This window comes from Cryptomeria japonica, chromosome 6, assembly GCF_030272615.1.
Source record: "Cryptomeria japonica chromosome 6, Sugi_1.0, whole genome shotgun sequence".
Lineage (NCBI taxonomy): Eukaryota > Viridiplantae > Streptophyta > Pinopsida > Cupressales > Cupressaceae > Cryptomeria > Cryptomeria japonica.
In genome coordinates, this window is record NC_081410.1 from 46,037,289 (window position 1) to 46,181,467 (window position 144,179).

The 144,179-nt window shown below is 36.7% G+C and overlaps 2 protein-coding genes across 3 annotated transcripts; both read right to left on the bottom strand.

The window, feature by feature from the left end:
- Positions 1–20,073: 20,073 nt before the first annotated feature.
- On the bottom strand, positions 20,074–57,081 carry LOC131072157 (uncharacterized membrane protein At3g27390). 2 transcript variants are annotated; one of them, XM_058008234.2, is made up of 11 exons: positions 56,714–57,081; positions 56,514–56,626; positions 53,688–53,796; positions 53,352–53,544; positions 52,938–53,074; positions 25,009–25,297; positions 24,555–24,661; positions 24,185–24,323; positions 23,895–24,087; positions 23,507–23,750; positions 20,074–20,524 (listed from the first exon to the last, which is right to left on the bottom strand). In XM_058008234.2, the coding sequence occupies exons 2-11, from the start codon at positions 56,605–56,607 to the stop codon at positions 20,404–20,406; spliced, it is 1,626 nt and encodes a 541-aa protein (XP_057864217.2). In that variant the 5' UTR covers positions 56,608–56,626; positions 56,714–57,081; the 3' UTR covers positions 20,074–20,403. The 2 variants fall into 2 exon arrangements, with proteins under 2 accessions (XP_057864217.2, XP_059063095.1); XM_059207112.1 differs by lacking the exons at positions 52,938–53,074; positions 53,352–53,544.
- A 60,136-nt stretch (positions 57,082–117,217) lies between these two features.
- LOC131072158 (purple acid phosphatase 4) lies at positions 117,218–119,725 on the bottom strand. The gene is made up of 8 exons (XM_058008235.2): positions 119,600–119,725; positions 119,329–119,517; positions 118,819–118,975; positions 118,589–118,717; positions 118,303–118,433; positions 117,839–117,967; positions 117,679–117,746; positions 117,218–117,566 (listed from the first exon to the last, which is right to left on the bottom strand). The coding sequence occupies exons 1-8, from the start codon at positions 119,708–119,710 to the stop codon at positions 117,353–117,355; spliced, it is 1,128 nt and encodes a 375-aa protein (XP_057864218.2). The 5' UTR covers positions 119,711–119,725; the 3' UTR covers positions 117,218–117,352.
- Between the last annotated feature and the right edge of the window lie 24,454 nt (positions 119,726–144,179).

Genomic DNA, 144,179 nt, shown 5'->3' on the forward strand with positions numbered 1-144,179 from the left:
CAAATTTTGTAATTAATCATTTAAGACACATGACTTAAAGGGATTGGGCTAATAAGGATGTATGTGGCTTAAGATGATAGGCCTAATTAGGATGCATGTGGCTTATACCATATGCCTAGATTATAGGATGTATGTGGCAAGTAATGGAAAGAATATTTACTATAAATGTAGGACACACATGTGGCTTAAGGGGATCACTTTATAAGGTCCTAGTATATACATATAGTTAATAGGTCCTAGTATACATTTTAAAAGGTCCTAGTATACATATAGTTAAGGGGATCATTTTATAAGAAGATTTACTTTAAATATAGTTAATAGGTCCTAGTATACATTAAAACGAGTATGATTGTAATAGTATTTTAAGAGGGGTATATTCATAATTAGTTAATTAGTTAATTTCATGTACTTAAGACACCTGACTTAAGGGGATGGATGTATGTACACAATAAAGGAGATCTTATGTGGTCAAATTGGGTCATAAGGGGTACATGTTGTGTACATAAATGTTAAAAAGTGGCATGTGTGTGACGGGCCTTTAGGACCACATTGTGTTGTAATGGGTCACGCATGTGTTCTAACGCATGCGTGACCCCTTAGGACCACATATGGTCCCTTTTAACATCCTATACTTAGTGTATGCAATATACCCCAACTACTAGGATGGTAAAAGGGGTCATATGTGGTCCTAAGGGGTCACACATGTGTTCTAACACATGCATGACCCCTTAGGACCAGATTATGACCCATTAGAACAAAATGTTGTCCTAGTAAAGGCTCATCACATACATGCACACATTCTAACTCAAGGTATAATATAGACATGGCTCAAACTAAATCATAGGACAAATGTGGCTTAAAAGGGGAATGAATTTGAAAATAAGAGATGGCTTAAGGGGATCCACGCATGTGCGACCCCATGGGATCGTGCATAGTGTCATAAGGGGTCATGTATGTGGTCCTAAGGGGTCACACATGTACATTAGAATGTGCATGCATGACCCCTTAAGACCACATACATGACCCCTTTGGACACTATGGCTGATCCTATGGGGTCATATGTGGTAGTAAGGGGTTGGACGTGATGTGATCCTATGTGGTCATAGGGGGTATGTTGTATACAATTTAAAGATGTTTTAAATAGTTTCATTTTTGTTGTAATTTTTTGGTTTTGGTTTTCATTTTCATTTTTGTTTTGATGTTGTAAATTAAATGTTTTGGTTTTGATTTTTTTTTGGGTTTTCGTTTCGTTTTAAAAAAATCCCAATCTAATCAATTCATAAAAAAAAATCAAACTAAATTTAACTAATTTTTAAAATAAAAACATACTTTTCTAATTAAAAAAAAATTATTGAGCTAAAAAACATTTTTTTCTAACAAAAAAAATAAATTTAAAACTAAAAATTTTTAACAAAAAAAATAATTTTTAAACTAAAAATCTAATTTTTTAACTAAAAAATTAATCTAAACATGAACTATTGAATAAAAATGGGTGTTGGGCATACCTGGAAGACTTGAAGGCGGGTTGCTGGCAATTCCTATGAGGGCTCCACTCCTTGAATCAGGATCCCGTATGCCAAAAATGAACCGCATTTCATTAAAAAAAAAATTATATATTCGAAACGGGATCTCGTGTTGAAATGAAACAGGATCCCGTGTTGAAATGAAACGGGATCCCGTTTCATTTCAACACATGATCCCGTTTCGTTTTCAACACGAGATCCTGTTTGGAGCTCTAGGCTCGAGATCCTAGGGCCCACAGGATCCCGTTTGATTTTAGGCTCAGGATGCCGAGAGCCAACATGATCCCAATTCGTCTCCTATTCTTTCCGCTCGATTTCGACTTTTTAACTAAGTCCAAAACTTCCACATTAAGTGGACACAACTTCTTGCACTTACCCATATATATATATATATATATATATATATATATATATATATATATATATATATATATATATATATATATATATATATATATATATATATGTATGTATATGTATATGTATATGTATATGTATATGTATATGTATATGTATATATGTATATATGTATATGTATATATGTATATATGTATATGTATATATGTATGTATATGTATGTATATGTATATATGTATATGTATATGTATATATATATGTATATACATATACATATATACATATATATATATATGCACATATATACATACATGTATGTACATACACACATATATACATATGTACATAGATATATGTATATATGTATAGATATATGTATATATGTATACATGTATATATGTATATGTATACATATATACATATATACATATATACATATGTGTGTGTGTGTACATGCTCAGGTTTGTTCTTCCGTGTTTTAATGCTGGTGGTTTCTTTTCAACACACACACATATACATATATGTACATATATGCACATATATGTGTATACATACATACATGTATGTATATACATGAATATATATACATGTATATATATACATCTATACATATATATGTGTGTATGTGTGTGTGTGTTATATACATGTATGTATATTATATATACATATATATACACATGTACACACACACACACACACACACACACACACACACACACACACAGATATATACAACACAAAAAATAAATGCACACAAACACACAAGGGAAGAAAAGAAGGAAAAAGAGAAGGCTATCCAAAGGATAAAAAAGAAAAACCAAAGCAAAAAAAGGCACAAGGGGGGAGAAACTAGATGAAGGAAGAGAAGAGAAAAATGGGAGGAAATCATGAGAGAGGAAGGATGCAACAAGCTAAGGGGCAAAGAGAGTAAGAAGGCAAAGGAGGAGGACTATTTGAGCTTGGACAACAAGGGGTGCCAAGAACTACTAAGATTCCAGCCATCATCACGATTAAGGTTGGTGGGATGATTATAGATTTCAATAGCTCCCATGAGTTTTCTTTTGAAAAAGTTGTCTTCTTTGAACAAGATTTGGGTGGTCTCGAAACAAATATGGTTCTTCGTTGAGAGAGAGTGATCCGCAAGGGCTGAGTAAAGAGTACGCTCATACTTGATGTCAGCATTGTGCTCTTCAATTCTAGTGCTAAATGAATGACCAGTTTCCCCAATATAAGGAGTTGTTATCTTTCTTTTCTAAATCAATTTCAATTTTAATTCAAGATCTCCATGATGTTCTCTTTTGTGCATATGATGATAGCTCATGTTTTTCTTTCATGCATAATTATGATTTTCCCGCCTCTAGGGATTCTCCTATTCATAAGGACACTTTACTGCAAGATGAGATTATTAACACTTCTTTTTAAAGTCTCTCTCCTCAAGGTGATGTTTTGATGAATGATGTTGAACTTTCTCCTAAAAAGTCCTCCTCTCACAATGAGATCCTAGAAGAAGAGAATGATATCATAAACACCTTCTTGGTGTTTTTCCTATAACCCTCAATCCTAAGAATTTCATCACATCTCGAGTCAAGGATAAAACCTTCAATGTGGCCCATATACTATCAACAGAATAAGGATAGGGAATTCCAACAGTAACAAGGCTCTTACAACCTTCTTCACTTTGAGCTCCATCATGCTTAGGAGGGTGTTCCTATTTTGGGCCCGCGTAAATAGTGAACTTGCAACACCTCTACCTATAGGCCGGTGAAAGATGGAATGATCTTAAATACATAAGGACATTACATGTGTTCTTTTGGACTTGAGCTTGAATCTCATTTTCTCTGCCTCTAAGAATATTCAAGAATACGCAGAATAGAAAACTTTAAGATAAATGGAAAGGGTTAGAGGGAAGATTACTTAAAGAGACATTTCTAAAACAAATCCTAGACCATAACAGGCTAGTGTCTATCCATGGCATAGAGTCAGTTCTTAGGTCATAAATGTAAATCCTAACAGTAACTAGCTTCGACCTAGTGAGCATTTCAAACATCAATGCCTTACATTAATGCAACTCCTTTTGTTGATACATAAACCATTCTTGTTAATCCATAAACTATTTCCTAGACTCACAGTGATTTGCATACAAACTTTAGTTCCTTCCTTGAAGGAAACCCATACACACAGTCACACATTGACATAAAATTATACGAAGATAAATCAAAACATCCTTAACATTTTGATTCATATGAAATACATAAATACAAATGGAGACAACTTTGCAACAATTCAATGGTTTGCTCATATACTAATTGAAATTACTGCTATTTTTTGTACATTCATTCCCTCAGGAATTTTCCTCTAGCGAAAGACTATACACAACCCTATTCTATTTGCCCAGAAAATGAAAAATTTCAAAACCCCTAATACAACCTTGGTATTCCTTTTATAACATAAGGAATGCACAAGCTACATGTTGTTTACATCCGGCTAATTCTAAAATGGACACGTCATCCCTATGTGCCAAAAGAGACCACCCTTCTAATTTCAAAAGAGACAAAAAACCTACGCGTTCTAACTGGCTGATGGAAAGTGAAATCCTGTTGTCACCTAACTGTTTTGAGTCATGCCACCATCGCATGGTCATTTCTTCCATGCAGGCAAGATGAGCACCAATATGACTAGAAAAGAGGACTCCAAGCTGGTAGAGAAGCTAAACAACAAAAATATTGGAGCACCCTCAAAACTAGAGGAAGAACTCACAGTCCTAGACTGGTAGCAATGAAAGTGGAAGGAGAAGCCTAAAGATGAATATTGTAAACAGGGGAGGGGTTGCAGCTTCCATAACCTTCAGCATCAAACCAAAGTTACATCTGAACTATATGCCTCCCCTAGCTGCCTTTCATCAATCCTCTTTCATTGCCTCCAAGTCATTTGGTGGTGCAGAGGAAAATGCTGACAATCTATGAAAGGTTCCTTACGACTGAAAGGGCCTTTCAAGTCCCGTTCGATTGTCCAACACATTTTCAAGGCCCCTTCAGTTGTAAAACAATTCGTCTCAATGTTGTTCGTCCTATATCATAGAACTTAAAACTCATGAACGCGCAATATTGCCTTGCAAACAAGAAAATTCTTCTTCTGCAACAATCTTCATGATAACATGCAGGACTATTGTGGCAACTAGTTGCTTAAGCCGCAGCTCAATGCCTCTTTTATAAGGATTTGAGATTATTAAAAATAGCTCATTCTCATGTAATATTCATGCATGCTATCATTCTTGCTTTATGCTTTTAAAATTATCCCTGTTTTATCTCCATCATCAATTTAGTCATCCTTTTTCTTTTCAAAAAATCATCGCTACATTTATCCATGCAAATCTTTAATCGTCGTCACCTTGATCTTCATGTCCCATTGTCTGTGAAGAAATTATGACTTATCCATCTGAGACTCATTATGAATAGACGATTCTATCGTGATCTTCATTCTTCTTGATCACACATTTCACACCCACGAATGCAGTGTGCTTTTGCTTCACTCATGCCAACTTCAGTCTCTATTATTGACTTGATCACTGCTTACGACCGTTCATATAACCTGCCTTGGCATTTGAGAACGACACATGTCATCTCCTTAATATTCTCTTCATATCATCGCACACCATATTCATGAACTCGGGGCTTGCTGAAGTCAACTTTGGCAACTTTCTGAGTGCCGAGTTGACAGCTCACATTCCTCTTTATACACAGCCAACTTCCTCCTTCTACTCAGGGACTCGGTGAAATTAATTAGGGCACCTCACTGAGTACCGAGTTGCCAACTCAGACATCACACAGTGCACATCCTCTCATATTCTCGGGACTCGCTGAAGTGGAAAAGGAATTCCCATCGAGTCTAGAGTGGTCCCACACTTCCACAACTGAAGAACACATAGCTTGCCCAATCAGCAAAGCGGGACCTAATGAAGGCGGAATATTTGATTTTCTATCATACGACTTGAGACTCGGCCAGAACGGAAAACATATTATGTCGAGTGTCGAGTTCCTTCCTGAGGGACACCCTAGAAAAGTCAAGTATGATGAATGGGATCATAGGACTCGGGACCCACCTTTGGCACAGGTTGACAAGGATTTATTCTCTCACCAGTCTGATTTTAAAAAGATTTGTTGGAGTTTAATGAGTTTTAATGGGGTTGAAATTCAAGGCTAACCCGCCTTCCTTAATGTTACCTTACCCTCCATACATGGTACTACTCCTAAAGGTGAACCATTAATGAGTTTGTGTGCCCCTCCTTAAATTCCTAGTATTCATGAGAAAAGAGTTAATGCTCCTATCAATGATCTCTCTAATGAAGAGAAAGCATTGAAGAGCAACATAACACAATCCTCTTCTAATAAGGATGCTTTAGCACAAGGGAGGCAAGACCAAAATGTTGACTTATTAGTCCCTTTAGGTTTTACTCATTCTCCTAGTCCTCACAGTATTTGTAGAGAAGATGATAATCTATTTCCTCACATAAACTTACAAAAAGAGGAAGCCTTAGCTAAAAACATGAATAATGATGGTAGAAAGGGAAATTTCCCTACAAAGGATATTCCTTCTTCATCTACTTATCCCCTTGACCCTTCAAAATATTACAAAGATCTTCTTCCACTAATTACTACATCTATTCCTAACTTTTCATCACAACAAGAGGATATTTTACATGAGCTTCTTCAAGCTAATCTAATTACTCTACCTTTGAGAAATCGAAGAAAGAATTGTAAGAAACATCTGGACAATCCCTCTTTTTCTAAGTACCATCAAATACATGGCCATTGTACCAATGAGTGTAATGATTTGGAAAATAGAATTCAATAACTTTTTATAGCTCATATCATTCAAATATATGATGATGATAAGGTAACCCCTCATCTTATTTCATATCCATAACATGTATTCGCTCTATCATGTTGCTCCTCACCCTATGGCACTAGTAGTTAACTTAATTGGGGGCTCTTTGTCATGAGTGGTGATGCTTTTTCAATTACAATCATCTTGGGGTAGCAACATGGTTGATTCTTGCTTCTTATCTTATTTCTTCTCTCTATCTTTAAAGCTTCACTATTCCGCTTAGAGGTTGCATTTTTTATACTTTGATGTCCTTCCTTCCTTGAAGTGGCATGTCTCTTATGATTAGTCTCTCCTTAGGGGAGTTTGTGATCCTTCATCGAATTCTTTCCTTCTCTCTTTTAAGATTACCTCCTCTTTAGAGTTGCATTTTACATATATTAATGTCTTTTCTTGCATGGAATATTCCTTCATGTGAGTGCATTGTGCATTTTCTTATGTCCGATCTCTCCTTAGAGGTGGTGTAATCCTTCTCGTTGTCCCTACGCTTGGGGGGCATTGATCTCTCTAATCCTTTCTAAGGATCCACTTTTCCTTTGTTGAGTGGTGTTTTCTTATGATTTGATGTGATTCTTTGTGTGAAGTTGTTTTCTTAAGGATTCTCTCTTATGCAAGAGGCGTGTATCGTTGACTATAACCTCTTTTTCACTTGGAAATGTATGTCTATTATAAACTCACACCTCACATTGGGTCAAAAGTAGTTCATCCTTCATCAAGAATCCCTTTCACCTAGCAATAGGAGGAAGGTAGGCATTCTTTTTCTCCTTCTTATCTTTTGGTAGAAGATGTTATGTTTGTTCAAGAAATCCTCTTAGAGGTAGATGTCTTTTGAACAAAGATCTCTTCTCCTCCAAGAATCCTCTTTACACTTGTTGCAAGATATATTTTTCAACTATCTTATCCTTGCTTGTAAGAGTATTTCCTTTATAGCTTGGATTTATGAACATTGTTGCCTAAAGGATATCTCCTTGGTGTTGAAGGTGGGGTATCCTTGTGTCTAGCTTCCTTAAGACATCAACATAGGGCTATGTTGACATCTTAAGGGGGGGCGGGGAGGAGAGGGCCATACATATCGCCCTCTTTGTACTATATTGTACTAGATTTTTGCATGTCTTAAACGAGGTGTTCATTCTCGAAACTAGAGAAAACAAACTCTTACACGAGATGCTTCATGCCTAAAACTAGATGCAACATTTATATATGTCTTATATGGGGTGCACATTCTTGAAACTAGATCAAACAAACTCTTACATGAAATTGTTGGCATATGCACACTCCAATGAGACATTGTATGTGATTGAAGGTTTTATCATTGATGGTAACCTTACAATCCTATGGCACCGGCAGGGCATTACACCGACAAGATAGTTCACCGGCATCAACAGATCACACTCTACACCGGCACTCAGACCACCGGCACCGGCACAGAGAAAGGAAGCATACCGACACTCAGACCACCGACACCGGCACAGAGAAAGGAAGCATACCGGCACAGAGGTCGACAAGAATTTTATTATATTATATTTTGTTTATTATTGTAAAAACTTTGTAAGCCGACTTGGCAAGTTGTAAGATGACTCTTATATATAAGAGAGATCATTGTAGACATTTTGTAAGTGATGGAAGCGAAAAAAAAGAAGATATTAGGTAGACCTATTATGCGAAATATAGGTTAAAGGTTTTATGTAAAGAACAGAGCAGAAACTGGTACTGGATCAGGCATTATAGATGCTATTGTAAAGCAGTATAAGATATTGGATTTGTATAATCCACATTGTAAGTCAGTGAGACTTCCCATTGAGCAGTGAGCTCTAGGCAATTGGCCTTCCTGCATGTGCAGGCCCCTCTTATAAGTAATATTCTCTTATTGGCCAGTAAGTGGATATTGTGGGTCACAAATCCCACCAAGGTTTTTCCCACACCGGGTTTCCTCGTTAAATCCTTGCGTCATGGTGTGTTTTTCATGTGAATGCTTTTAATTCTATTTATTGCATTATTTCTTGCATACCGGTACACTTTTATAAGATGTACTACATGTTTTAAGTTGAGAAATTCTAATTACCGGTTAGATACTGATTCACCCACCCCCCCCTCTCAGTATCTGTGGGATTCCTAACAATTGGTATCAGAGCTTGGTCCTCTATTTTCAGAAGCCTAACAACTTGAGGAAGATCTTGACATCGGTAAAGATGGAAAATCTGATGAAGCAACTTGAAGCAGCTCAAGATATCATTCAAGCACTTCAAGAGAATCTTACTATTGCAAGAAACAAGAGAAGAGAACTTTGTGAAAAGATGCAAAATGAGAATGATGAAAAGGAATCACTTAATGATATGTTAAGTAAGCTGAAACTGGAGAACATAACTACAAAGAATGAGATGCAGGATATGACTATGAGATTTTGTAAAGAGATTCAAGATAGGAAGAAGAATTGACCAGAAGACTAAGTGATGCAGCAAATGAAAACACAAGACTTAGCTATGAAAATGATTTATTAAAGACAGATCTGATGCACACTCAAAATGACTCCAATGAACTAATGAGACAGAAAGAAGTCTTAGAAAGAGAACTAGAAACTGCAAATCAACATAAAGAAAAATTCAAGAAAAGCTCAGAGGAACTTGGTAACTTGCTGAAGTATCAAAAACCTAAAGGTGACACTTCTGGAATTGGCTTTGAGTTTGGTGAAAGCTCTGGTACTGCAAACACACAGGATCACAGAAAACCGGTAAGACAACCTAATGCTTATAAATTCAATGGAAAATGCTTTAACTATAATAAGTATGGTCATAGAGCAAATGAATGTAGATCTAGAAATTATCAGAATATCAACACACCCACCGGTCAATGTTCAAAATGCAACAAAGTTGGTCACAACTCTGAAAATTGGAGAATGAATGTGAGATGTTATGTTTGTGGAAGATTTGGACATTTATCTAATCAATGTAGAACACAAATTGGCATAGGTTATGGGAAAGCTATTCAGAAGAATAATGTGACTTGTTATGCATGTAACAAGATTATGCATGTAACAAGATTGGGCATATTGCAAAATTTTGTAGAAGTAAAGGATCACCGGCAGACAACAAAAGTTCTAGCTTGAAAGGTAAAGAAAAAGTTGAAGAGGTTAAGCAAGAATTCTCAAAACAATGGATTAGAAAAGCTAATCTAAATGTTGGAAATACTCCTCCACCGGTAGAACCAATCAATGCTTCACCGGCAGGACAGAGTGATGCTTCACCAACAAAACAGAGTAGTGCTCCACCGACAGGAAGTTCTTCATCAAATTGAAGAAAGTTTCCTTGAGAGTTTGGCAATCTAATGACACATGTGCTATTATTCCCTCGATTAGAGATGAGAAGTTGGAAATTACTTCATTACCGGCAGATAATGTTAAGTGAATACTTAACCGACATGCATTAAATGTGGTAGATGGCAAATAAACAGTATAAAATTATGGTTTTGGCTCCATTTCATTTCGCCATGATTTCAAATATTCGTAGAGTGCGAAATCTGTAGAGCTAAGCAATTTCAAGCAAAGAGGCGAAGCACTTCAAGCAATCAATCCATCCAAGACAGAAAAAGGTATTTATCATCATGGCATCCACCTCTACACTTGAATATATAGCAAACCCTACTATAGTCGAGGTCATAAAATGCCCTAGGCCCGTATTTCAACTAGTTCCCGAAGTAGCAAAGAAAGATGACAATATAGGTGCTTTCTCACAAATACCAAAAGGAGTTGTTTATGTTGAAGACCCCAGGATTTACATTCATTGCAACATAGAGGAATTGGGAGATGAAGAGATCAAAACTATGTATAAATCTGTCATATGTGATAATTCCGGAAATGTGAAACTGGAACATAAAATCATTGAAACCCTAGGATTTACTGAAATCCTCTGCATTCCTGAATTTCCCAAGGATGTGATTAGGATAGTCTTAAGCAGGGTACATGGTGAATTTTTTGGTTAGATGCAATTCACAAAATCACCAAGGAAGCTATGAAAGTTGTCACAGGGTTACCATCCACCGGTAAAAGGCCAGACAAAACCAAGAAGGTCTCAAATGACCTAGTTACTAAGCTAACTGGTGCTACATCTGATAAAAGGTCCTTAAGAGTCAATGATGTAACCAGCACCAATGTAAGGTTTATCAGCATGATATTAGGGTATAAGGCAACTCATGCAAATAGACTCAATTCAGTTTCAAGTTTATGCATTAAGAGTGCTTATGACATGATCACAGATAATGTAAAGATTGATATATGTGAGTGGTTGAAGGATGAGTTAATTGACAACCTAGGAAAGATTAAGAAGGATAAGAAAGGAACTTTTAGGTTTGGAAATCTGCTAGTATGTTTGATGCTACATATAACCAAACAGGTTCCCAGTATAGGCTACAAAGAACTTGGATTTGATATACTGGTAAGTAAACAGCTAACATAACTATTCAACAATATGGGAGAAGATAAGGAAAACAATATCCATGATTACTTTCAAGCACTTAAGACCAAAATGAAGAAGAGAATCAGATTATCACAAAATATTGTTGACAAATATAAGGATGAAATATGTTTTGTAATAAAAAAGGATGAAATCTGGATGGAAGCGGTCATCCCAAGAACAATATGGGTAGCATAGATGGGTTATGAGACATATGATCATATAATTGAGACTTATGCTAAAGCACTTCTGGAAGCTCCAAACGAACCAAAGGAAGAAGTATTTGGTAGTGCTGAGACTATAGAAAAACAAATACAATCTAAGAAGAGAGTGAAAAAGGTTGAGGAAGTTGTGAGAAGAGGCTCTAGACAGGCAAAGGCTATTAAAGAAGATGTGTTAAAGCAAACCGGTATCACTGAGGATGAGCTAGGAACTCTACAGCCTGAGACTCATCTATCACCGGTAGGCACTTCTTCGAAGAGTGACATGCTTGCAACTTTCAAAAGGGTTGTAAGGAAAAGAGATCCCTCACTGGCAACCACACCCTCACCTAGGAGGACAAGACAGAAACAATAAGCAATGAGATCTCCGGTTAAGAAGACTACACCAAAGAAGAAACTGACACCTAAGAAGAAGAAGAGAACAAAACAAAACTTGGCTCCTCTTGACATACTATTGAATGAAATTACAGAGGAAGGGAAACTAAAGAATATAGAGAAATTGTATGACACTCTGACTGCAGATGAAAAAGAACAAGTAGAAAACAGTGTTATATTGCATATGGACATGTATAAGAAATTTTTGATGGAAGTTGTAATGAAGTACCAGATGAACTGTTCAAAAGACTGGAAGTAAGGAGACAAGCAGTAATAGAACTTGGCAAGAAAATCAAGATAGAAAAGCTACTTGTTGTGTACCCAGTAAACTCACCTAAAGAAATTGATGATTTAATTGTTGAAGCCAATCGGTCAGTATTCTCTACTGCACACCGACATATTGCATTAATGGTTGGAAGAGTCAATGAGGTGACTGAAGAAACGAAAAATGGATGGGATATATTCCTAGTTGAAAAATAAAAACAGGAAGAATACAAGAACCCTAAACCAATAAAGGTATATCAGAAAGAAAGAGACAAAGGAAAAGGAAAGGTTGGTGGACCTCTGAGTATCAAAGTAAAAGACAACTTACCCCCACCTCCCTTTACATCACCGGTAACAACAACTATAGAAGATCAACCGATAGTTGAAAGTATGGATGTAGAGGATGTCAATCCTAATCCCAAAGTCTTATACATAGTAGATGTTGATACACAAAAGATCAACATTGTGGTAGACAAAGATACAACTTGTAAGACTGAAATGGCTAGTGAGCTACCGGTAGCTAAGAAAACTGATAAAACACGAGAGAAACCAACATATGACAAAGAACAACAGGCAGAAACTCAGATTGAGACAGTGCAACAAGAAGAGCAATAGCAACAGGAACAGGCTCCGGAACAGGTACAGGAATAGGTTCATGGGGAAACAGTGCAACCGGCAACTATAGAAGTACACAAACCATTGCTTAAAGAAATGCAAACACAAACAAACCTACCAGAGGTCACAACAAGCTTAGTTACTTCTTCCACCGGCGGAATTCAGAATGTTGGTTCCTCCTCATCAGGTCACAAACCAACAAATGTAACTGAAGTACTTTTGGATTCAATTAAAAGGATAACAGATTGTAGTTCATAGGCTTATAAAGCTATAGATGACACAATCCCAATTTTGAAGGTAATTGCTCCTAACTGTAATATAGACAATAAAGATTATTTAGGACAACTTGATACTTTGTGTAAATACATCACTAAGAACATTGAGAGAATAAAGGAAGAAACATTGAAGGACAAGGTAGAAATTGAAAAGCAAAAATTCTTTGAAGATCAGATAAAGAAGTGTACTAGGGAATTTGACACACTTCTACCAGAACTGGGTAACTTATTAAAGGAATACAAAACATTGTACAAAGACACCTGCAAGACAAACTTTTTGAGAGTAGACATAGTTAAGAAAATAAGCAAGGTACAGGATGAAATCAATAAACTTGCTGATAATTTTGTTAACTCACTTGATACGTTATCAGTTTTTGAGCAAAGGATAACAAATTTTGAGGAAGAGTTACTTAAATTAGAAAGAAAAGGAGAGAATAGTAAATAAGGCAAAGCATTTGAGATTAAAACTAAGTCCAAGATTGGACTATCTAGCATCATTGCGGAAGGAAATATCTGAGGCACTTATACAGGGATAGAAAACACCGGCAGAGCATATGCAACACCTCACTGGTACAATTAAAAGAATAGAGACAACAATAAGAGACAGTAAAAATTTTATGGAGAGTATAAACTTGATTTTGGCGGATCTATTTCAAATTGTAACTACCCAGTTACAAGGTTGAAACTACAAACTCTACTGACATATTGACAACCTTTGTCATTGATGCCAAAGGGGGAGTAGTGGTATGAGAAAATTCAATATCACAGGAATCATATGCTCAAGGAGAGCACACATTTTTGGTAACATTTTTGGACTTCACATTTTTTGATACACTTTTGAAATTTCTCATGAGTGTTGCCATCAATGCCAAAGGGGGAGATTGTTGGCATATGCACACTCCAATGAGACATTGTATGTGATTGAAGGTTTTGTCATTGATGGCAACCTTACAATCCTATGGCACTGACAAGGCATTACATCGGCAACGCATTACACCGACAAGATAGTTCACCGGCATCAACAGATCACACTCTACACCGACACTCAGACCACCGGCACAGAAGGCCGACAGGATTTTTGTTATATTATATTTTGTTTATTATTGTAAAAACTTTGTAAGCCGACTTGACAAGTTGTAAGATGACTCTTATATATAAGAGAGATCATTGTAGACATTTTGTAAGTGATGGAAGCGAAAAAAAGAAGATATTAGGCAGACCTATTATGCGAAATATAGGTTAAAGGTTTTATGTAAAGAACAGAGCAGAAACCGGTAGTGGATTAGGCATTATAGATGCTATTGTAAAGTAGTACAAGATATTGGATTTGTATAATCCACATTGTAAGTCAGTGAGACTTCCCATTGAGCAGTGAGCTCTAGGCAATTGGCCTTCCTGCATGTGCAGGCCCCTCTTGTAAGTAATATTCTCTTATTGGCCAGTAAGCGGATATTGTGGATCACAAATCCCACCGAGGTTTTTCCCACACCGGGTTTCCTCGTTAAATCTTTGTGTCATGGTGTGCTTTTCATGTGGATGCTTTTAATTTTGTTTATTGCATTATTTCTTGCATATCAATACATTGTTATAATATGTACTGCATGTTTTAAGTTGAGAAATTCTAATTACCGGTTAGATACTGATTCACCCCCCCCTCTCAGTATCTGTGGGATTCCTAACAGAAATGTCCTCAAAACTAGGCGTATATTTGTCTTACACAAGGTTATACATTCTCAAAACCAAAGCAAAAAAACTCCTACATGAGATGATCCTGATACCATACACACATTTGCATTTTCATTTTATGTATTACACAAGTTGTTGCATGCTCGAAGCAAGACAAAACAAATTCTTATACAGGATTCTTAACACTTGAAACCAAATATCACTTGCACGCATGCATGAGGATGAGTGGAACTAGCGAAACACAACTAGACTATTCCTACTCTCCTCCCCAACATGGATCACCTAGAAAAACACATCTCTAGTTTCATTTGTATTTGTGTCTTCTCTCACTCTTCTTCCCATGGATCACCTAGAAAAACACATATAGAATGTGTGTCCATGTTTTCTCTCTTTCTTCTCATGATCTCATAGCTTTGTTAGTTGTAGTTCATGGATGATGCACGATCTTGCTCTTTTTATGTGATCACTTGTGTTCTTGAGATGGCATTTTCAAGAATGATATTAGTGGTTGAGTCATTTTGATATCGAGGTCTCTTCGGCTAGTTGACTTGAGGTCTTGTCTTTTATATTTGGCTTTTGTGTTGTGTGTATTTTACCTTTTCCCTTTGTTTGTCTTTGTTTGCCTTTTTTTGTCTTGTTTTGTGTGCCCTTGCATGCATTTGAGTGAGTTAAAATCCTAAGATTGGTGGCTCGGTTCCTTGAAATTAGTGATGTCTTACACTCCTTATGATTATGCTCCTAATTGCTCCTTTCTCTCTCATATCTTCATCTACTTAACCGTGAGTATTTGCATAGGCTCATACTCTTGTTAAAGTGAGGGATAAATGTAGCATCATAAATTGTCATCGGGCCAATTTACACCTCTTGTTTGTGCCCCTACTTTAGCATGTCCTATCCTCATCACCTATATAGGTCCGTTTTGTGCCCATTCTCTAGTTCTAATTCACCCACTGATGGATTCCTTGGTGGGGTACCTTTCTCCCCGAGGCTTCATTTTGATCCTTTTTTCTAAAGGACCATGGCACCCAGTGCCATGGTTCCTCTTAATGGGGCCCAATTTTGAATTAGAGCAAGGGTCGTATCCCTCTAGCGAGAATTCATCTATGTGGCTTTGCATGACCGTTGGAGGTTTTCCTAATTGTTAATTTACCTAAATACCTCTTGTAGCGTCATAAATTGTACGCACTTGCTAGGGTGGTACAATTTCACACCTAGTTTAGCACCCGCCTTGGCGCATTTTGCATTTTGCATTGCATTTCCCCTTTAGCACTTAATTAATTAAATTAATTAGGTCTAAAGTTCTATTTCATCATCTTCCATATCATAAAGTTGGGCCCTTTTCATTAAAGTGTGTCCCTTTCATTTTATTCCTCTAATATATCATTTAATCAAAACCCTAATTAGGTCCTATTTTGAACTTGGGGGCTTGATTTCGGGGGTCAAAACATCTTGAAATCACCTGTAACTTCGGGATTCGCTCTAAAATCATCATATCCGACGACCCTAAAAATTTGGTGAAAAGTTGTCGGGACCATGGCGCCCAGCGTGCGCACGGTCCCGGACATTTTCCCGAAATTTTAGGAGCGCGATCCAATCATAAAATAAAGCTTAACCCCAAGAAATTGGCGGGAGATTCAATCTCTAGGTCGGCCTAAAGTTGAAATTAAGACCTAGGGTTTCATATATAAGAGCTCTCTTTCTTCATTTGAAAGTATCCAAATTTTTGGTTTCAAGGACCTTCTATGCAACGAAAGAGCAGATCTTTGAAGACTTCAACAACATTCAACATCCATCCATCAAGGATCTATCAATTTCATTCATCCATTTAGGGCTTTGAAGGCATTGAAGAACAATAAGGGATCACCGACTGAAGATTGGCTTGTACCCCTCCCTTGGGGTTGGGTATGATTTCATGTTGTTTTCATGTCTTTGCATAAGCTTCATCATATCATTTGTATTCATGCTTTAGATCACTTTGCATCTTGATTTGGAGCATTTACATTATCATGTACAAGCAATTAGGGTTTACTTTCTAGGTTGCTCTAGTTTGCTTACTTGCATTTTAGGATCTTGCACAGACACAAGGTCTGCACACACTACTTTTACAATACAACTTGGCTATTCGTGGAGGTGGAAATCACCAAAGTGGGGGTTTGACTAAGGCAAAACCCTATATAGCTGCCCACCATACCTTTTCAGATATAAGTGCAGGTTTCGGGATTCGGACAACGCCGCAAGTTGCAGATCCGACGGAAGCGGACCGAGACAGAACAACACACCAAATTTCAGAGCAAAAGACCAGGACAGGGGCATGGGGCGCCCTGGTCCTGCCAGGACAGGGGCGCTAGGTGCCCTGGTCCTTCTGTCAGACAGCAAGTTTCAGACAGCTTTTCAGGTTACCAAAAGGAGCAGTTTCAGGTGCAGAATCAGGTCAGTGGCGCATGCGCCCCCGTCCCGAACATTTCCACTCAGATTTTAACCCCAGGTACACATCTGCATTCTCCTTTTTATCCTTGTGTTTACAGCTTTTCATCACTTAATCTCAATCTTGCAATCTTGTTACTAGTTCATACTTGCACTCTAGGGCTAGTAGTTGAACTTGCATCATTTTATCTATCATTTGCAACAAAGGAATAGAAATCCTAATAGGTAGCCCGTGGCTCTTTCTTCTATAAAAAGAAGTAGCCAATTGTGTGATACCTCTAGGCTCTTTCGTATTCCACAAGTGTGTGATTGAAAGTGAGATTAGGGCATGTTTGCTTAGTGTCACTTTTTCCCCTACACACCTATATATAAAGACATTTGATCAACCGAATTTCATAATCTCCAAGCAATCTAAGACATCAAGCAATCAATTCCTTGCATCTGTGAAGCGTTCATTATCAAACATTTTCAGAGATCTTCAAGTCTGCATATTCCTCATTCAATCATTGTGGAGCAAAATTACATCATTCCTATGCAAGCATGTGTGTGTGATTAGGGTTTTGTCATGTTCATGTCATTTCATACAACATATGTGAAAACATTCAAGAAACAAATCATCATCATCAACAATTGTAGACCTAAGGTATATATTTCCAGTGTTCATTTCAGTATTTGCATTTATTCATTCAAGGTTAATTCCTAAACTGAGGTTTGACTTAAACAAACCCCTATTCCCAACAATTTCCCCCTTTTCACTGTGTGCAAAAGAAGGTACAGAGTTGTGTTTGGAGGAATGCCAAGATTCACAGAGACGAACAAGTTCCCCTTTGGACAACAAAAAGTTAGGAGGACCAAGGCGACCACTACAACGGTTCCGATAATTCAAGCTGAATTTTGAGAAGCAGAACTAAATCATATTACTTTGCTCAGAGCCAAGTTTATGGCTCTATACGGCGACTATGGCTCACTGTTTATGCCTCATCTCTTCAATATTCATCCATTTACCCTAATTTTAGCATTTGAACAATTCAACTTAGAAAGAGGGAATAAAACCCTAACAAAGGAGGATCTAAGAGCTTCTTCCTAAGAGGGATTAAGCCTAGATCTAATAGGTCCCTCCCTCTTTCAATGCAATGGTTAATTAAACAAAATTAGTGGTTTTATTACCTTGATTGAGTGAAACCCTAATTTTCACCATTACACTATGCAGAGCCAATAGAGACAAAACCATGGCATAAAAAGACTTTTGATGGAAAAGCATTGGAACATCTGAAAAGCACATCATTCCCATGATTTCTATCACCTAGCAAGTTTGCCACCATGCCCAAAAGTTGGTTTTGTTCATAGATAAATATCCAATACCTCTTTATGATGAATAATACAAAATGAAGGCAAGTAGAGATCACACCCTTGTTACATTCATACAATACCAAATGTGAAGGATGCAATAAAAATAAGCAACACTTAAATCTATTGATGTGTTAATTGTCACAGTGGCAGTTAGTGCAAGAATGCATTGGCCTAAGAAGATTGCTAACATGAGCGGTTTGCATAAATATGAAGTGCAATAATGTGTCCTCATGAAAAAAGAATAAGAACCATGGTTGAATTAGAGAATGATAAGTTACTCCCTGTGTAACGTTGTTCATGGACAATCTAATGATTTGCAAGCGATGCCAATCTCTGCATGAAGAGAAAGAGAGTTGCTAGGAATTATTTAAAATAATTCATTGTGAAGACCAAGTTCAATGATCTCACACCATCATATACAATCCAAAATAACATGACAATAATAAATGATACACAAATGATATTTGCCCATAAGAAATTCACTACTTTATAGTTTTGGAATCATATATAATAACATTTTGAAATAGAGTCTCCAATGTAGTGGAATTGGTGAGTTGGTGATTGAATAATTGGGAGTTGGTTATACAAGTTATATTGGAGAGGTAATAGGTTTAAATCCTATAGGCTATTTGTTTGGAGTAATTACTATTTAGAATGCTTAATATTGTTAGAAAATATTAAAATATTCCATCCTATGGATATGTGGAATATGAGTCAGCACGAGATATTTTGGAGATATTTTGAACACATTGTAAGAGATGCTTTTTCATGAATGGAAATCAACACCTTGTAAATGTTTATTATATTTAATAATACACATTTTGCTTGTCAATTTAAATTTGTGTTCTCAATGATACATGAAGATTTTAATGCTACTTTCAATTAATAAGATTTTAAAATTAAAGAGGAGGTTGAGTGAAAAAAAAATTATTCATGAGGCAATGATGGTAGATTGTTTGAGATGCACCACTACATTTGTGTTCCTTCTTGGAACAAAGAAAGCTACACTTCTTGATAGTATTTATGGATAGGTTAATTATAAAAGAGGTGTTATTAGTATATTTATATTCCAAGAAGGGAGGCTTGCTAGTTCTTGGTAGTATTGTGGATAGTTTAATAACTGAATACTGTAATTACTAAATGATGTGTGATTATTATATTTAAATTTATTGGTTTTGATTCTATTGTACATTGAAGGAGGGATTTGGTTTTCAACTACATTGAAAGGGAGATTTTGGGGATGTTACAATGTAAGTTGACTATTAAAGAAGAGTTGTTTTCTCATTGTGCAAATGTTACAATGTAAGATGTGGTTAGTGTATCTATATTTACTACTTTTGTGAATACTGTAATTACTAAAAATGTCTGATTATTATATTTAAATTTATTGGTTTTGATCCTATTGTACATTAAAGGAGGGATTTGGTTTTCAACTACACTGAAAGGGAGATTTTTTGGGACGTTACAATGTAAGTTGACTATTACAGTTGACTATTAAAGAAGAGTTGTTTTATCACTGTGCAAACACTAGGAGGAATTTGAACACTCTCAAATGCGAGTTGTCTTGCTTAAAGATTGGGATTCGATCTCTCATGTCATATAGAAGATTCATGGAATTTAGTAGTCAAAACATCCACTAATGCAAGGAGTCTCTGTAAATCATGGTGTAATTTCAGTTTTATGCTCTCCTTTTTAATAATGTATCATAATTGTATTATACTGGACTCATGTCCACCAGCACTTGTATCAAAACCAATGAAAAAATTGACTAATAAGAGGTTGAAGTTACAATGTCATGTATCAGAGAAGGCTGAAAATGTGTGATAAACCAACCCATACCGAATGCAGACTGTTACTGCTAGTTACAGCCAGTATTTTCTGAAGGTGGTGTTGTCTAGACAATGGGAAATCTTTTTGGAATTACACTGGAATATACACTTAACCATGGTTCACAAACTGCTATTTTACATTTGCAACTGCTTAATTCTTAAACGAGTTCTTCACTGCCCTTCATCTCACCCGCTGCTCTAGAAATTGCCTTCACGACATCTTCAAAACGACGCCTGAAAGTTGGCATTCTTGATAGAGTTGTAGCAAATCCACGTATTCTGTTTTATAAAAATGACAAATTAACCAGATCAAAATGTATTAAACCTCAGTTAAATTTCAGAAAATAAATATATCTATCAAGCTTTGTTTTGAAAGGAATCAAATGAAAATGCTACAATTATTGGCAATACAGGAACTCGAATACTTTGTAAAGATGTGACGAAACTTGGGGTTCAAAGACTAATTATGCTTGTTAGGACTCTAGGAAAAAGAAACCCAACAAACTTGTACAATAGAAGCAGTAAATACAGATTCTGAAGCAAATAACAGAATTAAAAAGAAAGCAAACACAGTACAAGCTTCTTTCACCTGAGAAAACTCTTTTGGGTAAAAAAACCCAGGACAGTACCTTCTTTTCTATTGCATAAAATCTCAACTGTAAACAATACAGTAATAAAGCTCTTATTCAACCCTTATGCATGTGCAGATAATAATAGGTACATTAAAAAGCAGTTTTTTTATAATTTGCATAAATGCTTTAAAACGCAGACAAGAATTGCAAACCCAATAAAGCACCAAAAAGAATTCTCTAGAACAATAAGTTTAAACATGAGAAGAATATAACACATTTTTAACAGGGAACCTTGGTTCCCAAATCCTGCCATTTGAAAAATTCAACAGCAGATGTTACACACCTTTTGCTGGACGCTAGATGGTTTCAAGCCTGCAAAAAGTATTTGCAAATTGCAGATTTCTTCTGCCAGAACAAAATTTCAATTTCAGAAAGAGGACACAAATCTAGCGCAAAAACACTTACATGCCCTTTTGGCCTTCCATAAAATCTAGTTGACTGTGTTGGAAAGATTGGAAAAATCAAAAGAGAACCTCAAAAGTTCCGCAACAAGAAAGTGAATAATAAGGTCTTTCAAATGAATAATTTAGTGCTACGGTAGGATAAATTTGAAGATCCAGCTAAGCACTGTAAGCTTGATTCATGTACATGCCTGTATACACGGGTAGCAAACAAACTGCTTAAGGAACTCATCCTGGCATTTAACTGATGAAAATACTTTTTCTAAACTACTTGCCCACATTGCTTACCCTAATGGAAATCTGTCTTACATCAAAGTATTTCAAAACTTGTCAAATACCTGCTTTGCTGATGTGAAACTTGATGCTCTCATATTCAACAATCTTTTCTCAAATTGGTTTTGCCATTCCCTTTTCCATTGAATTCTAGGTCTAAATACAGTTTTTTTCTTATTAAACTATTGTAGTTTCATCCAATGTATATATCAGAGGATAATCTAAGTTGCAGGGTTCGCAGGTTTGAGGGCCTGGTACCAGTTCGGGTCCAGGACCTGGTCCAGTATGCCTGCGGGTCTGGCCAGGGTCTGTGCCCAGGTGAGCCGGTTCGTCCGAGGTGAACCCAGACACCTGGGCACCCAAATTTATGTTTATTTTGCAAAATTTTATAATTTTTTGACATCCATGACTTGCAAAATCACAATGTAAAAGATAAAATACTGAAGTACCACCCATATTTGATTAATCTGACAGATATCCCAGTCTGTAAAGATGTTGGATACAATTACATATATCAGAGGAATAAATTGAACATAGTCATTCAGTAATTTTCCCCAGGCTACAGCAGAATATTGTACTGTCTTAGCAAAGGAATCAGACAATAGGCAGAAGCAAACTTAGGCTCGTCATCTGACATTTCAGTTGAATAATAGTATCCATTGTGGTCCCTTGTATTCCAAAACATCTCTATTCCATGCCATATGGTTTTCTTGTGCTTTGGACCGGCCTAGCTTTTGGGATATCTTTGTTGTTCCCTGACATCATTAACACCTTGACCCAGTGTTTGCTTAGATATGGTGGCAGAACTCTGATTGACTGGATACAACCTTAAGGATTTCCAAATTGGATAGATATTGCTGCTTTACTATCTGTTCATCAGCAATAGATGGTGGCCAGCCAACCCTTCATTTCACTGTACTCTCTGCAAAATCTGCATTGGTTCATCTAATGTTAATGTCGATGAGGATGATGGGAATGATGATATTGATGATTTAGAGAATCCATTTGATGATTAAACTTTAAAAATATAGTTCCAATTATTGAAACAATGATACTTGAACTTGATATTATTATTTTTATATTGAATTTGATGTATATGATGCTATGATGGTGATCATGATGATATTTGACATTCTAATCTGAATTCCTGCTTCTATATATATATTTTACATTGTTTTTGTACGAATAAATCATATTAGCTTTCAGGACATAATTTGTGTCTTATTCTTATAATTACATGAGAAAGAAAAATTCTATTCCTTCTTTAGTTGTCTGTTTATACTTTATTGTCACAAGTGATTTCCTTTATTGCATGGATAATTAGTTAGTCTTGTCTTGGGTTAATTGGGTGAGACCTTATGAGTTTCATTTACTTTCAACTGTGTTGATGAATGTATATTAGCACATTATATATCAATGAGATCCACTTACAAGGGAAATTTACAACCCCCGTTTGTGAATAACAGTTGTTTATTATATGTTACATAATGACTTATACAGACTTTCAAAAATTTTCAAAAAATCAAACCTTAAAAGTTTTCATATTAAATTTGAATGACTTGGCTAGTCATGCGGTTCTAGTGTTTCAGACATGCCAGACAATTGATTAATTGGATTAGAGTTCAGAACTTTAAATACCAAAATAAAAGAACTTTTATAGGCCATTAGTTTCGGCTGTGTTACCATAAATACATGCTTCAATGCTAGTGCCAAAGTTTAGCTTCTTGCTATGAACCTGGGAAGACCAACTTAATGAGGTTCCTTTACACAGAGATCCTTCATTACATTCATAATCCCTCTCAAAATATTGTTTCTATTGGAAGTTTAACTCAGAAGAGAAACACTATTTAACAATTATGTATATCGGATATGGGTCTATTTGCTAAGAAAATATTGGGCATAATAAGTGAAAAATTAACTGAAAAACTTATAGATGCCATATGATTTCAAATTACCTTTTACTTATGCCTTGCAATTGACCTCTTTTGATCTCATCTGCAGGTGGGATTCCCCCATTGTGCCATTTTTCCATCCGTTCAGAATCACCTCCTGTAAGTACCAATTTGGACAAATATAGTTCTTCGCTCTCATTAAGTTTTAGATTTTTTAGCTGTTCTAACATGGTTGACATTGGTTCCCAAAAAAAATCGAAAGCTCTTCCCTCAGGCCTATTAGCCCGTGTTAACACCTTGCCGTCCCCTGAAGAACAAACAAATGGCTGATTAAATATCACAATAGTATTTTCTCTGTCAAAATTCTCACTATTTTATTGTCCACTTCAGCTAAAATCAGATAACATTTTCAAAGTGTCAATTCAGAATCCAAAGGAAGAAGTTTTCATACGCAGAACAAAACCAGGCTTATTTGACTTTACGGAGCGGAGAAAGCACTGTAGCAGAACATAAGCTGGAAGCCCAATATTGAGTATCCTGCTTTCAGATCGCTTCCAGTCTTTCAGATCTTCATCTGCAATTACACCAGCTTGGTACAGAACTTTACCCAACTCCTCACAGGCCTCAAAGATACTATTCCATACCTGAAAATACATTTTCAAGCTTAATTAATACTAAAGATATGCAGAACCAAAACATTAAAGTTGGAAAATTATGTAAGAATAACCAATGAAAACTTGCCTGCACTGCTTTCAATTCCTGCCAAGCGTCACTGAATGAAGATAAACGCTGTGGAGGTTGTTTTTGAGCCTTAGAAATTGGACTACCTGGAATAATATTATCTGCAGCATCAGAGGCACTTTTCTTGCGGTATTTAGGTCTGTCCATCCACAAGTCATCAATGTCATTAACTAAAAAAACCAAAAGGAAACAATAATGATCGGTGTATTGAATAATTTTATGAAGTCAAATTATCTCTCATCAGTTTCTATCTTCAAAAGTATAGAACATTTATGGTTAATTGTAATCTTCCATTTATAACAAGCTGCCACTTCCCTTTATGGTAAGCTGCCACTTGCAGCTACTAGAAAGCATTACCATAGTCCATTACCTTGGAAAACAACTTCCTTCTCGCAGGTACAGAAGGTCATTGGTGTATTCATCAAACAATGCTATTGTAGCCACAATGTAGGCTAATCCTCGCCAAATAGAAGTTTCCTGAGATATCCATAAGGAATGTGATCAGTATGCAAATAGTAGAATTGTACACCTGGAGAATAGAAAACAAATAGTATAGGGCTCTCTTGAGAGAGAATTATACACTGTCGCAAGCAAAAAGCACTTGGTTTCCAGCTTATTTTTGTCCTGTGGTTTCTTTCTGCCAGTATTACAGATAATCTAAACTTGCAAAAACTGCAAATATCCTAAAGCTACATTCAGAGCCATAAATAATCTTAATTTATGAATAGGATCCACTTTAAAATATTTATCTGAATTTTAAAGGTAAGATTTATGATACATTCAAGGATGAGGCCAATATATTTCACAGGCAAACTCTGACACACCTGATAAACAATGGCAGATGCATAGATGCCAAGAAAAAAGCTCGACAGAATTGCCCCCAAGACACTGAACACAACTGCCAAAGGCCAGAGAATAATAGAGAGGCCAGCAAATGGAACACAAGCAGTCTCCAAAAAGGGCCCTGCCCTTCCAATAAGATCTCTTAATAACTGTTTCCATCCCTTAAATAGCATGAAGGGGGATTTGTAAACTGCTATTACTGTAATTATAGGCACATCTGTTAAGATGCCAAGTAGCCCCACCAATATACACCCTGGTATCTGCGACAAACTTGAAACAAAATAGTATAGGAGAAAACATGAGACAGTAAATTATTTTGATCATATTTTTGTGATAGAAATTGCTGATAAGCCTGATTCCATTCAGATAAATAGCCATGCATTATTTCCATCAAATTCATCTTGCATCCATTTTTACACAGATTTACCATCTATATAAGTTGAGAGCATATTGCAAATAAACCTCAACTCTTCAAGGTGTCCAAGCAAAGAAAACAATGTGCAACATTTTAAAGCACTAGCTAACATGAGAAATTAAAATCAATAAAGCAAATTGTATAGATAAATAAGTGTACTGTGTACATACTAAACATACCAAGAGAGACAAAGCTATGCTGATATTATATAGTGGATTCTAGAATGAATCCATGATGGCACAAAAACAAATGGTTTGTAGGGCAATATTAACTATAATACGCAGTAGGCTCTTGGCATATGCCATGCAAATTATGCCTATAATCATAACAGATTCCTGAAGAAACTAGCTAAATAGTACTAGAGTTGTTGACATGTTCTCTACAAACTTTACTAGATCACCTATGACCTACATGTGAGCCAGCAAGTTCACTTTTAATCTCAATGATTTTCATGCAGGAATGTAGCAGCAACAACTTTATTCTTGAATTTCTTGATCAAAAAAAGGTCTTGGATTGCACTCATATTCCTCTCAATGGCAATGGACTATAGCTTTCTTTTTGTTATGTTTATCGTTGTAGGTTAGTGTGTGTACCTTTGACTTATAAATGTCAGTGCTACGACCAAAACTATATGTGGTTGTAATGATTTCAAGGCCTAGAATATTTGGTGATGATGATGATGTGGTTGAGATTGTTATATATGGATACATGATAATGAATCTTTATGATAAATATAATTAAGATCTATATAAACAACCATATAGGATGGCTCAAGAATCAAATGTCTGTCATATCCCCACCAGCTGCATGAAAACAAGCACCTTTTGAGAGGGTATGGACATCAATCGAAGCATAAAAAATAGAGGAACTTTATCAAATGTGATAGTTAGTTCTCTTCTGGTAAACATGAACGTAAGATGTAAAAGCCCGAACAAGACAGTAAAAAATAAATAATAAAAAGGTTTGATCGTCAATTTATCGTAAATACCATAAAGAACTCATTTCTAATGTTTTATCATGGGGATGGTCTTGGGGGATGGTGACAAATAAAGTGCAAAGCATGGGCAGCATAGAAAGGAAGGGAAGGTAGGTTGTCGTAAGATATAAATCTTTGCAAACTCCAATGAAGCCATATGGCTTCCACAATCTGGCATTAATCCAAAATTTGCAGGCATTTGACTCGCCCAGCAGCATGGAGTGGATAAGATGGGTGATAATTTGCTTGTGGGTCAATAGATGGAGGGGAAACAACCTTTTGCAGGAGTAGCCCCAGCTCTAGGATTTCAAGAGAGGGAAATAAAGGCATACGTGTTTGAGCACTACCTAGACCAGACTCTGGAGCTAACTTATATTGTTGAAATGAAATTAAAGCTCTGGGGATATTCAACCCAGCCATAGAACAGTCATCGATGAAGCATGCATTTATGCCACTAGAGAGAAGTGCTTCTACTTGAACAAGAGAGGACTTCTGTTCATTGGCTTAAGAGGACTGTAGTAGAAGCAGCTCAAGAGATCTTTGGCTGTGTGCTTTTCAACAGCTCTACTGACACTACAAGGGAACACCATGTTGGAGATAGCACATGTAGCCAGAACTAGGTGAATGAATCAAATTGGAAGCAATCTGGAGGCAGCAATGGTAGGTGGTCAATCATTTTCCTGATGGAGAATAAGCATTTTTGCTGATTTGACAGTGGTTATGAACTCTACTTATAAGCGCTAAATTCTGTCTTAAATGTTTGTATTTTGTTGTTATTATGACAAAAGGCATTATGTATCTTGCTTACAATAGTTTTACAGATACAGCTCTTCCTTGAGTGGTTGTTCTTAATAAATACTACTGAGAGAATTTATCATTATCTCTGTACTCAGGATGTTATAAATCTTGTGATTTTCCATGACAAATTATATGATGCAGCATGGTGTTTATTTGAAAACAGATACTTACTTGGCAGAAGATACTAGCTAGTATTTTCCTTATGGCAACTGCATAATAGTAAGGCACTACCTAAATTTATTATAAAATTCTTGCTTTAATGAAAAAACACCAAGTCAAAAAATACAACCACAATGATGGCTTGAGCAACGAGATTAAATAATAAACAAATTAACTGTCAGCATAGGCTGTGGTGTCTACTTCTCAGAGTATCGGTTATTGTTCTGTGCTTCTAACAACCAAGTTGATTTATCTGTTGCAATATGGTGATAAACTGAGGATATGGCATTCTTATTAAGACACCTCACTATTTCCCACTAAATATGGCATGATTTATCTTTTGCAAATATTGTGATAAAGTGAGGATAAAGCAAGTATGTTGTCTTTGCTTTAAGATATCTTAGAATTATTTTATACATGTGGAGCACAATAGATAGGAAATATGGATAGTGATGCCTGGATTAACCTGAGTTTCCACTTGCAGTTAGGAGCAGACTTAAGTGTCAAAGTTGGAATCTAATGGACTATGTTAAGGTTTCATTAACCACATCAAAGATAAGTACTTTCCTTATGGGCTGCTAAAAGGGGGTTAGCATAATATCACTTAACACAATCTTTGCATAATGAAGAGTGGATAGGGAATAATTGGACTGTCACAATATCTCATGTATTGATGTTTATGAATTTTGGGTTATGAATAAACTTGACTCTCATTATCCATCAAGATTCCTTCTTCCATTCTGTTGTGACGTTTCACACATCGCCCCATTGCAAATGGGGACCCCCACTTTTTTCACTTTAGGCTTAAGGTTTTAGTGTTTTGCTTGGCAATTTCTTAGTTGTTAACCTTTATTTACGAGTGGAGGTTGGTACTGTCAGTCATGGATAAGGGGTTGAGGTCAGGTCGCTAGATGATGTCATGGTTGCAAAGTTAGAAATGTTGTCAATGTCGTCAATATCATCAAATGTTGTCAAGTTGCAAGATATTTTCCAAAGTACCTGGTCGCTAGAGTTGATTTGCTTAGGTGTTGGAGTTAGAGTTAGATGAGACTTGCATGATTAAGTTGTATGAGGTGATCAGGTCATCGAGATCTCATTTGTAAACATGAATAGGTCCTAGGGTTTTAGGGTGTCGAGGGACTAGGTTTGAAGAATGGTTGCTAGAATCACTTCCAATGATGAAGTGTAAAAACATTGGGCTTACCGAAATTCCGAAGGTGAAAATTTGACTAAGATAGATTCTTGCTGAAGTCATGGTTTAGGCCTTTGCTTGCTCACCAAGCCAAGTTTATGCGATTGAAAGGTAGATTTGTACCCATGCTAGAAAGGTAAGAACCATGAGATGATCAAAGGACAATGCTAATAGATGGCCAAAATTGATGGATTTGGGTGGATATGAAAATTTTGGCTAAGTTAAATTTTTGCTTGAGGCATGCCTCCTTTGAGCACTTGATCACCAAGATCAAACTTGTGCAAACAAACCTCAAAATGCCAACACCTTGTGCAAATGAAGCACAAAAAGCCGCTCAGCTTTGTGCAATTCAACCTCAAAATTCCGCCTTAGCTAGCAAGTTGTGTATATAAGCATGAAATTTCCGCCATTTTGTGCAATCAAACATGGAATTTGCACCAAGCCTATGCAATTGGCCATCAAAATTGTGCCCTAGCTAAGATTTTGTGCAAATGGACCCTTAAAAGTCGCCCTAGCAAGTCAAGTTGTGCAAATAACCCATGAAAATGAGCCTCCCCTTTAGCAATTTGTGCAATTCAAGCTCAAAATGCCGCCCAAGAAAGTTGTGCAATTCAAGGTCAAAATGTCGCCTAGCATATGGGATTGTGCAAATGAAAAGATAAAAGCCGCTGCTTTGTGTAAATGACACTCTAAAAGCCACCGAACTTGTGCAAATGAAAGGTTAAATGTCGCCCAACCAAGTTGTGCAATTAAACATAGAGAATGTGCCCTCCTTGTGCAATCAAGCATGAAATTTGCATCTAGACTTGTACAATTCAAGGCAAAAAATCTGCCCAAGCAAATAGGGCAGGCCTAAGGTCAAGCGTGTAGGCCTAAAATGCAATTAAGAGTCCCTAGTTTGAAACGTGTGCCCATGATAGGTCTTGAACTAAATGAGGCGTGTAGAGGATAGGTATTGGCTTAAACAAAACGTGTAGAACCAAAGCTGAAGCGTGTGGCATAGGGCTAGACCTAATTCAAACGTGTGGCCCATTCTTCATTGAATCCGACCTAAGGCAAGGAATGGAGACTTAAAATGAAGCGTGTAGAGTATAGGTCTTGACCCATTTAAACGTGTGTACCTAAATGATCAAACGCGGGGTCCTATCTTTAAACATGGCGTGTGAAGCAAAATGTGGCATGTTGAAGAGCAAGGTGTGTGCATGAGGATAGAGCAGACCTAAATGAGGCGTGTGGCATAGGGGAGATCCTAATTCAAACGTGTGAGATAAGGACCTGACCTAAATCAAGGCGTGTAGGTCCTAATTTGAGCCCTGACCTGAAGTAAAACGCGGAGATGAGGGATCTAAAGGTGTGACCTAAACCAGAAATGCGTTAAGGGAATGAATATAAGTCCTCACAAAGTGTGTAAACCTGAATTGAGGTCCTAATTTAAATTAAACATGTAAAGTTAAGGCCAAACCCAACACACAAGGCATATGAACGGAGAAATAGGATCTACTTAAGGCATTGGAGTCAACAAAGCATGTGGGGACTTAAGGTGAAACATTAAACATTAAGCAAATTGCAAACAGCAAATTGATCAATATCCAAGGATTTCACACCAAGATAAGAGGCGAGCTATGAAGGGAAACAAGTTGTTTGACAATACAAGCAATAGCAACAGCAGTCACAGCAATGATGAAGTTAATACCAGCGAGGGAGCAGTTCAAATCAGAAGCAAAATTCAGAAACCAGACCCTAATCAGAGTCTTATCAGGCCTTGAACATCACATAATCAGACACAAAAATCAGAAATAAGAATACTCAGAGTAGAATATCAGATATATTAAGTGTGCTTAATTGCATCTCTGTTTGTTTTGCAGGTGACTAAGGAAGAGATGGAGTAAACTATAGATGGCATTAAGAACATCACCGCATGAAGATGTGAAGCAAGAATTCGAGTACATGAAGATTTCATCTAAAGTACTTCATCACACCGCTAGCACCAAGTAGTCAAACAGGGCTACATCTCAAAAACAACAGTCATACAAGCAAGATGACAGACATCACAGTTTCAGCTAGGCAATTGCAGCAGGGTGATCAGCATACTGAAGTCAGCATTGTGAAGAGTTAATCACATTTAAGGCTTCATCATATCATCCCTATTATTAGGACTTCAAATTATCAAGGATCAACATCAAGGGTCAAGAGGGAGGTGAACAACATCGGGATATTAAGCAAGGATGCAACCACCACATAAAGATTTGTTCCACAAAAATATGACATTCAATGCTAACATTACAACATGAAGAGAAAAATGCGTTCTGAGTTTTATTGCACCATGGCGACATGAGGAAGTTAGGTTGATCAAGGCAAGATAGGCAAGCAAGGGTAAAGGATTCACTTGACTAGGATGATGCTTCCCATCATCATCACACCAAGCTTGGAGATGTTGAGTATCAAGAGATATTGCTCAACTATTTATACGTGTGATGAGGTATCAAGTCTACCAAGCAGACTGAGGTGGTATTGTTGTCATCACTGACAAATCAAAGGGCTTCACATCAACGTGTCCAGATGCAATGTACCTGACTCACCCATGGAGGCACAAAGTTCAACATACCTAACCTCATTTCCTATTGGTTCACATTCAATGTGTGACACATGTCAAATCAAATGTAATTTTCTCTTTGGCCAAAGGGAGTTGTTGTAACAAACCCTAATTAGGGTTTCCACCTTGTAATCTTGGCCATTGATTGTGAATCAATATGAGCCATTCATTGTAAAGAGTTATCTACAAAAGGCTCAAATCTCTCATTTGTAAGGTTTAACAGTAGAGTGATAGAGAATAGATAATAGTTAGTAGCAAAAGCTATCAATAGTTAGCAATTAGAGTAGAGTAGGAGGAGAAGGCAAAGATTGTTGCTTAAGATCCTGTCACAAGAGACATTTTGTTTTCATTGAAGTTATGGTGAATTCTCTATGTTAATTCAACATGTTGCATGGTCTCTACTTCTCATTTGCTTTAAAGTTGGTTAGATGAATGGAGGATATCATTGTTGGTGAATGGTGTACCCAATGTTCATACTACTTGTAATTTGTTGATTGCAAATTGCAGTGCGTAGTTGACTGAACTTGTGAGAAAGCTTAACTTCTATTATTTAATGTTCAGCATCCATGTGGTTGATGTTATGAAAATCATTAGTTTATCCTTAGGAGATTGCACCAGTTTTGTGTAGTTGTTCCTTGATAGTGAAACAAAGCTTGGTTTGGTCACACCTAGTCAACAATTAGTTCCTACATTCTTAGGATTAGATTAGAATTCGTAAGCCCTATCTCTTTTGCCCTTTTATTTTCCAAGCAAGTAGTTAGAATCTAAGTTCCAGCAGCATTAAAACAAAACATTCATGTTCAACGTAAGTCCCCTTGTGATTCTAGCAAAATCACATCAACCATTGAGCTATCTACACATCAAGACCTAACCATAGAAACCTTGGAGTCGTCTCAATTGATCACATCATTTAGCATCCAAGGATATTTTGATCAAGAGAGGATAGAGTGCCTTTGATATTTTATCCTGTGTTGCATAGTGCGTAAAAACACATCAACACATTCCAATACCCATTTGGATGTATGCACTGAGCTCTACTTTGGAATATATAATCTCATTAGTGTGGTTGTACTCCTATTGTGATGTTTTCACACATCGCCCCATTGCAAATGGGGACCCCCTTGTTTTCGCTTTTTAGGGTAGTGTTTTGAGCCACCAATCTTCACAAGTATAGAGTTAAGAGGTTTTCAAAGAGTTTTTCTATAGTCCTCAGGTCAATTGGACCAACTATGATCGTATGGGCAATTTGACATCTCAAAAGTGCTAAGGCAAACCAAAGGGCGAAAACGCAACTGCTTAGGGCCAATTCTAACAACTTCCTATTTGTGTGGAATTCTTGCTTTTTTGCTTTTTGCTTTTTCATGTTTGGCACTTTGGGACCAATCCGGGAAACAACTTTTTTTTCCTGCTTTTTGCTTTTTTCTTTTTTAGCTTTTTTGAAAGTTGACCTAGGATTGGGTCATTCAAGTCATGGCAGTAAGATTCCTGTCTTCAAAATAAAAAGTTTGTATCTCCAAGGTAGAAAAGCAAGGAAAAATCTCTAGGTGAGGCGTTGATCCAGAAGGTTCCAGATGAACGTGACAATGAAAAGAAAATCCACTAAATGTTTATGACAAAGATGAAATGTCTTTAATGGAGAAAGCGATGGCTTGAGACATCATGAATTCCGCCAAATACCAAGAAAATGACTTGTCAACAAGCAAACTCCGCCCAACATTTAGCCAAAATGACGTGACAACAAGCAAACTCCGCCCAACATTTAGCCAAAATGACGTGACAACAAGCAAACTTCACCCAACACATAGCAAAAATGGTGTGACAATAAGCAAACTTCGCCCAACACATAGCAAAAATGGCGTGACAACAAGCAAACTCTGCCCTACACATAGCAAAAAAGACTTGTTAGCAAGTGAAGTCTGCCCAACACTTAGGAAAATTCCTTGTCCAAGTAGCAAATCCACCTAAGGAAAGGATAAGAAAATTGGTTAAATGTTGATACCTTGGGGAGAAAATAAATCAGAATATTGGCCAAGTGTTGATACCTTGGGAAGAAAAAAATCAGCATATTGGCTTAGTGTTGATACCTTGGAGAAAAGAAAAATCGAAAATTCGGTTAAGTGTCAAGGAAATTCCGTAAGCAAGAAGCAAATCCGCCCAAGGAAGATGAAGGAAAATTCATGTAAGTGTTGGTGGATTGAAAGAAAAGTTGAAATCAAGTGCCAAAAGGATAGCCAAAATTCCTTGTCCAAATGTTAATTTTGCCATAGGAATAAGAAAAATTCTTAGAACAACATCAACTCCGCCTTCCACATGAAGAAAACATCCCGAGCCAAGGCAAACTCTGCCCATAAAGGAAAGAAAATGTATTGAGACAAGGCAAAATCTGCCTCCCACATGTAGAAAATGTCTTGAAACATGCTAAAGTCCGCAAAGGCATGAGAAAATAATCCTAACCAATGGCCAAGTCTGCCCTAGGCGGATAAGTGAAAAATTTGGCTCAGTGTGAAATCCAAGGTGAAGTTCGCCCAAGAAGAGAAAAGGTTGGAAAGTTTCTTGGCCACACATGAAGGCATAAACTTCCTCAGCCACACGCAAAGTCCACCCAAGGAATGGGTAAAGAAAGTGGTTAAGTGTTGGCATTTTTGAAGGGGGAAGTAAGAATTTTGGCTAAGTATAAAGAGATGAGAAAATTCTAAAGTCAAGATGAAGTCCGCCTTGGGACATTAGAAAGTTCCTTATCCACACATGAAGTCTGCCCTAGGTGGATAAATGAGAAGTTTGGCTAAGGGTGAAAGTAAATGTGGAAAGAAAAGAGAAATTTGCCCAAGTTGGGAAGGAAAAATTTGGAAAACAAAGGCTGAAATCAAAAGGGAATTCACCTAGGTAAAGAAAGGAAAGTGAAAACGATAAAGCAAAATCAAAGGCAAAGGATAAAATTTGCCCAACTATTGAAAGGAAAATGGAAAGATGATTAAAACAAAAGTGAAAAGCGTGAGGAAATTCGCCTAAGGAAGAGAGTTTGAGAATTTTAAGAAAGCAAATCATAAAGAAATTCGCATAAGTCTTTGAGAAAATTTGGCTAGGTGTTGAAAAAGTTCAAAATTGCAAATTTCCAAGACATCTTCCAAGAGAATTTCAAAACCAATTTCCACACTTGAGGTTAAAGTTGGAGTGATTTAATAAAGAATTTTCCAAACTTACAAAACAGCTTTCACTTTAAATCATCTTCTTTTTTTATGCTTTTTAGGCGCAAATGCTTCAATTTCCAAAATTTTCATAAGTTAAAATTAACCTTTGAAAATTTCTTCAAACTTTGCACTCCAAGATGGGAACAAACATCCAACCCCCTCATTGTTTTTTTAACTTAGAAAGTTTTCATGATTTTCCGGAGATAGATGTCAACTCAGGAAGGGATTTCCAGAAAGGTTCAAATGAAGTTCGCCAGCAAGGGAGCACAACCAAAATCTAAAATCACTTAAAAGTGGAAGAGGGTTGGTGACACCAACCTTGGTCATGTTGGCTTCAAAGACAATCAAGGAAAGATTGAAGAGAGAAGTAGAAAAGAAAGAAGAATTAAAGAAAGAGAATGAGTAACTGAGAGATTATCTCCAACACTTGATCAATCCTATTACTCAAGGAAATTCAGTGGTTCCCTCGCCTTTGGCTCTTCCACAAGAAACAATTGAAGACTTTGAAGAAGTGAAAGTGATAGCTAGAGAGACTAAGGAATGGATGGCAGACATCAATAAAGAAGTTGTCACATTTGTGGAAAAATTGATATTAGCATATGGGCAAACTTCTTCATTGCTATCTAGAATTCAAGACATGGCGGAGTGTGGCACTTGATGGAAGAATACTGACCTACCTCGGAGAAGTTGCTATCAAAGAGGCAATTTGAGAAAATGAAATGAACATGGAAAATTTGAAGGTCAAAGCTCAAGAGAATTTCTTCACCTTCATAGGACCGATCCTTAAGCAAAATGTGATTAAGGCATCCACCTTCTTTTCCATCAAGGATGTCTTTCAGAAATAGGAACTAGATTGGGAGAATGCTTTTGCCACCTATGTTGATGACTTGAACGTGATTGAGTTTTGCCACATGTCACAATGGAAGAGATTAATCCTCTTGTGTCCAGGTTCATCGAATATGTTGCCACAGAAAAAGGATAAGGATGCATTCTTCTAGAAGAAAGCTCCTTATGGCACATGTCTTTCTTTTATTTGCTCTTGTTGGATAACTATTGTAAACCCTATTCAGGGTATTTGTGTTTTGATCTTTGTCGTTGATCTCTGTTTGATTTGGGCCTTTCGTTCATTTTCAAAACTCTATATAAACCCCACTACTCTCATTTGTACGAGAGAGATTGATGAAATTGTTGCTTAAGACTACTAGGATAATAAATTTCATTTGCATTGCTTTAAATCTCTATGTTAGCTTGCCGTTGCATGGTTTCATATTTTCTTCAACATAAAATAGAATTTGCTTTATAAAGTTGTTAAGTGAATGCAAGATTTGATAGTATTGATTGGTGAAATCATTGCTCATACTTTTGATGAACAAATGATTTTTGTTCATTGTGCAAAGTTAGCCTAAGCATATTCTGTGGATGTTTAACTTCTACTTTTGAATAAATATTGTTCATTTTGATGGCATTATTCATGGTATGAAAATTATAAGCACAACCCTTGAAGATTGCACCCACTTTGTTTAGTTGTTTAAGTTGGCGAACCAAAGCATGGTTTAGTTTCACCCAATCATTACCATCTCTTAAATTCCTAGGAGTAGCATTGTTGGTTGAAAATTTTGTAAATTTGGGGAAATATACAAAATTGTGGTTTCAACCACAATGTGTGAGTAAAACTCCCCTAATTAAGGGAAGGCTCCCCCTATCTATCTAATACTAAAAACTAAAATAGGATGGAACAACAGTCTTTCTTCTTTCTTCAAGAAAGCCAACATCATTTTCTCTTCAAAGAAAAGTGATAGCAATTTAATATAAACAACAGTAACAACTTTTAAAATAAATGAGAGAAAGGAAATGAAGTTTCTTGAAAGCTCAAAGACTTATGTCACTTCCTTCGGGACGGGACAACCATATCAAGCTCAGTCTTGAATATGTGAAGTCCTAAATACCCTTTTCTATACTAATGCTATCAAGAACAAATTATAGCAGCACAAAGACTGAAATGCCTTATTCTTTTCTACATAAAACAGTAAGAAGTAGTACAAGCTCAAAGACTCACAGCTATTTCTTACAAAATCTACTTTTAAACACTCTTAAGAACAAGTGTAAGCACAAAGTTTTACAACTCCTTTCAAAGTCTTACAGCTCCTTTCAAAAGAATATTTACTCTAATTTGGGTTAATCTCCAATACTTGCAGCTCAAAGACTGCAAATCAAATTTGATTAAGCTCTCAAAGAAACACTTGCAAAAAAGGTAATATGGAACACAAACTCAAGAATGTAGCACAAAGACTCAAAGCTTGAGCAATTTTTTTATTCCTTTCAATTCTTCAATTTACACATGAAAGCTCAAAGACTTTTTTGCTGTAAATTTGGCAGAGTTTTTGCTTGCTTTCCAAAAGATATCAATTACAATAGACCCCCTCAAGTATTTATAGAAGAGGAGTCTTGAGAAAAAGGTGGGAGGATCCTAACTAACTTGAGAGATTCTCTCAACCACCAAGACTTATTCAATAACTAACTATGAATTATTCCAACTACAGTCCTAATTGAACACAACTTGTAGTTGCTTTATATGTAATTACAAAAGTGCAAGTAAAGACTTGACTTGCAATTTACAAAATGTTTTTACATGTAACTTGTCAAAAGAAAAACTACAACTAAGAGATTACAATTCTAGAAAAATGCAACCAAGTGTTGAAAAACACTTAAGTTGCATCGTGAGAAGACATGAATCCTTCGAACTTCTGGATGATCATTTGCAGCTCATCAGGATCCGGTTCATTGGTATTTTTGGCCACGATCATGGTTTTCATGATAACATCGCTGCAATGAAGGATTGTGGCAATATTTCTCTCAAAGGAAGACTGGATTTCCCGCAAGTAAGTTTGATAAGTCACTAAGGCTTGAATGGATGCTGCTGAAAATGGTTTACTTTTCCACTCTTGATGGATCTTCAACTGCAGATCAAAGAGAAACTTTTCTTCGGCCAATAATTCCCCATCATGACCCATGATGTTGCAAGAAGCTTTCTCACAATGAGAGATCATTTCCTGAAAAACTTCCATTCGCGGCCTCATAGCATCATCAATGTCTTCAATAAGTGACTTAAGAACAAGGGCTTTGTTCTCCAAGAGCTCCTGATATTCCAAGTACACAACTCTTGAAGGAATTACCTGATGTTCTAGAAGAACACTTAACTTTTGCTGAGGAATTTTAAGCCAAGTAGTCAAGATGTCTTCTACCTTTTCCAAGTTCCTTTTGAAAGTATCAAAAACTTGGTTCAATTGTTCTTCAATGGTCTTCAAGTTGACCATCATTTGGAAAACCTCCTTCAAGATTTGTGCACATAGATTATGAAGCTGATCAACCCAATATTCCAATGCTTGTACCTTTTGAGGAGCTCTCTCAACTCCCTGAATTGATTCTCGTGCCTCAGTAGAACTTGAAGGATTACTCACTTCACCAGTAGGTTTTGTGATCTTACGAACAGCTGCAACAAGTTGCCTATTGTCCTCTTCTAGCTTGTCTTTCTTGGCTAGAAGTTCATCATACCGTTGTACTAGTGAAGCTACAGAATACTGGGCATCATGCTTTACTACCTCATGCGTTTGCTTACCCAATTCTACCCTTGTGACTTTGTAATCAGCAGCTGACATCTCTTCATGTGGCTTATCTACAAAAGGTTCAAAAATTTCAGCCACCTTCATCTTATTACCATCAACTGTTACCCTTGAGATTGTTTTGGCTCTTTTAGCAACCTTGGGCCTAGATTGCTTAAGCTGTTGGTAATCAAAGGCATCGGGAGAAATCTCCTGCTTCTTCCTCTTGGGTGTGAATGAACTAAGCCATGGAGGTAAAGCCATCAACTCTCCTTCAGTAGCAGCTGCAAGCAAAGGAGAAGCAGTTTTTGTTTGAGCAACCGTGGTCATCCTGGGGGAAGTATCTGTCTGGATGGCAACCATGGCTTGCTCAGTAACCAGAGGACATGAAGTTTGTTTCATAAACTCCTCAAAGCTAGAAGTAGAGGTATCAATCTCCGATAGATGAATGCATGCAGAGTATCCTCTAAGATTTCCAGCAAACTCTCTTGTTGATGATCAAGAGGTGGCTCAACTACTGAAATAGGGACGGCATTTTGAGGAGACTCCTCCACTATTATGTCAGGAGGAGATAGAGGCAGCTCCATGGAAACTGAGGAGGGAATCTCATGAGGTGAGTCCGAAGCTGGTGACTTAGGAGCATCATCTGATTGTTGTCCTTCTTCTGGATCATTAGGATCGATCACATGAACGTGAAGCCAAGACTTTTCTTTCCCACGAACTGTCGCCTCCTCAAGAGGAAGTACTATTGCCCGACTAACCCATAATTTGATCTTAGTACCTGAAGATGATGCACCTTCCTTATTATCAATCTGAATCTCAAACTTACGTCCAAGAGGGCCCCGTAGAGTCGTCTTATTTTCCAACCTTGATCTTGATGAGTCTAACACCATTACTTTTGAACCAAGTATTAGTGTTAGCTAAGATACGCTGAAATATTTCAAGAATGGAAGTGCATTCTTTATGTGACCATTGGATTAAAGGAAGTGGTGCTTCCTCAACCCTTCGTGAGACATACTCTAGATCAAGCACATTCCCATCATCAATCATTCCTTGCGGAATGTCCACTAGGTTCAGATCAATAACCTGCTCAACGGTAAGCTTGCAGTAGTCCATCTCGAGAACCTCCATTTCTGTACAGAGATCTACCCAGATATCCTCAATACGATGCACATGTACGAAGGACTTTTTGATCTTTTCCTTCATACCTCGGTAGTCAAAATCTGCCCTGGACTTACACCTTTTGAATTTAATCTCCTGCATCTCAGTCTCCATAGCTTTGGCTTTGACGGATGTGACAAGAGAATACCGGCCAATCTTTAATGGGTTAGTTGTAGAAATCCCCATCCCGAATTTATGTTTGATAGATTGATGAGCATGCACAACTATGATCTGTCTTCCCAACTCCATAAGAATGATCTTATCGGTCGGGTATCTAGGAAGCATGTATGGCTGCCCACTGTAGCATCCGAATCTCATATAAGTAAAAGTCAGGAATTGAAGAAACAAGCACCCATACTCATTCACTCTTTCCCATGCTTCATCTGACACCCTTTTGTTCTTTAGAGTCTTGTTAAACTGGCACATGAAGTAACCAAAGAAAGCATCTTGAACCCTTCTAAAATGTAATATGCTGGGTCTCAAAGGCAGCTGATCATAATATTCCCACACAGGTATGAGCGAGCGATCACCCTTGGTAGAAAGGCTAGGGAAATGTCCAAGTGATGCTGCCAAATACACTAAGTATGAATTCATGTAGAAAGTCATGGTAATAGGGACCGCTGCAAGTTGTTCGCACAAAGCATCGTTGATAATCTCTCCCCATGATATATGATGGGACTGCCTTATGAACATGGTAAACTGATACATCCAGGGCTCAAAAACATTAGAGTGTTCAAGACCCATCATCGTGCTGAGGAGAGTAATGATGTCTCTGATTTCCCACTTAAAGTCACAACGGTACAACTTAGCCCAACTCGTTAAGGCAGCTCGTGGCTCATGAATCCACCTGTTAATGTGGCGTTTGCATTCCTTTTCCCTCTTAACATAGTACTCAACTGCACTATCCTTTGAAATTTCCATATAAACAGGTGTTGGTGGTATTTTGAAGACTTTCTAAATAGTATCCACATCAAAGCGGACTATTGCCTCACCATCATCATTTCTAATGGTTCTTGTCTCCTTGTCGAAGCGATGGGCGCAAGCGAGAACAAATTCAGGTTCTAGGGCAGCCACTAGAAAAGAAGATGCATGATGAATGTGGCTGTCCAACAACCTCTGCATGTTACTGTCCTGCGGATCCTCCACCCTCTTAATGAATTCTGACATGTCAACATGTCCTATCTCCGTATCCTTGATATGATCCAAAGGAGAGGAAACTTGTGAAGGTGAAACTTCATTCTGGTACTTGTCATATTTATACTTCATCTTCTTCGGAATGGGAGATGATGGCAAATCTGGCATTGAAGGATAACCTAGTATGTTGCGATGAAGACTTAAAAGTGTTAAGGCAACATCATAATCAGATGCAACTAACATTTTTCCTTCTTCAAATGGGTAGAACTCCAACCCTTGCACTTCACAACTTTGTGAGAGAAAGATGGGAAATAAATGGGAATGCTAAAAACTTGACTTTGACCAATTTCAGATCTTGGGGAGGGTTTTACAAGTATACAAGTGGGGAAGAACGAACATGCAATCGGATTTTTAAACCCTGAATGCAAGTATACTTGTAAAACGGAAAATGGAGAAATGAGTGAAAAATGAGATTTGGACAAGTGGGAAATGATGTGAACGGAAAGTACGGATATAGGAAATATGGATAGATAAAAATGGGAAGATTTTGGGAATGTCATTTTCAAGAAAATGAGAAGAACTTTCAACATGCAATCCGGTTCTAAAAACCCGATTTTGGAAAAATGGGTATTTTTCATCTTTGCAACTTGGAATTTCGACAAAAGATGGTTAAAGTCTTATAACCATAAGGGAAGATCAATTATTTTCATCCAACTTGTAATCGGGATGTAAAATCCCGAATACAAGTAAAGAGGGAAAATGGGGAAGAACAATGCAATTCACAAATTGCTTTGCAAAGGGGAAAATCTCTCTCACAAAATTGATTTTTAGGGCAAAACCAACATATACAAATTTACAACTAGAATGGAAAAACAAAAAGACAAGAAAATGGAACAAGAAGAAAAGAAAACATACCTTGCTTCAATCCGAAATGCCTCTTCAAAAGATAAACAATCTTTGAATGAAGAAGACAATCCCTTAAATAGAAAAGATTCCAAAACCCTTGCCACATTTTTCCAAACTCGGATTTGGAGAATAATAACAAAAACGTGTTTGAAGATGCAAGAAAGTAGGCTGAAATTCTATCCAAACCCCACGCCTAGGTGAAGGAAGCAAAAACGACTTAGGGGAGAAGAGATTTGTAGCACTTGAATCAACCAAAACGTGGCTTGGAAGAATCGCGTGTTTGCTGCAAACTCTCCTTCAAACCAGCAAATGAATTTACCAAATGGCATGGAAAGAGTTTGAATATGCATGAAAATAGCATGAGAATCCAAAATGCCTCTTCTTCCTAAAAAATCTCCACAAAATTTGCTTGAAATCTTCAACAAATCCACCTTCTTGGCTGGTCGGGTTCTTGGAAATGAAGAACAAGTTTCAATTTTGCATGCAACAATGAAAATCGGGTTTTTGACTTCATATTACATGTTTAAAATGTCACTTTTCATTCCACAAGGCAAAATCGAGTTTTAAAAACACTTTAGCAAGATTAAAATGCCTTTATTTTCACTCATGGAGCAAATCGGGTTTTTAAAACTCAATTGCAAGTTATAAAATGTCACTTTATTCCCATTCTAGACAAAATCAGGTTTTTGAGAGAGAAAGACAAGTTATAATAACTTGTAAAGGGGAAAATAAAATCCCTTCAACAAGTTTTAATAACTTAACACATGTAATAGGGGAATAAAATCCCCATTACAAGCAAAAACACTAAAATAGGAATTTTACAAAAGAATTACAAGTGACTTTTTAAATTTGCAATTTAAAATTAACTTGTAACTTATCCAAAAAATCCCTATTAAGACTTAAAAAGCCAAAAAGCATCAAGGGGGAAATAGAAAGTAAGTTACAACTTCTTTTTTCATAAAGTGCACTTGTAACTTGTTAAAAATTTCCCTACAAAGACTAAAACAAAGGAAAACATAAAAACTTGCAACTTAAGGAAAATTTCCCACCTGTAGTCAGGGAGAAAAAACCCGAAATTGAAGGAAAGACATAGCAAACGAACCCAAAATGCGATGAAATTTGAAATGTGGTCCGAGGATGGACTGAGGATTAAGCCAGTCCAAGGGCAAAGCAAAATTCTGCCTCGGTAAATGTGCCATAGAGTAAAATTTTCTTTTTGACAATTTTTATGTAATGGTCCATCATTTTTTAAAACAAAAATGAGGACAACAAGCATAGAATTCTTGAATCCTTTTCCTTTTTACCTTTTTGAAGTCTAAAACTGAAAATCGCAAAAAATAAAGCTGAAAGTCTTCAATGCGAATGAAATTCCCAAGTTCCCCTTGGATTACGAGCATACATCACCAAAAGAGCTATATCCAACATTAAAGTCGCTAGTTTGCAGTAAAAACATTGGAATCGCCATATGATCTTCTTTGCAATCTTAGCATATGTGGTGATTTTATTCAAGAGAGGATAGAGTGTCTTTTGGGCATCTTTCATCTATGTTCAGTGTGTCATAAAACATGCACCAACAACTCCATGATAAGGTTCTTGGTTCTCTTTCTATCTAGATTTGATTGGGAATATCCCTCTGTAGTGTCCTAAAATTGCACCCCTTGCAATTTTTTATCACATTTGGGTCTTCACCTTAGTGTTTGCACCCCTTGGCCTAATAGGAGACTTGATTATGCTCATGCATGTCATAAACACCATCTAGCTCAAAGATGCACCTCATTGCCACCTTGATCCTGCCCCAAAATAGGGCAGGACCAAGGCGTGGTGCCTTGGTCCTCCCTAATGGGGACCTATTTTGGCCCCCCTGGCCTATCTCAAATTTGAGCTAGAAAAACCCCTCCAAGTCGGCTCACGTCAGAAAATTAATTCGTTTTCCCTACGGGCAAGTATATAAGAGAGATTTCCCCTCTCATTTGAAGGGGGGGAAGCGTCCACAAGCACACATAAGAGGTCTTCAAGCATCCAAAAGATCAAGCATTCAAGAGCAATTGAGCATTTCAGTCTTCCTTCAAGCTTTGGAGCAGCAATAGAGTCTAGATTTCAAGCATTGAAGAGGAGATCATCATCCTAATTCACGAAGTCCTAATTCCATGTGGAGGCAAGCAAAACTTCACAATGAGGTATAAGCATTTCATTTTCAGTCAATTCAACATCCCCTCAAAGAGGAGGATTTCTACTTTCAGCCATTTCAATTACATTATTTCAACCGCATGGTTAATTCCAAAACCAAGGTTTGACCTAAAGGCAAACCCCTATCCCCAACACATTTCCCCTTCCTTCTATGTGCAGAAAACAAGTGCGCAGTTGTAACTCTAGGGATAAGCTTCAGACATAGAGACGGAAAAACCCTTTTCGGCAATCGGAAATTTCAAAGGACCAAGAGGAGGGCATCCTGGTCCCTACACACGGTCCTTGCTATTTTTGGCAATTTTCGCAGAGCAATTCCAAATCATCTCATACTTCTTAGATCCAAGTGCACGACACAATCCCGAATTTACAACTCACTATTTTCTTAGACTTGTCTTCATTTCTAGAACTTAGTCTTAATTTAACTAGTCAACTTACAAAAGAGGGTCAAACACATTCCATTTCAATCAATCTACTTAGTATTTAGTCCTAATCTGATTAGTGACTGATTCTAGTGGATTTTTCCCCCTCTTTTGAATGTAAAGGCATCTCCCCATTCAAACGAAAATAGGTGATTTGGTGATTTCTCCTTCTATGTTGCAAATTGCCAAGTCACCTAATTTTCCCCTTTACACCCTCCAAAGCAACCACATGTGAGAAGTCTTTGATCATGTATCCATCCAATGTTTTAGACCAGTCCCTACTCAAAAGCATGCCATAGGCATCTGAGATGTCCACTACATGGATATCAATGTAATGTTAGACACATGGATCAAAAGCCAACTACATGTGTATGTGATTGAGTTCCCCAGTTACATTTACTTAAGTTTTGTTCAGTTGGGTTACCCTTTTGGAAAATTTAGCTAGTGTCAATCCTAGCTTTTACTATTTTCCAAATAGATAAAGACATGACATTGGTGGATGCATCAAAGCCTACTAAGCAGTTGTGAAGATTCATATTGAATATGCGTAGGGTCAGTAAGGATGGTGGAGACTTTGTTTTATCCCTGTAGATAGCTATATGAGCATTTGTAGTCTACACTGGACTTTAGTCTTTACCTTTACTTTCACTTAATAAAACTTCCTTTTCTGAAGTCTACTTCACTGGATGATCCTCCAAAGATTGGAAAAAAATTTATTTCATTTTTGGCATCCTCATTATTTCGACTAAGGAGAGACTTAATTTAATCTTCTTGATTTCTTCTGCAATATAGGATAACAACCTATTGGCATCCATTTCCTCCAATGAACCCCTGACTTTACTTGAGGATTTGAAGAAGAGAGGCTCGAGAAAGAAGGCACAATTGCTTTAGGAGGTATTGGATTGTTGCTAGCCTTCAGAGTAGGAGATATTTGATAGTTGTTGCAAGGAATAGAGGTAACAAATGGACCTCTTTGTTAGTTACTCATCAGTCCATAATTGTGGCCCTTTGGATACTATCGATACACCTGCACTTCATCCATACTGCTATCTGGCTCATTGTCTCCTTCAAGAGGAAACCATAAATCCACCATCATAAAAGATTCATAACTAGATGGCAATACTTTATAGCTCATTGATGTACTGTGCTCTTGAACTGATTCTACATTTTAAACTTCTCTTTGAAAAATATCATGCGTGACTCTAAATTGCGTCAGCCTTAGCGTGTGCACTTGTATTATGCGCTCTATACCAGTTGTTGAGAGCAACATCTACTCAATTAATTATGGTTTGTCTATCTAATGAAGAAGGTAATCCACCATTGTTCAGTCTGAATTTCCAAGTTCTATTTGGGCTAGGGAAGTTCTAATTTCTGCTTGGAAATTTTGTAGCTATGTATTCTGATGTTTTAGGTATGTATTCTCATTGGACAGCTTTCTCACTTGTGCAGCCAATTCTTTGATGTTTCCTCTTCTTGTTCTTTGGCAATCAAATGAATCATAAGGGTGAAAGAAAGGCTAATTTCCAGGTGGTGCTTCAGAAATAGCAGATCCAGGATGCAACATAGCTTGAGTAGGAACAGTGCTGAGCTAGACCATCATTTATCTTATACACGTGATTAGGCATTCCTAGGTTGCTTAAGTCCATTAAAGGCCCATAGCCAAATTGTCCCATCTCAATGTTCACTCTTACTACATTAGCATATGCCTCAACCAAATTGGCCACTGTTAGTTTTCCTCTCCTTATAAACATGGAAGTTAATGGATCCAAGACTGTAAAGTAGACATGTATTACAGCATTTTAAGGTAAATTGTAAAGAGTTTGGAGGTGGGATTAGGATTTATGAAACCTATTATTAAACTCATGGATTGAATCCTCGTTTCCTCTCTTGATACTAGCAAAATAGTGAAACAAAGTGGCACATCAACAAGGATTTTGAATCTTGAAAGGAAAGCTCGTTCAAGTAATGCACACATGCAGTGATAGAATTTGGAGGTAGGCTGATACCAATTATATGTGTCATCTCCTAAGGTGAATGGAAATAATCTGCACACTACATCTTCAGGTGAACTTGGGCTCTTGCTAATGGATCCTTGAAAACTTGGATACGCTCTTCAACTGTTCTATTAGGATCATTGGCATTGTACATGGACACAGCTTGCCTCAGTTTTCTGCCAGGTCATGATAATTGACAAAGTTCACTGGGGAATCCTACTGACCAAACCAAGCCATTGGGACAAGATTATTGTTTCTAGGGATTGCACCCACTGAATTGGTGCAAGTGACTTTTGATTGTCCCTTCTTCTTGTTCTCTTCTGCTGATCACGATATAACAATACAAAACCTGAATCGGTGGATCTAGACTAGGTGAGCATTCTTTTGGTTGGCAGGAATTTTGACACATTCCCCAATTCAGACGAAATACTAGATATCTCACCTCTCCTTAAAGGAAATCAAGTTCCAAGATGGAAATTGACCACCCCAAGGTCCCTTATGGCTCGGTCTTGGCCTATGAGATAGCTTAGTTGTTCATTGTGTTTTGCTAGTAACACACAAAGGAACTTAATAATTTCTCAGCTGGAATTCTAGAATGAGGGTTAGATACAAAGGTTTATAGCATTCTTAACCTGGAAATTTATTCCTGATCTTACAAATTTGAAAGTGTTTTTTTGTTGGAAACAATGCTTCTTCATCAGATATTCAATATGGTGAAGTTGGTTCCTAATCTAACCATTGGTTATAAAAAATGCCAAAAGAAACAATGAGAGAGTAAAGTGTTTAGAGAGATCCTAAGTTTGAATTTCCATTGCAATACACGAATGCATAAGTAGACAAATCCAATATTTACTACTTCTTAGCTAACCTAATAAATCATAGTATCATAAGAGAAGTGTTATTTTCAAAGGAAATCAATACCGCAAAGGCCTATTAAACACCCAATACTAGCATAGTTCAATCAGATGCTTTGCAATAATGAAATGAAATGCTCAAACTAACCACACAAAGAAAACTTATAGTCAGTAGATTGCAAGTGGTATTAACAAAAGATTCATCAAATACTCATTATATTCATATATCCACAATAAAAATTCAACAAAATGCTTGGAAACCATGAAGTAGACTAAAAAAACAAAGTGTTTTTGCAAGTTCCACTAATATCAACAATTCCTTGAAAAGTTTGGAATGAAATTTCAAACCCTTTGGTTGAAATAGAATATCTAACCCTTAGGTTTAAGAAAGAACATCCAACCCGTTCAAAGAGAAACGAAATGCCTTTTATTTGAAATGTCAATTCTAGTCACAAGATCTAATGGTTTAGATCCATCCTTGTCATCAAAAGCATAGATCTTGTAAATACCAATTATGGCCGACAACTCTAGCAAGACAGCATGCAAGGCATGGGCAATCCCATGAAATCTGTGCATTGAGTACTTGGTGCAGCATGAAATTATTTCTGGGAGCTGAAACCTTCCATTAAATTGATGTCAAAATGGGTTCTTCTTAGTTTTGGCATGAATTACATGAAAATTTGTGATTCTAGAATGTACTTTGTCTTTTGGATGCAAGAAGATAACCATAGGGTAGTTTCTCGAGGCAAATCTAGTAATAAATGGTGTTCCAATGATCTTCAAAATGACCTTTGCACCTACCATATTAACTGTGCTTATGCACACTTTGGAATTCATCATTTCCCACTCAAAGTCCTACAAAATACACAAGAAATTCATTGGATTTGATTTATAAATTTCATGCATTTTAAAACAATTTGCAATAATATAAGGGAGATCACATTCTTGGATACTTTAGAACCTTAATCAGCATTTTCGAGGTTTCAAGAACTTGCTAACCTCTGACACTTGCATGTCAACATAGGATTGATGTTTCCACGATTTTCATTATTTTTGAATTTGGAAAGTTCACTTTGTCATATCAATGGGTTGGCAATTTGGCTAACTCCTTAACCTTGTTGACATTTTGAAGAGTTGGCAAACTCTATAACTTACTATTGACAATTTCAATAATTCTATTGTTGTCAAGATTTCAAAGCTTCTGCAAACTCGCAAGCCTCCAACATTGTCCTGTCAAGGATTCAAAGGTTAAGAAAAAATTTAATAAACTTCAACATTTTCTTGTTGGCCTTTTGGGGAGTTCCGATCCTCGACACAACACTTTGGAAGCATGCCTTGCATTATAAACACACTTTGCAAAAATTTGGAGGAGAAACAAACATTAGGAGCCTTCGACAATATGCGGAAGTCTAAGAGGGGGGTAAAATTCCACAATTTCAAGTTGCCTCAAGATCTTAGCTTTTGACTTTAACCTTTGCAAAATTTAGCAAGGGATTTGGATTTTGGATGCCAAGAGTTGAAATGTCATGTAGGATCTCAAGGCTAGACTAAACTCACAAGCCCAAAACATAACTCAGTGTGAAGTGTCCAAGCTCAAGAGTCAAAACACACCATGACTCATGCCCAATGGAAACCCTAAGAAGGATGACCGACCCCTAATCTCAAAAGAAGTATAAGATTAGGATGTTGAAGGTTGGGGATCAAGAGTACTTCATAAGATATACCTAAAGTAGGCAAATAAAGGCATCTCCTATTCTCCAACTTCAAAAGGATATGTAAGGCAAAGTGTCAAGAGTCGAGAATTGAAGATACTTCACAACTCTTATCTCAAAGTATGCAAATAAGATTAAATTCAAAATCACAAACCTAAAAAGGTGATGGAGTACAAAATGTTGAGGTTTGGGAGTTGGAAATTCCAAAGGACATGTCGGGAAAGGAATGGCCAAAGTTCTGACTCCAAAAAATGACATGGTGGAAAGGGATCAAGGGTCAACGGGGAAGGATGACTCCTAACATATACCCGAATAAATTTGGAAAAGGAAACTTTCAAAGTTTGATACTTAACATAGTTCAAAATTTCTTCCTCATCGAAGCTTGCAAGTAAAACTTGAAGGTTGATAGGTTACTTCAAGGAGATGGAGATCTAAACATCCCTCAAGATTTTGAAAGGCAACTTTTAACAAAGATTTTAACAACTTTGATTGGATGTTGGGATATTTGGTACATAAGGACTAGACATTAGGAGATTTTGCACAATATGTTCGATGTCCAATAGCAAATTGATATCCTGCAAAATCACATTTCCTAAGGATTTTGAACACTTAGCCAACAAGGGGGGATTGTAGGAAAGGTAAGGACCTCAAGAGGTCAAGACATCAAGTCCAAATGTATGAATTCCCTTCATAATTTTGCATTTCTGCAAACACTTGAAAATTTAAAGTTTCCTTAAGCCAAATAGTTCAACTTCAAACAACCTGCAAGTGACCAAGATTTGAAACACATGAAACTTAGCCATCATTTTGACATTGAAGAACATTCTCCATGACCAAGGGAATGAACAAGGGGACCAAGGAAACAAGACCAGAACAAAAAAGGGGGGTCCATAATTCGCCAACAAGCAAAACGAGGCTTGTGTGCAAGGCACAACAATGCGGTTATTTATATCTATTGGTGGATAATTGTACGTTATTTTATAATTGGTAATTTGACCACAAGACCTATAAGACCGTTGCATAGATTAATGGATCCTCTTGGGGTAATATAACCAAATTAATTCACCTAGGGTGTAAACCCTTAGGATAGTATTTTTTAATTTGATGTTTTTGTACCTTCTAAAGTTCAAAATGTTGAACAAAGATCGATATAGGATCTAACTTGTTGGCATCATAACTAGGGTTGAGAAAGGGACTCCATGAGGGCATGGGTAGACAATAATTGTTCTCTTAGTGTAGCTTGTCCCACTCATCTTGAGGCGAGAACTAAAATTGTAAAACCTATGACTATCTCACAAATAAGCTTATCATTGCTTCAACATGACAAGAGTAAGGTAGTGTGCTTTGCTAAAAGAGGTATTAGTCATATCATATAGTTAACCGGCTTTCACCAACAACACATAGTTTACAAATGCTAGGAGCTACCAATGTCATAGAGTTAGCCAACTTTTACCAGTAGCATGTAAATGATAGATGCCAAGAGCTACCCAATTTAGATAGGCTTTCACCAATGGCATGCAAGTGATGAATGTAGGAATAGATAGGTTTTTGCCAATGGCATGTGGGTAATGGATGCCATGATCTACTTGTCTTAGGTGTTCAATATTAGCATTGATGTATCAATGTGTGTGCCTCCAATGTTGCGTCTACCAAATGTATGGTTCTCAAGGTTCTAATTGTTAAATCAATCTAAGTGATTTATCGCACTAGCATTAGTCCTAGGTGAGGTAAAACCATGAGACATGCTGATTATGTTTATCCATTTTAAGATGAATAAGATTCTTATTAGGCTATGGAAATATCATAATTACAACTATTGTATGTTGTTATGCTTATGCCCTTGTCAGTGATGATACAAGTAGTATGGGAGTGTCTCATCATCATAATTCTAGGACTCACTGAGTCCTGGCGAGTCCCGAGCCGAGTGACCCTAGCCAAGTCTCAAGGACTCAAGACTCTCCAAGACTCGCTCTAGGCAAGACTCACTAGAAATTGGGATTTTGCGAGTCTTGCCGAGTTTTTGCCGAGTCATGCCGAGTTTTTGCTGAGTCCCGAATCAGGTCAGCCTTGCCGAGTTCGAGTCTCGTTTCTATGGTTGGCAGTGAACTGGGGAAAAGGATAGGACCCATGGTGTAGCATGGAATGCACCAAAATTCCTCTTTCTAATTGAGATTTACTTAAAGGCTTATGTATTAGTGAACTAGGTAAAGGGGAAGATGCTTGCACTAAGGTTGCAACCACTCCCATTTTGTCAACTAGTCATTGTGTGTATATGTAATGTTGTTTAACTTATTTGCATTTTGTATATATGATGCATGCATAAGCTAGTCACACTTTGTATATGTGACACACACATTGGCTAGCCACATCATGTATATGAGATGTATGCATGAGTTACTCACATTGTGTATATGTGATTTATGCATGAGGTAGTCACATTATGTATAGGTGATGTATGCATAAGTTAGTCAAATCATGTGCATGTGTTCTATACATGATTTAAATTGAATCACTATGTGTATGTATACGATGTATGTGTAAGTTGTTCCCAACGTGGATTGAGTGGACTTGAACATTGATGTTGGTGTGGAACTAACATTTGATTAGAATGCATTGGCTATCATACGATTGTATGTGAGTTGAATTGGAAGCATAAGCTCAAATAATGGCTATGAATTAAAAGAGAGGATGAAAATCTAACCCCAATTGCATGGATGAAGTCTTTCTTGGTATGTGAAACACGACAACTTTGATTCCAAAAAAGGGGTACTTAGGTAGGGCCATCTCCAGAACCCCCCAAGATTAGGTCTGCGTTTAGGATTTGTTTTATTAATTGAACTTATCTTATTCATTGCAAGATTGTACAGCTGCAGTATAGAGCTACTGCCCTTGCTATGGTTTGGCAAGTTTATGAAACTCACTCTTCTAAATTGGAAGGAAGTTGCCAAGTCAATTAAGAAGGTATCAAAGGTGTAACAAGATTGGTTTGAAAAAAAAATTGGTAATAACCAGGGGTGGTTATTACATTGTCTTAATTGGAAACCAATACACCATACCATCTAAAGAGAGCACTTAATGCTCTGAAAATGATGAATAATGTTATTGAAAGCTGGAGGAACTGAAATACACTAGATGGAGAGAAGGAGATGAGACCGTGTTGGATCTTTTGTTATCATCACTTTAACATTCCTAAATTCTTAACTACCTAGCTATGTTGTGGTTGTTATAATATTATCATTATGTCATTGCCTGATACAATGACTATTCTATTTTATGTGCAAAATGAGACTAGGGAGGATCCTGGTGGCAAAAACTAAAAACACATTATAAAAATCGCTGAATGAATTGTAAAAGACCCATGCAGGCTAGCGTAAGCACTAGATGGTGGGTTAAAAGTTAAAACAGATCCATGGTGCTGTTGATAGAACAAGAGAACCTAAAGTGATCTAAGATACAAAATGAAGGTTGTTTCTTTTTGGCAATCTCTGTCTATGATTACCAAATTTCTCCGAACCTGAAAGAAATGTGCACACAAGAAACAAGATATATGAAGATAATACAAATTTGGCAAAACCGACATCAATGCAATCCTATTCAAGAGATAGCTGATTTATTAGCTATGTCCTTCCTTGAATTGGATCTTAATAGCAGAGTCCAAGAAGAATGGGATGGATTATTTCAAACTTTCTAGTCGAGGAGTATAGAAGGACGGTCATCTACTTACCTTAAAGTTTAAACAGAAAAGGTCTGGAGTATTTGATGATCACCAACATTCCAGACGTAGTGACTCATTTATTCCCTCACAACCCTCCCATTCCCATTAGCAGTGGGCCATGTCTTTACTTAGCACCCCAATGCCTCCTGACAAAGTTCAGATCTCCACTCAATACCTAGCAGATGTGACCTTTATGCCTTGTTCTTAATTGGAATTCATTTTCTTGCACAACTAGTTTTTGACTCTTCAATATATAGCACTGTAGATGCAATCAAGATGGTCTCTTTTCAAACCAAACATATAGGGCATCTATTGGCATGTAGGGATGAACCAAAAAGAATAACAAGTGTATAACCACTGCAGGGTTCAGTTGATTCATCAATAAATCCTCACAACATTGGGTCATAGGAAAACAACAATGCTATGGTCATAAGGGGGTTTGGTAGTAGCCACTGCCATAGGCCAGTACCACAGGTCCATCACTTAATATTGCCCATGTGACTAGTATGAGTACCCAAGAGAACCCCCTTGCACTTGGAAGTCATCCCAATTCCCATAGCTTGAAAAGATGAAAGAAAAATAAATTTCAAAGAGTAAAGAAAAGTAATGATTCATGTCACAGCAGTAATTCTTTGCTTGTATGATTTTATATGAGAGGCAACTATTATCTTCAAATTTAAAAGCCGTGATGGAAAAGGAAGATTTTCAATTATATTATGAATTCTTTTATTTAAGGCAAAATAATATGCAGGTATTCAAGCAGAAAATAGTAAGACACGATTAGCAAAGATCAAGTATCACTGCCCTCCATCTTTATATGTTGTGTACACCTATCTGAGAGTGACCAGAGGAAGACAGAAAATATTTGAGAATCTGTAAGAAAGTGGAATTGTAAACTACTATTATACTTAATATCCAAAGGCTTGCCGCTTTTTGGTAGATGTTCACGAATCTCATCGAGAGTAGAAAAGTAAGAATGATAGCACACATCTGCAAAGTCTCGCACCACTGTACAGCTTCCTAGAACTGTGCTCCAGGTCCCACTCTGGAGTCACAAAAGCATGTTAGTCTTTGAAGTGATGTAAACAAAGATAGAATTGATTAACTACATAAAGGACTTTACTGTTTGAGATTTATTTGAATTAACAGCCTGTTAGGTTTAAAATCATCTATCGCTGACATAAGAAATGAAATGATCAATTTTAAAAAGGCAATTTAGACTTCCTTTGAAATGGCATTCAATCAGCGTAATCAAGTATGGCAATATTTCCTGTAAGATTGAATTTTGTTGGCAAAATTTAAATGCAAGGATAAAAACATACAATAAAGCACTGTTTAAATTTTTGTCTTTTCCCTTCACCGACTGCTGCAAATGTTGCCATCAATGGTGAACAGATCCCGTAGCTTATACCAACAACAATGCTTCCAAAACCACCAATTACCAGCCACAAAAATAGTGGCATTGGAAGCACTAAAAGAATAACAAACTTCAAAAATGGTCCCAGTAGCTTGGTTCTGTCTTCAAAAGAGTTGAACAATTAAGTCATGCTTTATAAGTTAATATTTATGTTAACCTAAAACCGCAGTTTTCCACTAAATTACATTCATGTTTGGAAATGTAAAACGAGTCAATCAACCAAAGTGATGGAAATGTGTACTTGGCAACGCAGTAGTAAGTCCGGATCAAGTGTACAGGCCATAATCCCACAATAATTGCCCAGTTTCCGGTTCCAATAATAACAAGTGCTACTGGACTAAAAATTATCGCTGCAAAAAATTATACATTCACTGATATTCTTTAGCACAATCCATCATTGAGTCAGCACTATATTCCAATAAAAAATCTACAAAATTACTACCAAATCAAACAATCTTTGAAGCACTTTTTAGACAGCATCTAGTTTTTGAATAAAATATATCAGAGACTGAGAAAGGACTGAAGTTGATGCATTAAAGCAAACTACAATTTCAGCATTTAGCAACTTAAACATCTAACAAACAAATGTATTCAAAAAATATAAACTTTATACTGAGTAATAGTCGAACATCGATAAATGGATCTCATTATCAAATTACAAGTACAGGATGTGAGAACATTAAGAAGTCATCCAAGGGTTTGAGCTCCATTAGTCTATTTACTGAGTTATCATCGTGGAGACTCTAGTGTTAATTTCTAAGTTTTTATCTAGTGTTGACGTTAATAAGGAGCTAAGTAATGTTTCTGCTTGTATGGAACTAATGTATTGGTCTCATTTGGATTCAACTGCTTATTTGAGCGATATTTGTAAACTCCAAATATTTTTTAAAAAGTCTAAAAAGTATCAGAGAATTAAAAATAATAAAGGGACTTAATTTACTTGAGATGATGCAAACTGCCCACTTGCACCACTCAGCCATGCTCCGCTCATTGCATACTATTGTGTTTGAGGAATTATGAAACAGAGCTCTAGACTCCTATACTTGGAATTTGACAGACAATGATTAGAGAGAGAATTTGTTAGCATTTATTTTTCAGAATGTCTTGAAGAACAGGTTTTGTGTCTTAAGAAATATGAGTAGATGGTTGGTTTCTCCCAAAACTTTATCATACAGACTCCAGAGTGATTATACATCTGTAAGACTGTATCCAGGTATTTATCCTGCTTGAAGAATTCAAGCAATGCTGCTCAGTTGTCAATAAGAGGTAAATAGTATACATCAATATAAGTTATCTAAATTGTAACAGATATTGACCAAAACAGACATTCTTATTGCACATAGTTAGGATGGTTTTGGGCCACGTAGCAAAGAACAGAACTACCAGGGGCTATCATGTTTCAACAATCACTTCTCAAGAAAATAGCATTTCTTAGGCTGTTTCTAGATGCAGCAAATTGTTGCCCAATTTAGCAAAGGAATGTGAAAAATCTCAAAATTAATCCTGTCCATTATCTGGTAATGATTTTATAATCTTCTCATAAATATTCTCTCTTTTCACTTTTGGTCTGTCACCTTGTGATTTCCATTGAGATGGACTTCTGTTTCAATCGGTCTCCTGTTGGCGTGTTTCAAAGTTTCTGTCCTGTTTCATTCTAAGTAAAGAATGCCTTCTGATAACTGAAAGTATGCCAAGTTAAGGTGGTTGTCTTTAAAAATATCATTTATTTTGTATTAATGGAATCTAAAATATCTCTTACCATTGGATTCTTATTGTGGAGACCCAAGTTCAAGGGGTTAAGTTTAATTGGTTAAAAAATTGGATTCTTATTGTGGATACTCAAGTTCAATTCCCCATAGAGGCATCTAAAGTGGAATTCTAAGTTGTCACTCTTGGTCTTTCATAGGAGGTTGTTTCTAAATAAAAGTGGATTCCTAAGTACTCACTCTTGGTCTTCCAATAGCAATTTCTAATATGTTTGCTCGTAAGGACTTTGTATTGGTCTAATGTTGATGCTCATATGAACAAGATATTTGTAATCAATATTCAATTAAAAAAAAAATATCTCGTACCTTCAAAATCTTAAAAGTTTATGGTTATGTCTGTTTCCATTTCATGTCCTCTTTATGTTTCTGGAAACTAATGGTTTGGATTCAGTGGGAGACAATTAACATAAATTTATGTTTCCATCAATATGGATTGTTCTGACATCAAACTTATGTTTTCCAGCCTCTTCAAATCCTCCTGTTCTTGTTACGCCTGAGCAAAAATATCTGCTATCTTGTAATCTAGTACCGAACTTTTCTGTCAAGGTATCAACCACGTGAGAGCCTGACTTCTTTAATTGACGCGTAGAATCTCATATTCTAGATGTTTGATGGTCTGCTTTTCATTTTATTACTTTTTTCTAATACGAAAATTCAAATGTATTTAAGCTTATTGATAAAATCCAATGTGAAAACGGATACTATCACTTGACAGGTAAAGTTGCCCATTGCAACCCTGCTTATATCTAAGGGGAAAATGTTGGATGTTGTGACTACCATCAAAGAGAAACAGTAACTTGATTGAACTTGCTTCGAGACAACTAAGAATTATGATCTGCAATACACCCCCCTTTTGTACTAGTATTTAGGCAAAATTAGAACAACCAACAACTATGAAAATATAACAAAACAATGAGTAAGCCGCTAAAAACGCTAATTTGAGTTTTTGGTTAATGTCCCACATCCACAAGAACCAAGTAGTAAGTTTAGTGACCTCCCACACCTCTTCTATGTGCTTGTACTTAGAACATCCAAGTATTAATGAATAACATCACGAACATGGGTACGTAGTTGAAGACCACAATTTTATTTGTTTTGATTACAGAGTCCATATCCAGAAGCACCGGGTTTGAAGTTTCATGAGTTCCTCAATAGTGTTTGTGCAGAGTTCTTAGAAAACGGTTAAGATTCCATAGACCAACCAATCACCCTAACGCTGCTCTACCTACTAACATGTGCGTATAGCTAATTTAAACAAAGATTGAAGAAGCAAAAAGCACTTAGGCCAGTAGGCTACGTACCTTTAAGAATCCCCAAGACTAAAAGAAGTGCAAAGAAAGGCAAGAAGGCCATCAGACTCCATAAGGTTGCCAAAAACCCTGTTGGGACTTCCATTGTGCTAGAGAACACTTCACTGCAAAAATGATGCCAAAACAATCAGTTGATCCTTCCCATCAAATGAAAAGATGGACAAGGAAACTATGTCTCACTCCGTGCTTACCTTGTGCCAAAAACAGATGTGCTGTACTACTCAGCAATGTTGAAAACTTAGTAGCCCAAGTTAGCTTGGACACTCAGGGTTGGTGGGTATTTCAGTACATTTTGTCTGCTTTATCTTTGTTGTTTTGGAGGCTAAAGGAGGAATGAAGAAAGATGGAGCAAAAGGAAAGTTAGAAAGAGATGCAAAGAATTTGTACACGCTTAATAATGGTAATGTCTATGGTAGGGAGGGAAGAAACATGATGAATTCGCCATAGGAAGAAACATGATAAAGTCGCCATCTTTACAACTGTTTTTAGATGATTCCTCAAGTAGTGGTATTTTCACCCATCCTGCACATGATTACGTTGTGTTCAATTATCCTTTCAAAGTTCGAAGGTAGCTTTGCCATTAAATATGTTATAAGCACTTTATGGCGCCTTGTCCATTTAAACAATGTCCTCTCAATTCAAGGTAGCTTTGCTTGTAAGGGACGTGTTTTCGGTCGAAAAGAGGAGATCTCCATTATAGGATTCTCTAATGAGATGTTTTATCAGCCTATTGAATACGCTTGGAATATATACAACAAAGTATTTGTAATTATTATATATGGAACAGTTAATTATATAATTAACTGATTTTTAATGGATATATTTTTTTATTATAAATTTGGTTTAAGATTAGGAATCAAAAAATAGGAGAAAACTCCACAAATTATTCAAAGGAAGTTGGGTAAGTGGAAATAGTTTCCTACACCAATCTAACACATAAGAGGGTTGTAAAATTCTTTCTAGCCTTTGTACAATTACAAAAGCAATTATGTGCATAAATTAAAATTATATCTAAAAAGTTGCAAAAATCTTTCAAACCCTTGCTCAATTACAAAAGGAATTATGTGCACAAATTAAAATCATATTTAAACAATTAAATTGACAAACCATAACATAATAATTCACGTGTCAAAACCCTTTTGGAAAAAAACCCACACTCCAAAACACCCACAACTCAATTGTATTATTCAATAAATATTTGCAATACTATTTATCTGAGCCAATGCTCTTAAGGAATCTTCATAACTTAGAATTGTATATGGTGAAAATGGATAACAATAATAACAATATTGAAAGGCTAAATGAATTCAACCACAAAACCCTAGCATAACAATCAACAAAGATCCACCATAACATATGAAGATTACCTAAGACAATGCAAATCACATGAAATCACAAAGATTATACCATCACATGTCCAATAGGGTTTTGATCTCCATTCTTCCTATCTCCATTGATCTTGCTTGATATATTTGCTCTCAGATTTTATGTGCACAAGAGCTCAACAAAGAACGGAATGTGGTTGCAAGTAGGATCGTAAGTGTAGTCGAGTCCTCCAAATTGTCGATTAGGTCATTAGAATGCTTGATTAGGATGAATGATTAGGGTTGATAATGAAGGAAGCATCTCCTTATATAGAAGACACTATATGAAATGGAGGGATAAGATTGAGAGGTGTAAAAGGAGGTCGGCTAGGATTAGAGGGTAGGTAGAAGAAATAGTAAAATAATGAAAGGGGTAGGTAGTGTAGGAATTAAGAGATGAGTGACATGTGTCATGTGTCATGTGTCATGTGTATAAAAGGTTAATGAATTAATTAAATAAATAAAGATTTATTTAATTAATAGAAGAAGTGGGATCAATTAAATAAATAAAATATTTATTTAATTTAGGAAAAGGATAATTTAAATAAATAAATGTATTTATTTAAATGAGAAATAAGGCTAGAAGAGGATAAATGAATTAATTAAATAAATAAATATTTATTTAATTAATAGAAGAATTAGGCTTAGATAATTAAATAAATAAAATATTTATTTAATTAGACATGACATTTTTAGGTGTCTACATTTTGCCCCTCTTTGAGACAATGCGGCTTGTCGTGTTGTTTCAAAGAAGATAAGATGAACTGATACAGAGTTGCCCCAGGATGGGAATGATATGCCCCCTCGAGAGATTGGATGAAAATGTCTGAAAAGATTGCAGACAATCTCTCGATAAGAAAGAAAGGCTAGAATGGGCTGACCGGATAAGGTGACAAAGTCACGGGATAATGAAGACTGACTCGAGAAATGAAGGTGAGGGCTAGGGTAGGCTATAAGATAGGCCACGGGGGAAAATACATCCTCATTGTCATCCACGCATCCACAAGAGTATATTGCAGAGCGAAAATAGAGCAGGAGCAATCAACAGCGATGGCTTTCGTGCATAGATTCGACCGTGTTCGCCGATTTTAGAGGCCAACAGAGGCAGGAGAGTCGGTAAGTACCACCAAACCTCCTTGTACTTTGACGCATTTAATTTTGTCATTAATGCATGTCGAATAGGGCATTAAATGCACTTAGACTAGGGTCCAAAAAGTGTCAAAAAATGTTTAGGCGCGTCTGCATTGGTGCCAGGCGCGTCTGTTTGTGCCAGGTGCATCTGTGTTTGTGCCAGGCGCGTTTATGTTTGTACCCGCGTTTATGTTAAATGCGGTCGCGTCCGTGCTTTTCAGGCGCGTTTGTGCCAAGAAGGCATGTCTGTGTCAAATAGCCGCGTCTATGCAGAGCATAGGCACGTCTGTGTCCGGCAGGCGCGTCTGTGTCAGACAGGCGCGTCTGTGCAGTCTTTAAAAGCGTTTGCATCATGTAAGCGCGTTTGCGTTTAAAAAGTATGAATTTGCATCTTCTAGGTCAAATCGACAGTTATGTGATGAACATACGCTGTCGATTGGATAAGCTGTTGAGAGGATACACTCAAGCAGGTCCTCTAGAGAAGACTAGGATAGATCAAGGCACTTTGTGATGAACAGTGAGTACCAAGATAGAGTACTTTGTGATGAACAGGGAGTACCCAAAGTATGAGCAGCACTTTGTGATGAATAGGGAGTGCAAATGTGAGTAACACTTTGTGATGAACAGGGAGTGTCACACACGTAGTACTTTGTGATGAACATGGAGTACCACTAGGATAGATAGTAACACTTTGTGATGAACAGTGAGTGTCACTAGGATAGATAACCATATGCATTTAGATAGCGAGTAGCATTTTGTGATAAACAGTGAATGCCACTGTAACTGACATGATTGAGTTGCTTGACTGCAGGAGTACTTGCCGATGCTAGAGTCACGGGAGAGATTCTCGTCGACGCAGAGGTTGCGACCTGAGTTGTCATTTCAGGATAGAGCTGCCATCGAGGAGATGGGTCTAAGACATATATTGTATGTGTCTGAGTTTCGGGCAAACATGGGTTTGCTGACTGCGCTGGCTGAGAGATGGCACTCTGAGACATGCACATTCCATTTGCCGATGGGTGAGATGACAGTCACCCTGGAGGATGTATACAGGATTTTGCGGGTGCCGATCGATGGGGAGCTGATCCCATACGATCGAGATGGTGACAGAGAGGCATTGAGACGGGTGTTTCGGGACCCTGGATTGGAGATGAGGGCAGGACACGTGGCCTGGGATACCATGACAGCCACAGGTTTAGCATTGTCGGCGGTGGTAGGAGGAGCTATCAGTGGTTTCCTGTGTCCAGATAGGGCGACACAAGGTTTGGTTGTGGGCTGGGGGGGAGCACTGGAGACGCTGATGACACAGCATACCAGATATGCCTGGGGACCGTGTGTGCTGGCACACTTGTACTATGAGCTGCATCAGTTTGTTTATCACGGGTCAGTGGGATTGGGCTGCGGAGTTACATTGCTGCAGGTTTGGGCTTACGAGCATCTGCCAGTGACGAGGCCAATACACTTTAGAGGCAGGGGACATGGACGCAATTTTGTGCACCTGTATGATATGATCACCTCGCAGCCACGGATTGGCAGGCTAGAGTACTGGTGGCGAGTGCTAGATGATATCGATGTGGTCATATGGAGACCATATCTAGGCTGCGAGGAGTGGGAGGATGACGTAGTGGAGCTGCCCTACACCTTCCGGAGCAGGTACCTGATTGGGCGGACGCCCTATGTGCTGGAGAGGCAGCTTGTGGACAGGGTTGGCCGACAGTTTGGCCGGATTCAGAGGATGTCGCGGGGCTCAGGCATGTATGCCCGTACCGTGAGAGATCAGGCACAGTTTGGGCCGTTGCTGTCATATGATCAAGCAGTGACACAGCTGGTGGAGATGCTACCTCTACCCTGGGACATGTGGCCAGAGATCGAGGATGTCGGCATGGATGCTGAGTATACAGCCTATTGGGCAGAGCATCCGTTCCCACGGTTGACAGATCCAGGAGAGGCACTGGAGGGAGATGGTGGTGGTGAGGAGGATAATGATGGAGGAGGCGATGGGGGCAGAGGCCAACGGAGGAGGAGAGGAGTAGTGGGAGAGAGGTGAGTTGCACCTCGGAGGGAGGGTGGGGAGGAGAGGCAGGCTCGGGTGGTGAGGGGTCACGGCGGATTGCCCCTCCAGGTACCAGCAGCACAGGGTCCCAAGCAGGTACAGAGACAGGGACAGGTGCCAATACAGGCACAGGAGCAGGGACGGAGATAGGGACAGGTACAGGGACAGGCATCCGCAGAGGAGGAGCCACAAGCAGAGGCAGAGGGGGCTGACCCAGAGGAGGATGAGCTGATTGAGCTCAGGGAGATCTGCCAAGGCCAGGCAGATGAGATACAGGAGCTGGAGAGGGAGAGAGATCGGCTCAGGACGAGGCTCAGAGATACTGAGCGGGAGAGAGATCAGGGTATCCAGCGCTATATAGAGGCTGAGATAGCGCCAAGGGCAGGGAGACAGGCAGCGGAGGACACAGGGGCAGGATATGCATATGTCCTGCAGGCCGGAGAGGAGATAGGGTACTGGAGGGACCTCTACTACGGTGCAGTGCCAGCAGATCAGCGGGCGAGGAGCTTCCATAGACCGTCGCGTACGGCGACCGCTACGGGAGGGAGTCGGAGGAGGCAGGCATCTAGTGGTGGGGTCATGGGTCCACCACCACCACCACCACCAGATAGAGGAGATAGGTAGGGTGATCCTGGGGCGGGTCCCTCAGGGGCTCAGATTCCACCGAGGCCAGGCGGCTCCGAGGGAGGGAGTTCATCATAGCCATAGAGGGCTCCCATTGTATCAGTGTTGTACCATTCTTTTTGTATTGTAGACACCTTCAGGTGATTGTAGCCATATGTATTTTTGACATCATTGTATCATGACACTTATGATTATATATATGAGATGATTCATTTTTGCAGCAGCTATATGCATGTGCACCTATGTGATGAGATGTTCTTATGTGATGCTTATGATATGGATGCAAATATGTATATGATGCAATGCAATATATTTTGTTCTTTTATGTTTTAAAATGTTATGCCAATGCAAATGTGAATGTATGTAATGCAGATGAATATGATAATGCAAATGTAAATTGTGCTAACAGGTGTTGTGTGCAGGATGTGATGCAGTTGTGATATCTATATGTATGTATAAAATGCTTATATGTGGTAATGCAGGTGCAACTACATGAAATGCAAATGTTTTTGGTGTGTCATTATACTCAATCATGTGATAGCAGGCTACACGGACTCAAGAAGGACGATGGAAGTCAATCAAGAAAGGGGGATGAAAGATAGAAGATATGAAAGTGAAAGAGCTTCTTGTGCGTTATCATCATTGAGCTTTATTATGGCAAGTAGGTTATGACAATCGAGGCATTTGTTCGACCCAGAAAGTCATTGTACCCGTTTGCATGGAGATAAGACAATTACAAACAAGGAATGCCCCAGTTCATACTAGACTCACAGTGTCCTCATATCCTTGGACAAGTCATAGCATTACTAAGAGACAATCCACAAACAGCAAATACAAATAGGTGACGATACCCCATCCTCACCTTTCTAGTCAAAGACATCCTGGAGATAGAATCTCTAGTCAGAGACATCCCGAAAAAGCTAAAAGACATGTCACCAAAAGATAAAATCAAAAGAAAACCAAGACTCGACACCAACATCCACTGTAGTCCTCAAGTTTAGTGTCTCTTTTCACTTGTATAAGTCTTATTTGATTGTGGTCACAATGTTTACTTTCACAAAAAGGATAGATAGCACTGAACCATATGTTGTCTGAGTCTGTTGAAAGATTTGATTTATTGAAGCCCATTGTTGTTGTTGTGTCTCATCTGAAACTGACTGAATCCATGAAACTGATACTTTATTGTGGACAAGATGAAAATTTATTGTGGATTGGCGATACAGATGTTGCTTTATTGCAGATTGTGCGCGAATAAACTGAAGGAAGCTGGAAGAAACTGTACTCCTCAAAACATGTGATGTTCTCAGTTCCACACCCATCACTAGACGTAGGATTTGCCTTAGCCACAGATAGGATCTGATTTATTATTGATGGAAAGGGAGGTTTTATTATGAGTGACTAACTAGTCTTGGGTAGATCAATAACAAGCCATGATGGGAATGGGTAAGTTTATTATGGATGAATAGGTTGTGAGTGTGTGCAAAGTGAAATGATGAAAGAGAAACCTGAAGGAGGGAGGAGCAATGTCTCTACGCATGGCGCTGGTGACCCAGTTTTCACCATGGTACTTGCCCAAGGCACCACCAAAGTGGTTTTCACCGTTGGACGAAATTATTTCTCTTTACTTTTTTTGATTTTTCAAATTTTTTTTGTGTCACAAGGCACCTGTTTGCTAGGTTTTCACCAAGTAACGATTTTTTTTGTTTTATGATTTTTTTTTTGTATTTTTGAATTAGGATATTCTGAAGAGCTATGTGTAGAACCTGCGAAGGTGCATGCTGTTGATAGGATCCTCCAAAGGTTCACCTTCTGTAGTTGAGAGCTGATATGCCCCAGATCCATATACTGTTGTGATGATGTAAGGACCAAGCCAGTTTGGTTCGAACTTTCCCTTCTTCTCTCCGTCTTGCTGATTCTTGGGGTTTTCTCTGAGAACCAAGTCACCTACCTCAAATGTGCAAGGCTTGACCTTGTGATTGTAGCTGTGACTCATTCGTTGTTGGTAAGCCTTGAGATGATTAAAAGCAGTTTGTCTCCGTTCATCCAGCAGTTCTGGTTCTTGTAAGCGAGAGACTCTGTAATCTTCATCAGTGATGATGTTTTGCAAAGAGACCCGTAAAGAGGGTAACTCAACCTCAATAGGCAAGATGGCTTCAGCGCCATAAACAAGTGAATAGGGTGTAGCTCCTGTAGGTGTGCGGACACTTGTGCGGTAGGCCCAAAGTGCAGGATTGAGTTGGATATGCCAATTACGGCCAGTGTCGTCGACTGTCTTCTTGAGGATTTTAAGGATTGTTTTATTAGACGCCTCAGCTTGGCCATTACCTTGGGGGTAATATGGTGTGGAGAAACGATGGGAAATATGGAAGCGGTCACAGAGATCACGAACATCCTGATTTTTGAAGGGACGCCCGTTATCAGTAATAATGGAAACAGGAATACCGTATCGGCATATGATATAGTTAAGGATGAATGTAACAATCTGTTTTCCAGTGACTTGTGTGAGAGGCACAGCTTCAATCCATTTTGTGAAATACTCTGTGGCTGTGATAATGAATTTATAACCATTAGAGGAAGGAGGGTGAATCTTGCCTATGAGATTGAGTCCCCACTGACAAAAGGGCCAAGGAGACGCAAGTGGTTGTAGTTCTTGTGCTGGTGCATGTATGAGGTCTCCATGAATTTGACATTGCTTACATTTCTTGACAAAACTGATATGAGTCTTTTTCCATATTGGGCCAGTAATATCCAGTCCTAATGAGTTTCTTGGCCAAGGTAGGACCACTAGCATGTGGACTACATATCCCTTCATGCACTTCACGTAACGCAATCTGAGCTTCATCGCTTTCTAGACATCTAAGAAGAGTGCCATCTAGACCTCGCAGGTATAGGATATCAGCTAAAATGACATATCGAGAGGATTGGCGAATGAAGGTGTGGCGTTGGTTACTTGATAGATCAGGAGGTAGGGCATTGTCGCGAAGGTATATGAAGATGGAACCATATAACTGGGATTCAGGACCAACAACGCATATCATTTCAGTAGGAGTGATCTCATATGAAGGAACCAACAGGTTGTCCACCAAGAACTCATAGCAGGTCTCATTTTGAGGTAGATCAATCAGTGAAGCAATTGTAGCCATGGCATCTGCAGCACGATTCTGCTCTCTTGGTATCTGCTCAAAATCTATCTTTGTGAAGTGTTGTTTCAAATCATCCACCATTTGCTTGTAGGGCAGTAATTTTTCATCTTTTGTTTGGTAATCATCAGTTGCTTGATGGATGACAAGTTGAGAATCCCCAAAAACATGAAGTTCCTGGATCTTCCACTGAACTGCCATTCGTAATCCAGTTGTTAATGCCTCATACTCCGCTATATTGTTAGTGCGAGGAAATGATAAGCGGTATGATTTTGGTATAGAATCTCCTTGAGGAGTTATAAAGAGAATACCAGCTCCTGCCGCATGCTGTGTGTATGAGTCATCAAAGTATAGTTGCCATGGCTTTGCATGTGATATTGTTAAAATGGATTCGTCTGGAAATTCTGAATTTAGAGGAACATCATCAATCATGGAGGCATCTACTAATTGATCCGCGATGGCTTGTCCTTTTATTTCTTTTCTGTCCACATACTCAATGTCGAACTCACTAAGGATCATTACCCATTTGGCCAGTCGCCCAGTAAGTGTTGCTTTATTGAGAAGGTATTTCAATGGGTCTATCCTTGCAACTAGCTTTGTCTTATGAGTAAGCATGTAATGTCGTAATTTCTGTGAAGCAAAGACCACAGCGAGGCATGCGCGCTCAATTGGTGTGTAGTTTAGCTCATATCCCACCAATGTGCGACTGATATAATATACTGTTTTTTCCTTGCCTTCAGCAATTTGTTGTGCTAAAATTACTCCCAATGTTGTTGGAGTAGCTGAAATGTATAATAACAGTGGTTGATCTGGAACTGGTGGCATCAGAACTGGCGGATTCAGAAGATAATCTTTGAGCGTCTGGAAAGCCTGTTGACAGTTATCATCCCACTTGAATTTGATATTTTTATGTAGCAGGTGTTGAAAAGGATTGCACTTATCTGCAAGTTATGCTATGAATCTTCGTATAGACTGGAGTCTCCCTTGTAAGGATCGAAGTTGACTGATATTTCTGGGTGGCGGCATGTCCAAGATAGCCTTGACTTTTGCTGGATCGGCTTCGATTCCTCTTTTGGACACAATGAATCCTAGGAGCTTCCCGGAGGTTACTCCAAAGACACATTTCTTGGGATTTAATCTCACTTTGTATTTTTCCAACCAATCAAAGACGACTGAAAGTATGTCCAAATGTGTATTTCTGTCTACTGATTTACCCAGGAGATCATCAACATAATCTTCCACAGTTATGTGCATGAGATCATGGAAGATAGTGGTCATTGCTCTTTGATATGTAGCACCTGCATTTTTTAGCCCAAAGGGCATGACATTCCAGCAGAAAGTTCCCCAAGGACAAGTGAATGATGTTTTGTGTTGATCTTCGGGTGCAATCCTGATTTGATTATAACCAGAAAATCCATCCATCAATGATAACATTTTGTGACCTATCGTGAGATCAACGATCAAGTCAATATTTGGTAATGGGAAGTCATCTTTTGGACAAGCTTTGTTGATGTCTCTGAAATCTGTACATATTCTGATACTGCGATCTGGTTTACTGACAGGTACTAAATTGGAGATCCATTCAGGATAATCAATTGGGCGTATGAATCTGACATCCAATAACTTCTCCAACTCTGCTTTGACTAGTAATGCCACTTGTGGATGCATTTTTCTTAATTTCTGTTTCATTGGCTTTGCCCCCGGTTTGATTGTCAAATGATGCATTACCAAATCCGGATCTAGTCCAGGCATATCAGCGTATGACCATGCAAAGTTGATTTGTCGGTCCTTGAAGAAACTTATGAACTGTGACCTTTCGGACTCTGTCAATGATTTAGCCAGGAATATGTTGTGTGGAACCTCTTCCGCACCAATGTTTGTTTTGATAGTCTCCTCTACCAACATGGATGACTTTTCCTCATACGAGGCTAGGAGAATGTCGAGCCTTCCATCTTCGGGTGCCTCAGAGAGGTTTTCGCCCTCAGATACATCCTTTCTTTTTACTTTTTTGGGATCAGATAGCGCCACAGTGTGGTTTTCGCCATAAGACCCTTGATTTGTTCTTATTTTCACATTTTTGCGACTCGAAGGTCCAACAACCTCACCAAAATATGCCATGTTGTTGAGTTCTATAGTGTATCCTGCTTTATGGTCCCCAAAGGGAAGATCATCTCGTATGCCAAAATAGTCAATAACAGCTTCATCATTTTGGAATGTGTCAAACTGTGCTGGTCCTTCATAATCCCAGTCAATGAGTTGGGGGTGAACAAGGGGAAGGCCTTTAATGTTTTCGGAGTTTGCGGGGTTAAGAGTGAAGATGTGGTTATATTCGGGTATGTCAAGGTAATTATCGAGGTCATCGATGGCACTCTCCTCATCAGTCTCGATCGCAGACGAATCCAAATTATCATCACTAGTAGCGCATTCCGGAATAGGTGTTCTCATCCTATGTGATTTCGACCTAGAACCTTGAGACAAGGACTGTGTAGACTCCTCATGGGTTGTTTCTTGACCAACTCTGAATTTGTTATAAAACTCCTCCTCTTCTGTGGGTTCATCTGGCTCTCTGAATGTCTCGATGAGCTCATAGTCACTGGAGGATTTGTCTGAACCCCATTCCCATTCGTTGGAGTCTATGGAATAGCGATCCTCTTGTTGAATTTTGGCAATTTTGATTCGTGATGCCTCTTCTGTCCTTTTAGTGTGGATCTTGGAAGTTAGAAAACCCAGTCCCTTCGAGCGTTCCCTTTTTACAGTCAATTCAGGTTGTAAGAGCTCCATAACGCCTTCTTTTCGTAACCCAAGAGGGCTTTTTCCATCATACCCGAATTTTTGTAGAATCTTGAAGCATTTGCCATATTTCTCACAGGGTATATTGATCTGATCTTGTGTGTCGTCTTCAATGTCTTTGTAGAGCATTTTGTATAAGCCTTCCTCTTCCAGTTCGCCCCATCTTTGAAAGGTAGTAGGATCCCATTTGAATACTATGATGGATATTTGCTTGTTAGGATGTGGCCTTCCATATTCTTTTGGAGAGCTCATGACTTGTTGTAAATACATGGTCTGATTTAAAGTGTATTCTCCCATGCCTTTGTCCTGAAATCTACCTTTAAGTTCACCCTATTTTGATGTCGAAGGTTTCAATGACTCAAGGTCAATGTATGCCGAAGAAGGAACAGCTTCACGATTACTGGGAATGATGATCTCAGTATGTGGTCTCAAGTTATTGCAATATATGAACGGATTAGGATCGCCGTTAACTGTTACCTTGACTCCGTTGTGAGGAAACTTAATGCATTGGTGATATGTCGATGGGGCTGCCCTCATTTCATGAATCCAAGGACGTCCTAGCAATATATTATAAGTGAGATCTAAATCCAAGACTTGACAAACCACATCCTTTGTAACTGGTCCAATTCTTAGAGGTAAGGTGACCGTGCCCTTGGATGAGCGTTCTTCATCATCATATGCCTTGATGGTGATTTGATTTTTTGAATTCACAGCTTTATCGGAATATCCCAATTGTTTAATGGTGCTCAATGTACAAATGTTTAGACCAGCTCCTCCATCTATCAGGACTCGCTTTATTCGATGTTTGTGTATGAAGGCTTCAATATGTAATGGTGCATTATGTGGCTGACTTACAGAGGTGTCATCGGCTTCTGTGAATGTAAGGGAATGTGGAATGGAAAGGTATCCCACCATGGCTTGAAACTGGTCCACGTTCAGATCAGTAGGAACGGCGGTGTCTCTCAAGATTTTGTCAAGAATAGCTTTATGAGCGGAGGATATGCGTAAGAGCTCAAGGATGGAGATGAGCGCGGGTGTCTTCCCTAACTGTTCTACAAGGTCATACTCAGGTTTAGTAGATGAAGAAGCGGTGTTTTTAGTTGAAGCACCTGGCAAAGTAATTTTACCTCGACGAGTTGTAACATGACATTCAGAAGTAGGTTCGGAAGAAGATCCAACACCTCTTAGGACAATCTTGGGTCGCTGAGGAGGATTCTCAGGGTTTTTGTTCTTGATGGTAATAGTAGAGATATGATTGTCCATCAAGATATGATTGATAGTTGAATCATAGTTGTAAGGTGCTCTAGTATAGTTGGCTTGATCATCAGTGACTTTAGCTTTTCCCTTGTCGTGCTTTGGGAATGGTTCCTTAAACATCTCATGTTCTTGATTGGATGAGTGTCCCTCAATCTCAATGTCACCTCTATCAATGAGATCTTGCACAATATTCTTCAGTCGATGACAATTACCTGTTTTATGACCCTTGCTCTTATGAAATTCACAATACTCATCATCATTCCACCAATTTGGTTTAACCTTTGGTTCATATGGAGGAAAATCTGGAACTGTGATCACCTTGTTTGCCACTAATTTCTTGAAAACTGACTCAAGTGGTTCTCCCAATGGAGTGTACTTCCTTCGTGATCTAGAAGTTGTTTGAGTATTCACTTGATTGTTTGTAGAACTTGATCCTGAAAAGATGAATTTGGGTCGCACCGTGTTGGCATCAACAACACCATCATTGACTGTGTTCTTGTTTTTATTCCAAAATCTTGGCTTGTCTTTTCCTTTAAAGTCATCTTTGATTTCCTTGAATATTTTAATGACTCCTTGTTCAATTAGGACCTTTTCTGTCGCTAAGCCTTTTTCAATGACATCCTTGAAGGTGGACAAACAAGCTTTTCTTAGATCATAACCAATGTCTTTGTTAACATTCTGGGTGAACATTTCTACCATTTGTTTTTGTGGAATTTCACAAGAGCATCTGCTGGCTAGATTTCTCCATCTTTGTAAAAATGATGCAAAAGATTCTCCCTCTTTTTGCTTGGTGTTGCACAAAGTAGTGACTGATATGTCTGTCTCTATGTTGTAGGAGAAATGTTGAATAAATGCCTCTGCTAAGTCACCCCATGACTTAATACCAGGTGGGAGTTGGGAGAACCATTCCATAGCTTGATCGTCTAAGCTTTGTGGGAATAATCTCATCAAATATGTCTCTTCTGCTGCTAGCTCAATGCAAGCTGTGAAAAACTGTCTTATGTGTGCCTTAGGATCCCCTTTTCCTCTATACTTGTCAAATTTAGGCGTCACAAAATGTGTAGGAAATGGAGGCATTGGAATGCTCTTGTCAAATGGATAAGGACATATGTCTCTCATTGTGTATGTTGGCTTCGGTGTATTTATATCCTCCATTTTCTTTTGTAAGTCCCTGATTTGTTGCTCCAAATTGCTCTTAGGTGGAGATCGACTTCTTGGACCATACCCCATGTTTGAGACACCAATTTGAGGAGGAGCTTGTTGCATATATGGATGATATTGATCATACACATGTTCATATGGAGGAGGTCTATAGTGATGCGGCATATATGGAGCACTTGGTATAGATTCATGTTGAGGAACACCATATCTATTTTGCGCATGTATACCATACTCTACAGGCATGTCATGTTCCATTGTGTTGCCCCCAAATTTGACATGAGGTTTCCTTGTGTCCAAATTTTGAGCATGCCTTTGAACATCCAATTGCTTTGGTTGATCCTTAGCATTAGCATATCTGTCTGCATAAGACTTCCATACTGGTCTACGAAGGTAAGTATCATATGCTTGACCATGTGTATGTGGGACCTCTGGTTTTTGAAGCAAAGACGATGGTGATTCAGGCACCATATATGGTCCTCTATTTCCTCCACTATTAGGTCTCCTTTGATCCATGTTGGAGTGAGTTTGTTGCAAAGGTCAGTTTTCCATTATTTGAGACATGTCAAAATCATGAGGTATCTTGGTTCCACTTTGTGCCATCATGTGTAAGAAGTATTGTCTATCTCTCCTCATTATTTGCTCAACCAATCGATTGAAATGGGGATTCATAATGGATTCTTCCACATCTGCTGAATGTATTGATAAGTTGTCCAAATTGTCATTGTGTGTAACATTGTTGTTTGTAGTGCCTGTGTTTTCAACATTTGGAACGTTTCTATAGATATCCATGTCCGGCAATGTAGCGTGATCAGTATTGAAAAATAAATCATTGTCATACTCATAAGAACTCATGTTTGCGGACTCTTGAGCCTCTTTAGTTTCTCTCCTAGATTTTTGAAGACGGGTTTCAACCATGAACTAGGTATTGACCAAGATGTGTGAGACTAGATGAAAATGTAAAAAGTATGGAAGACCAAGAGTTGTATGGAGTGTAAATGAATCTGAGGTGTACTTGCAAATGTCCAAAGTGTAAGACCAAGTATGTATGTAGTAGAGTAGGTGTGACTTCCAAAGAGAGGATAGTTTCTCTTGATGAGGTAAGCTGACCTTGACCCTAAGTAAAACCAAATGAGACCCAAAGGTATAAGAAACCTTGATGAGGGACCACTTAGCAAAGTGTTATTGTATGTAATATGTTGACAAAGTATGATGAGGACAAGCAAGTGACCTTTTGACCCAAGTTTAGACAAGTATGAATGTAAAATGAGATGTGAAGCAATGATGGACTTTGTGAAACCCAAAGACAGGTTGAATGCTAGATGAAACCTGAAGAAACAACCTAGGAAGCTCAAGTATTCCGAAACTGATTTCTTTTTGTTTGTTGGACTGTAACAGTTTTTCAATTCTGGACACAGACGCGACTGTATACTTCACAGACGCGGTTACCTGACACAGACGCTACTCTGTTTAACATAGACGCGCTTCTGAGATTTTCTTGTTTATGTTTGCTGGACTGTAAAATTTTTTGCAATTTTGAACACAAACGCGCCTATATACTTCACAGACGCGGTTATCTGACACAGACGTGTTTCTATTCAACACAGACGCCGTTATAAACACAGACGCTATTCTGACCTTCGCAGACGCGTTTATATGACTCAGACGCGGTTAAAACAGATACATACGCGTTTCTGTAAAATTTGTGCAATTTTTTCCAATCTGTGAAGTCGTTTTGTTGTGACCAAATCTGATTGTTTGACTGTTTTTTGTGACAAGAGAACACAATGTTGATGAGGACTCAATGTTTGCAAGTGTTTAGACTGACAATGACTCCAAGAAAAGTGTGTTGTTTGATGTAAAATTGTTTTTGCATACACTTGAAGACACAAAAGACACAATGTTTTGCTGTTTGGTCTTGAATGTTTTGAATGTTTAACATAAGTCAAGCACAATTCTTATGGCTGGCCAAGACAATAGTTGTTGATCCCACATGGGGTTTTACCCCCGAGGCTACGCTATTCAGAGCGGATACTTAGATGCTTGACCTCACTGGCTCCACCCTCGGCACTCACTTCTCGGGTCAGCCAAGCATCAGTCCCCATGAAAACTCCCCATGGCGAACTTTGTATCTCTACTAAGAACCGTATGTGTGTGGGCCGCTACCAGAGGTCCGACCTCCTGCCCCAACAACTAGAAGGATTTGGGCCTCTAAAACAAAATGGTGCTAGTAAGGGCATCCGCTCGTGTGGCCATACATGCGGCACTTTCAGCTTTGTAAATACAGAAGGCTCCCAGCCGGTAGGGGTTACGCCCTACAACTGATCAAATAAATTTGATCAAATGGGTTTATGGGGAGATAGTGTCGGTATGAACTAATCAGCACACGTTATTCATAGTTTTCACCATGAATACATTTATTTATAGTGGTTCGGAAGAAGATGGCTTTTCTTTTGCTACCACTTGGGTCGTTCTCTTCTCACTAGTAGTCCTAATGACCACACGGGAAGACAGACCCTCTAAAGATTAAACAAAAAGAGCCTATTGCTCAAGACACAAAAGACAATGATTAAATTTTAGTGCACCAATGGAAGTGTTTGCTAGTCTATGAAAACAAGGCACATAATAAAAATAAAAAACTCTTGCCAAGGACTTGCAACAAAGAGTTGTTAGTAGTTTGGGTTGTTTGAAATAATCACCCCTTCCCGCAAACACACAAGTTAGGTAAATTTTAAAAACCCAAAAGACTTTGTGAAAATAGGGGCCTTCAACCAAATGATTTAGCTTCCAAGGCAAGTTGCACCAATTGTGTTAGCTAGATCTGAAAATGTTAGTCCAAAAATAAACCAGATCTGAAACCCTAAATGCAAAATCCGAAAACCGAATCAATACAATTTCCAAAATTTTGAAACAAGCAATACACAGACGCGATTACCGCATATGCAGACGCGACTCCACAACAAAAATGTGGTTCTGTGAGACACAGACACGATTAAAAACCACAAACACGCTTTCTGCACGCAGACGCGGGTGAAAACGACATAGACGCGTTTCAGTAACACAGACGCGCCTCCCTGGAACCTGCAAAATGAAATATGACCAAAACACAGACGTGGATCCAACTGTCTCAGACGCGCCAGAAAATCAAAAATGCTATCCGAAAGTGCGCAGACGCGAAAATACCAAAAATGCTGCCGAAAATGTCCGATTTGCAACTTCAAAAACACAAGATCTGCAACAAGGAGGTTAAATGCAAAGGGACAAGAGTCCCACCGGGCATGCCAAAATGTGTATGGTGAAAATGGATAACAATAATAACAATATTGAAAAGCTAAATGAATTCAACCACAAAACCCTAGCCTAACAATCAACAAAGATCCACCATAACATATGAAGATTACCTAAGACAATGCAAATCACATGAAATCACAAAGATTATACCATCACATGTCCAATAGGGTTTTGATCTCCATTCTTCCTATCTCCATTGATCTTGCTTGATATATTTGCTCTCAGATTTTATGTGCACAAGAGCTCAACAAAGAACGGAATGTGGTTGCAAGTAGAATCGTAAGTGTAGTCGAGTCCTCCAAATTGTCGATTAGGTCATTAGAATGCTTGATTAGGATGAATGATTAGGGTTGATAATGAAGGAAGCATCTCCTTATATAGAAGACACTATATGAAATGGAGGGATAAGATTGAGAGGTGTAAAAGGAGGTCGGCTAGGATTAGAGGGTAGGTAGAAGAAATAGTAAAATAATGAAAGGGGTAGGTAGTGTAGGAATTAAGAGATGAGTGACATGTGTCATGTGTAGAAAAGGTTAATGAATTAATTAAATAAATAAAGATTTATTTAATTAATAGAAGAAGTGGGATCAATTAAATAAATAAAATATTTATTTAATTTAGGAAAAGGATAATTTAAATAAATAAATGTATTTATTTAAATGAGAAATAAGGCTAGAAGAGGATAAATGAATTAATTAAATAAATAAATATTTATTTAATTAATAGAAGAATTAGGCTTAGATAATTAAATAAATAAAATATTTATTTAATTAGACATGACATTTTTAGGTGTCTACAAGAATAATTTTAACAACATAATGGTAGCTCTCAATAATAAATTACAAAGCATATACATGAAGCTTTAGTGTCAAAAAAGCAATCTCCATCTTCAACAAAGCAAAAGCCTAAAAAAGCACATCATCAATGACCCCAACTTCGACCCCAACTTCTAACTTAATTTCCAAGAAAAGATAAATCAAAAAACTGTTTTATTCATTTTTCTGTTATAAAATAAAAAACACAAATCTTGGCTCTCAAGTCTCATAGAAAGTTATCAAATCAATTTATTTTTTTTATCAACGAGGAAACTTTTGATTCTAACCTCCTAAAAATAGGTAACTTGTCAAACACTTCATCTGACATGTAGGAAGCCACCTCTTCAATGAGGACCGACAAGATGAATGGCAAATTTAGGAAATAAATAATATTAGGATAAATCAATATGCACCAAATAATTAATCAATTGTTTATTAATGTTAAGACTCAAAGGTTAAGACACCTTAATCCCGACAAATTCAAGCAAGAAACCAAACCTAATCAGTCATAAGGATCCAACAAGGAGTCAAAGAAAATCAAATACAATAATATCATTGTCTATTATCATTAACTATTCCACAATGTCAATGACCAACAAAAACTAAGGTCATAAGCAACACCAACATATCAAAATTGGTTGAAGCCAAAGATCCCACAAACCTAACCCCTTTCTCGCTTATCCACTAATGATAGTAAATTATATCATAACAAAGCTAATAAATAAAAAAGGAGTTAGGACAAATTACACAAGTCCTATGCCACCTCGGTGAAGAGACTTAGATATTTCACTAGGATCATTCCAACTATACTATGTCTCCTCCACAACATCACTCATATCCTTGCTAGCATAGAATTTAGAGAATGTAGAAATAGCCTCAACTAAGTGCATCACCTTCAAACCTTTTATAATTTCTTCTATGGCCTAATATAAGTAAAACTAACACCACTTTGAAGCAGGAAGATGCTCTAAAACACACTCAAAGTACACCTCAATTTGATGAACAACATCCCTAATGTCATCATGAAGCAAATATGAATTGAATTCCATCAAAATTATTGAGGCATAAGAAAGATGTTGAGCCACATCAAACACACTCCATTGTCCCCTACTATACCCAAGATTAAGAAACATTTTCACCATGGCTAAGTAAATACATATGCTAGGGAAACCATCCATTCTTTTCGCTAAATCCCAAATCCAAAAGACCTAGAGATTGAGGTCAAGATCCTCAATCTCCTTGTTAACAAATGTCATAAAATTGGTCATCATTTCTTCACTAGAAATATGACACTTTCATTATTTTAGAGGGCTCTCCTCCATTTTCTCTTTACCCTTATTACTCCCTCTCATTTTTCCACCCACACTCCTTGCACCAACTAAAGAAGTCATCAATAAAGAAATAACACCATAACCAAAGTTACATAATGAGAAAGAAAATGCCATGTATAACAAGCATTATTAATTCAAACTACCAACAAACCCCTTATGATGTCAATAAAATCCCACAAGCCACACCACCATAACTCTAATGTATTTCACCTCCATTCCAACCCATCAACGAGTAGTTACCCCCTTAAACCATTCTAGATAAGTACCACCTTTGATGGGAAACTTTCCCACCAACTAATTTTAGATGTCTTAGATGTCCCACCCTTCTTTCTCAGTTCTATTACTCTCTTAGTCACCCAATCAACAACCATATTTTATTTTCTACTAGATCAACTAAAATGAAATTCTTCAAATTAGTCCATACCTTGATTAGCTTTTGTAAGTAAAATGTGTAACTTCTAATTTTGTGTCATTTCTCTCTTCATCATTCCAATAAATCGTTTAGATTCCCTCCCACCCATAGTTTCTTTCAATTATTCTCCCTAATAATCATCATTCACCATATCGTAGCCCTAACTTTAGCCTAATTGTTACTCTTCACATCAAAATCCTATATAAGAATACAAATTGACATATCTTCATGGTTCATAAATACTCCACCTCCATCTCTTCCAAGCTTGCCTTCACAACCCCATCAAAATTGAGTTTCACCCATCTATACTCAAGGAAAAGCTAGTAGTAATAATAATCCTTATGAAAACATTCACCCTAGAGCCTTCCAACCATGGTTGAATTGACACCAAACTGCCTGTAGGCATCTAAAAATGGTCAACGCTTGCAGTGTCATACTTTAACATGTTCGTGTGACCTTATTTTAGGGTTTTCACATCCTATTAACATCTCTTCTATGTCAGACACTTGATCTTTATTATTTGTCGACATTTTGTCATTTTTCTGTGTTTCTTGTATTTGTCGCATTTTCAATTAGGTCTTGTTAACATTATCATTATCAATTGTGATCTTTGATCATTATCAATATTATCATGTCAATTGGACATCGTCAACCCTTCTCAATGTCAAATTAAGGTTTTGTCTTGATCAATCATGAATTTATCAATCTCTTATCAATTTGCGACCGATTTGTCATTGGTCTTTGGTCATTCGACCTTCATCAAGTCGACCTTTTATCAATCTTTGATTGATTTGTCATTGATCTCAATCAATCATTATTTCTCGTCAATTTGCATTGATTAGTCATTGGTCCTCATTAATTGACATCTATCAATTTCATCCTTGTCAATCTTGATCAATTTATCATTGATCTTTATCAATCAACATCGACACTTTATCAATTATCCAATTTTCATCATTAAATCATGATCAAATCGACCATATATCAATTATCTTTTGTCATGACCTAATTATCATCCTTGCATTTCTAATTCATGTCCTAGGCTTTTGTGATTTAATCATTTAATCATATTGCAGACGTATAAAATGACCATATTCCTAAATGAATATTTAATGTTCATTTTATTCTTATTCCTCTATTTAGTTAAATCTAATTTAATTAAATCACTCACATTCTTCTATTTAATTAAATAAATTATTCAATTTATTTATTTAAATTCACTTAAGCTCTTTGCATCATTTAATTGAATAAATCATTTTATTTAATTAAATCCCTTCTCCCTACTTTTTTAATTAAATTTACATTTAATTGAATAGTTTACCCCAATTAAATAAATCTAATTTATTTAATCCCCAATTTGCAACCAAATTGAAATAAAGCAATTTATTTTAATTAATCCTATTATTCCTCATCCACTTGCATTTTCCTACATCTCCCACTTGCATCCTAACCCTATTCCTAATTTCTTCTAGAATCCATCTAATCCTAATCAATTAGCCTAAACCCATTCATTATCCCTTTTCCCTAAATTTGAGGAGGTTACTTCTCAAATTTGGAGTAAAGTCTTCAAAAGGCATTAAAGCCTTTATGCCTTCAACAAGCTAACTTGTTGAATACCCCCAAATTTGGAAGGACTCTTACAAATTTATCCCCAAAGTCTTCAAACCATTAATGGTTAATTAACCCTTAGTGGCATGGTTAGAGACTTTTTGCCTAACTTAACCTTCTTCTAACCCAGGGGTCTCATCAAGCATTCATTGCTTTGACCATGGTTATCCCTTTAACCTTTGCACAAGAGTTTATCTTTTGGGTAAAAGCTTTATCCATTGGATAACCCTAACCTAACCTTAACCCTTACCTTCTAAGGTAACCATGAGGTCTTCTCAAGCATTTAATGCTTCTTACATCTCCTCTCAAGTAGTCTTATGTCAACAATTGTCACCATTTCATTGGTGAAAATTGTAAACATGGATTGATAACTTTCAATCTTGACCCTTGATTAAATCCTTCAATCTTGACCTTCCATTGCCCTATTTTCCCTATAAATAGAGATCTCATTCCTCCATTTAAAAGATCATCCAAGCTTTTAGTATCTCACTTATGCTCAATTTTATCAATACATCTAGCCTCTTTTTGTAATAGGAATTAATCTAATAAGTATTTTAGAGTATTTCTATTATCATTAGCTTAAATCATTAACTAGTATATTATGTTAGGATAGTATTGCTACTAATCTCGTCATCTTATAATCTAGTTTATCTCATTCATAGAATCATGCATAAATAGGATGCATTTCATGTTAAAATCAACCTAAAACATCCCTCATTCTTGCATTCGTCATCCCTAAGTCACTTTGCTCAGTGATATGAGAGCAAAGGCATTGGCTTGAGGGATCTTGTGAGATAGAGAACCATGGAACCTACCTTGAGAAGTTGAGTCATTCTTCATGACTCCATAACTTGCACCAAGAAGTCATGTGGGTGTGTGGACAAGTCCCTTTCGACAATATTTTCACATTTTAAGTTTCATCGACCCGTTTTTCCCGTACACATTTCTGGCGCCCACCGTGGGGCCCAACCCCATTAATCAAATCGGTTTTTCAATCTAATCACTTTTGCAGGTACACGGGAAACAGGAATCGATGCGTAGGGAACATCCCTTAGCGCATCTGGTTAACAATCCAGCGCATCCGGCTCACTGTTCGGCGTGTGGGACTCATTCCCTAGCGCGTATAGACCATCACATAGCACATAAACTTTATTAACATTTTTCCTGTAGGTCTCAGCATGGAAAAATAATAGAGCAACGCATTCCAAAAATAGTTCAACACATCGGGTTTGTCCGATAGCGCATCCCAGTTATCTTGTAGCGCGTACAATCATTTTTGTAGTGCATCACAGACAGAAAGCAAAAATTAAAATTGTAACTGAGCTTAAATTTAGACTTGTAGAAGTCCACAAAAGCCAAGATTTTTCTAACTATTTTGATTGGTATTTTGCAGGATTTTTGACAGTTTGTTGCAGATGGAGCTTAGTTTTATTTTCAGAATTACAAATAGTTTAAATTTTTACTAACTTAATTAAGCTGATTAAAATTTAGAGTCCTTTTAATTCTTGTTGGATAAAATTGAACTCACCTTATTTTAGGCAAATAAAAAGAACCACAAAAACAATCTTTTTTGCTTTTTCTAGGAGAAAAATTCTGATTTTGGCCTATAAAAAGAACAAGACAATTTTTTTTTATTGCAAACATAGGGCTTTAAAAAGAACTTCACCATCCTTTGGTGCATAAAAGGATCCACTTTAATTTTTTGCAAAGTAAAAGAATCACACATGTCCAAGTTCATTCACAATTAAAGAGGGAAGATCTTCCCCTTTTGATCGATTTCTTTTGTTGACCAAACATCGAATTTGCTTTGTTGACCAAGTTCTTTTCCTAGATTAGAAAATCATTGCTTTAAAGGGGTAAAATAAACACCATGTTTTTGTGGAGCAACATCTCCATATAGATTTTAACAAATCATTGCAATGAAGAGTTAAAAAGAACACTTGTTTGCTTTGCTACGAAAGTGGAAGGAATATGCTCTCCTCTTAACTGGGTGATAAAAAAGCCAAACCACTCTTATGCTTTTCGTGTTATTACATTAAATCCTTTAGCAGGCCTACCTTCCCGAGGGGTTGAAAAATGCTTAAAGCCATTCTTTGGCCAGTGTAAAGGGAATGACCTAAGTGGGGAACGACTTTGAAGCCAAGTGTTCCAACCCACTATAATCAAAAGTGGAAAGTGACGAAAGTCCTTTTCAACAGTTGCATGCAGCGATTTGCCTTCCCCTAGTATCCTTGAGATACGTAAAGCCTTTGTTCTAAAGGTTAGGAAGCCTCCCGAGGGAGTTTATCACTGACGGCCGAACAGGAAGCTGATTACGAACTTTAGCATAGAAACTTTGAGACGAGTCAATATCCAGACATTTGTAATATCATAGTGCAAGGGTGGGGAAGAATCTACCCCCAAGATCGCTCACCATATATCTCCCAAGATAACTACTCAATTGTGAAGCAATTCACTTTGGGTTAATTTCTGGCAAAAGGCAAAAAAATGGACACCCCCTAGGGGGTGACACGACTGTTTGAGCTGACGGAGTATCAAGATTAGTGGGCTATGATATTACTTATGACCCTTGAATAAAGAGTCTGACTGAATTGCATGTTGTATCTAAACCTGTTAAAACATTGAGGATTTGAACACATCCTCGCAGAACATACACTCAATGTTTAGATTAAGAAAAATGGTTGTCTCTTTTGTGATGTGCTTTCATTTGTTACTTCAGAAAATCATCCATCATCATTGAAAACTACAAACAAAGTTCTAAAAATTGCAAAAAAACAACCAAGTCAAACTATCAGGGCAGTTTAGCGCGTAAGAGCAACTTCTTAGCACGTGGAAACCATCCTTTAGCGCATTTGAACTTCACCTTAGCGCTTTAAGTCTGAACATTAGCGCTTCATAAAATCCAACACTGGCAATTTAAAAGTAGTGCTTTTTGAAAACATTCTGGCGCATTGAAGCAACAACTTAGCGCGTGGGGATCCAGAATTAGCATGTGGAGACCAACAGATAGCGCATTAGCAGCCCATATTAGCGCATAACTTTTTAAACCAAGACAAATCCAAGGCAAACCAATTAGCACGTCACCTAGGGCAGCTTAGCACGTGGAGTCTGTTCTCTAGCGTGTTGAGGACTTTCTATAGCACATTGCGTCTTTGTCTTAGCGCATGGCAAAAACTAGGAAAACAAGGGGCAAAACAGAGGCTATTTTTGAAAAATCTGAAAACAATCTGGGAAGCTTTCCTTTCTCAGCCTGAACTTCATCAAACAGAAAAGCAAAACCAAGTACCAAAAAACCTATTCTCAAAGCAAGTTTTTCGTAAAACAAAGTTGTCAGAATTTGAAAAACTACTCGCAAGATAACACACATCTCTCCTATCAAAAATCAGGAAACCTCGTCACAAGTATCAAACAGGTCCTTGAATCAAAAGGATTTCTATCCAGAACACACTTGTTTCTAACAATCCAAGTTGTCAAATCGAGTTTCCATATCGGAAAATCTTGTATTTCATATCATTTGACACACTTTGTCGTGAGGGGGCATCTAAACCTTCATTTGATAAAGTAAAACTTGAGTTTCCAAAACAAGCTAAACTAAATCCAAAACAAATCAAAGGAAACCATTGATCGCTTGTGCATGACTAATCCTCATATTCTAAGAAGAAAGAGTATTTATCATAAAACTAAGTTGAGGAAACAACAACCCAGTTCTCTAAAACTTGCCAAATGGAATAAATTTTTATAAATCAATCGCCAACTCTTCAAATCTCATCGAACATTCCTTCGTCATATCCGCTTGTATCTTCAAGAAAAAACCAACGAATTTGACAAAGAACCATTGAGGAGTAGAACATTCTGTCAAAAATCAGCATTTAGTCAATGCCTGAATCAAGGAGGAAAGATCAATCTGGCCTTATTCCCTGAAGAGTGCATCACTTACAACATACCTCGATTTGAACCACCAACCCCTGAACAAAACATCGAAGAGGAGTTCGTTCCTTTTGTCATAGAAAGCTTCTACTAGATTCCTATTGTTACTCGCTCTCAATGAAACAAACAAAGCGAAATGCAACCAGAGTCCAGCATGAATCGAAGATTATCAAATCCTTTCGAGTGTCCAAATCTAGAGGACACCAAAATTTCTGAGGAACTCCTCCAAGAGTGCCAAGAAAGCACTTCATTTCAAAGACTTGTGGAAAGACTCATGGAGAACGACAAAGAAAAATATCTACTCATGCTCACAGGCAAAGGAGTTAACTCCTTGAGGACTTTGACACTGACGTATTTAGAACAGGATCTTGACATTATGACTATCAAGAAGGACAAAGAGAGGAGGAAGCACGTGACCCTGAACAAAACATACCTGAGCAAAATATACCGGAACAAAACTTGCCTAAGCAAAACATCCTCGAGGAAAACATACCCCTGCACACCCCATTTCAGCTTAGAAATAATGCAAGGGAAGAACTCTTCCCTCGACAAAATAATGCACCTTTGATTGCTCTCACTTAGCAACTGCAAATGTTACAAAGACAAAACATGGTGCCTTTTCCCCATAATTCAGATATTCCCAAATTTGACAAATATGATGGGAAAAGTGATCCTCATGATCATGTTCGGGAATTTTGTACCATGAGCCTAGAATTTGCCCATGATGACACCTATTTGATGAGGTTATTCCCAAGAAGCTTGAGAGGACAAACAATGGAATGGTTATCCAAAATCACACCTCCTGTCAAATCATTTGATGAATTAGTCAACAAGTTCATAACTCAATATTCCTATAACATTCAACATTCTATCACTATGCTAGATGTATGTAACACCAACCAGAAAAAAAATAAAACATTCATGGTATTCCTTCAACGTTGGCGACGTATGGTTTCAAGATATCCTCGAGATGTGCCTGAAAAAGAAAAAATGGAAATTTTCATCGACAACTTGAATAGTGAGATGAGTTATGTACTCAAACTTCAATGCATACCATTTTTCACCAAATTAATTGAAAATGGCATCCAAGTAGAGGAAGCATGTGTCAAGAAAGGAACATTGAAATTCTTCAAAGAAGGAACAAGTTCATCCAATTACAACAACCAAAAAAACAACAACTTAGACAAATCCAAATTCTGGACTAGAAACAAAAACACTAAAAATGAAGGAGGAAACGAATCAAATGATCCAAAATCCAAACAACCATTGCTAGCGTTATCAGGTAATCCTCAAGCTACAAAGAATCCAAAAGGTGATAACCAAGGCACTAACACTTGTGCACCAAATACCAATCAAGATCAACTCAACACAAACAATGCCAACAATACCCAAAGCAATAACACCAATCGAGGACCTATTCCAAACTCATGAGGTAACGCAAACAACTTTCCAAAATGCATTTACACACCACTAGGGCAATCCTTGGAGTCAACATTCAGAGAACTCCTGACAAACAAAATTATCTCCTTACCAGCAATCAACAACTTTGAACCACAAATCAAACCACCCTAGTGGAATGACTCACACTTGTATTTTCATCGCAACAAAGGTCATCAAACAAATGATTGCGTGAGACTGAAAAACATTGTTCAAGACATGATTGATAGAGGCGATTTAACAGTTGATGGTCTCAAGACAAATGGTGACCATCGAGCCTTTAAGAATCCTCTTCCAAACTACAACAAGGATGAAGCTTCAACCTCAAACGATACACGTGGAGCTCGTATCAATCACATATACAATAAAACCATCAATCATATATCAGATGAGGACAATCAAGTAAATGACATCACCATCAAGGACAAGCATGAACATGGATCTGTCAACGTAACAACCAAAGCTCAAAAATATGTCTTGAAGGGGCATATGTCAACAACAAACACCATACCCAAAATTCAATATGATCTAGTTAGTCAACTGCGCACAACTCCTGCTCAAATATCTATACTGGAGTTGTTGAAACTTTCACCAAAACACAAAGACATCTTGGAACAAGCGCTATTGGAAACAAATGTACCTCAAGATCTGGATGCTTACAAATTCCAAGCCATGGTCGCTCATATGAAAGGACCTCATAACCTCACCTTTTCTGAGCATGATAATATCTCATTGAGCCATCCACACAATACTCCACTCCACATTGAAGTCTTGGTCTACAAGCATCGAGTCAAAAGAGTATTAATAGATGGAGGAGCTGGACTCAATATCTGTACCTTGAAACTTATCTATGCATTAGGCTTCTCTGAGAAATCTATTGATCCATGCAAAAAGATCACTATCAAAGCATATGATGATGAAGAAAGATCATCTAAAGGAACAACAATGTTATCAATTCAAGTAGGACCAATACAAAAGGATACTATGTGCCAAGTCTTAGACATAGACCTCACATACAATATCTTATTGGATCGACCTTGGATACATGAAATGCAAGCAGTACCTTCTACTTATCATTAGTGTGTTAAGTTCCCCTACAATGGGCAGGAGATTTCTATATCAGCAGATCATAACCCATTTCAACATTGTAATGCTATGGGGGCAGCCCTAGACATCTTGGTTCCACATAATAGAGAAAAACAAAGTTACCCAGTGCCAGATCTTCAACAAGAAAAGTCTAAATCACTATCTATGGATTTCAAGCAGGAAAATGAAAATCAAAGAGCAAGGCATGGGAGAATACTCTTTGGAACCTTTATGTTTAGCCAACTTACTAGCATCACCTAAATCTCATGGGTTACCTACAACATCAACACATCAAGCAACCCAGCCCATCACCAAGTTTGATGGAAAATTTATCCAACTAGGCACTCTAGCACATGAATAAGAGGAGAAAGACATCCTTAGTTGGCTATACAAAGATAAGGAGGAAGACAGAGCGGCTACTATGGAGGTAGCTATACCAACACACCTGTATGGAAAGGCTACTTGATCATGCAACAAATGAGATACAATGGCAAAGGACCTATCAAAAAATGTCAAGAAGGCATCATGGAACCATTAGATCCTCCTTCACAATTCAGTAAAGACAAAATGGGATTGGGTTACGAACACACTCTACCACCAAGGAAGACACCAAGCAAATATCAAAAACCTCAGTGGAAGGCAAAGAAGAAATACAAGGATGACTCCTAGCAGGAGGCACTATTTGAGTCAATAGAGATAATACGCAAAGAATGTGAATATCATGAACGAAAGCAACATCAAGAGAAGCCCATCAAACAAAAGAAGGACGCATCTACTACAGAAACACATCATATTCAAGAACTAGTATCCGACAAAGAGGAATCACCTCGTAGTAACATCATTCCTCCCCAAGGAGAGACAGTATATGAACAAATGCAAAGAGTGGAAGCAGGATTTGACACTGAATCAAAGAAAACTATCAAACTTGTATCAATCATCAAAGACATGTTTTCACCCTACAACATACCAATCCACAGCACTGCCAGAATCTGAGATAATACCTCTGAAACTGATTCCAATGAATATGAACGAGGCAGATGTTCTAATGTTACTAAAGATATTGGTGCAAATGACAGTCATACACCCATCTCCCAAGAAGAACACGACACAGAACCTAGACCACTTGAATTTGGTCCACAAAATATCTATGATGCCAAGGAAAATGAGCAACGACATTACGAGCAAGTCTCCACAGAAGATGATACCATCGAAGACCTCGATGAAATCCTTAACTTCTTTAACACCTCGGCCAACCACGATGATACCTCCATCCTGACACTTACAACAACTAAACTTGATCCGCCTAATGACTCCTTACCACTTGTCTTTCCTGACCTTATAGACTGGGATGAACCTGAAACTCATGACATACCAATTAACCCAAATGATGAATCCATTATCCATTACTTGTGTATCATTAACTCAAAAACAGACTCTACTAGTGAACAAAGTAATGACATCTGCAATCAGGAGGAGTGCCAAGTCTCTCAGTTGCAAAAATGAACAACATAAAGGGTCTACTGTTGAAAACCAGTCAATGGCAACAATAGATCACAAAAAAGTAAAAATAAAGGACACATCTGAGGGTGAAAACCTTTTTAAGGCACCTAAAGATGGGATACTTGACACTCTTCCTAAACATTATTAGGAGTGATCACCCATTTTTATTGATCCCACTCAATCAATCAACATTGGTACAACAGAAGCAACCAAAAACATACACCTTGTAGAATCTTTGACAGAGGAAGAAAAATCGAAGTTTATCCAGTTTTTCAAAGAAAAGCAAATCAACTTTGCTTGGTCATATGAAGATATGCTCGGGATTGATCCATAATTAATCATGCATCATTTGTCCATTGCTCTAGGCGCTAAGCTAGTCAAGCAAAAATTGAGAAAGATGAATCCACATGTAGTACTCATGGTCAAAGTTGAGCTGAAGAAACTATTAGACGTCAGATTTATTCGACCTATCGACTATGCTGAATGGATTTCCAACATCGTATCGATATCTAAACCTGATGGCAGTATCATAATATGCACTGAGTTTAGAGATGTCAACAAAGCTTGTCCAAAGGATGACTTTCCTTTACCCAGTATCGACATAATTGTAGACCTCACAGCAGGCCATGCAATGCTATCACTAATGGACGGTTTTTTCAGGCTATAATCAAATCAAGATAGCCCCAGAGAATCAAGATAGAACAACATTTACCTGTCCTTGGGGAACGTACTATTGGAATGTCATGCCTTTTGGCTTAAAGAATGTTGGGGCAACTTATCAATGAACGATGACAACAATCTTTCATGACATGATGCATACCTTCATGGAGGACTATGTGGATGATTTACTAGCTAAATCATTTACCAGGGTAGAACATTTAAGCATCTTAGAGAAAAAAATTGACAGATTGGAGAAATTCCAAGTCAGGCTCAACCCTAAGAAGTGTGTCTTCAGGGTTACATCAGGCAAGTTACTAGGCTACATAGTTTCAGCTAAGGGTATTGAAGTGGATCCAGGAAAGGTACAATCCATAATGGAGATGCCACCACCAAAGAACATCAACCAACTCAGATCTCTACAAGGACGACTCCAGTCAATCAAGCAATTCATCACTCAACTAGCAGAAAAAAGTCTACCATTCAATCATTTGCTACATAAAAATGTACCATTCAGATGGGAGGCCAAATGTGCAGAATCATTCTATCAAATCAAGCAATATCTAATGAATCCACCAGTTATAGTACCACCAATAGCAAGGAAGCCAGTCATTCTCTACATCTCAACAAAAGATATATCACTGGGGACATTATTGGCACAAGAAGATCAACAAGGAGAGGAACGAGCTATATATTACATCAGCAAGACATTAAACGGATATGAACTCAACTATACATTCATTGAGAAAGCTTGTCTAATAGTGGTATTCGCTTCTCAAAAGTTCTGACACTACATGCTAGCTCACACCATCAAGCTCATAGCAAAAATTGATCCTCTCAAATATTTACTCAACAAAGCATCTCTTACAGGCAGATTATCCAAATGGGTCATGATTCTCAATGAATTTAATATCCACTACACAGGGCGACGAGCTATCAAAGGACAAGCAATTGCAGATCAACTGGTTGAAGCACCACTACCTGGAAAACAACCAATGGAGATCGAATTTCCGGATAGGGATGTTCTTGCCATTTCCACCACACAATGGACCCTATACTTTGATGGATCCTATACTCAACATGGCTCAGGTGCTGGCATTCTGTTCATCACTCCTGAAGGGCACACCATACCAAGATCATATAGGCTCATGTTCCCATGCACAAATAGCGTTGCTGAATACAAGGCACTAGTCATAGGCATCAAAATGGTTGTGGAATGGAGAATCACAAAATTAAAAGTCTACAAAGATTCACAACTAGTCATCAACCAAATCAACAATGACTATCAAACAAAGGACGACAAGCTACTACCATACAAACAAATGGTTGATGATTTCAAACAATATTTTGTACACATCACCTTTGAACAAATACCAAGGTTGGACAACAGAGCAGCCAATGCAATGGCTACTATTGCTTCACTACTGCAAATTCCAGAGCAATAGAGTTGTTACGAGTTTATGGTAGAGCAATTGTTCTCCCCAGCCTATGACCATTCCAATTCCCATGTTATCTATGTCTTGACCGGTTCGGACTCTCCGTTATTCAGACCGATATACAACTATCTTAAAAGCAATATCCTACCCATTGACCTATCCTGAAACCAAAAACACAACTTTATCTGGCAAGCCACCTGTTATACTCTCACTGCTAATACTTCATACCGTCGAGGTCTAGATGGTACTCTTCTTCGTTGCCTTGATCGTAATGAATCTAACTCCGCTTTACATGAGCTTCACGAAGGTATATGTGGCACACATTCAAGTGGTCCTACTCTTGCTAAAAAATCTTCTAAGAATGGGATATTATTGGCCGACAATGGAAAAAGACTCTTATCATTTTGCAAAGAAGTGTCCTAAATGCCAAATCCATGGCAATCTTATACATGCACTAGCACAGGAACTGCAGCCATTCACAATATTCTGGCCCTTTTGCCAGTGGGGATTGGACTTAGTCGGCAAAATTCATCCTTCATCTTCAAATGGACACAAGTTCGTTATAACTACAACATAATACTTTACCAAATGGATTGAAGCGATCCCCATGACCAACGTGACTAGGAAACAAATAGCCTCTTTTATCCTTAATTATCTAATCTGCATATATGGCATTCCAGGTTCCATCATCACAGATAATGGATGACCTTTCAAGAACCAAGATGTGCGAGAACTATGTGAAAAATTCAAAATCCAACATCGTTTCTCTACACCTTACTACCCACAGGGGAATGGCTAGGCATAAGCATCCAACAAGACAATATTAAAAATCCTAAAGAAAACAGTGAATGATGCCGACAAAGATTGGTATGTACAACTCAATCCAGCACTTTGGGCATATAGAACTAACATCCACACACCTACGGGAGCTACACCATATTCATTGGTATATGGATCAGAAGCAATTTTACCCCTTGAGGTAGAAATTCCATCTCTCAGAGTCTCTTTGAAAGGCCTAATTCGAGATAATGAGTATCGAGTCAACCGACAGCAAGAGCTAGAACTTCTAGATGAAAGATGCCAATGTTCCTACACTCACCTCAAAGCATATCAGCAACACATGTGCAGAAGCTACAACCACAAGGTCATTCCCAGAATTTTTAAAATTGGTGATTTAGTACTCAAGGAAAATCTTAGAAATCAGCAAGATCAGGAAAAGAAAGGGAAATTTGAACCTAACTGGTTAGGTCCCTATGTCATCATATCAGCCTATGGATCAGGTGCTTATCAGCTAACAACTTCAGAAGGAGATGTGTTCGACGAACCAACTAACAACATCCATCTGAAGAAATACTACACCTAAGCAATCTAATGCACGGAAAAGTCGAAAATATTAAAAAAGAAAAAAAAAAAAAGAAAAAGCAAATAAAAAGGTACAATAAAATCAACTGGTGAAAACCTGGCAACAAACACTATTGTGAGAGGACAACTCCTCTATCTATCTTTACTACCAAGCCATTATATCCATAGCTCAGCACTATCGGCCATCGCCCGACATTTTTATCACATTATCCAGGACATACTTAGCGTAGTCACTATCCTGGTTTATCTACATATCCTTTCACCGCATCTCACCATGGCTCGGTAATCATTGTACATATCCACATTAAGAGGAAAACTTAGCTAGGGGCAACATTAATCAAAACTGGCAGCAAACTCAGACAATCATATCCAACAAACAAATCAACAATCACAAAACCAAACATTGATCACTTAAAGGATTCACAAAACATGATGGATGATTTTCTGAAGTATCAAATGTTTGCATCTTGCATGAAGTTTTGACTATTTTGCACTTGAACTTTTTTGAACTATTGGATCCTCTACATTTTCTCCACAATGCATCAAGCTAGAGAAAGTCATGGGAACTCCAATATTTTTTTAGTTTTCTGTTTGTGAAGTGATCACTTGTACTGTGCAAATACTTGTCTCAAGACGCGATTCACAGCATATCACTGAAGACATGATTCCACTTTGCGCATACACATGGTTTAATCTTGTCTATTTATACACAATCCGCACTTAGGTCATCCTAGTTCAATTATACCTTGGCACTTGTGCTATCTTGCAAAATCAAAAATCATATAAATTTTTCTCAGGTCATTATGGTTCAATTATACCATTCTGCTTGTATAAATTTTCAACATATCCCAAACAAATCAATGCTCAATGATGATACCTACAAAGAAAGCAAAAACATGTGGCTATACAGAGATGACAAATGCAGAATGAGGATGCTCAAATTAGTTGCATATCATTTTACAAATAGTTGCATATCATTTTACAAATAGTTGCATATCATTTTACAATTAGTTGCTATTAAAGAACATATCATTATCATATATATCATTTTCAAGATACATCTCACAACATATCATATCATACATCTCATTTTCAAGATACATCTCACATCATATCATATCACACATCTCATTTTCAAGATACATCTCACAGCATATCATTATCATACATCTCATTTTCAAGATACATCTCATAAACATCATGCACTCACACATCATATTCATCACATATCAAAGCACATACATCTAAAGCATTGCATCATCATCATAAAATAATTAAAATCATATAGAAAGCATCATCCATCACACATCACATGAGGATAAAGGAAAATGGTGTCGTATATATCTCAAAAAATGATCAATGTACAAATTATGTCATGTCTGTGCCAAATACAACAAAATGATCAAAATACAATAGAGACAACGTCTCTTAGGTATGATTATCTCCCGAGGGTGACAGTTTCGCAGCAGATGTCCCAACACCTAGATCTCTAGGTGGATCATGTCTAGGAGGCCCTATCATGCCTCTGCTCTTTGTCCTCGACCCAATCTCTCGAGATTTACTGGATCTCAAAGCTGTGAAACTCGGTACTCGGCACTCCTTGGGCACCGCATCCTCGTAATGCCTCTTGTATTACTTTGCCTCCTTGGCTCTCAAATCCACCTCTCTCAGGGTATCTCTCATTGAGCCACTCGCCGCCGCTCTCTCCAAAGCCTCTGCTCGAGCCTCAGATCGACCTAACTGCTCCAAAATTGTATCTCGCTCCGTGGTCAGTTGTATAATCTGTCGTTGATGCGCCAGTAGCTGTGTCTGCAGGTGCTGCACTGATAACTGCAGTGACCTAATCTGCGCATCCTCCCGGTGCGTCGGAATTCGCATCTGGATGGGTACCTGGAAGTGGTACCCCCTATCCCTCTCCCTATCCTCAGTGCCAGTGGGGGTAACACATCAGACCTCCTCCTCTGGGCCAGCCATCTAAACTCGTCAGTCCCTCCCACCACTGTTATCACCTCTCCTACTCTCTCCTCACCCCCAGCTCCAATAGCCAAACCTCCTCTCCCTCTATCCACCACAGCTCAGCGCACTGCTCTCTCCACCCAAATCCCTCTGTAACCCCCACCATTTGCACCCCTGTCTCCTCTCCTCCCTCGATCTCCACCCCTATCTCCTCTCCTCCCTCTATCCACTTGCCGACCTCGGCCACCTCCTCTACCATCTGCACCTCCCACATCCAACTCCTCTCCATCCTCTCTCTGTCTCCCTAGCCTCTTGGGCTGCTCATCATCCTCATCATCGTCAAAAGCGGGAATCATCCCCATTGGATCTAATATCCTAGCCACAACATGTGTTGCAAACAGTGTGGTGAACTCCTCTGTCATCCCTGAATCTACTACCCCATAGGCGTAGTCCCATATCTGGTTGGCTAAGTGAAAGAACTCCTCAACTGTCGATGCGTTATCAATAGTGGGTCCCCACTCTGGTATATCTTATCTCCGTTGAGCATACAAGTATGCTCCCTGTGGAACTCCCTGTTGGCGACCATACTGCCACAACACTCGGCTATGCAAAAATCTCTCAATAACAAAGGGCGTGCACCCTATCAAAAATCGGGACATATAGACATAGGGCATCTCCATCCCATCCTCTACCCATACCTCGCACTCCATGTATAGTCTCCAGACAACCGTATCAACATCATCTAACACTCTCCTCCAATGCTCTTGTTTGCCCAGCTTACGCTGGACAACTATCCCTCGATATCTATATGCATAAGCACACCCAACAAGCCTATCTTTGTTCGCCAATGGCCTCGCTGTGGGAATATGCTCCCATGCCCATACCTATAGCAGTGTCACTCCAGCGGATAGACTGTTATACCCCAGGTACACCACCTAATGCAGATCCCTATATAAGTGGGCCAGCATACCCGACCCCCATGCAAATCGGCAACCCTGTGTCACCATGTCCTCCGGGACCAACCCCCATCCTACAACTAGTCCCTTCGACCTACGACCAGGACATGAGAAACCACCTATGAATCCTGCCAGCACTGATGGTAGAGGAGCGTAATCCAAATCAATGAGCTCCTGCTAGAGGATCTCATATCCACAAACTGTATCATCCTGTAGAATCTGGCGAAGTGCCTTTGTCCCACCCTCCTCTGTCTGCTCATAAGGTAACAGTGCTCCTACCACAGGAATCCACAGAATCCGGTAGCAATCCTCGGGTGCCACTATGATCTCACCTGTTGCTAAATGGAAGGCATTGGTGTCGCTATGCCACCTGTCGGCCAACGCTGTCAATAAACCCCGGTTAATGATAAACCAGGGTATCCCTAACAAAGAGGATAGGGCACACCTCTCAATGATATCCCTGTTAGCCTATGTCAATCATGGTATCAATGACCACGGTCTCAAAAATCACTCTCGCGACTGAACCACTCCAATGTGCTCCTGTCACAAAGCAAAACAAGTCCAATATCAGTTTCCTCATCAAATCTATATCAATTCATATCAACTTGAAACATTGAAAATCCAATCAAGTTCCACATCATATCAAATCCATTTCCATATCAAATCATATCAACTTGTAACACAACTCAAGTTCCACAATTACATCAACTTGTAACACAACTCAAGTTTCACAATCAAATCAACTCAAGTTTCACATTCATATCAGCTTGAAAAATAACTCAAGTTCCACAGCCATATCAGCTTGTAAAACAACTCAAGTTCAACATATATATCAACTTGAAACAATGCATATCAAACATCCATATCAAAATCCACATCATATCAAATTATCATCAAATCAATATCAATTTGAAACATTGCAAATCAAATCAAGTTATATCGGAACTCATATTGGACAAACTTATCAAAACAATAACAGCAGACACGCAGACTAACAATTCACACCCATCCTAGCAAATTTGACAAAAACCTACCTATTTTTCTTCATCCAAAATCACACTTTACCCAAATTTTTCCGCTCATGCATTAAACAAACTTGTCTACGCGCTAGCCTGCACCTATGCGCTACCCTGTCCTATTAAAGCACTACCCAATTAACCCTACGCGCTAGCCTGCATCTATGCACTACCCTGTCCTATCCACACACCACCTAAACTACCCTCCACGCTACTTCTAGCCTATGTGCTATCCTACTTGGTCCCTGCACTGCGAACCTAACCCTACGCGCTAGGTTATACCTATGCGCTAACCTATACTACCCATGCGAGCCCCGACTAACCCTATGTGCTAGGTCTTTCCTACGTGCTACCCCTTTTCTCCTATGCACTACCCTATGCCCCCGATGCGCTAACATGTCTTTATGCGCTACTCTAACCTATCGATGCGCTATCCTAATCTACTCGGATGCTACCCTATTTTGTTAAACTCTACGCGCTACGCAACCTATCATATGCGCTACGGTTTAACCCCGACACACTAAACCATTGAATTCGTGTGTGAAAATTCAAAAACATGATAAAAAATGACAAAACAAAAATCCAAAAGAGGTAAAAAAGGATGACTTACCGATGGTCCATATGTGGCGAGCCTTCGATACCTCCGAATGCGCTCGAATTGATGAGAAGCAAAAGGAATCAACATTTTGTCTTTTTCTCAGGGTGTCACTTTCTCCAAAGTCAACAAGCACAAATGAGACAAAATAAATTACTTTTTACCTTTTTATAGGGTAAATGAAAATTAGGGTTGCGTGGACAAACACGTAAATTGCTCGTGGTCTCATTTCTAACCCTAACAAACATCATTATCGGGAGATGAATCAACTTATCACATTCAACATAGACAAAAAATTTAAATGCAATCAAATTTATCAAAACAAAACAAATTTTAAAATTTTTGATTCATCTCCTGAGGGGGCATTATCAACATCATTTATCAAATCTGGGGCATCGTTTATCAAATCTGGGGCATGACATGAACATCTCGACACGACATCACACTGATCATAACCAAATCATGACGACACATCATTTTTCTTTGAATCAACATGTGCACACACATCACTTCAAAGAGGGGCAAAATGTAGACGTATAAAAATGACCATATTCCTAAATGAATATTTAATGTTCATTTTATTCTTATTCCTCTATTTAGTTAAATCTAATTTAATTAAATCACTCACATTCTTCTATTTAATTAAATAAATTATTCAATTTATTTATTTAAATTCACTTAAGCCCTTTGCATCATTTAATTGAATAAATCATTTTATTTAATTAAAACCCTTCTCCCTACTTTTTTAATTAAATTTACATTTAACTGAATAGTTTACCCCAATTAAATAAATCTAATTTATTTAATCCCCAATTTGCAACCAAATTGAAATAAAGCAATTTATTTTAATTAATCCTATTATTCCTCATCCACTTACATTTTTCTACATCTCCCACTTGCATCCTAACCCTATTCCCAATTTCTTCTAGAATCCATCTAATCCTAATCAATTAGCCTAAACCCATTCATTATCCCTTTTCCCTAAATTTGAGGAGGTCACTTCTCAAATTTGGAGTAAAGTCTTCAAAAGGCATTAAAACCTTTATGCCTTCAACAAGCTAACTTGTTGAATACCCCCAAATTTGGAAGGACTCTTACAAATTTATCCCCAAAGTCTTCAAACCATTAATGGTTAACTAACCCTTAGTGGCATGGTTAGAGACTTTTTGCCTAACTTAACCTTCTTCTAACCCAGGGGTCTCATCAAGCATTCATTGCTTTGACCATGGTTATCCCTTTAACCTTTGCACAAGATTTTATCCTTTGGGTAAAAGCTTTATCTATTGGATAACCCTAACCTAACCTTAACCCTTACCTTCTAAGGTGACCATGAGGCCTTCTCAAGCATTTAATGCTTCTTACATCTCCTCTCAAGAAGTCTTATATTGACAATTGTCACCATTTCATTGGTGAAAATTGTAAACATGGATTGATAACTTTCAATCCCGACCCTTGATTAACTCCTTCAATCTTGACCTTCCATTGCCCTATCTTTCCTATAAATAGAGCTCTCATTCCTCCATTTAAAAGATCATCCAAGCTTTTAGTATCTCACTTATGCTCAATTTTATCAATACATCTAGCATCTTTTTGTAATAGGAATTAATCTAATAAGCATTTTAGAGTATTTCTATTATCATTAGCTTAAATCATTAACTAGTATATCATGTTAGGATAGTATTGCTACTAATCTTTTCATCTTATAATCTAGTTTAACTCATTCATAGAATCATGCATAAATAGGATGCATTTCATGTTAAAATCAACCTAAAACATCCCTCATTCTTGCATTCGTCATCCCTAAGTCACTTTGCTCAATGATCTGAGAGCAAAGGCATTGGCTTGAGGGATCTTGTCAGATAGAGAACCATGGAACCTACCTTGGGAAGTTGAGTCATTATTCATGACTCCATAACTTGCACCAAGAAGTCATGTGGGTGTGTGGACAAGTCCCTTTGAACAATATTTTCACATTTTAAGTTTCATTGACCCTCTTTTTTGAATTAATTCCCCCTCTTTTTTGAATTAATTAATGAATGAAAACTTATTTATTAATTCACCTAATTTACTAATTTCCTAATTTCTAATTTCATCACTTTCTAATTTCCTAATTTCTAATTCATCATTTCCACCTAATTTCCCAATTACTAAATCCTAATTTCCAACTCATTATGTCTCTCAAGTGGCTCCTATTTTTGTGTTTTAATTTGGAAGCATGTTTCGTTATTCATCATTAGTTTGGATATGGCATCTTATCCTAACATTAGATTTGATGGCTACTCTTATCCTAACATTAGATTTGATGGCTACTCTTATCCTCTTGCATGGAAAGTGTGCAATGACATTTCTTTCTAAATCTGATTTTTCCCATTTTTTAATCCAATTGCATCTAATATGGATTTCTTGCTAATTGTTGTCCTCTCTCCAATTTTTCTATAAATTGGATGCATTTTTCATCAGAATCAACCACACTTCGAGTATCCTTACGTTGTCAATTTTACCATCATCTTTCCATCAGTTGCTTTCAATACACTTGCTTTGTAGGTGGGAGCCACATATATTTGAAGGAGAAAGAAGAACAATGGAAGGGAATGGAAGAAGCACTTATGTTGGTTTGCATTTTTTTTTAAGTGTTTAATTTCCATACTTCTATTTAATGTATTAGGATTTATTTCATAACATTTTAACTTTGTGGTTGGCTTTTATGTGCTATGAACCTTATGCCTGATTTCCTACGTACATTGCCAACTAGCATTTCTCATTATTTAAAATATGTCAATCACCCCCTTGAAGCTATCTCCCAAAACCAAAATAAAAAAATTAAGTTGGTGCCAATTCCTCTCTATGGATCTCTCTTTCTCCTAAAATATCCTTTTATTTATCTTGAACCACAAATTCCACACCACCATAGCCAAGAAATTGTTCAAGGTAAGTTTCAACCCTTAAAATTTAATCTTCAAGGTCCAATAAGTAATAAGGCTAAGAATAATAGGTCGAGTGATCCAAGCCAACCCCATCTATCCAAAAACTAATGCCACAACTGTGTTGCAAAATCACTATACAAAAATAAATGATCATTATCCGCAAATTGACTCTAGACATCACACATTAAGAAGGGACTGTTGTAACTTTTTACAACACGCCTTATTTAGAGTTTAGCAAAATATGGACACCAATTTTTTGGGTCTAAGCAAGTCTTCCAATCTCAGTAATTCTTCCAAATCTTACAAATTGGTTATTCTAATGGTCAAATTTTCATCATAGATGGAAAAAGCACAAAAAATAAACCCAATGTTCATTTTGAAATTTTGTTAAAATTCATTGAAATAAACAAACTAATTGCTTGTAGGTTTTTTCTTCCCAATTGGCTAAAAACTAGTACCATGACCTTTTTTGCACAACTCATTTGGTTAGGATCTCCAACAAATTGTCCTCTTTTGTAGAAAAGTGATACATAAGTGAAGTACACACAATTGTAGTAATAAAGTTCTAATTTATTTAAGTTTCCTTGCACTCAATTGACTTATAAGGTGAATTTAATTCCTTGCAAAGATTTGAGCTCCAAATGTATTGAACCTTTTGGTATTTAAATTACTAGTTCACTTGCCATTACCCACAATGGATCATTATGAAGTCAATTTCATTACTTGTGAAATTATCAAGCTTATATGAACTTGCATAACAAGCATTTGTCCAAATGTCTACTTCACATGAAACCATCCATATGTTGTGCATTAATGACCTTATTAGGATATCTTCCAACCTTTGTAAAGAATCCTTTTCCATTTGAACCTAACCATCATGAATTGGTATAAAATGCCAGTTCAATTTAAAATTCCTACAACCAATACCATGGTGACTTCAACATCATGTCATGTTGTTGTCATCTAGTCATGCTTTAATATTCAATTGAATCATTCTTAAATGATGTCAACATCAAAACTATTTATCTAAATCGAATATTAGACCATGGTAAACAACCATATTTTTTGTATTTTTGTCGAATCAATGCATATTTGAACCTAATTTTTTCCATAAAGTAGCCAAACCAATTTAAAATATATTATATAAGAATATTAAAAGTTAAATGTGGAACCATGTAGAAGATTAGTACCCGACCAAACTCAACCTCTTAATCATTAAAAGTAAAAGGTGTGGTACAAATTCAAATGTTTGTAAAAAAGCAATTCCTACCAACATATATTAATTTCACATTTTTTTTATTTCAATATTAAATTCACCCTAATTTTGTATATTTTCACAACTTTAAAGTATAATATACCATAGTATTTTTCACCAAAAGTAATCTAAGTGCAATGAAGAGAACTTTAGAACAATTTAACCTAAAATTATCTCACATTCATTATATGAAGATAACAAAGAAGTTAGAGAAGAAGTTCAATATTGATTCCAAAGAAAACCTGGATATTGATTGATACCAAAAATTCCTTATGAAGTTTAAAACATTTGAAAACAATTTAAACACAAGTATACATCTCATAGAGCCAAAAGAAAATTTGGCAAGGGTTAAATAAGTCAATTATAATTAAAATTAAATTTCATTTTGTAGACACTTGAAACTTGCACACCTAATTAGAGAATTTAATTTGTTTAATTAATGTATCCCTTTTCTTCTAAGACCAACCATTAATCAAATACAACATTTGATTAATTCCCCTTTTTCTTCATTGTGAGTTTGCGAGTAGTTGTTGGCATTTTGTCCTCCAAAAGTTATCTATTTCATTCCCTTTACCTTTATCTTTATGGGACATGTTTCAGTCTTGGCCAGTTTTGTATTCATCTTCTCTATTTGCTTGTTTGTGGTTTATAATTCCCTCTTCAGTCATATGGGCCATTTGGTGAGAAAGAAACAAGCACATTTTTAGATGTGACTCATCGGATTTATCGGTTGTTCTTGGGATTTTGGAAAGAAGTATTATTGAGCAAGTTAATGCTCATGTTCAGAAATATTTTAATATGAATTCAGAATTCTCTTCTTGGGACAATTTTATGATATCTTCTTGGAAAAATATCATTATTCCTGTATCACCCGCCTTTCCAAGGATTTGGAAAACTCCTGTAGACAGAAATTCCATAAAATGGCATCCTCCTAATGCCCCTTTTTGTAAATTGAATTTTGATGGATCCTCTCGTGGAAATCTTGGTGATTCAGGAATAGGGATGATAGTTCTGATACTTAATGTTAAGTATAGATGCCAAGTTGATAAGATGAGAGGGGGGGGGGGGGGGTGGGGGTGAATCATACAAACTTAATCTTCCATAAAAACATCAAATTCAACCTCGGTAACATATACTTCAGTAATATAACCAAAACTATTAAACATGCAAACTCAAAAGCATATAAACATCATAAACCTCATAACACCAGATTTAACGTGGAAACCCAAATAGGGAAAAACCATTGTGGGATTTCGGACCCACTAAGAAATATACTCTTCTAGAGTATGCTCGGTTAAAAGCAAATCATGTTAAAGATTACAAACACATTGCTAGATGTGACCCGGTTAAGGGATTTCCCTCAGATCTGTTAGGATCTTCACCTTGTTAGAAGTGACCTTGTTAAAGGATTTCAAACACTCAATCAAAATGTCACCTTGCTAGAGGGTTTTACAAATAAGACTGTTAAGTCCACTCGGTTAAGAGATTTTTTGTCACTTCACAAAATAACAGTAATAAAGATCTATCTGCAGCTTCACATCTAAAATGCTAAAGTAGATTCTTATTTTCTCAATACAATTTAGACATAGAACTAATCTTGTCCATCTGCTGGGCTCTATACTCTGTTATTCAAAATAGGTCTTCAAGCTTCTGTGCTTGGTAATCACTATGTAGCATCCCTGTGCATACACTTGTCCGCATACATTGTTTATCAACAGTTCCCTATTTATAAACAATTGCCAACCGCTTAATCTCCTTGATCACATTTCCCATGATCAATCATAGCCATCGGATCTTCAAACTTTGACCAGGTTCAATGTATTCTTCGATCTGAAAAATGTTTTACCCCGCCTTGAAACTTGCATACATTTCTTGGAAGTTGTGCTAGGGTATTGCGGTTCAATCTGAGCTGTAGATCTTCCTGCCGATTTTCCTTTGGCATAGATTCTTTAACAAACTTCATTCACAGCATACCAATCATTTAATCATAGCCAGCTCATCAGCTTCCTTCATTAAATAATGCATGTAACCATTTGATGCATTCTGTTACAGCTCGGTTACAACTCGGTAAATACTAAACTTTACCCGGTAGACACTCTGCCTTCATTAACCGATAGCGATAACCTTAGGGTTTACCGATTAGGTTCCTTAGGGTTTACCGACTAGGTTCTTTGCTCAGTAACATAGTATAGTATTAACCTTACAATAAATAACATATGTAGGATATCAAAACAATCTAAACATCATGATCTCATCATTGTCTAACTCGGTAATAGTTGCCCATTGAATAACTTATTCATCCCCTTATTCATCATATTCCTTCTATGTCTTTTACCGACATCTTTATACTCATCAAATCATACTTCTTAAGAAATGGCAACATCATATTGAATTAGAAAATAAATTTCTTGACATCAATGACAAAATAATAATATTAAGACAATAAACATCCTTAATCAGTTATATCCATAATCATCAACAACCTTCTCAATATCCTTATTGAAATGCCAACAATCTCTCCTTGTTTGTTATAATGCCAAATGCCAACAATCTCCCCCTTTGGCATTGATGGAAAAACCAATTGATTTGACCTAATTGATTCGGATTGCTGTGAGATTATGAAATGCTAAAATGCTCTCCCCCTGTCATCAGAATTCTCCCCCATACATTAGTCTTCTCCTCTTTTCTTAGTCTTCTCTAGTCTTCTCCAGTCTTCTCCCCCTTTGACAACAATGCCAAAAAGTAAAGAAATAAAACATAATTTCTTCTTGTATGAAGTGATTTCCTGCTGTTATGTGTCAACTTAGTCTCGGTCAGAGCATTTATGTCTTCAATTCCTGTTCCCTATATTGTTTCCTGCACACCTTTAGAAAACCTCCTAAAGTGTGTAAATCAGTATCAACTCCTAAAATATATTCTATAGAGTCATCGAATTGATGCTTTCACCGAACTCGGTCAGTGAATGGAAGATAGGGGTAGGACCCCTATCTTACTTCGGAGATACTCAAAAGTGTCCCTTGGCAATGGCTTGGTGAAGATATCTGCTATTTTTTCCTTTGTGCTAATATACTCCAACACCACTTTCTTCTCTTGAGATTTTTCTCTAAGATAATGATATTTGATAGAGATGTGTTTCGTCTTAGAGTGCATAACAAGATTCTTTGAAATGTTAATGGCACTAGTATTGTCACAGAATATAGTTATTGGCTCGGTAACTTTCTCATTTATACCTTCCAACATGTGTTTGATCCATGCTATGTTGGTACAATTCAATGCTGCAGCAGCGTATTCAGCTTCTGTTGTTGACTGTGAAACACATCCTTGTTTCTTGCTAAGCCAACTTACTAGTCTTTCTCCTAAAAAGAAAGCTCCTCCACTTGTGCTTTTCCTGTCATCAATGTTGCCTACCCAATCAGCATCAGTATAAACTTTTAAATCAAAATCATTTCTTTTTTGATATACTAAGCCATAATCCTCAGTGCCTTTCAAGTATCTAAAAATTCTCTTGATTGTTGTCATGTGTGTTTCCTTAGGATCTACAGAGAATCTTGCAACTATACCTACTGCATGTGCTATGTCTGGCCTGCTATGAACAACATATTGTAGCTTTCCAATCATGGATCAGTAAAGTGTCTCATCAACATATGCAGATTCATCATTCTTTGATAGTTTACAGTTGGTAGTCATAGGAGTACTTACTAGTTTTGAAACCTCCATTCCAAATTTCTTCAAGATTTCCTTTATGTACTTGGATTGAGTAATGAAAATCTCATTTTTCATTTGCAGTATCTATAAACCTATAAAATACTTTATCTCACCGATTAATGACATCTCAAATTCTTTGCTCATTTCATTTCCAAAGTTCTTGCATAAAGAGTCATTTCCACAAAATATAATATCATCAACAAATATGGTTGAGATCAGTATTCCATTTTAATCGTTCTTCATGTAAATATTGATGTTCTTACTTGTCCTTATAAAACCAATCTTAATCAAATAAGAGTGCAATCTTTCATACCATGCTCTAGGTGCTTGTTTCAGACCATATAATGCTTTGTTCAATTTACATACCTAATCTTTATTATTGTCTTCAGCAAATCCTTCAGGTTGTTCAATAAAAACTTCTTCTTCTAATATACCATTCAGAAATGCAGATTTGACATCCATTTGATATACCTTGAAATTCTTGTAAGCAGCGTATGCCAACAATGTTCTTACTCCTTCTAGTCTAGCCACAGGTGCAAAAGTTTCACCATAATCAATTCCTTCTTCTTGTGCATAACCTTTGCAAACTAGTCTTTCTTTATTTCGAATGACCTCTCCTTTTTCATTCAGCTTGTTTCTGAAAATCCACTTTGTACCGATTACATTTTTGTCTTTCGGTCTTGGGACCAGTGTCCATGTGTCATTCTTCTTGATTTGATCAATCTCTTCTGTCATAGCATTTATCCAATCTTCACTATTAAATGCCTCTTTCACTATTCTCGGTTCAAATTTAGATATCAGACATGTGTTCTGTCTCAGTTTGTTCCTTGTCATCACTGGATCATCCTTATCTCCTATAATCTGACTTGGTGCATGATGTCTTCTGACATATTTGGCTAATACAGGCTCGGTAGGCTCTGTATGATCTTCTTCATCACTTAGTAACTGGATATTCTCTTCATTTTCTTCTGCAGTTTTCTCGGTAAGGCTTGTCGGTTGAACATAGACAAATTCATCATAGTCTTCTGGTTCCTTGGAATTTCCTTCATCATTTCTTTCTGCAAATTCATCAATTTTCACATTTGCACTTTCTACTATTTTGTTAGATGATTTGATCAGACATTTAAATGCTTTACTTCTAGAAGAATAACCAAGAAATGTTCCTTCTTCACTTTTCTGATCAAACTTGCCATTTCTATCATCTTTGTGTACACAACATCTACTACCAAAGATTTTAAAATAACTTACATTAGGTTTCTTGTCATACCAGATTTCATATGGTGTCTTCAAAGTACCTTTCTTCAGTTGTACTCGGTTCAGGGTGTAAACTGTTGTGCTTATTGCTTCTCTCCAAAATGTTTGTGGCACTTTCTTTTCAATCATTAGGGTTCTGGCACAATCCACAATAGATCTGTTTCTTCTCTCAGCAATTCCATTTTGTTGTGGAGGTCTTGGTGCAGAGACTTGTGCAGAGACCATGTAGAGAAACTTGACTTGTTTAGCTTCGGTGCATCCCTCTTATACATCTTTGGATCTTTGCCTCAAGTACCTTTAAACTTTTCTCCCGGAGTCCAAAGCTCTGATACCAATTGATAGTTCTGATACTTAATGTTAATTACAGATGCCAAGTTGATAAGATGAGAGGGGGGGGGGTGAATCATACAAACTTAATCTTCCATAAAAACATCAGATTCAACCTCGGTAACATATACTTCAGTAATATAACCAAAACTGTTAAACATGCAAACTCAAAAGCATATAAACATCATAAACCTCATAACACCAGATTTAACGTGGAAACCCAAATAGAGAAAAACCACTGTGGGATTTCGGACCCACTAAGAAATATACTCTTCTAGAGTATGCTCGGTTAAAAGCAAATCCTGTTAAAGATTAAAAACACATTGCTAGATGTGACCCAGTTAAGGGATTTCCCTTAGATCTGTTAGGATCTTCACCTTGTTAGAAGTGACCTTGTTAAATGATTTCAAACACTCAATCAGAATGTCACCTTGCTAGAGGGTTTTACAAATAAGACTGTTAAGTCCACTTGGTTAAGAGATTTTCTATCACTTCACAAAATAACAGTAATAAAGATCTATCTGCAACTTCACATCTAAAATGCTAAAGCAAATTCTTATTTGTTCAATACAATTTAGACATAGAACTAATCTTGTCCATCTGCTGCGCTCTATACTGTATTATTCAAAACAGGTCTTCAAGCTTTTGTGCTCGGTAATCACTATGTAGCATCCCTGTGCATACACTTGCCCGCATACATTGTTTATCAATAGTTCCCTATTTATAAACAATTGCCAACCACTTAATCTCCTTGATCACATTTCCCATGATCAATCATAGCCATCAAATCTTCAAACTTTGACCAGGTTCAATGTATTCTTCGATTTGAAAAATGTTTTACCCCGCCTTGGAACTTGCATACATTTCTTGGAACTTGTGCTAGGGTATTGCAGTTTAATCTGAGTTGTAGATCTTCCTGTCGATTTTCCTTTGCCATAGATTCTTTAACAAACTTCACTCACGGTATACCAATCATTTAATCATAGCCAGCTCATCAGCTTCCTTCATTAAATAATGCATGTAACCATTTGATGCATTCTGTTACAACTCGGTAAATACTAAACTTTACTCGGTAGACACTCTGCCTTCATTAACCGATAGCGATAACCTTAGGGTTTACCGACTAGGTTCTTTGCTCGGTAACATAATATAGTATTAACCTTACAATAAATAACATATGTAGGATATCAAAACAATCTAAACATCATGATCTCATCATTGTCTAACTCGGTAATAGTTGCCCATTGAATAACTTATTCATCCCCTTATTCATCATATTCTTTCTGTGTCTTTTACCGACATCTTTATACTCATCAGATCATACTTCTTAAGATATGGCAACATCATACTGAATTAGAAAATCAATTTCTTGACATCAATGACAAAATAATAATATTAAGACAGTAAACATCCTTAATCAGTTATATCCATATTCATCAACAACCTTCTCAATATCCTTACTGAAATGCCAACAATCTCTCCTTGTCTGTTATAATGCCAAATGCCAACAAGGGATAGTTTTTCATGATCATTTGGGTTCTTTATTAGCATTAAAAGCTATGCCAATTTCTCCTGGCACAAATAATATGGCCAAGGCTTGTGCTCTTTTAGAAGGTCTTGTTATGGCCAAGGATTTGAATTTCAAATACCTTCATATTGAAGGTGATTCAGCTATTGTCATTAATGCTTGCAAGACAAGAAAAGCTGATAATTGGCATTTCTGGTATATTCTTGAACAAATATGGACTCTTCTTGATACGTTTGAGCACCTCATCATCTCACATGTTTATCGTGAAGGTAATGCATTGGTTGATTGCCTCGCTAATATGGGTTGTGACAAAACTGTTATTGATTCCTCTCAATTGGGGGGTGAGTTGATGAGCTTCCCAAACCTATTAAGTATAGCCTATAGAGAGTTGAGTATTTAATCTTTCTTATTATATGATTGCTCATTTATATGAGTTGATATTCTCTTCTCTTGGTGATGTATTTCTTTTCATAATTCCATTTGGTTTTGATTTGAGGTACTTTGCTTTACTTGATCATCACTTGGCATTCATTAATGATGAGTTGGTTGTTATTGATGTTGTTCATGTGTTTGGTACTCTCTTCTGGTGCGAAATCTGGAGATATTGATTTTCACATTGGGAATTCGTCCTTCATATGCCATTTAAAGTTTGGCGTAGCGTTGTTTTCATGATTATCTTTGTACGTCGCTTCTTTTGGTTTGTCAGATTTTTATGATATATCTCCTCTTTCTTTTCATTTACGACATAAAAATTTTAGGCTTCATTTCTCTCTAGCATTTTCGCATTCACCTCTTCTCCTTTGGCATTTGTCTATAATGGCGGACCCCAGATCTCATGTCGTTGGTGTCAGTCATGTGTTGGAACCTTGCGTTTCTTGTAAATTCTCTGCGTTCTGTAGTATATATATATATTGGTTGCAATTGTTTTTTGGTGCAGGAGCATGTCAATTCTGGTTGTAGGAGTTCTTTGTTGCAGGGCCTTCAAGATATCCTAGGAACCTATTTTGTAAATAAGCTTGCATGCTCCTATTCTGTAAAATGAGCTTGCATGCTCCTATTTGTAAATGAGCCTGCATTCTCCTTTGTTGATCTCTATTTTGTAACTAGCTCTGGCTAGAGGATTGTTCACTACTTCTCTTATATAGTCATGTTGATGAGCAATGACCAAAGTTTTTCTTGCTGGTTCTTTTCTCTGGGAGCTCAGTTTGAGTCAGTTTTTAAATATATTGTAAAAATTATATATTATTAATAAAATATATCAAGTGGCATTGCCACCTTGCCAAAAAAAATAAAAATTAAAATCCCCTTTTCACCATTTTAATTAAATTTACATTTAATTAAAATCATCCTTGCATATAAATAAATCAAATTTATTTATAACCCCCCCATCCCAACTTGCATTTTCCTACAAAAACAAGTTGCACGAGCATTTTAGTTGAAATAAAATATTTTATTTTAATTAAAATCATAATATCTCCCACTTGCATCCTCCTACATTTTTCATTAACCTCTTAATCATTCTTCTAGAAGTCCTCAAATCCCACTTAACTATCCTAAATTCCTCTAATCATGTCACATCCCAAAAATTGAGGGAGTCACTTCTCCAAATTTGGGGAAAGTCTTCAAAATGTGTTTAAGACTTAACTTTTTTCAACAAGTTAACTTGTTGAGTTTTAAATCCTTGAAGGTTATCTACCTTCCAACAAGTTAACCTCCAAAGTCTTCAAAGAGCCTTCAATGCTCTTACAAGACATCATTTATTCATCACCCTAGCCCATGATGGTTGTCCCTTTGACCATCTTCCAACTTTGCACAAGAGTTTAACTCTTGGACAATAGCCTTCATCCTTGGATAATAGCTTTATCCAATGGATTATCCTCTTAAGGTTAACCCTCAAATCTTAATAAGCATCTAATGCTTACTTAACATCCCCTCAAGCCTCCTCATGGTGATTCTTGTCAACCTGAGATTGGATTGAAAAACTCATATGGATTGATAACTTTCAATCCTGACCCTTGAACATTAAGATTACTTAATCTTAGCCATCCATTTGGCCAATTCTTCTATAAATAGAGCCCATTTCCTCCATTACACAGATCCAAGTTTTATGCATCTACACTATAGTCACATAGCATTTAGTATTTTAGCCTCTCTTTGACAATAGTAATTATATCATTTAGTAGCATCATAGCCTAGATTTATATTATTTTGCATATCATGTTATCAATATATCATGTTAGTTTCATTTTCATGCTAGCTTAATATCATCTCAATATCATTTTCATGCTAGTTTAGCTTCATATCAATCTTATCATCTTGCACCATATCAATATCATAGTTTCATATTCATTATCAAAATCATCATTAGGATCATAATTGCATTCATTTAGATCTTAGATCATACACTATCTCTCACTCTTTGAGTAGTCATCCTAAGATCAAGTGCTCTTCCAAGATAAGAGACACCTTGAATCTAAAGGATCCTTAGAGACAGAGGACAATGAGACAATTTTGAGAGTTTTTTATTGACTAACTTGTTTTGTTGATTCTAATCTCTAATGCAATGTTTAATTGGTGTGTTTGAGTGGTTTGTGTCTCTCTTGCAGATACCACACTTCTTGGCATACACATTTTATGTGTTGTTTAGATTAAGTCAAGTCATAGAATCTATATGTAACCCTAGCTATTAGAAAGTAAGAAACCCTAGTTGAGATAATGATAAATAGGACAAACCTTAGAGAATCGATTTGGTAGTTGTGAAATTCTCTATCTTATAGGAAAAATGAGCAAGAGGGTGAAATATAAGAAGTATGAATTCAAAATAATGTCTATGTCCTCTTATATCTTTCGAAAGGGGGTGAATTTTTAGACATAAAACTAGCACACATAAGCATGCATGATTTTCACCAAAGAATAATAGTAAAAAATGCAACCCCATGGGCCAAGAAGATTATGTTGAATTAATTTGATGAGATAGCAAATTTCCTAGTGGCAATGGAATGTCTAGAAATAGTATTAGAATGCATATATATTTATGATAACGATAAAAGATAATTCATCACCAAAGGTCGGTTTTACATATATTTGAGTACAAAAGGAATCTAAAATGCCTTCAACATTCACTTTTAGACCATGGTAACTCCACTTGATAGACAAAAACGAACAAAATAATTTAATATAGTAGTCCAGAGAAGTGCAAAAGGGTGATCAACATAAAATGGATGAGCACAACAAAGAAATTGGTATAAAAAATGCCAAAGATATTGTTGGAGTAAATAATTCATACCTTAATTATTCACTTAATTGCATTAATTCACTAAATAATTTATTATTTAGTTAATTAATTAATATTTATCTCCATGCATAATGCAAACTATGTTTAGAATTTTTAGAGTTTCATGCATTAATTAGTCTATTATGCTTTTTGTGCATACATGATTGATTCAAGCATTCTATTTTAACTGTCAATCTATCTTGTAGACTCCACCATTTAGGGTTTCTATCTTTAGAGTTAGATTTCTTTATAAGGATGTCATATCTTTCATTGTTATTAAGCAATAAGCAAAATCAATTTCAAAGCAATACATTCAATTATTGTTAATTGTCTTCAATTATCTTTTTTTTATTCAATTTTCTTTCTATGTGTGACAGGTATTCTTGCAGAAGATAATTGGGCTTGTGGGATTCACATTTCACGAATTCTAACAGATATTATATAAGAGTTATTTTCAAAATGAAATCAGAGATATAGTAACTTTTACAAGTAGAGTTGTTCTTTCAAACATTGCTACTTTTGTAACATGGATTATGCATATGTGGAAACCATATTAACTAGAGAAAGGATGATACACTAATCAAAAGTCATTAGTGACACTTTACACAAACAAATCACTAGTTTTAGGAAAATTCACAAGTTTTACATGACATCCTACTTGATATGTTCTCCTACATTAAGGTTTACTTTTTTTTGAATACAACGAGTGGATACTCTAAGAACTAGACTAAGAAAAACCCTAGTATTTAATTATTACACTTAATTGGAGTATAAAGTCATTTAAACATTTTAGAAGGGTAAACGATGGCTTAACCATATGGCTAGTTCCAACAATGGAGGGATATAAATCCAAATGAATATTCATTGATGGAAAATGTTTCATAAATAGCAAGGGAAGGTATATTTGATTCCAAAAAATCACTTACATTGGAATGGAATAATTCTTAGGAAAGCCTTTCAAATTTCCTATATATTCAATCGACAAGGTGTTTTTACTTAAAATTTATAGAGAGTTGACAAAATCACGTGCACTCTTGGAATCAAAGGACATACATGGATAATTCCCTATTCACATAGAATGGTACATCTATAACAGCTTAAGTTGTACAAAATATTTTGATGTAGAATTATAATTGCTTAATTTGCAACTCTATGATCATGCATGACCTAACTATGACAGTATGTGTAGAATGAAAAGATTTTTCATATATTTCATCAAGAATAAACCTCACTTTAAGGATTTTTAGGAAGATTGCCTTGATGACCTTGAAATATAAAAAAATTCATAGGTCAAAGATTGATAATAATCAAATAAAAATAATGGGTACTCACATGTTACCATAGTAGGTGAAGGATGATGAAATTTAATTGCATACAAGTTATAAAATGAATAGTTCCTTTATGAACCTATCCTGAAAACCAATTGATCTAAAAGTAAGGTGTCTTCCATTGATGAAATAACTAAACATATCTTGGATGCTAGTCAAGAATGGTCAAACCAACATATCCAATCTTTGAAAGAAAAAGGAGTCATCATAACATATAGAAAGGAAAATACTAAGTAATGGAAGGATAGGTCTAGTAAATATGATATTTTTTATGATATTTTATTAAGAAAAGAAAGAGTCCAAGAAGAAAAAATAATCAAATTAAGGGAAGTTGTCATTGAATAAGTTTATTTAGATCTAGGAGTGACAATGGTGACCACTCCAGTAAGGGTTTCTACCCCTACTCAACCTTTCAATTTCATACTAATTAACCCCATGGGAACACCATAGCATGAGGATTTGGTTTAGTATCCCTTCCATAGATAGAAGCTAGATTATTCCTATTATAACATAGACACTATGAGGATAATTTTCTTTGTCGATAATGGACTCAAAAGGTAAACAACCAAAGGTAAAAAACCCCACTTCCTCCCCATCCACAACAATACTTATGTCTCCCATGTCCATACCCACCACAATAATAATTGTAGAGGTACTAGAAAAAGTTGAATTAGAACAAAGAGAAGTAACAAGTTATAGAGATACAAAACTCCAAACTTCACAAGGAATGAGAAACTCCAATTCTAGGTGAACAAAGCACATAACATGAAAGTGTCAAGAGGTAGTTTTCATTCAGTTTAGAAAGAATTAGAACAAATTGAACAAGTGATCCCTTCTCAATGACACTTTTGTTAAGTAGATATAGGTATTGACCCTATCATTGAACAAGAAACAAAAACGGATATTGATTTTAATGTTGGTATTTCATTCGATTTTGAAGAGATTAAATTTTAGAAATTCTTGTAACTATCCAAGAAATAAATAGAGATGATATTATATTTGAGGAAGTACAATTGATCAATAAAGAGGTTGATCTTACAATTCGCATTGAAAAAATAGTAAGCCAACCAAATGACAACATTCTAGTAAAAATGATGGTATATCAAGCCAATATTGAAGTAAATAAAGATAACACTGAAGATGTTCACATGGAGAAACAATCAAAAGAGAATACCTTTGTTGAACAACAATAAATTGTAAGAAATAGTATATAACTAATATAAACAACAAAAAGTAGAAGAACAAGAACCTTAGAACACTCCTACATGTTTGGTTCATGAAATCCAAATATTAAAGCAAATTGAAATAGTCCCCTATAGATTTGAAAATTCTAATGCAAAAAATAGAAGTACCCAAACCCAAAATAAAATATATATTGTACTATCTTCTATCACAAGTGATGATACCTATACAAATAATCATCTAGAGTAGTATGTTCATGCATTTCAACTTTTAAAGGCTAAAACTATCCTACATTAAGAAACCATTAATTATAAGAGAATGCATTAAATTACCAACCAAGGACGTATACTTGAGATGAGCCCTGTATTGTTTGTACACTAGGAGATTTTTTCGGTCTCTAAATGCTTTCATTCATTAAATAAATCATTGAATAAGAAGGTAAGAATTACTAAATTAATAATTAATTGAAGGATCAAAGAGTATTGCTAGTATTAATCTTATAGATCACAACTATGGTAAATGGTAAATTCGATCCTATAGTTAATACCAATCAACAGTTGCTATATTATTATTTTTAACTATCTTTAAATAACAATTTAATATAACAATATTGACAAATTAAAATACAAAGTGGCATCATACCTCAAGAGGAACCTTACTTCGGTATCTACACTTGTCACATAGAATAATCCACTAACAGTCAATGCATTGAATGCAAATTACTTCATAAAGATTAAAATAAAACTTGTTGGAATTTGATTGCTTATTTGAGAAAATAGAAAAAACATCATACTTGGTCATTCAATCCATTGTTCTTTGCAATTTTTTAACTTAACTAATCCTAACTAACTTGGACTCATAACTAGATATGTTGCTCCTCCTTGTTAAGAAGGGATCAAGTTATTTTATAAAAGAACACAAAGTTGTCACATACTAAGAAACAAATTCCTCTCATAACTTTCTAACATAAATGAGAAGATCTAATCATAGACGCATGTGTGGACAAGTAATAGAATCATATAATAGAAAAACATTGAAACTAACTGCTAAGAGTCCTTGATTCTATAAGCTTTTTTTCATAGTAGGAGTTTGATGAAACTACTTAATCTTCCTTATTCACGACCAACTCAACACTCATGTCTTCTTTACTTGTTGCATAATAAATTAGCCTTTTCACAAAAATACCTATTTATAAATATTAATCATATTATCCCATTAAATCTTAATCAACAACCATATATACATGTAAAAATTTCATTAAAACATTAACAACCATGTCTAGTACATCATATTAAAATAAACTTAGGAAATGTCATGGAATTTTTTGAAAGTTCAATAGTTCTTGGAAAATAAAAAAGAAAAAGGTGCCATTTAAAATACAATTTGGGAACCCATCAACAAGTTCAAGGATTCCCTAGATTGTTAGGCCCATTACACAAAAGGACAAAAAGGACATGACTTCAGCTAATTATCAGATATCAATCATCAACCTTGGACATTCCACAAGAGAACAAGAGATTGCAAGGTTAAAGGCAAAAATAAATGTAATGATTGACTGAATGGAGAAAGATAAAAACAAGAACAAATAATTAAATAGGTAGGTTACTAAGCTTCAAGGGTCTATGAATCAACTAATTAGTCCAATTCAATCTATAGAATGACTCCCTACTGACCTAGTCCTATTATCTCAAGATTGTTGGCAATGTGTGCAACATGGTGTTGTCATTGATGTCAACTTAAGGTCATTGGTGATGCAAAGGCTAACAAATGATATTTGTGGTGAGACATTTGAGAGAAATGGTTTGATTCAGTGTTTGGTATGATCAACATGATTGAAGGCAATCTGAAGGATCACCAATTGTATTCATGGTATTATATCCATCCAAATGATTGGTAAGTATATCTTTACACATTGTTACATATGCTTTATCTTTTAAGTTGTGGTTGTGATGTCTATTCATTAAAAGAAAAAAAAATTAAGTAAAATTAGTATACTATTCTAGGGATGTCCCCATGGCATAATGGTTGTTGTGAGTCCATGACTTCATGGATGTCTCAAGTTTGAGACTCACCGAGGCCTACATGATGGAGGGAGGCTTATGTGTGAAGGAGTTCACTAGCGGGTGGTAGACACAGAGGATTGATGCAAGGAGGGTGGAGGTGTTGGTGCATGATTGATCCATTGACCTATGCTACAGACAAAGGATTTCCCTACAGACAGTGTGGAGGGTGATGATGATGCCAGTGTAGATGTGGAGGAATGATGGTTGGAGGAGGATGGTGAAGATGTTGGTGATGAAAGATGTAAAAGATAGGAGGGTGGTTGTTGGAGATAGGAGGAGGTAGCAGATGGTAGTAGATGCAGGGTGGAGGTAGGTAGAGAGGCAGGAGTCTTGGAGGTAGGAGAGTATGAGGAAGGAAGGAGGAGGCTGATGGAGAGGTAGGAGAAGAAAGGAGGAAGGAAGGTGACTAATGGTGAAAAGAAGGTGATTGGAGGAGAAAATAAGTGGTATCGAGAGGAGGGAAGAGGAGGGGGGAGGAGGTGACAGGAGGATGACGGAGGAGGTAGTAGGAGGATAAGAAGAAAGGAGAAAAAGGAAAGCACGAGGAAGATCAGAGAAGGGGAGAGAGAAGAGGAAAGTTGAAGTTGAAGAATGGGATGAAGAAGACGAGATCAAAAGTAGGGAGAGAAGAGGGTGGATGAAGCAAACAGTAAGGAGAGGAGGAGAGGGGGAGAGAGAAGGGAGATAAATTGTGAAGGATGAGTGTTGGGTTTGGGGAAGAGGTCCCCCTTGTGACCTCTACTAGTGCAGGCTAGGCTAAAAATCCCTATGTTTTATCTATCAAAAAAAAAGAAAAATAGTGTACTATTCTATTAAAAAATCTATGTGAAAGATGTAAAGAGATATCATTTTCAATACATAGTCCACTAAAATACATATCCACTAAAAAGTAGACATACTAAAAGTGATCTCTTATGAATTTATCATTCTCAATACATAGTCCACTAAGTATTATTAAATTTATCTTGTGTTATTTTAATATATGAATTTAGAAATTATTAATTTTATTCTATATATGTTTCTTTATATACTTCATACATAAATGTAGACACATCTATTATTTTATGTATTTAAAAGTTATATTAAATTTAAATCTAAAAAGACAATATGCTTAGGCATTATTTAAGAATTATTTGATTATATATTTTTTAATAATTTCTTTAATTTTAATTTTTTACTTCTATAAAAGTATAAAAAATAATGTAATTTATATGTAAGATACTATTTTATTTAAAATATTTAAAACTTTAGATACTATTTTATTTATATATATTATTATTATTATATATTTGAGCATATATAATTATTTTAGATGTATTTGTTTTAAGTGCATAGTTATTTAATCATTAAAATAAATGAAAATAATAATGCATGTCATTGGGTTCTTGGTTTGTTGGTAAACTTGTCAATCTTTGGTTCTTATTTTAAGAATTTCTCATGCTCTCATGTCCAATAGTAAAAATGAATTTGTGAAACACCTCCATAAAAAAATTATAATTTAATGCACATAAACATTTTGTAGAGTTATTATAATTTTGTGATCATATATCTTAAATTTGTTTTATATTTTTATTATTTTTGTAGTTATTGTTAACATATCCACTACACTCCACAAGTGAATTAAACAAGTTCTATCTATTTTTTAATAGATGTAGTTAAACATTACAAAAGTGAAAACAAAATGAATAGTGTCTTTTTCAAAACTAAAATTAAAACTTACATACAGAATAAAATAATTTTTTTTTGTTGAAACATGCAATTTCTCCCATAAATTGTGGGGAATATCTTTAAGTGAAATCAATTTGTTAATTGTTTTTTTAATACTAATATAGAGTTTATAAGTTTCCAAATTAATCATTTTTGTTATGAAAAATGAATATATCTATAAATTGAAGGCAGTTGTAATCATATTGATATAAAGAAATTGGAGAAAACCTTCTATGTAGTTTCTTATATAAATTTTGAAGCATTCATAAATTCTCTATTCTCCATCATATTGGTATTGGAGCTTGAAGATCAAGGGAGAATTGAAGCTGAATAAAAGATCAAAAGATCATTTCCCAAAAACTGGAATTGCTAGATTTATAGATTAGTTAACTAGCCGCATTGCTCAGTAAATTAGTAAGGAATGAAAAGAAATTAATCATTAAAAGTCATTTACAGATGTTGTTAAAGGGAAAAAAGCCCCCCCAAAAAAGGAGATCACTATTTTAATTTTATTAGTCATTGTAGGAATAGTTTAATCAATAAGAGGAATTTGATGTCCTTGAAGAGTTTACTGAAAAGAAGGTTTTTGTTTCATTCAAGCTTGTGTCTATTGAAAAACATTGAGTAACCAAAACATAGCCAAGGAAAAGTTGAAATTATTAATTGCAGTCATTAAAATTTAAATGATTTATGTTAGTCACATATCTCACAAATATCAAGCCATCCTTTAAAGGGCTATTTGTTGGACTAATTGCTAGTGTCCCCTTTAGATTTGGTACATGGACTAACCATCTCACATAGATCCATTTTTCTCTAGTTTTTTTATCGAGAGTTAACAGGTTGATCTTTTGGCGCAACAACAAATATGTTCCGATAAATGGTATTAGAGTCAAGTTGTAGGTTCAAATCCCCTCGAGTGACATTGAGGGGGGATTGTTGGACTAATCTCCAACATCCCTCTTCAAATTTGGTACATGAACTAACCACCTCTCATGGATCCATTTTCTTTAGCATTTGTATCGGGCGTTAACAGGTCGATCTTTTGGTGCAAGGACAAATATTTTCCAACATTATTGCTCACATTTGTTCAACCCACATGAATGCCATAATCATAAAGGGTTGTTTGTAAGAAAGTAGACAGTACATGGAGAAAGTATTATTGATATAGTACTCAAATTGTAGTTGTTAAAAAATGCAAAATAAGAAAGATTAAATGCAAAGAAGGTCATTGAAGGATAAAAAGCACACAAAGCTATCCAAGAAAGGATATTAGTTAACAAATGATTATGGCATCAATTAGCAATTCCTTGTAGCCTCAAATTCTCATTTTTACATGTAAGAATTATGAGTTTTGGTTAATAAAAATGGAAATATATTTTTGTTTACAAGAAGTCTAAGATTTGGTAGAAAATGGATTCATTTAACCCACAAATTAGGAGCTACCTATAAGGCTTTGAATTGAAAAGGTCTATAGATTGAACAAATCTCTTTATGGTCTCAAGAAAGCACTGAGAGCATGGCATAGTTGAATTGACTCATACATGATTAGTAATGGATTTATCAAAACCACCTATGAGCCCACATTATATACAAAACAAAGGAAGGAAAAAAATGCATTGAATGTTTATAGGTTGATAATTTGATTTATGTTTAAATCAACCATGAAGAAATAAATTGAAATGACAAATTTCGGATTAAGGAGATATTTCTTACACACTATTTTTTTTTAGTCTAATAACGACATTTTATTAATCAATTTAAATTTGCTAAGGATGTGTTGAGAAGATTTTGGATTTTGAATTGGAAAGCAACATCAATCTCAAGTTGCTCTAGGAACCAGACTCATAAAAGAAGACTTGAGTGATCTATTATTGATCCAATTTTGTACAAAAGACTCTTTGGAAGTTTGATGTATCTGACAACCACAATATTAGATATCATGTATGGTGTTAGTCTAATATCAAGATTTATAAAGTCACCAAAAGAGTCACATTGGCAAGTTGGGAAGAGAATTTTGAGATATAGCAAGAACAATAGAACATGGAATATTGTATTCCACATCAATTATTTATTTGATTGGGTAAATTGATAGTGATTTTATAGGTAGCACTAATGACATGAGAGTATGTCTTTCATTTTGGATCTAGTGTTGTCTCATGGCATTGGAGAAATGGCCTATAGTGACAATTGAATCAATTGAATCCAAATATTTTCAAAAAAATCAATAGTATGTTAAGCAATATAGATAAGGTGAGCTATGAAACATTTATTGCATAATCAGGAAGGACCAACTCCAATAGAGTATGATAACAATTCAGCAATTGCATTTTCAAAGACCCATGTTTTTCAAAAAAGGAGCAAACAAATCAACACGTGATACCATTTCATTAGAGAATTAGTAAACAATAGAAATATGCTTAGACTTTTGTAGATTAGTAGATCAATTAGCAAACAATTTTACAAAGTCATTACTAAAAATTATTTTGCACATATAAGAAAGAATTTATGAATGTAGAAGTAACTAACAGTAGGAATTAAGGGTCTGAGTGTTGAAACATGTAATTTCTCTCATAAATTATGGGGAATATCTTTCCTATGAAATGAGTTTGTTAATTGGTTTTTGTTTTTCCCTTTACATTGATATAGTGTTTGTAAGTTAAGACCTCTATAAACTAGCGGCAATTGTAATCATCTTGATATAATGAGATTGAAGAAAATCTTTTGTGTGGTTTTTGTGTTAATGCTAAAGCATTTGTAGACTCTTTTTTCTCCATCACTTTTCATATAATATAAACAAAACAATGGGTTCAGACCCTTTCTCACTTTATATAATCAAAACAATTTTTAAATAAAATAAAATAATCTTAAATAAATACACCTAAATAATTATAAGATAAAATAAAAAGTTTTGAATAAACAATATAAAAAACTATTCTAAATCTCTATTTTTAATACATTTAGTTATTTATTAGAATAATCTCTTCTAATACGATGAATTTGATTGATATTCAATTGTATGAAGATACTTTTGTGGAGAACAATACCTTTAAAACAAATATAGATCACTAGCTTTAGAACATCTCATTACATAGAAAATACATATAAAATAGAAAGAGAACAATACCTTTAAAACAAATATAGATCACTAGGTTTAGAACATCCTCATTACATATATAATTATATAAACATAATTACACCTGAGCATGAAAATATCTGAAACAAAATTATAAAGAAAAATGACAGACGTACAAGAAAACAGAAATTTTCCAACTTATCTCGATATTCAAGACATTAATGCGAGCTTAATTAAAAACGTGTTTCCATACCCAGCCCAAATAGTATTACCAGTTCAATCAGGGCTGAAATAATTCAATTAACATGTCAATAAGAAAAATGCTGGTCTTTGAGTAAATCCAAATGATGAATGAGATTCCCATCAACATCGTAGAATTTAGCATGCAAAGATGTTGACGTGATTTGCATGGACATGAAACCTTGACCATCGTGAAAGAATCGTACACCCTTCATGTCTGCTGATTCGATAATTCCTCTATATGCTTCAGATCCTCCCCCACTTGTCAAAAACTCCAGGGGACTACACCATCACAACCATTACATACAGTCAAATACCCATGTCAGATGAATCCTTATAAAAAAGTATTGCAGTGTTACAATTTGCCTCATTAATGTCAAGTGATTAATTATACCTGTTAAGGCTGCTAATGTGTTCAAGGCAATGGTCATGCCCATTCATGTAAGCGTCCACTCCATGGACCTTACAGAAGCAAAAAAAAAAAAAAAATAATGAGGAATTGTCTTTTTGAATGGGCCTAAAAGTAATACTTGAACAAAAAGTGTTTAGATTACTTCTAAAATTGGCAGCAGATGCTGAACAAGTTCAGTTGTATCTCCATGTGATCCAATGCTTCTGATGCCATGGTGCCCTATAACTATTTTCCATGTAGCCCTTGAAGCCACCAAAGCATTTGTCAGGTCCTGCATTTTATAACACCATTAGTCATAAATACATGTTACAACTATTACTAGACTAATTTAAACTTAACTACTATAGATATTTCTTTGGAAAGTAGTCTAGGTGAGGTAGATTGGCAAGATTGGGTGTGGGTTGGCTTCATTTCAGAGATTGTTAGTAGGTTATAATGGGCCATTTCATTCTCTACAAAGCAATTTCATGCTTAAAACTGACAATTTGTTCTTTAAAATCCATACACAATTATGTTTTTCTTGAGTCTGATCTTAGAACAATTTGTCAACTAAATTTAGTTGTGGCCTAAAAATAGCTTTTATTGTTATTATCACAGTAATCTTACCTCTAGATGTTGCTTGATATAATTTTCTCTAGGAAGAACCCCTCTCCAATCATATGTTTGCTCACTCGGCTCCCAATACTCATCAACAAAGGGGTTGGTGTCCACAAAAAAGAAATCTACTGAACCAAGATCTGAAGAACCAAATCAACACAAAACATAATGCATTATCAAAATTAAACTTCAGTTTATTTTCTTGGAATCTCCTTTATATTATTTTAGTTAGATCAGTTGTAAGTAAAAGTTTCTGAAATCAATTTGTGACACCTTTATTATTATGTCTAAGTACCTCCAAACTGTGGCTGGATTGTATAGTTGAGTATGAAGGATCTTTCACAATACCATCTAGGGTCTCTGCTTCTCAGACTGGGGCTCAGCTGAGCCAAAACATCTCCCCTGTAGTCATGGTTTCCTAGCACTGTTCATAATACATTTTTAAGTTGTTAAATGCTTCTAGCTTCTCAATTACCAATATCAAAATTACTCATAATTCATCTGTTATAATGGATAAAATCATACCAGAATACCATTGTGTCTGCAAGCTTTTGGCAGTATAGATTTCAGAGAAAGAGTGTGCAAAACTTGGGTCCTCTGTATCAGTCAATCCATTCTCGTAAAAATTATCACCAGTGGAAATAACAAAGTCAATCCCCAGCTCCTCTCCTATTCTTCCCATCTGCACCAGAATTAAAATTCACTTCCACCATTGTAATCTAAAGCGTTACATCTTATGAAAATACTTTATAAAGTTTCAAATCTGTATTCCAATTCATTTTTTCTTTTCTTCTCGATGAAAATCATAGAATGTGATCCGAAACATTGAAAGAAAAAATTAATACAGTTTTTATTCAAAATCAAAAATCGACATATACTATTTCTTTTCTTACATCAAAATATAATCAATTGAAATTTAGGTGGTTTCATGTCAATTTAAGTTATTGTGAGATGATTTTCTCGTACTTTGATTTTTTTCATTCATAACTCTGATAAAAAACATTTACCATAATTAAAAAACATAGAAAACTTAACCTGGACAGCAACTTGAGACTGGTTGAACAATCCTTTTCTGCCCCAGTCTCCAACAACAAGGAAATTCAGAGAATTTCCCATTTTCCTTGCAATATAGATGTCCTCTTGTAGAGAACAATCAGAATCAGTTGCCCAAAAGCAGAGTAGAAGCATCAGAACAAGAATCCATGCAAGTTTTCTGAACAAATCCTGTAAAAAAACACACAAAAATTCAAAACAAAGCCTTGATGCCCAACTTCTGAATTGATAAAAGCTGAAAGCATATGTTTACCATCATGAAAGACAATGTGAGAAGATGCAATGAAAGAAAACTGGCTGTTGAAGATAAACCTTGGGGTATGGTATTTGTAAGCTGGTGTGCCCAATAATTGAAGGCATTCATTGGATATGAGATAAGAAAAGGAATAGTGTTCAATTCTTTTCCCTAGCTTTACATTTGTTTGATACCTTAGCTTAATTGGAATTGAATGCATATTAATTCTTATTCCTTGCTTTTCTTTTGGTTTGTTGATTTCATGATTCTCATCAAATAATGGTAGTTGACGTGGATGTTGGATGTCTTCTATTCTTTTGTGGTACCCTTGTGGCACTTTCTATAAAGCTGTTGTCTTTCTCCTATTCCTTTTTATAAGATTTTGACATCCAGTTATCTTTGAATGGTTGGGTAGGATTGAACCCTAAGAAATTAAATTGGATCTATTTTAGCAAACTTTATAGCTAAATTATGATCTATTTTAGCAAACTTTTTCAAAATTAATGATATGAGGTAGGTGAGTTTACAAATGAGAATCTTATCGTTTAGACATACATCATTAACATAAATAGTTCAAACTCATGAGTTTGGTAATCTAAAAGGGGCACAACGTTTGCAAGCACACTGTTTTAGTAAGAGATTGGAATATGAAATTACCAATGTGAATGCAAACAACTTCAACACGAAGGTTCAAACCGTAGAAATTTGAACTTTAATGACTACAACAACAATGTCATGATTTACCCATCCCATTAAACCATAGACAATCATATAAATATATGTTTTTAAATTTAAATATTTCATAAATTTATAAGTAATATAAATTTTATGAAAATAAATAATATATTATTTTTTATTTTATAAAAAATATTCTCTATATCAATAAATTGTTTGTATTTTATATTGAAATTAGATTTAAAAATTCTACAAATATGTGTTATACACTAAACAAGAGTTATGATTGAAAGTGTATCTTTATAATAAAAAATACTTTGAACTATAAATTGTAAAAGTTTAAAATTTTGAATAATCTTATTTGTTTTTCTTCTATCATGTTTTATCTACTTTTAAAAAGAAAGGGAGACGCACTCTTTCTTAACTCTTCAAAAAAGAAAAAGATGTCATACTAGCTTTTTTTTACTCTCCAAAAAGAAAGGAACATTGTAAAATATTCTTTGACTATTGAAACATTATTCATTTTAAGTAAAGAATCTTTTCTCGTTCCAAAAAATTGTCCTTTTCTTTTTGGGTAAATCATGACATTGTTGTTGACGTGTGAATTTGAAGTTGGATTAGATTTGTAAATCTAGATATAACCTCTAAACTTTCATATTTAAATTTAATTGTAGACCCAAGACAACATCTTCTTATTGGTCATTACTTGTTGACTAAGTGTGAAATGTTAATTTACATAATAATATGTTGTATAAAATAAAAAGCTCCAATTCATTCTAAGACACAATCCACACTTATAGATTTGACTCCCAAACTTTTAAGTTCAAATTTATTAATGGGTTCAAACTTATCTCCATCCAACTAATTATTACTTGACAACTTGATGTTTTGATTAGGTGGCATACATCTTGTAATTACTCATGTTTATATTGTATTATTTATGTACCCACATGAAAAAGGGTGACCTGCTTGACATGGCACTTTATGCCTCTAATATAATTTCATATAAGATATTTAAGAGCATATATAATATTGTAACATAATTTATGATGCATGTAAGAGCATGTAAATGAAATTATTTGAACAAACCATGATATGTAAGAATGATGCATCACATACCACATTTCTAAAGGCAAAATTAATCTAAAGTAGAGTGCCCAAGTTTATAGATTGAATTATGACATGGCAATTATATTTATATTGAAATAGTTGACCCATCATAAAGAAGAGTGTTGGAATTTGAGTATGAATTTGGGTGTCATTTTTTTCCCATAATTTGTTAGCTTGTAATTTATTGTTTGGACTTGGTCTAAAAATTGGATGCTTTAAATAGAGATGTGTAAGTGAACCAAGATGGGTGACCAAAAGGGGGGTCTTAAGATGCCACTTTTTTCTCTGAAATCAACAAAGTTCAATCTTGGATGAAAAAATGAAGATAATTATGCTCAAAATTTAAAGATGTAACAAGAACGAGAGTTCTAATTCTTCAAATCTACTTTATAAACTATTATTTTCTAAAAATGGTTGAGAAATTAAAGGTTTCAAAAAGAGGGAGCATGCAAAGTGGTCCTATTTTTTCAAAAAAAATATAACATAGCGTCTAGTGAATTCCCCCTAAGATGTTAACTTTTTTTAAGTATTTTAAAATCACTCCAGTGTGATTTTTAAGTGGACACGTCCTAGAAAATAGAAATTTGAGCGTGCTCCCTCCTAAAAATTTTAAAAACTAATAAAAAAAAAAATTAACGTGTAGAATGGAGTCTAGTTTAAAAAAATGTAATTTGTTTGAAAATTCAATGAACAAGTGAAAAACTATACCCAAAAGACCACATGCTAGTATTTGACAAAAAGCGTACACACTAACAAAAGAAACTATTTGATGAAAACCTTAACATATTCAAAATGTGAAAAAAAATTTATATAGTTAGATAGCTAAGAGAGATATTAACATCATCATCATATTTTTTAATTTTTGCATTAAAACACGTGCAAACCTAATGGAGAGTATGCTAAAAAAAATGTGCAAGCTTTTTTTAATTTTTCAAAAAACATGTCTTTGGGCATGAAATAGTTGTCCAAGCCTTTGGGTTGGATGCCTAAAGAAAATCAAACACAAAGAGTTAGAATTTTTGAATGTAGACAATAATGTGATAGCATTATAACTGTGCATTTTCATAATATTAATGCATTATATAATGCACACATGTTACACAAAATGCCCAAAAATAATAATAGCATGTTATAATAAACTCACTTTCTCTCTCTCCCACTTCTATTAATGCTTAAAGTTTAGGTTTTACAATTGATGAGGGATAGTTGAGGTTTTACATCTCACTTCCTCCCTTCCTCCCTTCCTCCTTCACTCTCTACTGATGCTTCCCTTTCTCTCCCTCTCCATCTCTCTTCCCTCTCTAGGTCTCTCCCTCCCTCACTCATTCACTTCCTCTCACTCGTCTCTCTCTCTCTCCCCCCTCTCTAGGTCTCTCCCTATCTACCTCCCCTCCCTCCTTACTCCCATCTCTCTCCTTGATTCTCTCTCTCTCTCTCTCTCTCTCTCTCTCTCTCTCTAAGTGTCATGAATCGTTTTATTTAATAATGTGCAATTTAAAGATTTAATGTGATTTTGAAATTAAAATAGATTAGATCATTCATAATCTAGTGTGAGGAAATATTGTATGCATTTTTACTCCTGCAATTGATATGAAATTCGACATTTAATATTCTTTTGGGTTTGTCAATACTGATAAACTTTTGAGTGCAAGTAATGCAGGATCAAGTGAAGGAGGTTGAAGGCAAGAACACGAATCAGGTAGAATTGTTTTTAACTAAATGGCTTCGATGGAAAAAGGGAATCTCACACACCACATTTGCATATACATTTATCTTTGCATTTATGAATGAAATATTATGTTAAATTCAACCATATAGGATGAAAAATTTATTAATGATTGAATTATATAGCGATTCCATGATTTCATTTGCTTTGTGTGAAATTATCGATTATGTTTGGTTTTTCGGAATTACATTTTAGTCATACGAATTAGGAATAGATTATAAACTTGTATATTCAAAAGTGAATATAGTTCATGATTTATATTGAATATTTTAGTATGATTAATTAGTCGTTAAATAAATTGAATTATATGACCTAGTTTATAAAATGATTAGTCGTTTGGTAGACAACTTGATTTTGTCAATTACACATATTCGTAAATATAGATTTTTTAGGTGAAATTGTAAATTTAATTAAGATGAATATTGTTATAAGCTATAAAAATGACTATTCATAAAACGTATTTATCTAACATATACGTAAATTATATATATTATAACTTTAAACATATAAGATTATTATTTATATTGCAAAAAAGGAATATAAATTATAAACTTTAAATATTTCTAAGTTTATTACTTATATTAGATAGTCACATTTTAATAGGTGGTGGAATTAGTTTGAAAAGCGACTATGTCGCATGACCAAATGAAGACCGCTTAGACTCCATTTAATTAATGCATGGCCAAACTAATCAAACCAAAACTATCAACTAACTTGGAGTTAAAATAACGACTAATATGAGTCGAGTGACATGGCATGCAAACGTTGGAATTTAAAACAACGACTTTAGTTAACATTAGTGATGCAAAAACCAGCGACTAAATGCATGGATTGGATAATTTTAACGTGGAACTTAGCATGCAAAGGAAATAGACCATGGTTAACATTAGAATATGCATAGACTAGTGGAATTAAGTGCAGAATTAAGAATTCCAACGTGGGTGTAATAGCAAACAATCAGTTCATAGCAAAGATAGGGAACGTGGTCATGCATGGAGCGTTAAAAATGCCATTATACATGTTTGAAACCTCAGTTAGACTCCTCCCATGCCACGCAACAAGAGGAAGACTCTTAGCAGTGGCTTAAACCAAGAAAGTTAGCCTCAACGTGGCGTAGACCTGGCAGAGATAGCGATGAAACTGAGAAATACAACTCATAAGAGCTTGTTACATCTTCCAACCTCCCTATTCGACCGATCAGAACTGTTGTAAACACGATCAAGGGAGAATAGAAGCAGCAAACAACTTAGAGATAAACTCACATCGTGGAGGTAATGTAGAGATAGACTGCTATCGTGGTGTTAATCTTGCATAATAATAGCATAAATTTAACAAAAGATGCCATCTCTCTCAGATGTAGAAGAGATGAAGGTAAAATATTTCTAAACCATTGCAATCATCGAGCCCTTAATAAAGGATTAATCTTAGGGAAAAATTAGATAAATAAAAGGAGAAGATAGAAGAAAGGATCATCTTTTCTTCGCTAGCAAGAAAGAACAAGAGAATCAAGAAGAGAAGGATAGAGTAGAGAAGAAGATATTTTGATAATATCGAAGAGAGAAATAGAATAGAGATAGATTTGATAGGAATAGTTTTGAGAGAGACTTGCGAAGAAGGCGAGGAACTAATTGACGAAAGAACGTCAAGGTCGTACAAACCGGACCAAGTTTTCAAAAGGTCAAAATTCCTTTGTTTATGGTTGTTATTTGTTATGATTTGGTATAAGAATGCATAGAATTAGAAGCTTTAGATATTAGGTATGATTATCCAAATTTGTTTCATATGTCATTATCCTATTTGAAATGCATTGTAAATCATTTTAGAATAGAAGAAAAGATGTTAACTAATTGTTAATAACATATTTTGTCCAAAACAATTAGTTCTAATTCTATTTTAAGAATGTGTTTGCATACTTTTTGGTTATATATGAGATTAAATTCATACATGTATAACACCTTCTCTTGCATGTACCTTATTTAGTCGAAAGATTGATTTTAAGATTATTGCTTACGAAAGTTTATCGTTTTCCAAAATATGAAAGATTGTCTTCGATAGATATATTAGACAAGTAATGATTAGTAAGGAAAATGATATCTCTATTTTTGTTTAAAAAGAAAGATTGTATTCTCAATTGAATTTGTGTTTGAGGGAACCAAGCTTGAGTTAGAAAATTACCTTTCGAGACGGGTGCCGAATGTGGATGTTTTTAGGGAAAATAGTTGCTTTTTCCAACTATTATTTTGCTGTGCATGGCATTATACTCGGCTGAGTTATTATTTGAATTATCCATAGAAAATGATGGAAATTCCTTATTTATGCTCTCTATCACATCCTAGTATGATAGCGAATGCTTGTTTCTTAGAATGAAGTAGAAAAATGAAAATGCATATATTATCTAGGCATGCACCAGATTCCCTCTTGCTTTCGAATTCTTTGGTTAAACCAATTCATGCAGGGTTGGGTATTCTTGATTGACCAAGAATTCCGGGGAAGCGTAAGCTTCAAGGTTGGGCAGAAAAAGCACCTAATTCTTGTTCTCATCTGCGTTCAAAAGACTGAAGGAAGCGACTCAGACTAGAGATCAACAGATGCATCTTCTTGTATATTCTTAAGGCAATTTGGAAGCCTAAGTAGGAAATAAGGACTTCTAAGTGAGAAATTGTATTATTCATTTGCATTATAATGATATATCTATGAATGTTTTTATATCCATATTCGATGTTTTCTTATATCTTGTATAAAATATGCTTAGAAATTGAAATTTAAGTTTATTTATGATTAAAGAGTAGTTTAGGTTTAGATCCTAGATTGACGTCTTTACACTAGGCTCTAGGTCTCTCATCTCTATATCTTTCCCTTCTCTAGTTCTTTACATTCCTTTCTGCCTCTCTCAATGCCTCTTTGCACCTCTCTCTTTGTGAACTTCTCTCTCATTTTATTCTCTCTATCTCCCTCCCTCCTTACCCCTCTCTTTCTCTTTTTTCTTCTCTCTCTCCTATTCTCTCTCACCTCTTCCCCCATATATAGGGTTTAGTATTGACGGTATAACATATATAGGTGAGGGTATAGGTTTGAGGGCATTAGTATTTATGGCATAGAGTTGATGATACAGGGTTTAAGGTATACGGTTGATGATATTTCCCATGTTGATCTCTCTCTCTCTCTCTCTCTCTCTCTCTCTCTCTCTCTCTCTCTCTCTCTCTCTCTCTCTCTCTCTCTCTCTCACACACACACACACACACACACACACACACACACACACACACACACACACACACATTAACATTTCCTCCCACCCCCTCTCTCTACCCTCTCTAGGTCTCTCCCTCCCTCTTTCCCTATCTACCCTATCTATGTCTCACTACCCCCTCTATCTCTCTCGCCTCTGTATATCCCCCTCTATCACTCTCACCTCTCTTCTCATCTGTCTCTTATCTCTCTTTACCCCTCTAGGTCTCTCACCTCTCTATCTATCCCCTATATAGTTCTCTCCCTCCCTCTCTACCTCTTTCCTTCCCTCCTTACCCCTTTATCTCTATGAAATCTATCATCTTTACCTATCTTCCTCTCCCTCCATATCTCATTACCCACCTCTCTTTGTTGGCAATATTACATTATTACAGACAATGAAAGATTGTTGACATTTCAATAAGGACATTGAGAAGGTTGTTGATGATTATGGACATAACTGATTAAAGATGTTTTACTATCTTGATATTAGTATTTTGCCATTGATGTCAAGAAATTGATTTTCTAATTCAGTATGATGTTGCCATATCTTGAGAAGTATGATATGAAGATTATAAAGAAGTCAGTAAAGACACAGGAAAGAATATGATGAATAAGGGGATAATTTATTCAATGGGCAACTACTACCGAATCAGACAATGATGAGATCTTGATGTTTTAGATTGTTTTAACATCATACATATGTTGTAAAATGTAAAGGTTAATACTATACTATGTTATCAGGCAAAGAACCTAGTCGGTAAACCCTAAGGAACCTAGTCGGTAAACCCTAAGGTTATCGCTATCAGTTAATGAAGGCAGAATGTCTACCGAGTGAAGTTTAGTATTCACCAAGTTACAACCGAGCTATAACAGAATGCATTAAATGTTTACATGTGATATTTAATTAAAGAAGCTGATGAGCTGGAGCGGATCAATGATTGGTAAGCCATGGAAGAAGTTTGTTAACGAATCTAAGGCAATGGAAAGTCGGCAGGAAGATCTACAGCTCAGATTGAACCGCATTACCCTAACACAAGTTCCAAGGTGAATATGCAAGTTCCAAGGTGGGGTAAAACATTTTCAGATTGAAAGATACATTGAACCTGGACAAGATTGAAGATCTGATGGCTATGATTGATCATGGGAAATGTGATCAAGGAGATTAAGCGGTTAGAAGATTGTTTATAAATAGGAAACTGTTGATAAACAATGTATGCGGGCAAGTGTATGCACAGGGATGCTACATAGTGATTACCGAGCACAGAAGCTTGAAGACCTGTTAGAATAACAGAGTATTGATGCCCAACAGATAGACAAGATTAGTTCTATGTCTAGATTGTATTGAACAAATAGGAATCTGCTTTAGCATTTTAGATGTAAAGTTGCAGATAGATTTTTATTACTGTTATTTTGTGAAAGTGACAGGAAATCTCTTAACCGAGTGAACTTAATAGTCTTATATGTAAATCCTCTAGCAAGGTGACATTCTGATTGAGTGTTTGAAATCCTTTGACAAGGTCACTTCTAACAAAGTGAAGATCCTAACAGATTTGAGGGAAATCCCTTAACCAGGTCACATCTAGCAATGTGTTTGTAATCTTTAACAAGATTTGCTTTTAACCGAGCATACTCTAGAAGAGCATATTTCTTAGTGGGTCCGAAATCCCACAGTGGTTTTTCCCTATTTGGGTTTCCACATTAAATCTGGTGTTATGAGGTTTATATTGTTCATATGCTTTTGAGTTTGCATGTTTGACAGTTTTTGGTTATATGACTGATATATATGTTATCGAGGTTGAATCTAATGTTTTTATGGATGATTAAGTTTGTATGATTCACCCCCCCCCCTCTCATCTTGTTGGCTATTGGATCTGTACTTATACTAAGTATCAAAACTATCACTCTCTCCCCCCTCTATCTCTCTCACCTCTCTCTCTCCCCCTCTAGGTCTCTCACCTCTATATATCTCCCTTCTCTAGTTCTTTCCCTTCCTCTCCACCTCTCTCCATGTCTCCTTTACCCACTCTCTCTTTGTGAACTTATCTCTCTCATCTTCTTCTCTCTCACCCTCACCTCTCTACATATTCCCTCCCTACTAGGTCACTCCATCCCTCCCTCCCTCCTTACAATTAAGGGAATAGGTTTGAAGTTATTGGAATATGGTTTAGGGTGCAAATTTTATGGTATAGGTTTTAGGGTATAGGGTTGATGATATTTCTCATGTTGATACTTTCCTCTCTCCCCCTCTCCCTGTCTCACCTTCCCTTCTTTATATCACCTCTATCTCCCCTCTCTAGGTCTCTCCATCCCTTCCTCTCTCACCCTTTCTATATCCCCCTCCCTCATTACCCCCATCTCTCTCTCTTATTCTCTCTCTAATTCTCTAGATTGTTACCACACACTCACACCTCCTCTCTCTACCCATCTCTATGTATCTCCCTCCTCCACCTCTTTACCCTCTCTATGTCTAATTACCTAGCTCTCTCTAACCCCCTCTATCTCTCTCACCTCTCTTTATTAGAAATTAAGAGGAAGACAACAATATAAGAAGCTTCAAATCCACTATAAATTATATTTAATAGTTTTTACCAAATGGAAATAACAACAAAGAGATAGTTCATCATTTAAAATTGAACACATAACACTGTGTTTACCTGGAGAAACCCTTTCAAGAAAAAGATCCACCAAGAAAAGAAGGAAAAAATTGTAGTATTCTTATAAGAGATTACAATACATAGATATTTGTTCAATCTTCCATCGAATCTAGCATCATACATGTAAATGTAAAACCTCTCATGTTGTCTCCAACTCAATACCTCAATGTATAGAGTCATGAGGACTCAAAACATTACCATGGGTCAAAAAAAGGTTCAAAAATACTATGGTAAAACTCTATAGGAATCTTACACACGAATTATAGTCTCTTACATGGTAAATTATACCTTCAAGAATTCAATGAGGGCTGAGGGAAATTAATTAAGGATCAAGAATCAAGAGGAAGCTTTACAAAAGAAAGATGTTAGAGACAAAACTTCATTATTGAATCCAAAATATTGGGAGTGATGTCATGGAAATGGGGACAAGGCAACAACAAAGTTCAATGTTAATAAGTTAGTTTCAACCATAAAAACAAAACAAAGAACTAAAAACCATTCCAAACATATCAAAAGAGATTTCAAAAAGCATGAAAGAAGTTTAACAAAATAAAAGAAAGGAGATGAGCCTCCCTAAGATGCTTCCATGATGCCTTTCGATGCTTCTCCCTTGTTTCTCCCCTCTCCAAGTCCCAAATGAGTGTAGCTCTCAGCTTTTAGCACTAGCCATGGATGCCATATAGAGATTCAAGATGGTTGAATATGATAAGCAAATGCTATGCAAGTGTAGATAGTGATGCTATAAAAAAGCTCTATGCTAATACCAGTATAACAACAATACTCTAATGCTTCTTTTTTTGCTTGAGGAGAAGGGTTCTATTTATAGAAGAAATGGGGAAATGAAGGGTTAAGATTGAGTAATCTTAACAAGGGTTAGGATTGAAAGATATTCAGTCCATGTGAGACTTTCAACCCAATCCCATGTTGACAAGTGTCACCATGAGGAGGCTTGAGAGGAGAGATAAGGAGCATTAAATGCTTGAGGGGACATGATGGTTACCCTAGTCAAAGAAATAAATGCTTTGAAGAGACACATGGGTTACATGAGGGTTAAGTTAGGGGTCAAAGTCCTTAACCATGGGTGCAAGTGGAATTAACCATTAATGGTCATGTAAGAGCCATAAGTGGTTTGGAAGACTTTAGAGGTTAATTTGTTGAACACACAAATCATTAATTGCTTTTCAAAGACTTTGGAGTCTTTGAGAAGTGACTCCAGTTTGCTTAGGAATGTGACAATATTTAGGGGATGGATTAGGTTAATTAGGAAAGGTTTAGAAGAATCTAAGAATCTAGAAGGGGTTTAGGCATGCAAGTGGATTTTGTAGAAAAATGCAAGTGGGAGGAATTTTGGTATTTTCAATTAAAATAAAATCATTTATTTCAATTAAATGGTGTAATTTGCATTTGGATAAATATTCAAATAAATATTAATTTATTTAAATGAGAAAAAGGAAGATAAAGCATTAAAATGCTTGAAGGCTTTGAGGGAAACCATTAAAGGTTTGAGAAGACTCTAGAAGGAAGCCATTAAATTTGAAGACTTTAAGGGAAACCATTAAAGTCTTTAAGAAGACTATAGAAGGAAGCCATCAAGTTTGAAGACTTTAAAGCCATTAAGTTTTGAAGACTTTAAGGGAAACCATTAAAGGTTTGAGAAGACTCTAGAAGGAAGCCATTAAGTTTGAAGACTTTAAGGGAAACCATTAAAGGTTTCAAGTGGGTGAGGATAAATAGGATTTTAAATAAATAATTTATTTAAAATAGTTGTGCAACTTGCATTTGAAGGAAAATGCAAGTGGGTGGAGGATAAAGGTGATTTAAATAAATGATTTATTTAAAATAGTTGTGCAACTTGCATTTGTAGGAAAATACAAGTGGGTGGAGGATAAAGGTGATTTAAAAAAATAATTTATTTAAAATAGTTGTGCAACTTGCATTTGTAGGAAAATACAAGTGGGTGGAGGATAAAGGTGATTTAAATAAATGTTAATTTATTTAAATGTGAGAGGTGGGATTTTGGGGGATTTAAATAAATATTAATTTATTTAAATGTGAGAGAAAATTTAATTAAATAAATATGATTTATTTATTTAATTAATGGTCTGAATTTGGTTAAGTGAATTAAATCAAATAAATTGAATAATTTATTTAATTAATAGGAGAAGAGGGTTAATATGAATTAAATAAATATATTAATTTAATTAATTATTGATTGATGGTTAAATAATCAAATAAATACTAAATATTCATTTTAGTTAGGTGGACAGATTTATGTGACTACATTTGCCCCTCTTTGAGACGGTGTGGTTTATCGCGTCGTTTCAAAGAAAGAAAAATAGGTGTGAAGAAATGTCCCATAAAATGTAAATTTGATGGGTGGTATGCCCCCTCGAGAGATGGGCCGAATTTTTTTTTTGAAAAATCGGGCGATCTCTCGAAAAAGAATGAAAAGTGGAGGGGAGGTAGAATAGAAGAAATTAGAACTAATGATGAAAGAATGGGAGAAAATGGAGTGAATATGAAGAAACAACAAGCCAGTGAGTACCTTGAGGTCATGCAAGAGATACATAGCATATGTAGTGTGGGGTTTGGATTGATGTTATACAATTGATCAAAATTGGTTGGACAATCTGGTGCAATCGGTTTAATTGCCCCGGTCAAGTCAAAGCGTGACAGTTGATGTCAGTTGGTCGCTTGGACATGATAAAGTCTGAGTAAGTGAATCAAAGTGACCTGATGTGACTTAGACAATTGATGTAATTATCTGATGAAGTCAAGGTATATGAAGCAAAATACTTGTTGAGACGTAGACAATTGATGTAATTGTCTATTGGATTGTGTTTGATTGGTTGATCAATTGATAGTGTGTGCGTGTGATGGATGGTTGTGGGGAATCATGGCAACCCCGTTGAGACTAGGTCATTATGATAAGTGCCTGATGTAGTCTAGGATTACCATGATCGATTACCTGTTGAGACCCAAAGATACTTGATCAGAGTATCTGTTGATAGTCTAGGTGTGTGGGAGTCGATGTATCTGTGTAGACAGAGTAACTGGCTTAATTTTGTGGATGAGTGAGGATGGGAAGCGATGAAGGGATTAGGATGATGTTGATGATCAAGATAGGGAGGGTGAGGGGGGATTCGATGTTAGATAGAAGATATGGAGGACTAGGACCGAGTCCTATGGAAGAAGATGAGTGAAATAGAGTATGCATTATTATGACTATGTATGCATGATATGCAGCTATTATGAATGTATGGATGGGTGGAATGCAACAAAATGCAATATATACAGATGAGATGAGATGACGATCCATAGGGCTCTATTTTCATCATTGAGCTTTAAAATGTTGTAAGAAAATACAAGCAACTTGACATAAAGATTCAAGATGACCAGAGTATTTCTTACATGGATTTGATATAGCAAGTTAATACAAGCAACTTGATATAATGGATCAAGTTGACCTGAGTATTGCTTGTGGAACAGACAAGGATTATCTCCTTGCATGCATGAATTGGATCGTCCTCCTTGATCTTAGGCTGATCATATCCTGAGACAAGTGCATACCGTAATAAGAGATAAAACCTTTATCTAGTTTGGAAGAGGTAAGAGGAACCAAAGAAAGAGCATTGTACCTGCAAACAAATAGTATATACATAAAGAATAAAGAATATGGATCCTTGGTAATGGTTCATGCTCATATGGTCGAGGTATACGCTGTAGTCAGCAAGCCATAGTGATCTATGACTATATTTTTGCCTATGATCACATAGCTTAGTGAACTTCCCATGTAGACACCATTAGTACATGCCCCAGAACTTCATCGGAATAATGCGCCGAAGATACACAAACAATGTTGTAGGAACCTGATATATAAACGAATGAATTACTTCACAAATCAACCAAGTATTTGATAGCTTAACACAATTTTCTTGTCAAAGAAAATGTCATTTTGTCTTTGTTTTGGTAAGGAAGGATGCATCCTTGTTGAAGACAGTTTGATTGTTAATGTTGATTGTTTTGGTCAATTTGGGAAGTGATCATTGTACGAGGATTTTTTCAATGCTTGTTTGGTATTTGCGCGGATGAGTATGTACAATGTGTTGCCATGTTTTTGTGTGATTTTGGTATTTTTTGATGTTTTTGGATTTTGAATTGTTTTGAATGTTTTTGGATTTTGAAGTGTTTTGGATGTTTTTGGATTTTGAATTGTTTTGAATGTTTGTGGATTTTGTGAGATAGTTTTAAATGAAGAACTTTAATGAATCACAAGACAATGTAGAATCCACTTCCATCAATAGTTTAAGGGAATTACCCCAGTTTAGACATGACTATAAAAAAGCGGGATGCAGGATGCATGTAGTACTTTCTTGGATTTGTAGATTTATAACAAGCCATGGTTGATGGATGGATGGATGTATGTATGAAGTAGATGTGATCGCAACAAGTTTGAAAGACAATGGAGCCATAGCCTTTTACGAGTGGCGTCTGTTTGCCAGGTTTTCACCATCGCACTTATCCAAGGTGCCATCAGAGTGGTTGTTCACCGTTTGGATGCATGATTTTTTTTTTTAAACTCTTTTGATGTTTTTGTATTTTCTTCAGGTCATTTATCTGGATGTTTTTGGTATTTTTGCCAGTATAAATGGGAGCCTAATGCTCTGTGCAACTTATGTGTAAAACCGTTTGAGGTGCATACTGTTGATCAGATCTGTTAATGGTTCTCCTTCTGAAGTAGCCAACTGATATGCCCCAGACCCAAATACAGCAGTGACAACATATGGACCTAGCCAATTTGATTCAAACTTTCCTTGATGTTCTCTGTTTGGTTGGTTACAAGGATTTTCTCGGAGAACAAGATCACCTACCTCGAATGTACAAGGTCTAACTCGATGATTATAGCTTCTGCTCATGCATTGTTGATAGGCTTCGAGGTGGTTGTATGCAGCTTGTCGTTTCTCATCAAGTAGCTCTAAGTCCTGGAGGCGTGAGACTCTGTATGCTTCATCATCTATCAGATTATGCAAGGAAACCCATAGTGATGGTATCTCAACCTCAATAGGTAAGATAGCTTCAGCACCATAGACCAATGAGTAGGGAGTTGCGCCTGTAGGGGTTCAAATGCTAGTTCGATATGCCCATAGTGCTGGATTCAATTGAACATGCCAATCACGACCGACATCGTTGACTGTCTTCTTGAGGATTCTCAATATGTTTTTATTCGATGCTTCAGCCTGACCATTTCCTTGTGGGTAATAGGGGGTGGAAAAGCGGTGTTGGATGTGAAATTTCTCACAGAGTTCACGGACATCCTGATTTTTGAAAGGAAGACCGTTATCTGTGATGACGGACATGGGTACACCATACCAGCAGATGATGTAATTGAGGATGAATGAGGCTATCTGCTTGCCGGTGACCTGGGTAAGTGGAATAGCTTCGATCCACTTTGTGAAGTATTCAGTGGCGGTAATAATGAATTTATGGCCATTGGATGAAGATGGATGGATTTTACCCACAAGGTCAAGACCCCATTGACAAAAATGCCATGGTGTTGTGATTGGTTGCAATTCTTGTGCCAGTGCAAGTATCAGGTCGCCATGAACTTGGCATTTCTTGCACTTTCTGACAAAGTAGTATGAGTCTTTTTCCATAGATGGCCAATAGTATCCATTGCGCAGGAGTTTCTTAGCTAGTGATGGACCACTTGCATGGGTTCCACAAATTCCTTCATGTACCTCTTCCAAGGCCTTTGTTATCTCATCTTGTTCGAGACATCGAAGGAGAGTACTATCAAGACTGCGTCGGTATAGGGTTTCGGCAATAATTGTATATCGAGCAGTTTGGCGAATGAAGGTTTTACGTTGGTTATTCGATTGGTTGGGAGGAAGGGTGTGATCCCAAAGATAGGTGTAGAATTCACCATACCATGGGGATTCAGAACCGACAAGGTGACATATCATTTCGGATTCGGGGATATCATAAGCGAGAATCCAAAGTTGTTCTACCAAGAACTCATAGCGTGTTGAATTTTGTGGAAGATCTAGGAGAGATGCGATGGTAGCCATAGCGTCAACAACTCGATTCTGATCTCTAGGTATCTGCTCAAAGGAAATTGTAGTAAATGATGAGTTTAGATTGTCCACCATTTTCTTGTATGGCATGAGTTTATCATCCTTTGTCTGATATTCATCAGTTGCTTGTCGAATGACCAGTTGTGAGTCACCATATACTTGTAGTTCTTGTAATTTCCATTGTACGGCTAGCCTAAGTCCTGTGATCAAGGCCTCATATTCTGCTATGTTGTTAGTGCATGGAAATGTGAGCCTGTAAGACTTCGGGATGCTATCACCTTGAGGTGTGATAAACAGAATGCCTGCCCCCGAGCCATGCTTAGTGTATGAACCATCAAAGTATAGTTTCCATGGTTGTGCTGTTGTGATCATGAATATCTCTTCATCTGGAAAATTGGAAATGAGAGGATGATCACCTATGAGTGGTGCATCGGCCAACTGATCTACAATAACTTGACCTTTGATAGCTTTACAGTCTACATACTCGATGTCAAATTCACTTAGAATCATCACCCATTTGGCCAAGCGACCTGTCAATGCTGCTTTGCTGAGTAAATACTTGAGTGGATCAATCTTTGCAATGAGTTGTACCTTGTGTGTTAATAGATAGTGCCTCAATTTAGTGGCTGCTAAGATTACTGCTAGGCAAGCTCGCTCAATAGGCGTGTAATTGAGTTCATAGCCCACCAGTGTGCGAGAGATGTAGTAAACAACACACTCTTTTCCTTCTGTATTATGTTGTGCCAGTAGTACACCCAATGTTGTACTTGTCACTGAGATATAGAGTAACAATGGTCTACTTGGATCTGGTGGGATCAGAAATGGCGTATTCATGAGATAGTCTTTAAGCGTCTGAAATGCTTGTTGGCATTGGGCATCCCACTGAAAGCGGATGTTCTTGTGTAGCAGCAGGTGTGTGAATGGGTGACACTTATCAGCCAGTTGTGTGATGAATCTGCAGATAGATTGGAGTCGTCCTTGTAGTGTCCTTAGCTGACTGATATTCTTTGGAGGTGGCATGTCCATGATTGCCTTAACCTTTGCTGGATCGACCTCAATGCCTTTGCTTGAGACAATGTATCCTAGAAGTTTCCTGGAGGTTACTCCAAAGACACATTTCTTTGGGTTGAGTCGAACATGGTATTGTTCCAGTCTATCAAAGATTTTATCTAAGATGTGGAGATGCCCTTCTCTGGTGAGTGATTTTTCTAGTAAGTCATCCACATAATCTTCCATCATAGTATGCATCATGCCATGGAAGATGGTGGTCATTGCTCTTTGATAGGTTGCTCCTGCATTCTTGAAACCGAAAGGCATCACATTCCAGCAATATGTACACCATGGACAGGTGAAGGCTGTCTTATGTTGATCTTCTGGTGTGATCTTTATCTGATTGTATCCTGAAAAGCCATCCATGAGTGAAAGCATGGCATGTCCGGCTGTTAGATCCACTATGATGTTGATATTTGGTAGGGGGAAGTCATCCTTAGGACAGGCCTTATTCAGATCTCTGAAGTCAGTACAAATACGGATGCCCCCTTTTGGTTTGCCGACAGGCACAATATTGGAGATCCATTCTGCATATTCAATTGGTCTAATGAAACCAACATCTAGGAGTTTCTTGAGTTCTATTTTGACTAGTACTGCAATTTGAGGATGCATCTTACGAAGCTTCTGCTTAACAGGTTTGGCTCCTTCTGCGACGGTGAGGTGGTGCATGACTAAATCAGGATCAAGCCCAGGCATGTCTGCATATGACCATGCAAAGTTGATTTGACGCTTCTGGAAGAACTCTATAAACTTAGGTTGTTCCTCTGGAGTGAGAAGAGATGCTAGATGTATGAGATGAGGATTTTCAGGAGTCCCCACATTGTATTCTTTGGTTTCCTTGATGAGAATCATTGATCGTTCTTGTTGTGCATTAGCAGGGAGAATGTCAAACCCTTCATCCTCAGGCACCTCAGAGAGGTTTTCACCATTGGATACGCTCTTTCTTTTTACTTTTGTTGGATCAAACAGTGCCACAGTGTGGTTTTCACTGGAAGATCCATGTTTTATTGTTATATTTTTGCAGCTGAAAGGTTTGGCATCCGCCCCGAAGTATGCTGCGCTATTAAGTTCGATGGCGAATCCAGCTTTGTGATCCCCGCTTGGTAGGTTATCCCTTAATTCCAAAAAGTCAATGATGGCCTCATCATTTTGGAAGAAGTCAAGGCATGGGGAATTTGGTTGGTTCCATTCGATGAGTTCAGGGTGGATAATGGGCATTACTTCATCGATTAGGTTAAGTGTGTTAGATGTATCAGTGAGGGTTAAGACGTTATGGTGAAGGTCGTTAATGGTACTCTCCCTGTCAGAATCAGGCGTAGGATGAGACGTAGGGTTTGTGGAAAATGTTTCCAGTTCAGGAACCTAAGTGGTCTTTATCTGTGCTTCTCCATAAATAGGGATATCTTTGCGTGGCGAAGGTAGTGACGCATCTTCCTCATCTGAAGTGTTAAGTTGTACAGAATCAAATTCCCACTCCTGTGAGTCGGTCTCTAAGTCACTTTCCAGCATCCGATTACTATACCATACTAGGATGTCTTTTGAGTTAAATACTGCAGGTGTGATTGGTTGATGTACCTTTGTAGTGATTGGTGCTGCAGGAAGGTCAAAGGGGATAAAAGAATATGGTACAGGGAGTATCGGCAGTGTTGACTCAGTGGCTTCTGCTGGAACTGCTGGTGCCATAGATGCTGCTGCGGGTTCTGATACAGTTGCTGCTGCTAATGGTGCTGCTAATGGGATTACGGGTTCATTTGGTGGGATGAGTGGCATTGGTGATGGTTGTGTTGGGATTCTGAGCCTCGGTGGGGCAGTTGTGATGGTGCTCGATGTTGCTTTGATAATGAAAGGTGTCCTCTTTGCAATAGGCTGACATAATGGTTTGCTTGGTTTTCCTTTGAATTTGAGTTTAGGAAAGATCTCTTTTTCAAAGCCTAGGCCTGTATTACGTTTAGGCTTTAATTCCGGTAGCAGAGGTTCATGTCGTCCTTGTTTGCAACATCCCAAAGCACTCTGACCATCATACCCCATTCTTTGCATAATGAGGAGACCTTTGCCATACTGATCTATAGGAAGTTTAACTTGCGGTATATCAGTGGTGATGGGATCTTTATAGATCCAGTCCGCTAAGTCCTCATCTTGGGTTTCTTCTTCTTGACTCTTTCCAAGGACGAAAGGTGTCAAAGCACATGCTGGTGTGATTAGTGGTTGCTGGAGTAACTGCTGTGGTTTACCATGTGTTCTAGGAGAAGTGGGCATTTGTCCCACACAAAAGAGTTGACTCAAGTTGTATTCCCCAGGGCCTTCCTCTGCTACTTTCATCTTAATCTTTTCTTGCTTTGGTATAGTGGTGTTCGAACTGGCAAGAGAGGCGGGACTTATATATGATGTGGAGGAAATGGCTTCTCTATTATTAGGAATGGTAATCTTTGGTTGATGGCTGATATTATGGCAATACGCAAAGGGATTTGCATCGCCCAGGATTATGATCTCTACACCGTTATGTGGGAACTTGATACATTGATGGTAGGTAGATGGAACGGCTTGCATGGCATGTATCCAAGGTCTTCCTAACAATAGATTGTATGGCAGAGGAAGGTCCAGAACCTGACAGATGATGTGCTTTACCACATGGCCTACTTGGATTGGTAGTACCATAGCTCCTTTGGATGAATGCTCTGCATCGTCATAGGCTTTGATTGTGATCTTCTTATGGGGATCCACTGATTCTATGGCATATCCCAATGTTGTGACCAATTGTAGTGTACAAATATTTAAGCCTGCTCCATTGTCGATCAAGACTCGCTTGATCCTGTGCTGGTTGATAAAGCCTTCAATGTGTAGCAAAGTGTTATGAGGTTGCTGGAAGGAAGAGTTGTCACTTTCAAAAAAAGTGAGACAAGGTGATGACTTTAGACTTCCAACAATGGCTTGAAATTGGTCTGTATTCAGATTTGCAGGGACTGACGCCTCTTGGAGTGCTTGATCCAAGATAGTTTTATGAGATGGCGATAGGCGCAATAGCTCTAAAATGGATATAAGCGTAGGGGTTTTGTCTAATTGTTCCACAAGATTGTATTGCTTTGGGATGGAGGTGGTGCCTTGTGGAGCTGCCTTTATGGTAACCTTACCGCGACGTGTAACAACATTGCAATTTGAGTTGGGATTTTTGAAGGTTATAGTTGCAACTTTTTCACTGGCATCATACAGATGATTTACAGTGTAATTATACTCAGCCTGTGTATAATCTATGGTATCAGTGCCTCGTCTGGAAGTGGAAGGACCCCTTTGATCTTGTGATGGAAGTGGATTTTTGAACATCAGATGATCATTGTTTGTTGTTTTTGGGTCATGTCCTTCTATTTCAATTTCTCCTCGGTCAATAAGGTCTTGAATAAGATCTTTCAATCGGTGACAATTACTTGTCTTGTGTCCTCTCCCTTGGTGGAAATCACAGTGTTTAATATCTCGCCACCATGCGGGTTTGACCTGAGGTTCATAGTTTAATGTTTTAGGGAGAGTGACCAAATTTTGAGAAATGAGTTGTCGCAATACTGTTTCAATGGGCTCCCCTAAGGGAGTGTATGTGCATTTTTGTTTTTGTTGACGAGGTCTTGGTTCATCGTAAGATGTGATGCGACCTTGATTAGAAGGAACATTTGTGTTATTTTGAGGTGGAGGATTCTGTCTTGCAAACCAAACCACAGGTTGTGCACTTTGTATAGTCCTAGCATCCACAACCCCATCGTTGATGATATTCTTGTTTTTGTTCCAGAAGCTTGGTTTATCACTATTGAAGCGTGGGCGAGGACCATCCTTTGGTTCATTATAGATTTTGATGAGTCCTTTCTTGATGAGTGCCCGTTCACACTTCAAACCCTTGGTGATCATATCGTTAAAAGAGTCTGTGTCTTTGACATCCAGGTGAAATTCCATTTCTTCGTTTAAGTTGGAAATGAATATTTCCACTAGTTCTCATTCAGGTAACTGAAGAGAACGTCTGCTAGACATTTGACACCATCATTGCAGGAATACTGAGAATAGTTCACCTGGTTTTTGTTTAGTGTTGCACAGATCAGCCATGGTGATGTCGCGTTCAATGTTATGAGAGTAATGAGCTAGGAATTTCTGGATGAGTTCCTCAAATGTTCTAATGCCACCTGATAGTCGGGAAAACCATGATGTGGTTGTTCCTCCCAAGCTTTGGGGAAAAAGGCGCATTAGGTATGTGTCTTTGTATGCCACTTCAAGACAAGCGGAATGAAATTCTCTGACATGATCATGGGGATCTCCCTTTCCTCCATATTTTTCAAATTTGGGTGTTTTGAATCCTCGTGGAAAGGGTGGCATATAAAGATTCCTATCAAAAGGATAGGGATAGATGTCATTGAGTGAGAATTGGTTAGTCTTGACACCACTATGAAGTTGTTGGGCGAGATTCTTGACTTGTTGCCGCAACACCTCCATTTCATTTGGAGGAGGAGGTGGTGGGTTACCTCGAGGAATGTTATATCTGATGGGATCTCTTCCTCTATCCTCTTCATGGTGACTTTGTCGTTCTGATGCTTGTCTTAATTGGGCCAGATCAAAGTTAGAGGGGAGTTTTGCTCCTTCTTGAGCGAGCTTTAAAAAGTGAGCATCCACATTGCTCCTGAGTATTTCGTCAAAAAGTCTGTTAAAGAGAGGGTTATGTTGGGCCCTTTCTATTGTTGCAGGAGTGGGAGTACTTGGGTTTTCGTCATTTGCATTTCCTCCAAGTGCTTCTTGAAATTCATTGAGATTTTCCTCTTCTTCTTCTTCCATTTCTATTTCTCGTTGCCTTGACTGTGATCGGGTTTGGGCCATTTTGTTTACAAGCTTTTGTTGAAGTTGTGTGAAAATGATGATGAGTTTTTGATGAAATGAGAGATTGATGGTTGGTGAATTGTGTTGCATGTGGATCTCTAGCACTTTTAAGGTAGATGTATCCAAAATTCCTTCTTTGAATTGCTTGTTTGTTTTGATAAGGTTGGATGTGATAAGGTGTAGAGAAATCTGAGATGTGTTACAGATTTAACTACCTAGTAATGAGAGGATTCACTCATGAACTAGTTTTAACCTGCGTAGATGTGTCTCTTAGGATGAGCTTATCCTAGATGTAGAAACAATCTAAAAAGTGATGTGATGCGTTTGATTCAAGCAATATCTAAAAAGAGAACTTGGAGCAAGAACCTCTTAATGTTTTGAGAGTTGGAACGGATTGATGATGAAGTGATGATGTATGAGTAAGATAATGGATGAAAAAAAAAATTTAACTTCAATAAAAGCTTTGTGTCACAAATGGGACAAACTCTACCTCTTCCCTTTCGGGTGTTGATGGTATTTCTCGAGCTACGTTGTATGTGATACAGACGTTTGGGAAAAAGTTGGGATTAATCTTACCTCCTTGGTTTTTGTGATAACTCAGAGCTCTATATTGCATAAAAGCTTTGCGGTTCAATGTCTCTGAATCAAATTCGTTTGTTTTGCCTTGAAGGTAGAGACGCATGTGACGCAAAAAAATTCTATGTGAGACAAAGATTTGTCTATTTATATAGAAGAATTTCCTCCTTTTGATCAAAGCCTTTGAGCTTAATGGTCTTCTTTTCAAGTTGATATTCTGATGACGCTTCTTCTTTCGCAAGATGTGAAGATGGTCATAAATTTTTGATACTTTTGTTGTTTGCACTTTGTTTTTGATGTGTTTGGTTGTTTTGAGAAATGTTTGGTTGGATGAATACTTTGTTTTTGGAAGTGATCTTCTTTTGATGTTTCTTTGACAAGAAAACAAAGCAAGCACACAAACACAAGAATGTAGCCTCAAAGGCACAAATGAGTATGGGTCTAGATCAACCCAATCCTTGGACTTGTATATGACCCTTCCTTTAGATATATTGTAAGGTGTATTTCCAAAGCCTGAAGTCGGCTCAATTTGCACTTGATCTTTAAAACAAAAACACTTCAAACACTTTTTATCCCTAAGGTCAAATGGCCAATTGTGATAAATTTAGCCCACATCTTGATATTTCTTCGACTTTGGTACTACATACCTTATGAATCCCGCCATGGCAGGTAAGGATGTGATATACTAAGTCTTGCACGAGCATAACAAATAGATGATCCCTATGATGAGGGAGTCACCACTTTTATCAAGCCACAAGTGACTTTTCAAAAAGCTATGTTTCTACTCAAGGAAATATGTATGGTGAGTATCTTGGGAGCAAAACCATCTATGCTCTTGCACTAAATTATATCGCAAATATCCTCAATCAATAGAACGGGTGGGCTACTACTTAAAGGTGTTTAGTCATGTTCGATGTTTTTGGACATAAGTTCATTTTGCAGGGACTCACTTAAGAGCCTTGTAACTAGTGGTGGGGCCCATTTGTCCTTTCGGCCAGTTGCACTGTAGGAACAACTATACCCAAGGCTACAGCTTTCGCTCTCACCTGATTTCTATAGCGGCTCGAAGGATTTACCGTGCGAGGTTGTTCCCAAGAGTGATGTGTCTCTTGGCAGGCCTCTCTTAAAAAGATAAAAATTTTGAGTGTTACTAACACTTTTCTCTTGCACCTAGGACCACGAGAGCCAAGGGAGAGGATAGTGTGTGTTAGAAGTAGGACCACTCAACCAACTCTTTTGCACAACTGTGCCAAACACAAAATTCACTTGTTCCTTTTAACTTGTCATCGCAATGATTTTCTATCTATTTGGATATGTTGCTCCAACAATCATGGTGTTCTTTTTAATTTTCAAAGGCAATTGTTTGAGCAAACTAGAATTTGAAAATCCTGGTCAACTTAATGAAAAACACGTTTGCATGAAGTAAAATTGCTTTAAAAATGAGACAAGTTGATTGTGAATTTTATTTGCACCAAAAATGGAAGTGTGGATTGTGAGTTTTATCTTGATGCAAGAAATAAAATTTGTCTTGTTGATTTTAAGCACCAAAAGAATTTGTTCCTAACTTTGCAAAAAAATAAATTTGCGTGTTTGTTTTTGTGATTCTTTTTAACTTTGAACAAGTGTGATTCTTTTTAGAGCTCTAAATGAAAGATGTGGTTCTTTTTAAAACTCCAAATGAATGTGTAGTTGATTTTAACCCAAAAGGAAAATGAATTTATTTTATCCTAACTTGAAAGACGAAGTTAGAAATATGAACAAATTTATTTCCTAAGCTAAAATTGCTAAAAAATCCTATTGTAGGGGTTAGTTAAAACCTGCACAAAAGATAATTAGTTAGAAAAATCCGCATGTTTTGGTGGGCTTCTACAAGCCTAAAAATTTTGGTTTTCAGTTACAAGGAATTTTCTTACAACTCTCTGTTACAATAGCTCTACTCTGTGTAAAAATAGAAGTGCTATTTAACACGAAAGAGCAACAATATAGACAATAGCGCTAAAGTATGAATTTGCTAAGGTGCTAAATTGAGAACAAAAACGCAAGAGAATGACCTGTGTGTCAATTAAAACATTCAAAAGTTGGTAGTCTTCAAAATGATTGCTCTTCGATTCACGTCGGGTTCACCAAATGATGTCATGGAAATGGGGACAAGACAACAACAAAGTTCAATGTTAATAAGTTAGTTTCAACCATAAAAACAAAACAAAGAACTAAAAACCATTCCAAACATATCAAAAGAGATTTCAAAAACCATGAAAGAAGTTTAACAAAATAAAAGAAAGGAGAAGAGCCTCCCTAAGATGCTTCCATGATGCCTTTCGATGCTTCTCCCTTGTTTCTCCCCTCTCCAAGTCCCAAATGAGTGTAGCTCTTAGCTTTTAGCACTAGCCATGGATGCCATATAGAGATCCAAGATGGTTGAATATGATAAGCAAATGCTATGCAAGTGTAGATAGTGATGCTATAAAAAAGCTCTATGCTAATACCAGTATAACAACAATACTCTAATGTTTTTTTTTTGCTTGAGGAGAAGGGTTCTATTTATAGAAGAAATGGGGAAATGAAGGGTTAAGATTGAGTAATCTTAACAAGGGTTAGGATTGAAAGATATTCAATCCATGTGAGACTTTCAACCCAATCCCATGTTGACAAGTGTCACC

Bases quoted from the DNA above. Each gene is read 5' to 3' on its own strand.
- LOC131072158 (XM_058008235.2), bottom strand. From the start codon at position 119,710: ATGAATGCCTTCAATTATTGGGCACACCAGCTTACAAATACCATACCC. The intron at 117,968-118,302 runs GTAAGATTACTG...TATAAAATGCAG, and splicing joins ATATCAAGCAACATCTAGAG to GACCTGACAAATGCTTTGGT. The intron at 117,747-117,838 runs GTAATCTAAACA...TGCTTCTGTAAG, and splicing joins ATCTGCTGCCAATTTTAGAA to GTCCATGGAGTGGACGCTTA.
- LOC131072157 (XM_058008234.2), bottom strand. From the start codon at position 56,607: ATGGAAGTCCCAACAGGGTTTTTGGCAACCTTATGGAGTCTGATGGCC. The intron at 53,075-53,351 runs GTATGTTTTTAT...TTGTGACTCCAG, and splicing joins AATTTAAACAGTGCTTTATT to AGTGGGACCTGGAGCACAGT. The intron at 20,525-23,506 runs GTAATTTGAAAT...TTTATAAAACAG, and splicing joins TTGCAAGGCATAAGTAAAAG to AATACGTGGATTTGCTACAA.